We start from the raw sequence: 144,179 nt of genomic DNA on the forward strand, positions 1-144,179 counted from the left end.
CCATACAAGCAATGACCACTTTAAGACATGCAGATCAGTGCTTCTTCTCTCACTCTTGCATGTGGCTTAGATGGTTTAAAGCCTGTGCACTGTCCATCGAAGTCCTCCAACCATCCTCTCTGAGATTAACTTAAGATCTACAGTATGTAGCGAACAGAAGCCAAAACTGGAGTAATATGTGACTTCCTGTTAGTGCTATAGTTATGTCACGTACAGGTCTGGTGACCCACTGTTTCTGTGTTTGGTTTAAGTTATTTTATTTGAATGATTGCTTCCTGCTTGTATTATATTTATAGTTCCTGGTGTCGTGTCTCCACTGAAGGTTTCCTTCTGTATTCTCGTTCTCCTTATTTGTCTCCATGTGTTGTATGCTTGTCTCAGTTCTCTGTCACTGCGTCTTCCCTGTGTTCCTCCCCAGTCAGTCACGTCTCCTTGTCTGTCTTCTGTTTCTTGTCCTGTGTTCAGTGCATTGAGTTTTGAGTTTTCCCCTTCGTCTCATTATGTCAGATTAGTCCCAGCTGTGTTTGCCTCCTGTCTCCCATTTCCTTGTTAGTCCCTCGTGTATTTAAGTGCTGTGATTTCCCCTTACAGTGCTGTTTTTCTTCTGTGCTCCTGATGATGTTCTGGTTCTCTGTTTTCTGGTTTGAGCTTCATGTTTTGAGTTTCTAGTTTTGTTTTCTTGTATTACAGGTTCGAGTTTTCTCCAGCAATGAAGCTGCTGTTTTGAGTTTATTCCTTCGTGCACGAGTGCTGCGTTTGGATCCTTCATCCTGCCGGCCGCAGCACACACATAGACAAGTCTTACCACAGCATTCTGTATAGTCTGAAAGGGATCCAAAGCTTATTTGTTGAAACAAGTAAAAAGACTTTTACAGTAAATCAAACGATAAGAGAAAATAAAAAAAAGACTGACTTTTCCTTTTTTTTAATGCTCCAAACCTGAAAACAACCAATGACTTTTGTTTCTGGGCCCAAGAACCACAGGACCGTGTCTCCAATGTAAACTTGCAAAACTAGAAACTGAACATGCTCCGACTGAAATGCCCTAGAATCTGAGTTTTCTTTTCCTTTTCAATAAAAAGGTTAAGGGCAATTTAGTTTTAGCATTTTTTCTTCCTCGTAATGAACGTGACATTGGTGAACCGGTGTGAGAAGAAATAATAAAAACATCTCCTCCCATGATTCAGCGTCTTTCACACTAAGTATTAACGTCAATAACACAATATAATATTAAGCGCAGATGATATAATAAGTTTATAATAATATAATATCAAGATGGCATAGACACAGAATCACAGCTGAACTGGATTAAATCTGTCATTCGTGGATCAACGCCGCCCTCTAGTGGACACAGATATTCACATAATGTCGCTATGATGACACGGAGCTGTCAGCAAACACAGGTTTGTATATTAATACAGTAATTACAACAGATAACACCGTCTGGTAAACATTAGCTCTACACAAAAACAACAACAATGAACGTATAAATGGAAATATAGCCTGTGAAGCCAGGCTACTACATGCTTCACTATTAACGTGGCTACTCTCACACTGCAGTAACAAAGTGTCTACATGGGTGAATTTCCTCCATTAGTCTGGTAACGCAGGAAGATAAATAAGCAGGGTAAGAAGGCGGGTGTATCCACCCCCACTTACTTCCACCAAGTTCTGACCAGTCCATCTGATCCTGGGAAAGTTTCTGTGATTCATCCCACCAGCCACAGTGCACGGGGAAGCCGTGGATCTACAATCATAACTGCTTTGCCCCCAAGAATGTCAGGAGTCTTGAAGTTCCACTTTTGTCTGCTCTGCAGGCTCGGAAGAAAATATTTACATGAAACGCTTCCAAAAGTGAAGGACACACCCGAGCCATCCTTCAAATTCGGGGAAATGAAGGATGCATTTGAAGCAGCCTTCGTCTCGTTGCTGTGACGTAATCGGCCTTCAAAGGATGCAGCCCCTGAATTGAGACACAGCCTATATCTCTGATTCAGGGTGGACAATCTGTGGACACAGCCCCAAGCTCAAGTTTGACAACATGGACGTCCCTTTTTACTCTCTGAATCTCTGCTGTGTAGGTGAGGACCTGGGGCCTGTTCTTCGTACCTCGCTAAGTAGGTTAGCCGGATTAGATTGTTGACGATTTCGCGTGATCCTGGATCAGTCGGTTCCCCGAAGCTCATCCGGGACTTGCTGTCATAGCAACAGAGCCGTAAGCGTAAACCTGCTCGGGAGCAGGTTTACTTTATGTAAACAGGATTAGATCGCGGCCACGCAGGTATGCCCGCTTCATTTATACGAAAGCAACGGCGATATTTTTCCACTGTTTCACCATAAATAAATAACATCAATGTAACTAAAGATAATGCAGCACTTGATCCTTTTATTGATGTCACACAGATACATACAGGTCATTTCCTAAAAAAGGGAAATGTACTATTAACATTCTATTACATGTATGTGATTATTACAGATGTAATTCATATTTCAGAGTAGTAATTGTAAATTACTTCGTGTAATCAAGATGAGAGACCACGGCTATAAAAGCGAAGGTGGATTTGGGAAGCCTGTCGCAGCCATGTCCTGTCAGTATACGCGAGCCACCCATTGCGGAAGGTGCAAGATTGATAAGGAGAGTCCTCAGAATTCAGCGTATATTGCGGGACAGACAGGATCCTTTAGCTCAGCGCGACAGTGTGCTCATAGAGAGATATCGATATTCCCGTGAGGGTATTATTTACTTAACCAACTTGTTGACGAGGGGGTGCAGGACCACCACCTGTCTTTTTTTCCTCTGCCCTTTTCTTGGTTGCTGTTATGAACAAACTAACAGAGTATTACAGGCCAGTATTACCTTGCCAAGAGACGCAAAGCAATCTAAGAGATAAATATTACCATTCTGTAGAATACTCCTGTATTCCACTTTTACTTGTTCCCATGTTCTTGTGGGTCCTGTTGTGGCTCTAATGTGAAAGGGGATATAATATAACATATTATAATATAATATAATGCCATATGATATTGGACAATATAGTGTCATATGATAGATCTACCCTACCGCCTACTGGTGTTGGCCAGAGGGGCCGATGGCGCGATATGGCAGCCTGGCTACAACCGTAGCTGCCTCCACCAGTGTGTGAATGTGGGAGTGAATGAATAGTGGTATCGTAAAGCGCTTTGGGTGCCTTGGAAAGCGCTATATAAACCCAATCCATTATTATTATTATTATTAAATTACCTACGAGTTTGATTTGTCAGCAACTTTCTGCCAGCCCTCTCTCCTTGCTTTTGCAGCCTTTGCAGTGTTCTCTTGCGTTTTAATTAAACTCTGAAACTCCTGAAATCCCTCACTCATGAGTTCTTGCTCTGCTGCCGGAAAATACCGAGCACGCCCCTTGGACATTTTCGCCGACCAATCAGCGGGTTGCCGATCAATGTTTCTACTATCGATGCGTAGACCCTTTTACGACACCCAGTGATGTCACATTCCTGCGTCCAGCTGTAGTAATCGTCAACAGCAGGTGTGTTCGGGGAACCGGATTAGCGAGCTCACGGTTAGCGCGATGATTTGATCTTGGATGTGTCATTTGATCTTGGATGTAGTAAGCGACGTACGAAGAACGGGCCCCAGCTCTGATGACTTCAACAACCTCTGCTCTGCGGAGCAGAGGAAGCACCGCCTCCTTACGTGCAGTGTAGGCATATTAGGATCTGAGGTACTGCAGGGAGGCAGGAGGACTTTTTAACAAGCAACAGTAGTAATTTGTTTTTTGTCAAAGCCACAGAGAGCCACTGTAGTTGGATGAAAGAGTCACATGATCCAGATAAAGATTCAGAACCACAGATTTGTGACGTATGCCCCAGGATGTAGTATGAAGACTAAAGATGTGCTTCAGTCACTGAGTCCTGCACAGCGTTGTGGGAATTGCAGAGCATATGGTACACACAGTTCTTCTGTTAAAAAGCATTTATTTAATCATGACCAGAACAAAAGATTACAAATGATCAGCAGATACATGAAATATATCTAACAGAACACATTATTGTATCATTGCAAATATAACTATGTAATGTTAATTAATATAACAATGTGCTCTATGAGGTCCTGAAGTATTCATAAACAAGGCAAGTACATAAGTCCTCATGTAAGATAAATAAACTGAACAAAGCTACGCTGGAGTCCAAGAAAAACACTTTAGAAGTGAACATGAGCAGAACAGCTCTTTAATCCCTGGGCTAACTTAATAATGAGCAGGTATTTATGATGGAATCATTATTCATGCAGAGACTGACTATGGCTGCTTCCAATTACTCTAAATTCCAGTCTTAACCATTAGGGTCAGAGACTTGGTGATCAAACACTTTTTTCAGAGAAAAACATAATAAAATATTTCTGCATCAGAGTCTGACGTGTCTCAAAATATGTGGTCAGGTGATCACAGTGTGTGCAAAGGTTGTTCTGTGTGGCACTTAAGTAGTTGTTTACATTTGGTGACTGCTATCCCTGCAGGTCACACAAAGCTGCTGAACACTTGTACATTTCAAGTGTAAACCAGAACCACAGTGCAGGGTAGAGGGGCTCAGTGAACCTGCAGAAAACGGTGTGGAGGTGGAGCCGAGTGTCAGAGGTGACATCAAAGAAGGACAGAATGCCAGCTGGCCAGTTCAAAACAACTCCGACTTTTTGAAAACCAGCGGGGCGTCGAGAAAGTCGTATTTCTGTCACTTTGTAATCGTGCCACGCTGAGTAATGATTATCTTTGCAGAGCAGCATCCAGGATCTGTCATTTCCTCCATGCCAGGATTCATCTGGACCTTTGTCAGGTCCAGCTTTGTAAGTTACACCTATGGAAACAGTTCCCTTCCACTCTACCTCCCAGTAACGTAAACCAGTGAGACCCTGTGTACATAGCACCTGCTCCCACTTATAATAAACCTCTGGACTGCTAGGAAATAATTCCCACCGTGAATGTAAAATTGGTCGTTTTGACCCAAGTACTGCCTTTCTGTCTGCAGAGAGAGCAAGGTTCCTGTGAGCTGTATCAGGGTCCAGTGTGAGACTGCAGGCAACTGTTGGAAGAAAAATATACAACACTGAGATGTTTCATCACTGCAGTGTTTCTTACAGGTTTTACACATTTGTCCTGATGCATGCTCAGTCGTCAGGGTAAGTAAATCATGTTCATCTGGAGAAATGTCAAAGAGCTGACCTCACAGTTCATTCAGTGCTAGTTTCAGTCATTATGCAAATGTTGTTCATAAGGTTGAAACCTGCAGTCAGCTGATGATGATGTAACGTTTCTAACACTGAAAACGCTGCGTCCAGATCAACAGAATCAACTTTTGGGGTTATACACATGTTTGAATATTAAAGAGCGCTTTGAAAGTTTCGCTTTATGAATAAAACACTTGAAGTTATTTTGTTTTTTGCTTTGAAAAATCTTCAGTCTACACACTTTCAGGCCTCTTTTATTTGCACATTGAAATCTACAGCAGTGTTTGAACATGAATATCAAAACCTTTGTGTGCAGCAGGATGCTGACGATTCAGTTAACTAACCACAGGTGCCATTAATAACACGTTCATGTAGGTTACATTAATGCAAACTAGCGCACACTGTTATTGACACATTTTCAGGAATTAAACATAGTATTGAGCTTCCCAGTTAAAAAAAAAAGACTTAATGAATTACTTACCCTTCTTCGCACCCTCTGCTCCTGAGTAGTCCAGCCTGAAACGAAGAGTAAAAAATCATTCGCGCTCACATTCACTCCCGTATTCTCACCTATGGGAAATTTAGACTAATCGATGAACCTATCCCTACAAGCTGCATGTCTTTGGGCTGTGGGAGGAAGCCAGAGTACCCGTAAGGAACCCACACAAACACGGGAACATGCAAACTCCACACAGAAAGACCCGGGGATGATGGTGGAATTGAACTCAGGACCTTGTTGCTGTGCGGCTACAGTGCTAACCACCGTGCTGTATAATAATTACATTTATTATTTCCAAAATGAAAATTAATTTAAAAAAAAGCAATCTAATAGTCAGTTTTATATGTATTTTACGCATGTCTCATGCAGCTTATGCTTTCCATAGTTCGATTTGTTAGTGAAAAGTGTTTTTTTACATTTTTCCTGATACAACATGTAATTAAAAGGATTAAGTAAGAATGAGGCATATAAGTCTCAGTGGTCTGCTCCGTGGGGTGAATGAGATTTGTCTCAGGTTCCGTAACATTCTGGATGTTGTGGGACTGTCTTAGTTGTCTTTCTGCTATTTTCATCCATCATTTAAAAGAGGAAGAGCTGCTACTCCAGTTAGGATGCCTCCTGGTGGTTTTGTCCCACTGAGAGACAGACCCAGTCTCCCCTTGTCAAATCCGCGTCTACGTGTTGTGTTTCCTGTTTTACTTTGTTAGTCTCTAGTTTGGCTTCCTCTGATCTTGTTGTGTTTGATTACTCCCAGCTGTGCTCTCCTCCTGTGTCCCATCCCCTCGTTATCCCTCAGTGTATTTTAGCCCTGTGTCAGTGTCGCGTCGTCCCCTCATGCTGTGTGGTTTCCCTTTGTGCGCCTCGTCCCTAGGTTTCTTAGTGTTTAGTATTAGTTTCTAGTTTAGTTTATGCAAGTTTATTGTTTATGGAGTTTTTTCTGCTACTGCAATAAAAGCAGCCTCTTTGAGTTTACTCCTCCGTCTGAGTGTCCTGTGTTTTGGGTCCTACATCCTGCGTGCCACAGCCGATTCATGACACTAAGACTGCTATTCCCACAACTACTCATGAAGCCGATCATGGATGGATGAAGTAAACATAATCTGAGCAAATGCATAAAGGGGCCACATTTTTATGAATAAAGCATAATGAGACACATCGACAAATATTTTGTATTTGAAAAAATACAGTGTTCTTGTTTTCAGTCATGTAAGAATCACATGAATGTCACAACCTTGAATTCTGCACTGAAGATGATCAGTATCAACTTTGATCTGGTTAATGGGTGATATATAATATAATGGGTGTATAATAATGAGATTATACTGATACACCCATTATATTATAATGGGTTAGTTCACAAACATGATGCTTAGACATCTGTGCATGACAAAAAGGCTCTTTATACCTGAGAGTCTCAAGGCTGCACTGGGGATCCTTCAGTTTAGCAGAAAGCAGTTTTGCTCCCAAGTCACCAGGACGATTGTAGCTCAGGTCCAGCTCCTTCAGGCTGAAGGGGTTGGATGTGAGGGCTGAAGCCAGAGAAATGCATCCTTTCTCACCTATCCAGCAGCCTGACAGACTACAAAAGCAAAAAGCAGTAGGCAGAGAATAAATTGTATGTCAGATGGACCCTTATGAGCAAGCAAGCTCAGAGACATGCTGTTTATAGACAGTAGTTGTATATGAAGTTTTGACGTCTTCTCCTACATCATTGCTTATGTGGCAATATTGTCTGCATTTGTATAGCGCTTTTCTAGTCCCTAAGGACCCCAAAGCGCTTTACACTACATTCAGTCATCCACCCATTCACACACACATTCACACACTGGTGATGGCAGCTACATTGTAGCCACAGCCACCCTGGGGCGCACTGACAGAGGCGAGGCTGCTGGACACTGGCGCCACCGGGCCCTCTGACCACCACCAATATTGTCTGAGAGCTGATTCTTATTGTTCAGGAATACTGCAGCACCTCAAAGCCTACTTTTAAATACCGTAGGAACCGTGTAAGCCAGGAGTCTGAAAGCAGCATTTTGGATCAGCTGAAGGCTTTTTCAGGGAGTTTTTAGGAAATCCTGATAATAATGAATTAGTTCAATCTAGAAGTAATAAATATATGTAGCAAGGATGTAAAACTATTAACAAATAATCAACTTCGGTGTGAGTAGAATTTATGTAGCTATTCTGCACTGTTTGCACATGACATTGGCAATAACAATACTTATAGCAGATGATGTGATCCTGTTCTGCACTAATTCAAACAAATCAATACCATCCATATTAAGTCTCATTAATACATTTAGTACATTTTCGGGTTACAAAATAAATTTTGATAAATCCGAAATATTATTTTTGAATAAAAATGAAACGACAAAATCCTCCAATCAATACTCCCTTTCTGCTATCTGAACATGGGTTTACTTATCTGGGTGTGAAATTAACCCCCTCAATTGAAAATATTCTGGCATCCAATTATAATTCCTTAACGACGTCAGTTACTGCACTTCTACACAGATGGATGAAACTACCTATATCTTTAATTGGTCGTATTAATATACTAAAAATGTCAATTTTGCCAAAATATCTTTACCTTTTTCAATCAATACCACCAAACTCTTTCTTCTTAGATTTGCAAAAACTATTCCGAAACTTTATTTGGAACAACAGAAGACCAAGACTCAGAATCTCATTATTATACCTCCCTTATGAAAGAGGGGTTTACAACTTCCAAATTTAAAGTGGTACTTCTGGGCTGCTCAAATCAGAGCAGCAATGTTTTATTTTGTTAATGCGCAAATTCCAGTGTGGGTTTCTATGGAGTCTACAGAAATCAAAATTTCCGCTAACTTATATCTTTACTCAGCCGACAGGAAGACACTAAATAAGCAAACTAAGAACCCCTTTTTAAAAAACACTATAATGATCTGGTTTGAAACACATAACTACTTCGGAGAAATGATCCAACTGTCTCGGTTTCTTCCTGGTAGGGCGGATGCAGGTTTTAGATTTTGGTTCGATCAAGGTATAAGAAAAGTGTCTGATATGTTTAGGAATAATACTCTTATGTCTTTTGAACAACTTAGAAGTACTTTTTCTATTCCTGTCAAATATTTTTTTAAATTTCTTCAATTAAGAAATTTTATCTCAACCACACAAGGTGACAGCTTAGAAATCCCACCTCCTCCTCTCTAGAGAGCACAGTTATAAAGCATCTAAATGGGAGAGGCCGAGTTTCTGCATTGTATAAATTATTTACAGAAAATTCCAAAGAATCAACACAGTCTATTTTAGAGGCTTGGAGGAAGGATTTGCAAATGGAAATATCTGATGATGAGTGCTATAAATCATGCTCCTTGGCCCAGAGTCAGACAATTAATATTTCAACTTAACAATGTGCAATCTCGACTACTTCTATATAAATGTTTAACAAGACAATATCTTACTCCATCAAAAATGCATCATTTTAACTCAAACATCCCAGACAACTGTATTAAGTGTGGAGTGGACAGGGGCACTTTATTTCACTGTATATGGGAGTGTCCACATGTGAAAATCTTTTGGGAAAAGGTAATAAATGTGTTGAGTCAAATTATTGGTGATGTGATTCCACTTCATCCTAAAATATGTATTTTAAATATATACCCAAATAATTTTGTACCTGCTGCAAACAACAGAGCTCTGTTAACGACTGGACTTTTGGAAGCCAAGCGCTGTGTTGCTATGACTAACTCAGTGGCTTAATGGACTGACATCTATACTATCTATGGAGAAAATAACTTATGCATTAAGAAATAAACTGGACAAGTTTTGGGCTTTATGGTCAAAATTCTATAACTTTCTGGAGAACTGCAGCGTGCACACTGTGGACTTAACAGCCTGAAACTCTGACTCGATTTGTATATCTGCCCTTCCCTCCTGTTATGGTTTGCTTTGTTTTTGTTTCTATTACTATGTTGTTTCTATTGTTGTTGTGGTTTTGTTTTTATTTATGTATTTATTTATTTTTTACTTTATTTTTTTTAATGCTCACAGTGCACCATGTAAAACCGGTTAAAACCAATAAATAAATGTTTAAAAAAAATAAATACTTATAGCGTTTTCAGAAAGACATCTACTGTAATGAAACGTATTCCCCACTGCTGTGAAATCCATTTTTGTAAATGTCATCAAGAAATGACAGCTTGCTGTCTGCTAATCAGGTTGTGAAGACCCAAGCAACTCAATGTGTATAAGTATGCCAGTGCATGGAACACAGCTAATTTGTCTGATTTAAGGATTCCTTACCTGAGAGATTTTATTTGACAATCAGGACTTTGTAGTTCAGCTGAAAGCCTCATCGCTCCTGAATCCAGCAATTTATTGGCACTTAAATTAACCACTTTCAGATGACAGGCCTTGGAGCTGAGAAGTGAACCCAGAAATTCACAGCTTTTCTCTGTCAGCCCACAGAACCCCAGGCTGGGGGGGGAGAGAGTATGTTAATTACTGATTAAGCCACACAAAAAGAAAGTGGGGATGATAGAAAAAAATCAGCGTGCAATATTACAGTTAGAACTCTGACCTGAGAGTTTCCAGTCTACAGAATCGACTCTGTAGACCAACACAGAGCTGCTTGACTCCTGAATCCAACAGTCTATTGTGGCTCATATCCAGTTCTCTCAGGCTGGAAGGCTGATTGCTGAAAACTGAAGCCAGAAAACCACAACTTCCCGATGACAGAAAACAGAAAGACAACCTGAAAGTGTAAAAATGAAGAAATGATCAATTAAGCAGTGCAATCTTAGTTTTCTAGGACCGATCACTTACAGCACCTCCAATACATAATGCTGTATTTCTTCATAGCCTCTTTTCTTTTGGCAAGTACTGATTGGACTGTGCTCATTAAAGATTGTGGCTGTATTGTTGGAGTACAGGGATGATTTTAGGTGGAAAATTAGGTCTGAATAACAACTATGTTTACATTGCTAAAACAAACCGACTCAGATGTTGAAAGACAACAGAGACGACTCTGGCACTTCCTGTAGATTGCGGTACAATAAAAATAGTTAAAGCAAAAGACATAAAATAGGATAAAGTTAGAGGGGAAGAGAATCATAGAATGATAATAAAAACAATAGTTACAGACTCATACTGATTTAAAAGCAAGACAATAAAAATAGGTCTTTAGATGGGTTTTGAAAGTCTCCAGTAGGTCCTGATGTGCAGAGGCAAAGTGTTCCACAATTTAGGAGCAGCCGCCACAAATGCCCGGTCTCCTCAGAGTTTTAATCTGGACCTTGGGACAACTAGTAGCATTTGGTCCGCAGACCTCAAAGATCTTGCAGGAGTATACCAGGTTAGAAGATCAGAAAGATATGCAGGAGCTAGTCCATGCAGCGTCTTAAAAACAAGTGTTAAAATCTTAAAATCAATTTGAAAACTGACTGGCAGCCAGTGTAATGATGCAAGTATGGGAGATATGTGATCTCGCTTGCGTGTGCCAGTTAGGAGCCCTGCTGCAGTGTTTTGGACCAGCTGCAGTCAGCCAGTAGATGACGAGGTAACACCAGAATAGAGGCTACAGAAGTCGAGGTGAGATGAAGGCATGGATCGCTTTCTCAAAATCTCTGAAGCAGAGAAAAGGCTTAACTTTTGCAAGGAGGCGAAGATGAAAGAAGCTAGTTTTGATTACATTGTTCATCTGTTTATCAAAGATTAAATTGCTATCAAAGATCACTCATAAATTTCTTGCAAATGATTTTCTGTTGTTTTCTAAGAGGCTGAGGTCATAATGGTCACAATGACCTCAGTTTTCAGCCAACAGTTGATTCTTTGGTCTTTGCCACGTTGAGCTGCAGATGATTCTGCTCACACACAGTCGACCACAGCCTGGTACTCTGTCTCATCACCGTCACTGATGCATCCAACCACCGCAGAGTCGGCAGAAAACCTCTGAAGACGGAGGTCTCTGTGCAGTGGCTGAAATCTGTGGTGTAGAATGAAGAGGAAGGGGGCGAGGACGGCCCCTTGTGGTGCCCCTGTGTTGCTGGTCCTCTAGTCATACACAAAATGTTGAAGATGCACATACTGTGGTCTTCCTGTCAGGTAATCAACAATCCAGGGCATGAGAGAGGATCCACCTGCAGCCTCGATGTCCACCTTTCTTGTGGTGTTCGTGTGAAATACTAATTACATCACAGGACGCTCAGCTGCCTTGCTATAACAACCCCACGCACATTAGATGATATTCAATTATAATAGAAAACGAGTCATTTAATGAGTCACTTTAACAGAGCTATGTGTTTTTAAAGTAATGTTACACTTTTTAAAATGGCATACCACAAATAATATTAATAATATCAAATAATGTTTACAACACCAGTGCCCCTCACGCTTCTCTTGCTGTATTAGATTGATGTACAAAATAATATTATAAATAATGTTTTTAAAATATATTTTGATAAAAATAACAATAAATTGAAAGTGACATTATTACTGCTTCTCTCTGATGACATTGCAGTTGGCACTGCCCGTGATAAATCATAGTTACTTCAGTATTTTTTACTCAGATTATGTAATTTTGATGAAAGTTTTTGCTTTTTTGTTAAGCAAAAGGTGTGTTCCCATCTCATCACAATGTAGTCACAGTCTGAACCATATACTATTCTCACATCTGCTTTCTAGGTTCATATTATGTGGAGCACTAACACCAGCCTTTTCTGTCAAGCTCTCGGGGATCTACAGAACCACTGCAGATGATTGTAATTTCGTTTCTTCTTATAGTGACTCAGAGGCTGAGAGGGTTAGGAGGCTAAAACTAACCCAAATTGTTGAGTTTTTCAATTTATTATTGTAGTATCTTGTCTCTACAATATAAAGTGCCTTGACGCAATTGTTGTAATTTGACACTATAAAAATAAATTTAATTACATTTTTTTCATGTTATTTTATGTTACCTTTATTTATTTTTTTGTTTGTTCCTTTTCTTTACACTTACTATTTGCTCTCTCACAAATACTCACTGCTGGATTTAATAGAATTACAGACATTATATAACATACACACTCACTTCAATATTTAAATATTACCATTGTCTGTAATGTTCTTTGTATGTAATGTCTGAGAGAGAGAGAGAGCATATTCAAGAGTCTTGATGAGCACTGAAACTCCCTCTATGTAAAATACATCATACCTGAGATTCTGGAGTTTACACTGTGGACTGGACAAGCCAACAGAAAGCAGCTTCACCCCTGAATCCTGCAGCAGATTGTAATTCAGGGACAGAGTTCTCAGACTGGAGGACTGGGTGCTGAGGACTGATGAGAGTATCTGGCAGGATGCATTTGTGAAGCAGTTTCTTTCCAACCTAGATGTTAAAAGAAACACTTTTGTTTTGATTCAGATGTTTAACCCCAAAAACAAAACAATGGAATTCTAAGATATACCACTGATCACAAAACCTGTTTATATCCAGACGGCATTTTGCTGTTCATATTCATCACTTCATAAAACATTCAAGCTTGTCAAAAAAAACTTATAAAATCTCCTAGTATTCCATAAACTGGATCAACAGTACATCCATTACACATCCAAAGCATAGGCTGTACAGTTCATAAACTTCTTATCCCTGTGTGGACGAGTTACAACACTTACCATCAATTCTCAATTTAGTTTGATTTATATAGCATCAAATCATAACAACAGTTGCCTTAAGCCACTTTATATTGTAAGGCAAAGATCCTACAATAATACTAAAAAAACCCCAAACAAACAAGAAAACCCATCCACCCAATTATATATGACCCCCACTGTGCAAACGTTTTGGCATCTGTGAAAAGGAAAAAACTCCCTTTTAACAGGAAGAAACTTCCAGTACAACAAGGTTCAGGGAGGGGCGGGGCCATCTGCTGTGATTGCCTGAGGTGTGGGTAGGAAGACAGGACAAAGACACGCTGTGGAAGAGAGCCGGAGACTGAAAATAACTAATGATTAAATGTAGAGGTGTATAAACACATAGTGAGTGAAGAAGAAACACTCAATGCATCATGGGAATCCCCAGCAGCCTACACCTATTGCAGCATAACTAAGGGAGGATTCAGGGTCACCTGGTCCAGCCCTAACTATATGCTTTAGCAAAAAGGAAAGTTTGAAGCCTAATCTTGAAAGTAGAGATAGTGTCTGTCTCCTGAATCCAAACTGGAAGCTGGTTCCACAGAAGAGGGGCCTGAAAACTGAAGGCTCTGCCTCCCATTCTGCTTTTAAATACTCTAGGAACAACAAGTGATATTCTGAGTTTGGGATTACGCTGTGCAAGGAACATTACGTTGGACTATCACCACTTCTACGGCTTTCCGGAGGACATAATAAGAACTCAGGAAACACAGGAAAGATGGCGCTGGGTTTCATGGCATGCTGTTTCTCGGTTCTAAAATGTTTATGTATTGTATTCATAGTGGTGTCCCTGCTAGCTTTGAAAGCCCACTCCCATCCGTGACTCACTACTGATGCTCCCCTGCGTTAGCCAGTGATTTAAAAGACTCCCGCCACCAATGGCACGGTACAGGAGAAACTGCATCAGTGTGATCCACCCTGTGCCTGCCACCCACACTTGACCCGCTCCAGTTTCCATACAGAGCTAACAGATCAACTGAAGATGCCATTGTTACAACGCTCCACACCACCATCTCTCACCTGGAACAACAGGCTGCTCCTTGTTGACTTTAGCTGTGCTTTCAATACAATACAATTCTGTAACCGGAAGGTCGCCGGTTCAATCCCTGGGCTCTCTGTCCTGGTCGTTGTGTCCGTGGGCAAGACACTTTACCCTACTTGCCTACTGGTGTTGGCCAGAGGGGCCGATGGCGTGATATGGCAGCCTCGCTTCTGTCAGTCTGCCCCAGGGCAGCTGTGGCTACAACCGTAGCTGCTCCACCAGTGTATGAATGTGAGAGTGAATGAATAGTGGTATTGTAAAGCGCTTTGGGTGCCTTGAAAAGCGCTATATAAATCCAATCCATTATTATTATTAATACTCCCGGACAGACCAATAATAAAACTGCTGGATATTGAACTTCCTTCAACTACCTGCTGCTGGATCAGAGACTTCCTGTCAGACCGTGTACAGAGAGTTAGAGTGGGGCCTCATCTTTCCCCAGCCTTAACAGCAACTCTCCACAAGACTGTGTACTAAGTCCCCTACTGTACACTCTGTACACACATGACTGTGTCAGTACCCACTCAGACAACGCAACAACGCAGTGATTAAGTTTGCAGATGATACCACCATGGTGGGGGTCATCTTTGGGGAAGACGAGACGGCGTACAGAGCTATATATGTGTACACACACACACACACACACACACACACACACACTGAGCAATGTAAAATTTATCTAACCCGAGAACTTGGAGTTTACACTGTGGACTGGACAAGCCATCAGAAAGCAGCTTCACTGCTGAATTCTGCAGCTTGTTATAATTCAGGGACAGAGTTCTCAGACTGGACTGGGTGCTGAGGACTGATGAGAGATCCTGACAGCATGCGCTTGTGAGGCTGTTTTGGTCCAACCTAGATGTTAAAAGAAACAAATTTGGTTTTATTTAAGAAACTGAAATTGAAATAAAAGTCTTCCTTACAATAAAATAAACAAACACCTGAGAGTTTTCAGTTGACAGTTTGGATTCTGCAGTCCAGCACAGAGTGAGATCACTCCTGAATCTTGGAGGTTGTTGTTACTAAGGTCTAGTTCAACCAAATTACACAATGGGGAGTTAAAAACGTTTGCCAGAAATAAGCAGCTTCTGTCTGTCAGTTTACAGTCACTTAGTCTGGGGAGAAAAAACAGAAAGTTACAAATATTACAAATGGAAGTAATTTATGGTGTTTTTTTCTTTCATGCTTCTATATATTGTTATTTATAAAAATCAACCTACAGAGCTGTGCTGGAGGTTTTGACCACTGGCAGCAGCCTCAGAAGAGCCTCCTCTGAAGCAGAGTATTTCTTTAGGTCAAACACATCCAAATTTTCTTCAGATGACAGTAGGATGAAGACCAGTGCTGACCAGTGAGCAGGTGATAGTTCATTTGTGGAGAGTCTTCCTGATCTCAGTGATTTTTGAATTTCCTCCACTAGAGAACTGTCATTCAGTTCACTCAGACAGTAAAACAGATTGATGCTTCTCCGTGAAGAGACTTTTGTTATCATCTTTTTGATGTATTGGATTGTTTTCTGTTTAGGTTTTGAGCAACTGTCTTGCTGCCTTGGCAAACCTTGCAGGAGACTCTGGTTGGTTTCCAGTGAAAGACCCAAGAGGAAACGGAGGAAGAGATCTAGGTGTCCATTTGGGCTCTGCAAGGCTTTGTCCACAGCAGTCTGGTAAAACTTTGTAGCTGCGTTGTCCTTAAATAACAGTTCGGACAACTTGGATTTAGATTGTGCATCAGAAAGCAGATTGACTCCAGAGTTGATGAAGGTCAGATGGACATGAAGAGCAGCCAGAAACTCCTGAACGCTCAGATGGACGAAGCAGAACAACTTTTCCTGGTACAGTCCTCTCTCCTCTTTGAAGATCTGTGTGAACACTCCTGAGTACACTGAGGCTGCTCTGATATCGATGCCACTCTTTGTCAGGTCTGATTCATAGAAGATCAGGTTTCCTTTCTGCAGCTGATCAAACGCCAGTTTTCCCAGAGACTCTGTCATCTTCCTCCAGTATTGATATGTCTCAGCTCCTCCATCATACTTGACCTTCTTCACTTTGGCCTGAACCACCAGGAAGTGGATGTACATTTCAGTCAGGGTCTTGGGCAGCTGTCCTCCCCCTCTGGTTTTCAGCACATCTTCCAGAACTGTAGCAGTGATCCAGCAGAAGACTGGGATGTGGCACATGATGTGGAGGCTTCGCGATGTCTGGATATTGCTGAGGACAATGCTAGCCTGTCGCTCATCTCTGAATCTCTTCCTGAAATACTCCTCCTTCTGTGGATCAGAAAACCCCCTGACCTCCGTCACCATGTGCACATACTCAGGAGGTATCTGATTGGCTGCTGCAGGTCGTGTGGTTATCCAGAGGCGAGCGGAGGGAAGGAGTTTACCACTGATGAGGTTTGTCAGCAGCACATCCAGTGAAGTCGACTTTCTGACATTAGTCAAGGTTTTATTTTTTTCGAAGTCCAGAGGAAGGCGGCACTCATCCAGACCGTCAAAGATGAACACAACTTGGGGCTTGTCATAGTTGTAGGTTTCTCCTTTTGTTTCAGAAAAGAAGTGACGAAGAAGTTTCTTCAAGCTGAACTTTTTCTCTTTCAGCACATTCAGCTCTCTGAAAGTAAATGGAAATATAAACTGAATGTCCTGATTGGCTTTGTCTTCAGCCCAGTCAAGAGTGTATTTCTGTGTTAAGACTGTTTTCCCAATGCCAGCCACTCCGTTTGTCAGCACTGTTCTGATTGGCCCATCTCTTTCAGATGAAGTTTTAAAGATATCTTCACATTTGATTGTCGTTTCTGTTGTGTCTGTTTTCTTAAATACTGCTTCAATTTGTCTGATTTCATGTTCATCATTGACTTTTCCAGTTCCCCCCTCTGTGATGTAGAGCTCTGTGTAGATCTCATTGAGGAGCGTTGGATTTCCAGCTTTAGCAACTCCCTCAAACAAAACCTGGAATTTCTTCTTCAGATTACATTTGACTTTCTGCTGGCAGTTCATTGTGTTAGTTTCTGAATTAAAAAACAAATAAACAAAAACAAAACATAAAACAAACCAGTAATAACACCAAGTGGAGTTTGCAGTAACAATGGCAAAAGTGATACAACCTCATTTTCAAAAGAGTTTAGACAGTGTGTAAAATCCAAATAAAAACAGAATCCAGTGATTTTAAATACATATTGGAGTACTGTATTTTTCAGGCGCACTTAATATGCTTTAATTTTCTCAAAAATCGACAGTACGCCTTATAATCTGGTGCGACTTATGATGAATTCTGGTTGTACTTACTGACCTCGAACCAATTTAATGTGGTACACGGCGCTCAAAAATCTGTCAAAAATGTTTTAGTATGACTTTGCTAAGCTACAAAGCCGCACCGCTTGATGGATTGTCAGAGCATTATGACTGCTGTAGTCAGGAACCTCGCGGAGTAATCTGGCTCCTAAATTCCTTCTGCTTCAGGTCCCAAAGTTAAACGAAAACAGCAGCATCACTGAGAGTTAAAAACTGTCTAAATTCTTTCATCTTTAATAAAATGATCAGTGTTGGGGCTTTACCAGGTGTAACAATTAAGTTTAACATCCAGGCGTCCATGAAAACAGAATTTATTAAATTTAATGGAGTTAGAAGTTAGCAGGAAGTTAGCTCGCTAGCTTCCACCTAAGCATGATATAGCATGTTCTGACTGAGAGATTTCTGAAAAATTCAAACGTACAGCTCTGCTGTCACTTCCAACATAAATGAAGACAGAAAACTAAACAGCAGTGACGTTTGTAGGGTTGCTCAAGTGTGATTAGCTGGTATATAATGATGTGCTACGTGATCGCTAGCGACACAGCTATGTTAGCATAACATAAACGGTGAAGCTGCAGGATGAACGCTAACTTTTTTCCACTCAATAAAAGTTAATGTGAGGGTTCCCGATGGTTAGAGACAGGATGCTTTAAACGGACCAAACTTCAGTCAGGAGAACAACTGAAAATAATCCATCCACAATACGAGGTTAGTCATTAATATACTGCAACTACATGGGAATAGAGCAGCTGCCTGAGAATTCAACATTAATGAATCAATGGTACAGAAGTGGAGGAAGCAAGAAGAATGAGTTGAGTAAAGTTTGACTTATCTGACTGTTTTGTTTCGCTTAATGCGCCTTATATGGTCTGAAAAATATGGTACACATGTGTAATGGAGTTGTAATGGCTTCAGTTTTTAGACCTGTATTACATCCATTATTTATATTTGTTCCATGATTTGTGCACATGGCATGTAAAACCTTTACATCTGGGGATGCACCATAAAGATTTATATGAATGCTACTATCTAACCCATGTCTTTTTCATTGCTTAATTCAGCAAGCCAATACTCCTCCCTGCAGTGGCGCCATAGACCACACCCTGCCACAAACAGTCTCAGTAGTTGTTTGCTTTTTTTTTTCTGGATTTTTGGTTGACATTCTGTCTCTCTGTTAAAATGCAAAGTCAGCGCAGTCCACAAAGTTAGTATGTATAACTTTGTTTGTTTTTTCTGGATTTTTGATTGTGTATTACATTCTTTCTCTCCATGATTTTTACGGAAGTTTTAAGTGAGCAAATAAATTCAGTATACTTATAATCACACGGATATGCTGAGCCTTAGTTTTTGTTTTGTTATGTTGATGCTGGTAGCATCTCACTTCAGGTTTATTCTCCTGTTCATTTTGAGTTTTTCCCCGATTGTGTCCAGTTCATAGGTTCAAGTCTACATCTTGGCATTAGCTTTTACTCTGTCAGTTACTTCCTGTTTTACTTTGATAACCTCTCATGTTGTGTGCTTTGTATTGTGTTTTCTCTCCCTTGTCTTATTCCTGATTTTTTCCCAGTGAATTCTCCCCACTAGTCACATTACCATGTGTATTTGCCCATTGTCCTCAGTGTTCTGTGGTCCCTAGTTCTGTGTTTCCTTAGAGTCTAATTTAGTGGTCCAGGCCCATCTTCTGTTTTTTGCATGTATATTTCGAAAGACTTCAGTATTAAACCTGTTTTGAGTTTATTTCCTTTTTTCATGAGTCCTGCATTGAGGTTCACTTCCTGCCCACCACACAGCAATTCATGACAGTATTAGGGATCACTGTGGCATCATTAGATGTCATAGCTTTTGTCATTTTAATCATCATTTGTTTCTCAGTATTGTTAATATGTCTTACTGCTCTGGATGGACTTAGCTAGTTCGTTGTGATTCATTCTCCTCAGGAACTGCAGTGTGATCTTAAGAAAAGCTGTTCTCCTGATCCGGATCTGCTTTTCTTCACCAACATCTCCCACCTCGTGCTTCTTCTGAGTCTCTAAATAGTCAGAGTTTCCTTGACTCAAAACACTCTGAATCATCTGCAGTTCATTCTTCACAAATGCTATAATGTCCTCCTGAAGTAACTGTAACAGAACAGACAGAACCACAATCAGGCAATGTTGTAGGAGTTGACAACACTAGTCTTAATAGCACTGCAAGGATCATCAAAACAGATAAATTTTCAATGATTTTAACGATGGTGAAAAATGTTCTACAATCACATACTGCAAATATGGAGTCCAAGTCTTGAGGATTGTTATGGATATATGGAAAACTGGCAGACTCGGTTCCGTCCCGATGATCTCTGCAGAGAAATAAAACTATGCGTAATGTGTCATAGTTTACATGCAGTACCTACAGGTAGTTAACAGTAAATAATGCTTATCTATAGCAGAAAGATTTGTACAGTAGTTTAACTAACACCGTTGTGATCTCATGACCGCCTGCAGTTGTGAGCAGCTGTCACAAAACAGACTGAGCGCAACAGATTCACATCTAAAAATGGACAAATTTACAGCGTAAATAAATCAAAGGAAGAGAACACAATGACATGTCTCACTTCAATGTAGGTTAATCATGCTAACAGAAAGACACCCCCCCCCCCCCACCCCCCCCCCCCCCCCCCCACCCCTTCTCAGTTAGTGAAGCCTTACGACTTTTTTGAGGAAGATTGTCCATCTTTAAATGTAAGTGGTTCAGACTTTGACCAAGTACTCTTACAGGATGCAGAGCTGGGTTCAGGGGACGTAGGATTCTCCTGATCTCTGCTGAGATACAATAAATGGGGATCAGAAACAACAACAACAACAACTTAAACAGTGCAAAGTTTGACACTGAAATGTGAGCAACATCTCACGTCTTTTTGGAAGGAGATTGTCCATCTTTAAATGTAAGTGGTTCAGACTTTGACCTAATAGTCTTACAGGATGCAGAGCTGGGTTCAGGGGACTTTAATGTTTTGTGATGACTGTCGAGAGGAAAAAAAAAAGAAAAGAAAAAAAAAGCATCAGAATGCTAATGTCTGCCAGAGAAACACATTGTAGTCGTGAGCACGACCCACATGTACACATTCAGAGGCAGGCAGATGTAATTTGAAAATGTTTTTTGATTGCTAGTGATGTTACACCTGACATTGAAACCCCCAGGCCTGTATCAAGCAAATGGGGTGTGTCCAAATGATGCCTTTGTCGAGGCCCATATTGTTCTTCAGGCCCCTGCAGAACATCAGGGGGGACAGAGCATCTCCTTGGTAGATCCCGCACTTGATGCTGACTGACGCTATTGGCTTGAAGTTGACCTTTAGTGTTGTTCACCACATCCCCATGAGTTCGTGATGAATATTTACATATATATATAAAAAAAAAATAAAAAAAACAACAAACCAGTGGCTGGCGTAGAATACAGGAACATCTGGGCCGAGTATGGACTGGAAGTCCTGAGATCAACATGGGAGACTCCTACTAGGGTGGTGCAGAATAACTGACCAAAGATCTTTTGGGACTTCAAGATACAGATGGGCAAAACGGTGGCGGCTAACCAAATGGACATAGTGGTGGTAGACAACCAGAAGCAGACGGCTGTAATGATAGCTGTAGTGATACCGAATGACAGCAACATCAGGAAGAAGGAACAGGACCCTCAAGCTCCCAGGCCTCTGGTAGAGCACACTAGCTTGGAGCATGAAGACTGAAACCCTTATATGATAAATATACATACAAAGCATTATAGATATATATTTTTTAGGAACATGTAGGTTCAGTTTAACAAGTCATCACTTGTTTGGATTGAGCTAGCATATGGGAAACCAGTAAAACCAGACTTGACTAATGTAGCCTCAAAAGAACCACTTTCAATTCTTTAATCCAAGTCCTTAATTTTCATCTACTTTTGACCATCCTTAGGATGACTCTTTGTACACCACTTAAATTAAAACCATGCATTTTCTTTTTTTTTTGGAGTTTAATGTGTTCAATTTCATAACAACTCAGATCATGAGCTTCATCAGTAGATGAGAAATGTGTTTAAGGGAATGAAAGCACGATGTAAACATGGGATTACCTTTTCTTGCTAGAGGATGCACCTAAGAGCAAAAAGAAAACTAAATTAGCACTCAGGTTGAAGATTATTTTAATTATTCATTTTATTATTAAAAGTCCTCAAAAAACAAAACAAAAAAACAAACAATAAATATGAAAAAGAAAATAATAGGACTTACTGGAGTTATTCATTTTTGGATCCATCAGATCATCTGCATACTGCACTTCTAAGGAAACTTATCTGAGTGGGATAGTTGCAAAAGTAGTACGTTAGATTCAAACAGCATTAGAAACGCTACTTATGCCCTTTGAGTTCTAACACCTTGTCAAACCAGTCCAGCAAGAGCAAGTAGAAACAGAATTGTTGAGTAGTGTCAAATGTTAACGGAAATGTAGTAAAAGGAGAAGCTTGCAGGGTGCATAATTATAAGAGCTTTAAAGAAGTCTCAAGACAAAAATGAATAATTCAGAAGCTCCTGGACAAGAAAAATAAACAACAAGGGCTAAAACCCAAATTCAGTTCAACACAAAGGTGGCATAACAAAGAAAAAGTGAAAAATAAGTAAGACTTGCACAACGTAAATGTTATTTACAAGTGGACACAATAACAATAACCAAAATTGAATACAATTTTAAATTTGAAGAAGTTTATCACAATTAAAAAAAACAAAACCTTTTTTTTTTAAGTTTAGGAACTTGACTACAAGTTCACTAACATGTTTTATAAAACACTTAGTTGATTAGTTACACTGCAAACTCCTGTTTTAAAATGTACATGTACTATACCTGTCATGTTTGAGGTTTTCTGACTGAAAACACAGACTCAGAATCCAAGTTCAGTGCGTTTTTGTCTTTTTACAATTAGAACATCAAGTTGCCAGCGATAGCGGAACCTTCAAGCCGTCTGATCCATAACTCCTCAGTTACGACACTCCGCCAGTTCAACAGATCCTTAATCCTCCTTTTTACTCACACCCCAGGTCTAGATATCGGCACAGAAAGAAGCAGAAGGTAAGCAGACAAACATTTCCATACTCCAGATGAACAGAATCAACTTTTTGGGATTTCCTTACCTGGATGATTGAGCGTGTATCAAGACATTTCCATACTGAGACACCAATCTCATTAACAGTCTGGCATCAAATGGACGTCTTCCTCAAGCCTCAGTAGGGAGCGGCAGATCACAAGTTCAGAAACAGGTGTGCCCGGTCTGGCTGAAGTAGGCAGAAGATCCACCTCTAAAACACAGGGTGTGGTTAGTGCACCCACACAGCACAGACAGATAGAAAAAGAAAGAAAAACCAGAGGGAGAGGGGACAGGGGACATCCAGGAGGACCATGACAACACAACTCTTTTGTTTCTGTTATTTTGCTATGAGACCTTCGTCGCTGGACTATTGTGTAACACTCCTTAGTGTAATTCTGGGCTTTCCAACATTTCGAGTTCTATTCATGTTTTCTTAGTATTAAATACCTTGACCCTGTATATAGATTCTCCTTGCCCCCGTCTTGAGACCCTGTTTCAGAACCTGTACGTGAGTGTGGCAGTTTAAGTGTGGCATGTAGAAGGAGGAGGATTTCCATGTGGAGTGAGCGGACCGGCAGTGGACCCCTGGGATCCCTGGACCCCCTTTTCCCCACTTGTATATGGTGCACTTGGAGTTGTGTTAATAAGGAACTGTTTATTGTGATTCGCAGTCTGTGCGTGAGTCTATCCTGCTCCGACGTGACAGATTCATATTCAAAATAATGACTCTGAAATTTCTTATAGTCCAGTTATTCCTTCAAAAGAAATCAAAATAAGATTCTGTCCTGTGATACAGTGATCCAGACTCTTGAGTCAGGATCTGTTCGACAACAGTTTATAGACAGACCTGTACAGCGTCCGTATCACTGCAGACGCTGCACCAATCCATCTTCTTCCCTTACTTGTGAAGAAAACCCAGAGATACTTAAACTCCTCCACTTGGGGAGGAGATTCCAGGTCCCTGACCTGGAGTGGGCACTTCACCCTTTTTTCTGCTGAAGACCATGGCCTCAGATTTGGAGGTGCTGATTGTTATTCCCGCTGCTTCACACTGGCGTGAGAATTGCTCCGGTGTGAACTGGAGGCCACCACCTGATAAAGCCAACAGAACCATATTATCTGCGAAAAGCAGAGATGAAATTCTCAGGCAGTCCCAGTGGAAACCTCCCACCACCTGGCTATTCCTTGAAATTCTGTACAAATAATCTGAATCAGTGACAAAGAACAGATTTGGCAGAGTCCAAACCCCACTGGAAATGAGTATGACCTATTACAAGCTCTTGCAAAAGTTGTATAAGGATCAAATGGCCCCCATCAGTGTGCCAGACACCCGAATACTCTCGAAGAACCTCCCACAGAACACTCAGAGGGACACAGTTGAATACCTTTTCCAAGTACACGAAACACGTGTAGACTGGCTGGGCAAACTCCCATGCACCCTCAAGTATCCTCAAGAGCGTGAAGAGCAGGGCCAGCGTTCCACGACCAGGATGAAAACCACATTGTTCCTCCGGTATCCAACATTCGACTAATGAACGAACTCTGGCCGAGCAGTGTGATTCCCCCCTATAGTTGGAGCATGCTCTCGGGTCCCCGCTTCTTGAAGATGGAAAACACCACCCCGGTCAAGAGGTTCCACCCTGATCTACATGCAACATTGTAGAGGTGTGTCAACCAACCTGAGTCGCCTGATGGTTTGTGAGAATCCCCTGGCAGCTGCCCAGCACACACTGCACCCGACCCTTAGAGTGCTTCCTGCTGGTGATGGGCCTACAGGAGTCTGGGCTAATGTCCATTTATTGGACTGTGTCTGGGCGGGCCCCGTGGACTAAGACCCAGCTGCCAGACGTTCGCCCCCAGGCCCCCTCCCCGGACCTGGCTCCAGGGTGGTAACCCTATCCTGGGCTGGGTAAACTGTTCCCTTCACTCCTAGGACTTTTTGAATGTTTTTGTCTGGTTACTAACCCAGGACCCAGGTATGACTACTGTACTTAAGTAGAATTTTCAGCTATCTGTATTGTACTTGAATAGTTTTTTTTTGTTTGCTTGTTTGTTTGTTTTTACCAAACCCAAGTGACAAATAAAGAGGCAATGCTGAGATGGTTTGAATATGTCAGGAGGGATAGTGGACAAAGCATATTGAAGATTGAGCTGAAAGAAAGGAGGGAAAAAAACAAAGTGGACTAATGCTAAATTTCAAAATCTCAGTTTGAGAGTGATGTTGTATGCTTTTGTTTGAATGAAGTCAATTTTATTTTATTTAACCTTTCTTTATACAGGTAGAGACCTGTTTCAGACAAACAGGTTAAATAAGACAATTGTCAGATTTGGTGTATATGTTGGAACGCTCCATTTGAACCCATTTGAAAATTGGAACTTTGAATACACTATATTGAAAAAAGAGTAAAGCTACAACAAAGCTTTCAAAGACAAATCACTTTAAACTTATTGAACTATGATAAAGAGATATTTATGGCTCTTCTATTTGTTCCTTCATATAAGTGTTAGGGATATTCCAAGTGTTGACCTACCAGCGTCCTCACTGTGGTGAGAACCTAAATTGCTCATCCAAATGAGTGAAGAGGGTAGCAAATTTGGTTTTTAGCAATATCAGAAAAGCTATCAGACATGACTGATTTTATTAGAGGTCCAAAACAAGAATTTTGACAGTTAAAGGCTTCTTTCAACACGTTTGCCTGAACAAAAATTTGCAAAAAAAAAAAAAAAAAACCGAAGGGGAAGAAGAATTCCAGATTGCTTTTGGTTCAATTCTGCAGACTTCCTCCCAAAAAGTCCATTTTGCTATTTGGTCATATCACTAAATAAAGGTTAACTTCTCTTTGTCTTGATGCTCAGTCATCCAGATAAGCAGATCTCCAAATGGTTGATTCTGTTCATCTGGAAGTAGCGTTTTCAGTGGGAGAAACGTTTCATCACTCATCCAGGTGACTTCTTCAGTCTCAGCTGACTGCAGGTTTCAATCTTATAAACAGTACATTTGCATAATGACTGAAACCAGCCCACTGAAGGAACTTCTCTTTGCTTTTACCAGCCAATGTGATTTACCTAACAGTTACTCCTGCCATTTTTCATCAGTTCTGAATTCTTCATCATCTCCTTCCTTTAAATTTGTAAGATTATGCTTCATTTTAATGTCTGTCACTACATTGTATCAAAAAGGGGGAAAAATTAAAAAACCTCAGAATAACACCCTGTGTTAATTTATTAACTTTTAGCTAACAGTGCCACAAAGAGAGAACTGATTTGCTGATATGTCACTGATATGCTTGGAAAACAGAGAAATCTAAAGAAAATTTGAATATTTACTGTGACACAAATAATACTGGTAGCAGTCCACAGTGACAAAAGCAGAGCTACTTTATGGAGGTTGTTTCTGGGCTTTCAGACTGAGCCTTCAATCTGCCCATTCACATGTCAAGATGATTGACAGGACTCAAACGCGGGTCTCTGAATGTTCACAATAAAGGTGAGTTTATTTAAGTGACACCAGCTGCTATATACAATGGTGAAGGGAACAGGAGCTCCATAGAATCCAGAGAAGGGAAACACGCCCAAACTCCTGTCTTCACAAAGTCAGTCACTTACATGACCAAACTTGCACTCCACGCTGACGCTCACTCATGAATACACTCGCTCAACAGGGTCCAAGGGAAACAGGGAGGGATCAAGGAAGGTCTGCACCAGGGAGAAGAGAAACTGTGACAGCTGGGGCTACACGAGCCAGCGATGACCACAACTCAGCCGCCGTAGTGACCAGTCTGATGGGGATGATGAGCAGCAGGTGAGTTGATTGCCAGCAGGTGCGTTGGCCGAAGGTGGAAATCTGCAATGCAACACCACCCAGGCGGAAAGGAGTGAGGATGGGAGGGAGAGAGGGACACACAATAACAAGCACTGACAGGAACCCAGGGAGAATTGGAGGACCATGACATCACATTTCAAAATCAAACCACTACAGTGGGAGACCTCCATATCTGGCAGGAAATTACCTCCATATTATAATAACAGTAAAATCTTTAATAGAAAAAATACATTAAAAATTTTAAAAGCTAAATAGAAAAAGTCAGCTGACTGCTTTCAAGGCATAGAGTTGATGCAGTTTTTTAATGCATCATTATAATAAATTCATTACTATTTAAAGTAAAGAAAAATGTAAATGTAACATTTCAAAACATACAGCAACCAAAACTGAACCAATTTGTAAGTGCAAGAACCTGTGAGCAACTAAAGACACGTGTTGGGATTTATTTTTATCTTGTAAGGCTAATGTCGCATAATTAGCACCACATATTTGTGTTTTGTCTTTTACTGCACACAGGATTCACTCTGATGCTAACAGACATGAGCAGAGAGAAGCATTCCTCTCTGTGGAATATAGCTAAGGTGATAAATCAGTTGTTAGGCGATGGTATGCACCATACACTCCTTTATGCAGATCTGACTGGAGGGTAGGAGGTGGTTGCCATGGTGATGGGTGAAGCAGTGACTCCAAATAAGGAGATGCCCAGAAAGTTGCAGAAGGAGAAACATGAGCCGAGATCAGACCTAAGGCCACCTTAATCTGTTTTAGTATCCTGTTTATCACCCATAATAAAAAGTGTTAGTGCCTGGTCGTGGCAGTCGTTTGTCTCTGAGAGAGGAGGTCCAGAGCATTTGACTTTTACTCCATTGTCTCTTCCCAGAGTCTATTTTTTGTTTGTTTATTTGATTCCTGTCTGGCAATAGTCCAACAAACGGTCTCTACATTGGTTAAACTTAAAATGATTTTTATTTTCCATTTCATGAGGACAGTCTTCTTAGCAATGGATAAGGCAGCGAGAGCCATGTGGACTGTAATCATCTCCACAGTGACATCATCTAAATGACCCGAAAAGCAAACTGAAGGGGAGGCTGGAATGTTACATTTCAAAAAACTTTGATAAGTCTTCGCATATCCAGCACCAGAACCTACGAGCATGGATGTAATTTTTAGGCGTATTGCCTTTACAGTGCGAACAGTTGTTAGAAGACGTAAAACCCATCCTGAACATCCATTGATCTGTATAGTGCACTCTATGTATTATTTTATTAACTGTACCCAGGGATGTAAAAGAATTTGTACCACACTTGATGGCGTTTGATTAGGCTTTAATTTCTTTTTTACTATAGACTTAATTTGTTAATATTCTAAAAATCTATTCTTGTTAATCATGTATTGTATAACTAATCTGTCAAATGGAATAAAGTCTGTTCCTTCGAATATATCTTCCAAGTATTTAATTCCTTTACGACTCCAGACTGTGAAGTTAATCATATTATTGTTCTGTAGTATGTCAGGGTTGTTCCAGATGGGTGCACGTTTGCTTGGGATGAATGAAGACACCATGCTGTCAGAGAGCAGCTGATGTTGATGCTTTTGCATACATCGTATTTGATGTTTGAGCTAATGAATGGTAGGTCTGAGGTCTCTATTTATATTGCATAGTGCCTGTTCTGTGTCTAGCTAGGGTTCATCTAAGTGGCTGTGATTTAGGCAACCTGGGATGAATTGTAGCCTGTTGGCTAAGAAGTAGTGTTGGAAGTTAGGTAGATCTTGTCCTCCTTTATTCTTGGCCCTTTGTAGCGTTTTAAGCTAATACGCAGGGGTTAACTCTCCAAAGGAATCCAGAAATCTAAACCAGTTCACAAAGAAGCATCTATGTCCACTGTGAACGACCATCTTTGAACGGAGGGCGGGGCTTACGACGCTAACCAGCTGTTATATCAGAGTAAACACTAATATTTTTATAGTTAGGGTAAATTTGAGGCTGATTTTTTTTATTTTTTTGCATCTTGCATGTTCTCTCCAGGTACTTAAGATTCCACCAACAGTGAAAAATACAGATTGTGAAATTTTCTTTGATAGTTTGCATCTTTTTTTTCCCTTTTCTTTTTTTTAACCTTTTACCTTTTCTCTATATTTTATTGTGTTGTGCTTATTATATTTTACTGCTTCTATTGTTCTTGCGCTATTGTAAAGTGACCTTGAGGGTCTTAAAGGCGCCTATAAATAAAATGTATTATTATTAGTAGTAGTTTTGTAAATTCTTGCACAAATAACACACATAAACAATTAAGCAGCGTATATAAGCATGTATTTCTTAATTTTTATTAATTAATCGATGGCTAATGATTTATAGAACCTAACTGGAAGCTATGTTTTAATATTTAAGTCGGTGTCTCTTTATAATAATAAAAGCTAAAATAATTAAGTTTCATAACCCTACATATCTTCAAATGTTTTACTAATTTCAACTCATTTTGAAATGTTTTCAGCAAATTGCAGGTGAGTCAAATCTGACGTGATGATTTGGTGATTTTATAGACATGTGTATCTATTATGTATACAGGGAAGGGGCACTACAGTGTCAGCAGATGGATCAAATACTAATGTTTGAAAAGAACGTGGCTTTACGTTCCACCTGAAATTTAGACGTGCTGATGAATCTGCTCGGACTTTGCGCTCAGTCTCTTCTGGAGCATGACTGACTCCACCCTGGTGCAGCAGGACAGTACTTCAGTTTACTGCCCATTACTGTCAGTATCACCATAATTTTTGCCCTTCCTTCATTGACTTTTTAAGTAAGTAGTTTCTTTTTGCAATACTATTTGTTTTCCAACAGAGGAGTGGAGGACGCACTTTTGACTTTACTAAATCTAATTCTTAAACATGTAGAGAGTAAAGGGACTTTTGCAAGACTTCTTTTCATTGATTTTTCTTCGGCTTTTAATACAATACAGCCCCATATTTTAATTAAAAGACTTTTAGAACAGTTTGAAATCAGGAAAAACCTGGTGGGCTGGATTTTAGATTTTCTAACTGACAGGTCACAAAGAGTGAGAATAAATGGGGTTCTGTCTGACCCAGTGTTCTCCTCCACAGGTTCTCCTCAAGGGTGCGTCCTATCGCCCTTATTATTCACTCTCTATACAAATATGTGTCAGGGCAGACATGAAAACAGGGTCATTATTAAATATGCAGATGACTCTGTTATTGTCAGCTTACTGAAAGAGGGTGAAATTAACCACGGTCCAGTCATTGATGACTTTGTTCAGTGGTGTGAGGAATCTCATCTCCAGCTGAACATATCTAAAACAAAAGACATGGTTGTTGATTTTAGGAAACAACAAAATGGGCAAGCAGTCACTTTAATTAAAGGTCAGAAAATAGAGCAAGTACAATCATATAAATATCTTGGGACCATAATAAATGAAAAACTGAACTTTGATCAAAATTGCAAATCAGTTTGTAAAAAGGGTCACCAGCACCTTTATTGCCTTAGGAAACTTGTTCATTTCCACATTGACCAAAAAATTTTAACTTTGTTTTATCGTTCTTTTATTGAGTCTGTTTTATCCTTTTGTTTGGTGGCATGGTTCGGTCAGACCTCTGTCACAGAGAAAAACTCTCTAAATCAGATAGTGAGATGGTCCAGTCGTCTGATAGGTGAGCCACAGTCTTGTTTAGCCTCCCTGTACTCTAAGCAGGTACAGAGGATGGCTTTATCAATCCTTAATAATGGTTCCCATCCTCTAAGGGGTGAATTTCAGCTTCTTCCCTCAGGACGGAGGTTTCTATTTCCGAGATGCAGGACAAAGCGTTATAAAAATAGCTTTGTCCCCGTTGCTGTCACTGAATTAAATAAGAACTGTTTTTGATTCGAAATATTAAAGTATGTGTCACAGTGAGTTTTATATATTTACTAGGTATGTGTGTTTTTAAAGGGATGTCAAATGCTGTCATTTTTCTGTAAAGCAAATTTACCTTGCCTTTAGGTATAAATAAAGTTACCTTACCTTACCTTACAATTTCTTGCAATTCAGTTCCAGCCTAGCTTTAAGGTTTAACATGGAGAGGGGTGTAGGGGCTTGTTTTGCTCATGGCTGATAATGTGGACAAGTTAGAAAATCACAAATTTGGAGCTGTTTTTTTCTTGAGAATGACTTCCTGATAAGACTTATTGACGACACCTTATTTTTGATACCATAGATCAGAGAAGGCTAACAGGCGGACCACGGTCCGGATCTACAACACAAACAAACAAATTTTATTTTAACTGGTAGAGCTTTATGGTAGTGGTTCAGCCTGAAGAAACACACCTACCAGATGTGATACGCATCTGGGCAGTAAGCACTGGGACTCTACAGTGCCAGCAGCTGAAAAGACAGTAGAAAGAAAAGTTTAGAAAAAGAAAACTAAAAAACAGAGAAAGTGAGAGAAAAATAAAGAACAAAAACCAAATACAGAGGTAAATCCCCTGGTGAAGCACCTGATTAGAAACATAATTAGAAAATAAATCTAAAATTAAAAGTTTGACCTGATGGTGGCGCTAGAGTTTCATTATCAAGGGGCCATTTATGTATTCAATAAATAAACAAAGTGCCTGACACAAACACTTGCTCATCAGCCATATGCAAACCATTTCCTTGAGGCAAATATCTCTTGGTGGTAAAACGTGTTAGTAATATTTGATGAGAATATGAGGGTTAATGTCGCAATCGAAGGTCAGACTCACTCTTTCTTCTGATTGGTGCCAATCCTAAAAGGCCCTCCATCCTAGCGCCCCACGTGGCTTTCCACTCCTCTGATTGGGGCGTCTGCCTGCCCCTCACAGGGCCTCGGCCAATCGGGTGCTTTTGTCCTTCTTACTCGCGTCATTTGCGTTAGCTGTAGTGCTACTTTCCAACATGTCGGCTGTGTGTGTGCTCCCCATGTGTCTGCGGGCGAGCCGGGGCCTCCTCCGGCTCAGGAGCGCGGCGGCGGGTGCCTCCGCCCCAGCCATGGTGGACGTCATCCGGACACTGTCCACGGACAAGCCGCCGGCCGCAGCGGGCAGTGCGACGGGCGGGTTAGCTCAGGCGATCCTCCAGGAGAGACTCCAGCAGCAACAGCAGCCGACTCAGGTGCGCTTCATTTTACAACCTTAACAGCACTCAGTGGCGTCGACGGGGGTAACTGTATTAAGTAGTAGGTCCGACCGTGAAACCCCGCCATCACGAGCTGCCCTGGTGATGTAAATCAACTCATGAACGAACATTTCCAACCTTAGCTCAGACTGACAGCTAGCTTACATAAAGTTATTTTCTTGACCCACGCGGGCCCGGACGGACTAAACTGTGTGTTTTGTGGTGTTTGTCGCGACACACGTGATCTTCAGAAATGTGACGTTATGACAGCACCACCCCACGCGGGCTCAGCTGTCTGCTGAATGAATGAACCTGGCATCAACTAGCTAGCATGCTAATGTTAGCATGCGTTTATCTAGTCTGGCTGTAGCAACACAGCTTACCTGAGCCCGGCTCACGTGAGTATCCTCACAATGTGTGTTCCTCTGAACAGTAACTCTAGGGTTAGGGTTAACCCTAACTGTGTGGCAGTGAGTGCTGCTGGCACTGCTGTGGTTACCTGCCCTTCACCCGCAGCTGTGTGTGTGTTTGTCAGTGCCACAGCTTGATTTTATCTGCGGGATAAATCGCATTAACAGCCGAGGTTTGTTTCGCTCTGAAGGTCAGAGCAGACCCCCACCCTCCTCCCCGTGCAGCTCAGTGTGGTGTCTGGTCATGGAGGAAGCCACCCACCACGTGACTCCTAACAGTGTGTTTCCCACAGACTCCAAACATAAAAGTGTGACATCTACAGACGAACTGTAATAAGGGTTTTAGTTAAAGACTAAATAATTGCCACTCCACTTCTTCCCAGCAGCAGATACAGAAAGTGCTGAAATCTGTTAAAATCCATGAATTTAATTGGACATGAAGGAAATCAACAGCCTTCCATGAGACCATGTTGGTTTCTGTCAGTCTGTGTTGTTTTAAATGCTGTATAACATTTGCACACATTCACACATCCATGCCTTTTCAGTTAGTTTGGCATGCTCCTGATGAGATGATGGACGGTGTTTTGAGGGTGATCTCCTCCCAGACATGGACCAGTGCATCTGTGCGTGCTGCAGTCTGCAGTTCTGTTTGGCAGCATCAGGTGCATGAACCTCCCTGAGGTTCTCCTTGGGTTCAAGTCTGGGGAGCATGAGAGTCGTCATCTTTCAGACACTGACTACACAGTGCGGCTACACAAGGGCCTACTGCAGCAGCATCAGGTCTCAGACTGGGTTTGAGGACTTTATCCAGCTAAACCAGTCATGCTGGATGAGCCTGAAGGTATCATAACGTTCGTCTCCAGACTCTCATCTGTCTCCTGTGCTCAGTGTGAACCTGCTCTCATCCACCAGAGCTGGACTGTTGGTTGTTGTCCTCTGCTGCACTGTGCTGTGAGCACGGGCCCTGCTGCACGCGGTCTGATTCTGACAGTCTGCTCAGAAACATGCACGAGGAGCACGATGGAGGCTGTTATGCAGCACTCATGCAGCACTCCTCTACTGCCCTGCACGGCTCTCCTCCACACTCTGTCGACTGTGCCAGCATACACACCAAACCACCTCCTGTCAGTTTTTATTGTTTCTGTAAATTCTGTTTTTGGGAATAAAGTTTTTTTTTGTTTTTTTTTTTTTTGCTTGTTTGTTTAAAAGAGACACAAAAACGTTTCCTTGTGTTAAACTGAATGAAGCTGACGTCTCTAACGCTTTCCTCTCAGTTCAGACTGAAGGTGAGCGCATCAGTGCTGCACATTTCATTAATGCTAGTTCATAGTCAAACAGAAACGCTTGTTTTTGTTTAAGGGTCAGCCTCCTCCAGAGGGAGGGGAGGGCGAGAGGGAGGGCGAGAAGGCAGAGGACAGGAAGCAGAAGGAGAACACGGCCTACGCCAAGAAGATGGTGCTACGGTTGGCCGGATTCATGGGAGTCGGCGGCGCGGTCGCCATCGTTTATATATTCGGTGAGTCTTTAAGCTTCGTCCTGTGCACTCAGAGCGAGAGACTTTGCTGCCTCTCCTGAAACGGCGTCCTCACTTAGTCAGTTTCAGCCGGTTTGCTTCACAGGTGGAAACACGGTCACTGTCAGCCAATCAGCTTGCTCAGCAGCACGTCTCTATGTTCAAATCCAGTTCAACCTCTTTCTGTAGGGGTGATGTGACAAAGGAGCTGAAAATAAATTTCAGTAGACACAAAGCTGTTTCTACCTGGTTTCTATCCAGAAACTTGACAAACATTCAACAGCTGCAGAGTTTAAATGTGTTAGATCAGGGGTGGGAAACTCCAGGCCTCGAGGGCCGGCGTCCTGCAGGTTTTAGATCTGCAGGACCCTCTGGGTCAACACACTTGAATCACATGATTAGTTCATTACCCGGCCTCTGGAGAACGTTACGACATGTTGAGGAGGTCATTTAGCCATTTCAGTCAGCTGTGATGGATCAAGGACACATCTAAAACCTGCAGGACACTGGCCCTCGAGGCCTGGAGTTCCCCACCCCTGGAATAAAGTCAAGAATAAGCCTGTAATCCAGATGTTTCCCACTGGATCAGATTGATCATGTCAAACCTTCCATGTAAAGAAGAGAAGAGATTTGTTTGAGGACAAACAGAAATTCTTGAAAAGGTTTGAGGAGCGTTTTTTTTAAACTAATAGTTGACAGAGTCTAGTGTGGTGTGGCATTTTCAAAGGAAGAGAGGGTTTTTATTGTTTCCTTCATGCGAGTGTGCTGTGAGGGTTTATGCATGCAGGGCAGCTCTGTATTTTTCTCTTTAGAATTTAATGAGGGTTTTGTTGGAATAAATGTGCCACAGCTACCCTGGGGGTCAGTAATATTAAACTCCTGGAAAGATCACCGTGGGCTTTTCGGCCGGGCGCTTTTATACATACCCCTGTTTGAAAACATGAACCCAGCACGTGGTTGTTGGTCACGGATGAAACATGGATCAGATGTTTGGTTCTGCTGCTGGGTTTAAACACGTCAGTTTCAGGCGTTTCAAACAGGAGATGCAGCTTTATTCTTTGAGCCATCTTCAAAAGAACAAAAGAACAGGTATAATCTGTATTTCTGGCCGCGCTGGGCCTCTGAACTTCCTCTGATGGAAAGGTGGGTGTGATTGGTGTTTTCACACTTGGCTCCCTGATTGCAGGGACAGGTGGGTGGAGCTAGCAGCCTGTCCTTCAGAGGAGAGTCAGACTGAGGATGGTGAAGGGTGTTGTTGACAGGTTTGGCGAGTAGAAAAATGGACCCCGAGTGATCCGTTTAAGGAGGAGGAGAGGATGGAAATGTAATCTTTGATTTGTGGAGTCGGACTCGGGTGAGGACAGGATGAAGGATTTCTTTGGGGAGTCGTCCTCTTCAGAAACAAGTCGTTCATGAAGTTATTGGAGATTTTTGATTTGCTTTTTGTCTGCGTGTTTTGAAGACCGTGGCAGACTCTGTGACCTCGGTCTTCACAGGAATGGGATTTTATGTCTTTAATTCCACGCTTTCGATCGTATTTTGGATCCTTTTGAAGTTCGTTCCTCCTGGAGATTTTCCACCTTTTCCACTTTGACTTTCTCCTTTAGTTGTGAAATATTTGTGCTGCACTGTGAGAATGACAGAAGAGATTTTATGGTACATCTTTTCTGTGGCTCATACCTGGAGATGTTCAGGATTATAACCTGCTGTTTCTCCTGTGTTTCTTTGTGCTTTGTAGCTTTCGGCTCAGGGCGGCTGCACCAAAGGTTTAAATGAACATAAATATGTAAAGACTGTGATTGGTTCGTTGAAAGGAGGTTATTACAGTGATCAGACTCGTGTAAGAGCTGCTGAGTTAATAATAATAATCAGCATCATAGTTAGTGCTGTGTGTGATGCCATCACAGCACTTTAACACCTGCACCTCCTCCAGCTGCTCGTGCAAGTCATTTTTCTGGTTGTGGTAACCTGGTGCAGTGTGCAGGTTAGCACTGTGCTGAAGCCACGACTGTAACGACGTGTCTGTACAGAAGCTCAGAGATACGGCGGGAGACAGTTTGAAAACTTCTGGTTCTGACTTGTTCTCTTCCTGTGTCGGGGCTGAGGTGGCGCTGTGTGATATTACCAGCAGCACGTGAAGCCACCACAGCCTCTGACGGTGTGCTAGCACCTGAGGGCCCAGGCCTCACTGCAGTCTTGACTCAGAAACGACCTCGGTGTCGGTGCAGACAAAGGAGAAGACGCAGCTGAAACAGGAAACACCGATACCGCTGAGTTTCATCTTTTCAGGCTTACAGAAATCAGAGAGCCCAAACCACAGCTGCTCGCTTCTGATGAGTATAAATAGATCTGTAACCTGACCTTTAACCTGCAGGGCACCTACCTGGAAATGTAATAAATGAAGCTTTTAAATGTGTGTAACAGCGACTGCACGGTGTAGTGGTTTAACCATTTCTAACAAGCGAACATCCTGGGAGGAGATGAGATGTTGCTGTTGGTGCTTGTTGGTTATTGGATGGTTTGGTTGTTTTTTTCGTCTCATTTATTTTTAAAACATGGGAAAATGTTTTTGCTCGACCACAACCAGTGATGTCTGTTTACTCACGCGTGTTTTCAAATATTGATTTCTCTGTGTTTGCTAATATTTCTGCTGGAAGGTTCAAGCATTATTGTGAAGTGTGCGTGTCACCTGCCTCAAATCTAGTAAATAACCTGAACAGGTGATACACTGTGGGTTCTCTCCAGGTACTCCGGCTTCCTCCCACAGTCCAAACACATGCAGTTAGTGGGGACAGGTTAACTGGTAACTCTAAAGCAGGGGTCCCCAATCCCAGTCCACAAGGGCCGGTGTCCTGCAGGTTTTAGATCTCACCCTGGGTCAGCACACCTGAATCACATGATTAGTTCGTTACCAGGCCTCTGGAGAACTACAGGACATGTTGAGGAGGTCGTTTAGCCGTTTAAATCAGCTGTGATGGATCAAGGACACGTCTAAAACCTGCAGGGACACCGGCCCTTGTGGACTGGGATTGGGGACCCCTGCTCTAAAGTGCCCATAGGTGTGAATGGTTGTCTGCGTGTTAGCCCTGTGACAGACTGGTGACCTGTCCAGGATAAGTGGAAGAGAATGGAGGGAGGCAATAAACTGTTTTATTTTTCTTCTTTTTTAGGCACAAATTCGGTGGACGAACAAGGAAACACGGTAAGTTTTGCTGTCTCTCTCACACACACACACACACACACACACACACACACACACACACACACACACACACACACGTGTGGTCGTGCTCATGCTTTAAGGCGACGGTGTTTGATTGTGAAGTCACCTGTTCAGATTCAAATCAGGCATCTGTCGCGTGAGGAGCACACTTAACAGCTCGCTGCGTGATGGAGGGGTGAGAGGTGTCGCTGTGGGAGAGGAAGCAGCACACTTATCTCACCTTTTGTCCGCTTTCATACTGTAACAGGATTGAGCAGGACGACGACCTGCACTTCCAGCCAGACGGTGATCCAGATGTTCAGCAGGCTGCGAGAGCAGCATCAGCGTTTTAAACATGCGCAGCTCCAGCCCTCGCCTTCAGATTATACATGTTTGTGTTCAGATAACCAGCCTTTCCAGTGCAGAAGCTTTGCTTTGTTCCGGTAATAAGATCGTCCCCTCGCTCTTACTTTGCTCAGCTCAGTTGCTGCTAACCAGCTGAAAGGCAAGCCAGATGTGTTTCTGTGGTGAACTGATACAGGGCAGTGTTTACTGATGGAAACAGATGTTCAGAATCAGAATCAGAATACTTTATTGATCCCTGGGGGAAATTATTTTTTGTTACAGTGCTCCATTTTAAACCAACATTAAGACAAGACAGACAATACGCTAACTAAGAATAGTACAATATATACATATACATACATACATACATACATACATAAGTCACTCATAAATAAATATTTGGAAAAGAAACATGTGTAGTTGTAGCAGCAAACAGTGTGTTAAGTGGATGCGTTGTACAGGGAGATGGCCACAGGCAGGAATGATTTCCTGTGTCGTTCAGTGGTTCAGTTTATTATGTTTATTAGCATCTGGAGACATCAGCAGTGTCTGTGTGTGACAGATCTGAGCTGATGGTGATTTTGAAAGTAATAACAGCTGAAGACTTGGATCAAGCTGTCAGATTAGAGGGGGTGGTGGGGGTTGGCTTGAGCTTTGCGGTTTCCTTTGATGCTGGTCTTTGGGGACAGGATCTTTGTTGGAGGCGTTAATGGCCACTTCAAAGGGCACACTTCAGTCTCATTAGGATCCTTTTGTTGGTGACAAAGAGGTGAGCGTGTCGTTTGCTCGGTGTGTATTTGAAGCTCGGGAACAGAAGAGCCGGCCGCGGGCATCAGCGTCGGAGAAAAGGACCCCAGACTGAAGCCTGCAGTAACTTCAGTCGTTTGTCTTCAGTTGACTCATAAACTTGCTCTGCACTTCATTACTGCACACTTACAGCTTTCTAAAGTGTCCTTTTACAGACAGATGTGCTCGAGCTGAATTTAAATGAAAAGCAAACAGATGGGGGGGGGGGGGGGGGTGTTCTGGTGCAAAGCTGGGTCGTCTACCTCGGGACGTCTGAGACAGCTCGGTGCAGAGAGTGATGGACACCTGAAGCACAGGCGTCGTGCTTTATCTCCGTGTGAATCATCCACCTCAGGATCAGCTACGATCCAAACTGGAAGGGAGGAAACTGGTGTGTTTCATTCTTTTACCCTGATTATGTATTTTACTGTATTAGAAATCATACATTTAGTAATTCAGAATCTGATCTGCCTGACCGTGCAAGCTTTAACTGACAGGAAGTGAATCGACCGTCTGCTCAGGTAGGATAGTTTCAGTTTGAGGTGTGGATGTGGGAAGGATGAGCTCGCTTTGTCCCGGCACGAGAGGATTTCTCTCTTCAAAGGGCACACTTATCTCACCTGACTTCCTGTCAGGAGCTCCAATCAGACGGCACACTTCTCATGTTGCCGTGACGCCCGTCTTCTGCAGTGTGTCTGCGCTAACACTTACCAACTCCTCATCCTCAAACTGTCATCTTCAGGGCATTTAACGGCGGCGTGTGCCGGCGCTCGGAGAGGTGTTTATGCAGGAAACACTTCCCAGAAAGAGAGAGTGTGTGTGTGTGTGTGTGTGTGTGTGTGTCAGCTGCTCTTTAGTCATAAAGTTTTAATTATTTTCCACAGTTTTAAGTTTGATCTCCCTGCTGTTTGAAACCACAGGTGTGATTCGTCTCGATGTCACATTTCTACAAACGTAATGAAATGAAACGATCACTTCGCTGTTTAGACGTTTTTACCTGCTGCTGTGAGGTGTTGTCGTCACCCCGCGCCGTGGGCGGGCAGCATGGACACAAGTTTGGTAGGCGACATAGGAGAGTGAAATTAATACTGAAGGTGTGGGGGGATATCTACTGAAAATCTCACAGGTTTGAATCTCAGTGATGTCAAGGTCAAAGGTCAAGTGTTCTGAAAATCTTGTGAATGCTGTAACTCGAGAAGAAAGTCACCGAGGACTTTTGAGTGAGCAGTGTCTGTGAGGAGGCTGAGGGGCGTCATCAGTATCTTCGTCTGCTGAAACCGACCGGACTGTCAAAAGGAAACGATTAAAACTTTGGGATGGACGTTCAGGTTGGAATTTATTGCCGATCGGCTGAGCCTTTCACCGGTCGTTGCCAATAATGCTGGTTGAAGCTGAGAGAAGCGGTCGGTGGTGAAACGAGCAACAGGGCTGTTTATGTTATTAAATATTTCCGTCCTGGAAGCACATGTTCGCCAAACGTTTTCAGCAATCCAACGGATGATCCTTTTCCACAGTATGATGCGACATCATTTCCTTTGACAGATATTTAGATACAGCCAGCGTGCACTGTGTCCACCTGAGCTGTCCATTTAACCCTTTCATGGTGGTCACTACAGTGGACAGCCAGTGTTGGTGCACAAAAAGATTCTTATTTAAATTAAAATGTAAATTTCTCTAACCTCTTAGAAGTTCAAAAATCTTTTTTTCATGCCTAAAGATGAATAAAAAAATACGTAAGAAAAAAGTCCTGATTGAGGTTGTCATGATTGATGCATGACAGGGTTAATTTTCAACCAATCAAACATTGCTCCGCCCATCAAAAAGTCACCTGCGCGAATATATCGCCTATCATCATTTATTGGACTGATGAATATCTGCTGGAAAATTTTAGATATCGCCCAACTTTACCATGAAACCCAGCACAAAGCGCCCTGGTGGTGCTCGGGGGCGTTAGTGCACATGGCAGGAGTAACATGGAGGCCCCGTTAATGTGTGAGAATATTTGTGAGAGTAAATCTGTGAAAGTGCATCTAAAATACTCTTAAACCAGAGCGTTGGCTGTTTAAGCAGCGTGGGGAAACCTGCTGCTGACCGCGGCTCACGCTGACACGCACAGGTTTGTTTTTAGGGTTTTTGTGGACGTCCTTGTGGTTTGTCTGCATGCAAGGTCTCACACGTGAGCGGACCTGTGGGAACCCTCTGCTGTTATTTAACACTGTGGTCAGTATGATGTAAATGTTCTAAAATCAGCGCCGCGAGGACACGGGAACCGCAGGCCGGCCTCTTTTCCGTGCTGCGCCGTAAGGACCGCTCTCTCACATTAAAGCCTCCGGCTGTATCCTGTCGAGCCAGCAGGCGGGCCGGACCGCTTCAAAGCCGAGGCACACTTCTCACGCCTTCCTGCTAGCCTGCCCCCCTCGTGAGGTCACACGACCCGGCTGTCAGGAGGAGAAACCCTTCAGACGACACACTGTGAACAGATTTACACGTTACGGTCGGCTCGGCGGCCGTCGGGGTAAAAATCCGATGAAGCACAAATGAATTAAGAGCAGCAAACAGCCGCCTGCTGGAGCTCTCAGACAGCTTTGGGAGAAGTGGTGAGCACCGAGGCTTCTTCCAGGAACAGCTCCCGGTGTCCCTGAAGAACAAGCTGTTGGCCTGTTACAGGGTTTGGCACGCTGTAAGTCATGCAGGCGAAATGATAACCTTTGACTTCATAATGACTTTCTCATAACTACAAAATGTAAAGTCTTTACATACTCAAGGAATCATGAGGTCGTCAGTTATATCAGATATAAATGTTATGAGAGGTTCTCATCATTAGGACGATGTTTATGGGCTATTGGTGTTTTTCAGAAGCACAACATTCTGCTCTGCAGCGAGGGAAGCTCTGCGCCGCTGGACGTAACTTCGTAGCTGGTGTAGTCTGTGTGTGGAGGGGTGACACGGTCAGTGCATGTGTGAGGGCAGCGTGGTTTTGGCCATAAATGACAACAAACAAAAATCCACGAGCCCAGACTTGATGACACTCGTTTGATTTGTGGGCATAAAGTTTGAGCCGGCGTGTGTGAACAAACGAGGCACCGCTGGGATAAACGGTCCTCGAGCGATCTCCGTTTTCTAAGGATGAAACGTTTGTACAAAGAAAAATAGTTCTGATGTTTCGAACACGTGAGCTCCACCGCCGAAAACGACTTCCTGTTCTAGTCGTGCAGGTTCCTGCACAGCCAGGTGTGTGTCTGACAAGGTGATTAGCAACACAGGGGCACCACAGGGGACTGTCCTCTCCCCCTTCCTCTTCACCCTCTACACCACAGACTTCAGCCACTGCACAGAGACCTGCCATCTTCAGAAGTTTTCTGATGACTCTGCGGTGGTTGGATGCATCAGCAGGGATGATGAGACAGAGTACCGGGCTGTGGTCGACTCCTTTGTCACGTGGTGTGAGCAGAATCATCTGCAGCTCAACGTGGCAAAGACCAAGGAACTGATCGTGGACTTCAGGAAGACCAGGAAACACTTGACCCCTGTTTCAATCCAGGGGGTCAGTGTTGACATTGTGGAGGACTATAAATACCTTGGAGTACACATTGACAATAAACTGGACTGGGCTAAAAACACCACAGCACTTTACAGGAAGGGCCAGAGTCGTCTCTATTTTTTGAGGCGACTGAGGTCCTTCAACATCTGCCAGAAAATGCTGAGGATTTTCTACGAGTCTGTGGTGGCCAGTGCGATCCTCTATGCTGTTGCATGCTGGGGGAGCAGGCTGAGGGTCGCAGATGCCAACAGACTTAATAAACTGATCCGTAAGGCCAGCAATGTTGTGGGGATGGAGCTGGACTCCCTCAAGGTGGTGTCGGAGAGGCGGATGCTGTCCAAGATAAAGACAATGTTGGATAACACCTCCCACCCACTCCATGACATGCTGGTCAGTCACAGGAGCTCGTTCAGTGAGAGACTGAGATTACCGAAAAGCACCACTGAACGACACAGGAAATCATTCCTGCCTGTGGCCATCTCCCTGTACAACGCATCCACCTAACACACTGTTTGCTGCTACAACTACACATGTTTCTTTTCCAAATATTTATTTATGAGTGACTTATGTATGTATGTATGTATGTATGTATATGTATATATTGTACTATTCTTAGTTAGCGTATTGTCTGTCTTGTCTTAATGTTGGTTTAAAATGGAGCACTGTAACAAAAAATAATTTCCCCCAGGGATCAATAAAGTATTCTGATTCTGATTCTGATTAAACAAACTAGAGCAGTGAAATGCTTTGCTTTTATTGGATGTCTGTGTGGAGTTGTGTGTGTTTGAGGGCTCTCTGTTGCCAGCGCGACACGTTTAAATGATGAATCCCGTCCGGCCGGTGGTCTCCGTTTGCCAGCTCAGATTCTGGGATGTTTTTGTACTTTCTGTCCTCGACACGTCGAGTTTGGGGAGTGTGGGAACCCGTCCCGCTCTCCCAGGCTGCTCTGCAGTCGCACCGAGGTGTCGATGAGGGTTTAACGGCCTCTTCCACGCCTCTGCACTGACATCACTTCACCCCCGCACGAGAGCATCTGCACGCCTCTAATTAGCCATTTTCTCCACTCTGTAAAAAGAAAAGAGCTTCACCAGAGGAGGTTCATGCACATCCACCCTTTTCCCACAGGTCTGCCCATCAGAATTACATTAAAATCATTAAAGAGTCGAATTAAAATAATAAAGTGCATTTCTAGCATCAGCTGGTAGGAATCTTAAAGTCTTAAAGTGAGCAAAGTCCAACAGAGTCAGTGACGCGTACCTGTGGTCCAGCGTAGTAACTGCAGTGACTCTGCATGTCCACCAGGGGGAGGGCTTCATCACAGATCCGACTTCAGATCTCTCTTCATCATCTTATCTTCTGTCTCTAAAAAGATTTTCCTTCTTAAAAGTTCAATTCAATTTCAAATTGAACTTTTAAAAACAAATCTTTGTGTAGTTTTTACGCCCAGAAAAAGTCATGAAGCTGTAGATGAATCATAGAAGTCATATAATGTAATTATACATTATACCTGTGATACTTGATAGTTTTTTTATTTATTTTTACCTCTGTTTTATTTTGTCCCGATAAATAAATGCATTTTATTGTATTTTATTCAGACTTTATTGAGCTTTTTGCTGTTTTGTTTATAAGTAAATCTCATTTGAATCCTGTTAGCTAATAATCAGCTGATCAGTACCTGTCTCACCTGAGGTCTGTGTCATGAACAGAAAATAAAAATTATTTTCTGCAGTGTATCAGCACACGTGTAAGTAAGCAGACCGATGTGGAGCTGCATGTTTACGCTGCCCTCACAGCTCTGATGAGCAGACGTGATTGATGAGAGCAGATTTGTAACCACCTCCTTTCTGCTCCTCCTCACAGATTCCAGACGAGTTCGACAAAGGTGAGTGTAAACCTTTTATTTTTTTTCTCAGCTCGAGCTCACATTTAAACTGATCTTAAACTGTGTTTACTGCTCACAGCTGAGGCGCTCTCTGCTTGTGTGAATGATTGATCACTCGGTGCCAACTGTTCTCACTCTGTGTGTTTGCTCCAGTCATCCATATGCCCCATCATTCACCCCGCCCACCCCTGAGCTGCCTGTCAGCACAAATGCACACGTTTCCATCCAGCGAGACAGACTACAGCTCATCGCCTCCGTTAACCCGCTGCCTCTTAACAAGATGACAGAATAATGGGAGTAGTGCTAAAAATACATGTGGAGACCATTGGCATGCTGAAGGTGTGGAAAGCTGCGTTCATTAGCTGAGGTGCAGTTCTGTGCAGCAGTAGGTTTGCATACGTACAGATGACCAGTAGCAGGCTGGACCACCTTTAGCTTTTAGAAGTGGCCGTGCGTGGTCACAGTAACGGGCTGCAGGGTTTAAATAACTGACGGGGGGGCAGGGTGTGGTCCTCTGCTGATGTAGCTCATCTGCTCAATCCGAGATGCTCGTCTGCACACCTCTTCATGCACGTCAGTCATTATTGGTTTGATTTTATTGCTGAGTCGTGCAGAAAACTACATGCTCCGCCCAAACAGGTTCACAAGATGTTTATAAAACTGAAGCAGCAGCTTAATTTACAGATGAAGTAATAAAGAAATAATCTCTCCTGACGTGTTTTCCAAGCTTTAGAAACAAAGATGACAAAGTTCATCTTACGATTAATATCTATAAAAGATTGAACGGCTTCCATGTGTGGCTCATGTAAATTCAATAAGTGAATGGAGAGTGAATCCCAGAGCTGCATCATTTCTACATGCAGGAGGAAGAACATGATGTAAACAGAGTAAATCTTCATTCTTCTGGCCTTTCTGCTCCTCACATTGATCTGCTCTCTTTCTTAAAAAGCTATTCTGATTGCTTATTAAACCTAATAATCAGATGGTCAATATCTCTTCCTCCCGGGGGTCCAATCTGCCTCCTCTTCTCCTCCTCCTCTCCTCCAGTCCTCCCTTTCCAGCCTAAATCGCTCCCTGAGGTCCACTTTGTCCTCATCTGGCTGCAAACCTCCGTCGCTCCTCCCTCTGTGGGTGACGCCTTCGCCCCCTCTCTGCCTGTCCGTCTCCATCTGCGGTCGGCAGCTCGCGATGCCGAGGCTGGAACCGGTCGGGACAGACGGGAGAGAGGGAGGATGTGTGGATTGATCGATTGATTGATGAACAGAAGGACGAGGTTGGACTGAAGCTCAGGGACACTGAGTATTGATGAGTGGATTAGATCCGGGCTGATGTGACGCTCACAGCTGTCCACCACACACTCATTTACAGTGTGGACAGCTCCCCACGTCACAGTTTTATCCTCTTAAACCAACAGTTTGACTCTTAAACTGTTTTTATACACACAACTTTGCTTTTAATTCAAGTTTCTGTGCAGAATAGAAAGTTTTGTAGAGGTAATAATCATTTTCCCTCCGTGTCCTCGGAATAGTGTGTCAGACATGAGAAAAGAGTTTAACGTCTCTACATAAAGCTGTTAATCTGCACGATTAAAGCACAAATCATTGTCAGATTTATATTCGATATTTTATCTATAGTGGAAAAAAAATAACTAAACTTTTAAATTGGAAGTTGTCCGTTTTATTCAAACAGGAAAATTCAAACCTTTTACAAGAGTGAACGACAGCATTAGCCGCACAGATGCATCTAAATCCACATCCATGCACCAAAGCAAGAACAAAGTGAAACAGAAGTCTGCAGGTTTCAAAGCTCAGTCGGCTTCAGTTTCAGCGCCGCCGTCGCCGCGTGAAACGAACCCGCGGCAGATGGAAGCGGACAAAAACTGATCTGCGTCACGTTTAGCTGTGCACGCAGAAGGACTTTATTGCTGTTTTAATTAATACTGACTGTAAGGAGAAAACGGCTCGTTGGTGTTTGCAGCCGGTTTGCTTCAGGAGTAGAAATCGCTGCTGGCGCTCTCTGACAGCAGACCATCAGTTATGACGAACACTGAAGATGCTGAAGAAGAGCCGACCTTCATCATTAGTTCTCACATGCGGTCTGAGGGGCTGTAAATGTATTCACAGCGAGGAGAAGAAGAAATGTCAGAATGGTGATGAGTGGTGGATTCATGCACATCATGACCTGCAGGACCTTAGGAACCAGGGGCAAATGATCCCTGATTAGCTTAGGGAGCAACCTAAAAGTTCACCACCCCTCAGGGAGACGCGCCTCCACATCTTTCATCCTCCTCACTCCTCTTTTATATTCTACCTTCCTCCTCCTCCTCCTCAGGGAGCGGCAGAAGGTGAGTGAGGCGATGGATGTGCGAATGGGACTTCTGGGACACATTTGGCTGCAGAATCTGTTCGCGTGCCAAGTGACGGCATTTGTGTCTGTGATGCTGAGGAGCGTCGGATACCATAGCAACCAGCATGTGACACGCCTCGCACACACAATGCAAAGTTTTACCTTCAGAGCGACAGACTAGACTTGGAGATGGTGGAAAGGGGGAAATCTCACGTCCTGCCACCTGTCCCACACTCTGATATGAGCCTTCAACATTTACCCAGAATGCACTTCATATTCACATTGCTTCATATCGTGACACTGTGAGTGGGCAGCTCTTTGAGCCCTAAAAATGTCCCCTGGATGTCTGCTGTTCATACGTTGGTGGATCTGTGCGCTCAAAGCCTAAAAACCGTGTTTCTGTCCACGCCGAGCCCTCCGTGGTGTTTGAACCTGACACGTTCGTACTGCGTCCTGCTGCCGGAGCATTAATAACCCCTCGCAGTCAGCCCGGGGGCCTCGTATGAACACATTGAAGAGGCCACAGCGTGCCGTCGTTTGTCACCCGGAGAGAAAGCAAACGATTGATATCTGAGGAAGAGGAGGAGGTGGCGTTGTGCAGCAGATGCCCGTCCTCACTGTGGCTTTTGTTTAAGGCCAGAGACCTCCATCTCTCCACACACCTCCCTCTTTAACTCTTTCTTCATCCCCTTACTCCTCTTTCCCTCTCTTTGTCGCCTTCATCATACCTCCTCCTCCCCCACCTTTTTATTTCAGAAACAGTAAAAACTTACTGAGCTTCTCTGCTCTTAACACTCAGATTCAGATTGTTTTCTCTTCTCTTGGATCTTTGTGAGGTCATAGAGACGGGGTCATCTAAGGTGGTGCTAAAACAGCTTGTTTCAGAGCTGGAAACAGTAGAATAGGCCGTGTTTGGAGTGTGTTGCATGTTTCCACCTCATAAACGAAAGAAAAGTCAAGAAAGGGAAAATATTCTCGTTTAGGAAGCGAAACCAGTCTTTGGTGTGTCTTTGGCTGCATTTTGACAACTGAAACAAATTCCAGTGTAATCCAGTAAAATGTGGTTAACATCCTGGTGTTGCCTCGAACACCACCTTCTTCCTCTCAGTCGTAGAAACTGTCAGAAAGACAGATTCCTCCCCCATCACCACCTCCATCACCTCTCCTCTGCTCCATTAACATGATAAAAGCCCAGATTAATCCCCCTCCCCTCTGTGGAGGATATCCCCACACACTGGCGTCCTAGATTTCCCTCTCTCACACACACACACACACACACACACACACACACACACACACACACACACACACACACACACACACACACACACTTTTCCTGGTGTGTTTGGTGGGGCTCCCAGGGGACAGGTTACTCAGCAGCCACGCTTTACACCCCACGCTGCCTGCACGCGTAAACATCCTCTTCTTCAGCCTCGAGGATATTATCGCTCCTCTTTTATTTCATTACTCTCACACCATCTGTTTGCTAGCACCCCACAGCCTGTATGTAAAAGATGGACATACCTTCTCTGACATCACACACTACTTTCCCCCGTGTGTAATCTAGCTGTTGTCACAAATAATCTGAACACTCGTGTTTCTGCAGATGCTCATGCAGAGCAGGAAAAACCTCACTGGAGGTTTTATCTTTCCTTTCAGGTCATTGTGTGTCTTAGAGTTTGTTGTCTGTCTCTTTGTGGCCATTTCATGGTTTTGATTTTTGTTCTGTTATTTCTGGGCTTCTTAGGATCTTAATGCAGGTGTTTTGGTCTCATTTTCTGGTTATTTTGTCTGGACTTTTTTCTCGATTTTGTGGATATTTCTGGATATTTGTTGGCATTTTGTCTTTTTTTTTTTTTTTTTTTTATGTCTGTAAATGTCATGCGTATATGAGTATACATCGAAACAGAAACCAGATTTAAATGTGGTCAGTCTCCCCTGCATGGTCATCTCCTTGTTTACTTCTGGACATCTTTAACTGAACTTTATTTATATAGCGCCAAATCACAACAACAGTCAACTCAAGGTCTTTATATTGTAAGGTCGACCCTACAATAACACATACAGAGAAAAACCCAACAATCATATGACCCCCTATGAGCAGCACTTTGGCGACAGTGGGAAGGAAAAACTCCCTTTTAACAGGAAGAAACCTCCAACAGAACCAGGCTCAGGGAGGGGCGGGGCCATCTGGATACAGTTACAGTATTTTATTATTTGGATAAAAGCAAACATTGAAGAATTACCAACATATACACAGACAACAGTACAGGGGATCTAACCAGAACAAACTGAGCTAGCGTGATGTTTAAAATGAAGCTCCGATGGAAGAAGGAAGTCTTTTCCAAAGTGATCCAACCTCAAAATGTGGATATAAAAGGACGTGGTGGATTAGATGGTCGGCGAGGCAGGAATAAGATCAGAGGAGATCTGAGATATAAGCAGGAGCCATGTAGGGTGTTGCACATTATTTATAAATGTTCAAATAAATACCAGATTTCACTGGAAGCCAATTAAGGAAGCAAGAATATGAGAGACGGCCCAGCTGTGTGGTCCAAACAGTGAAAAGTAATCTACAGTGATCTAGACAGGACAGGATTACTGAAGTTCTTAAATGACAGTAAAGGTTTGTTTTTGCGGTGTTTGAGCTCAGACGGTGGTCACAGTCGGGCCACGTGATGTCAGCTCTAATATAAATGTGATTGGCTTGTAGGGAAACGTCAGCCTCTCTGCTGCTGTCAGGACCTGAATGCTGAAATTAGGCTGTAAACACCTTTATTTCTGCTGTAAAGTTTTAATGAGGACTGGCTCACTGCTGGAGCTCGAGCGGAGTGATCCAGGTCTCCACAGGGTCTTTTATTTTGAAAACTGCCTGCTCTAAGCTTGCTTTGTTTGCCTTCCCGTCCTCGTTTAAAAGATCTGCTGTTCTTGTTAATGACACAAAGCAGAGCGGTGCCGTGGGAATGAAGACCTCGTCTTCACAGGCTGAGTGGAACACGATAAGGAATCTGAGCTCCATCTTTGCTGTCCGTGTTTTGATGGATGGATGCTTGACCTTCTAATTTGGAGTCATGCACTCTCTCCTTTGCTCCGCCCCTCTCTAATTATTAACCATATATACATGTACATATTTCCACACAGTGTGTGTCCACCTCCTCAGCGTGTCATCACATCAGGCAGATGGCTCCCTCGCTTCCTGCAATGAACTCTGGGGGACTGAGTCCCTCGGGAACACAGCGTGCGTCTCTCAGTGCTTGTGTTTAGAGGGAGATGAAGGATAGAGGTGTGCAGTAATGAGCCCACCACCCCATGGGAAATGGAGTCATTGTTATTTAGTAGTCATTAGCACGAAGACTCGGCATCGTCTCCCCCGATCACCACGCTGATAAAAACCAGTCAGCTCAGCTTTGGGTTTTATTCTGACCAATCAGATCTCCTCCTGCTACTCCAGTATTTGTTAAAGCTAAAAGTGAATTTAAAAATTGCCAAATTAATACAAGTATATACATAATAATCACATTCAATGCCATCTCACAGAAATGTATGAAGAAGATCATGGACGCTGTGTGTTTTGCTGTTATTTACCAGGGTTCCCGTGGGAACCTCGATAAATAAAAATGAGAAAAAGATGAAAATAAAAAGATCTTAAAATGTCTCATTTACCCCAAAATTACTGCTGGTTTGTTCAAAACTGGTAGAAGGGAATCGCAGCCAACAGAATAGATCTTCCCCTCCGTATTCAATGGTCGTTTGCTTTTTGAGGAGATGACTTGAACGTGATGTTTGCCGAGCTGTCGGAGACCTGCGGCTTCAGCGTCGGCTTGGCTTGGCTGGAAGTCCAGCTCCACGCGCACTTGCTGAGATCTTATCAGCTGTTTGCGTCCCCTCAGGGAATTGTAGTTTTCAGAAGCCATTAGAACTACAGCTGTGCTCCCTTTCGGTCATCTGTCGGCTTTAAATGGGCTCTAAGCAGCTAACAGAGGAGTCCCGCCTCCTCTTTGATCATCTCCTGCACCGTCAGCCTCCGTCTCACAGTCAATTCACTTATGTAACTGAGCACTTTTCCCTTTTCTTTCAGACCCTCCGGTCATCCAACAGTTACGAAGAACCTACAAATACTTTAAGGACTACAGACAGGTGAGTCCAGTCAGCGTCGGTGCATGGAAACATCCAGAACTAACTTTCATGAGAGTCAAACAATTAAGATCTGATTAAAGTGTAGACCCAGCTTTAGTGCAGCCAGTTGAACTATTGCATTACCTGTTTCGGACTTTTAGAGGCTCTCTGTGACCTCGTCTTTGTCTCTCGTTGATGATGTCAGATGATCATCGAGCCCACGAGCCCGAAGCTGCTCCCCGACCCTCTGAAGGAGCCGTACTACCAGCCTCCTTACACGCTGGTGCTGGAGCTCACAGACGTCCTGCTGCACCCGGAGTGGTCGGTACGTCTGCTTCTCCGAGAGCTTTACAGCCTTTGTCGATTATAAACGGTCCAATGAGAAGCTGGAGGGTAACACTGCAGCAATCCCACTGAAACTGAACGGAACTGAAAACTGTTAAAGTTAAATTAGTCAAGTTTTTCCAACTTCCTTCAGAACGTTATGAAGGTGAGGAATCAGCAGGCAGAAGAAGCATGCTCTGTCAGCTCTGCAGAGGTGTGAACTCGGAGCAAAGCAACAGCGTGGTGTATTTGATCCTTTACAACCAGCCCCACAGATTATAATCTGTCAGTTACAGATACCCCTGATCCCAGCACCTTATCTGTATAAAGTAGACTTGGAGTCAAGACCACCTAAACCAATGGTACTGAGAGTAGCTGTAGATGATGTTTTCTGATGGGCCTTTGGAGGAAAACAGGAGGTGAGAAGCTGAGAGAGGCGTGTAAGACTGCAACTCTGGATCGTCACGTTTTGGAGGGTCTAATACATTTAGCCAGATTTCTAGAAAGGAGACCTGCTGCAGCCAAAACGGGATGGATGCTGTGTTATCCCTGTGACAGACCTGCGACCTGGCCAAGGTGTGCCCCGCCTCCCACCCTGAGACAGCTGGGATAGGCTCCTCCCCTGTGACCTTGAATTACATAAACGGAAGAGAATGGATATTAATTGTTTGGCCAAACAGTGTCTCAGGAGATGAACTCCTTTAGTCGCTTTAATGGCATTAAAACATCTTCTCCTTTTGACAAGTGGCCGTTCGCCAACAAAGAAACCCGAGTTAGAGCTGTGGTACGTAGCTTCCTGCTTCCAGGGCTCCTCACCTGCTGTTTTTTAGAAAGCTGCTGCGAGCTTGTGTTTGGCCTCTTATTGTCCTTGTTTCCTGTCCTCGTTCCCTTAAACTTGAAACACACAAAGAGCTACAGTGAACTCCTCAAGACTGAATAATCCTGAAATGATCCTTTAACAAACAGGTTACAGTTCAGGAGAGACAGGTGGAGGATGTGCTGGAGGCGTGTCCACCACCTGTCCGCTCGTTCAGTGTCTGCTCCTTTTCACTCGTGTAAAACACGCCTCTTACCTGACAGGTGCGCAGCAGCCAACACCTGCCGCCGGTTAAAGCAGGCAAACACGTTCACCTGCTGGACCGTGTCAGCCTTCCTTCCTGTTACACACACACACACACACACACACACAGGTGATAATGGGACAAAGCTTGTTTTATCTGTTTAACTGAAAGCAGCCTGAGTGACGAGGTCACGACCTCTGAGCGTGCCCAGACAGTGGCTGTCAGATCTCCTTCCTGCAGCTGTCGGTGCCTCACGCCTTCATACTTTTGCAAAACGATTCATGTAACCTTCATTAACGACTCTTTTCTGGTCTCGCAGACACTGTGTTGTGTTGTATTCTTAACAACATGTGATCGAACTTTATTATGATAAACAGAGAAACTCAGAAAGGGAAGCAAACTGCTCGCGTCCACCAAAGTGCAGGAAAAGCTGCAGGACTTTGTTCATGATGAGCAGCAGCTGGAAACCCTACGCTTCAATCCAGATGTGTTTAAACAGCTGCTCTTTCTCTCTGCAGTTGGCAACAGGTTGGCGCTTTAAGAAACGTCCAGGCATCGATTACCTGTTCCAGCAGGTGGCGCCGCTCTACGAGATCGTCGTCTTCACCGCAGAGACCGGCATGGTGAGCGTTTCAGCAGCTGCTCATAGAGACGGCTTACAGTTCCCTCTCCTGCTGTTCCCACACGGGCTGGCCCTCTTTAATGGGATCGTACCACTTTGAACTCACGTGGGGGGAGAGGAGCGTGTTTCTGTCTTATTTACTAATCTGAGGCGTGACGACACATTAAATCAGCTCTTTGCATCCATGCTTTGTGCTTCCTTTCGTGTGCAGACGGCGTATCCTCTGATCGACAGCATCGACCCTCAGGGTTTCGTCATGTACCGTCTCTTCAGAGACGCAACGCGTTACGTGGAGGGACATCATATCAAGGTGTGTGTGTGTGTGTGTGTGTGTGTGTGTGTGTGTGTGTGTGTGTGTGTGTGTGTGTGTGTGTTTACTGCTGAGGTGCTCGTCTGTGTGGTGTTATGTCAGCCTGACATGACAGAAATGTTGACTTAAAGGACACTAACATACATTTAAAGGTGTTTTTGACCAACAAACCTTTGCTCTTGAATAATCTCATGTTTCACATCAGTTTGAATCTGTGGCTCAAAAAATCCTAAATTTCTTTTACATTTTAATAATAAAAAGTGTTAAAGTTTTAGATTCAGTTAAAGAAGTGTTCAGCTTGTGTTGGATAACTTTATTCATGTGTTAAACAATCTTTAGTGCTGATTTCTGGATGGATGTTGTTACGGGTTCAGATATTGAGGGTGAGCACAAACACAACACTGGCCCAGAAGAGCTTCGGTCAAACAATGGTTTTAATGAACACACGCGTGGGGAGATGAACACTGCCCACCGACTGCATCGATCTCCAAATGGTGGAGCATTACTCAAACTCTTATAGCCACCGTTGACCCCCACCTAGTCGTAAAAGCCTAATCATTCACTAACTCCTAGCGAGCCTGACTTATGGCCTTGGCTCCCTATTTCGTCTGCCTTTAACAACAGCAGGAGTGAAGCTCCCGTGGAATGTGCTCTGACTCCTCCGCTATCAGAAAAAGCAAAGTCCTGACTCTGAAAACAGCATTTCTTATAACTCAGCAGTATAATGCATCATAAACAATATCATTCATTCACAATAAATCAGCAGTCTGATGTAATACCGATCAGTAATAGTTTCACCTTCTCTAATTCAGGAGAATAATGCAAACTAAACCTACATAATAATTTCACAATCATTAATCGGGGGCATAACGTGGCATAAGATAATATTATAATCTCACAATGTAAATTTTAAAACGAGACAGCGCCCCCTCTGTGAAGGGCGGGGCGTGGCGAGTTTAACTAAAATCATCCCAAAGCATCTCGTTCGCTTCTTAAGTCGACTGTTAACAGTGAAACACGTCCAACTAACATAGTCTTTGTTCATTTTGTCTTCCTTCATTAATTAAAACGCTGAGGTGTCCGTACTGTGTAGTTTATGGGTAGTTGACCGGTTCTTCTATAGAGGTGCTCTGCTCCAGGTGAGGTCAGGGTGCTGTGCTCGTTTAGTTTCTGATCCTTGTTACCTGCAGCAGTCAAACATGCACAACGATGCCTCCTGTCGTTGGCGTGTGTTATCATGTTATCAGTGTCGGGTAAACGCTGATAACATTTACATCTGCGATTTTCTATGCTGTGGTCTGCTGTCATGGTGGAGTGGCAGAGAGGGACGGGGGGAACTCAAACTGGTCAGGAGGGCCAGCTCTGTCCTGGACTGTCCGCTGAGGTCCATCGAGCAGGCTGGGGAGGATGTTGTCTAAGCTAACATCCATCACGGACATCACCTCCCACCCCTGCATGAGACTGAACACCGAGCAGCTCGTTCAGCAGTAGGAAGGAGGTCATTACAGCAGCTGTCAGACTCTGTGACGCAGCTTAACATGCTTTGGTCGTCTTACTCACCAGCTTGTTTGTTTACGGTACATTTCATACAAATCTCTGTACAATTTTCTCAATTTTTCTATACATATTCTGTACATTGTTACCTGTATATACAAACTTTGGTTGCTTATGTTTATAGGACCACCTTGTGTCTTCCTTTTATATTTTATTTTCCCGTGCTGTAAGAGCTCTGTAACCGAGATTTCTTATCCGTGGGATAATAAAGATGATTCTTTTCTAGGCGTGACGTGGGCCACGAGTTTGAGACCCCTGCTCTAAGACAGTAACAGACTGAACCAATTAAATAATACAGTATATTACAAAGTTAACAAATGGCTCAATTATAAATATACTGAAACGCATTTTCTAAACAAAATACAGAAAGAATCTGAGCGGATATATTTCAGATAAATCCAAGTGAAGCATGAAGTTTACAGTTAACAACATCTGTTCTATGCGCACAACAAAGAAGCATTCGTGCTGCTCCATTTTGTACCATTTGCAGTTTCTCCTCTGTTGCACCACCAGACCAAACTAATCGATAATCCACTACTACTGCCTGATCAGGTTTGGTGCCCAAACTTTTACTTTCCAGCTACTTCCAGAAGATGAAACCGTGAGCAGGAAGTTTAAGTTTCTAAACTCTGCTACAGCAGCTCGGCGGTGCTGCGTCACCCCCCCCCCCCCCCACCCCCCCACCCCCCGTCCTCTCTCCATGTTCGCCTTCTGCTGCACAAATTGATTTCTCCTCCCCTCGCTCCCCCTCTCAGGCCTCATTAACCTTCTGCTTCCTTTCTCCCCTCTTCCTCTTATGTCACCTCCCTTTCACCCTCCCTCACCCCACTTTCTTCGTCCTCCTCCTCCTCCTTCTGTCTCCCTCCAACTGCCATCTCTGTGCATTAGAGAGCTGGGTGGAGGCTGGAAGGAGCTGGTTTAACCTACTTCCCAGAGCAAAGACACACTTTACCAGCTCATCTCCATAATGCCAAGACAGGCTGAATGCAACAGATGCTGAGAGAGAGTTAAAGTGCTGTATATGGCAACAAGAGAAAGTTACTAAGTCCCTGTGAAATTAAAACAGTTGTTTAATGATGCCTGTGGCTGTGCTTTTAGCAGCCGTGGACGAGTTTGATCCAAACCAACACCATCAGGCTTCAAACAGACATCACAGAGTCACAATCTGAAGTCTGTTTTCTTTTCTGTAACTGGACAAAACTTCAAAAAATGCATTTTGGCTAATTTTCCGGTTTTGGTTCCAGTTTTTTCCGAGTCCCTCAGATTTAGGGGAAATATTTAGCACCGATCAGTCTGTATGGATGCTCTTTCGTTTGTCAGTTGGATTGTGAGGTTTCTTCCTGTTAAAAGGGTTTTTTTTCTTCCCACTGTCGCCAAGTGCTTGCTCCACAGGGATCATCTGACTGTTGGGGTTCTCTTTGTATCATTAAGGATATTTACCTTACAGTAACGAGCACCTTGGCGGTGCGTGGTGCTTTTTAAATAAAACTTAAAAATGTAATTATATCTGTGCATCGTCTACATTAGTTATTATTTTAGCTTTTTTTCTTATTCCGCACCTAAAAATGAGCAAAGCTGCTCTGCATGGATGCTTGACCGCTGAGTTGGAAAAACAATGGTTGTCTTTTTATTTCATAGAGTCAGGCATACTGATCCTGTTCTACCAGCTGTTTTATTCTCCACTGTCTGATATTCCTTCAGGAATATTAAACTAACACCACAATGAGATAATTACCTCAGCATTAACCCTTCCTCTGCCTATTGTTGGCTGGCCTGCATCCGAGCGTCGGCTGCTGACCTGAAGTGGATCAGACGTCTTATTGTTTGTTGGCTGGATAAGAAACGCAACAGTTGGATTAACTTTGTTATTTTTAAATCATTCATTTTAAGCCTGATGTTTAGTTTATATATGCAAAACCCCAAATCAGGAGGTCTGCAGACACTAAAACACACTGAAGGGATCCCAACTCTTGTATTGGTTCACGTACATGTGCACGCTTCTCACTCTAAAAATGACCTTAATCTGTTATAACAAACTCAGAATACATTTAACATTAATATAAAGTACATTTCACTCATTAACTCAGACAATATCCCAATGAAACCACAAAGAGCTGCTCAGAGTAACATCTTTAAGCACAGAGTTAAATAATAAACTTAAGGCTTACTTTTTGAATTTCAAGGATATTTTATTGTTTCAGTAAATATTTAATCAGCCAGTCACATGTAGACTCAACAAGTTTGTCATTTTGTATGGAGTTGCCCAGCCTGAAACGAAATACTGTTTCTCACCAGCAACAGTGCAATAAGCAATACAGTTAAAAAGAATAAATACAGTTTACAAAAGGCAGTAATGAACTGCAACAATAGTTATGGTTAAAGATGTAGAGCATATAACCACGCCCAGGAAGACCTGCTGAAGTTCAGACTGAGCACCAGAATGGGAAAGAAATGTGATTTTAGTGACTTTGAACATGGCACGGTGCAGAAACTGCTAATCTGCTGGGATTCTTCCACCAACCATCTGAGTTTACAGAAAACGGTCCAATTCGAAAATGTCCTATGAGCAGGAGTTCTCCGCGAGAAAATGACTTGTTGATACCAGAGGTCAGAGGAGAATGGACAGAGCGCTTCGAGCTGGGCTACAGCAGCAGAAGACCACAATGAGTGTCACTCCTGTCAGCTACGAACAGGAAAATGAGACGACGGCTCACACAGACTCACCAAAACTGGGCAGCAGAAGACCGGAAAGACAAACCTGGTCAGAGTGTGGCTAAACATCATGAAAGCATGGATCCATCGTGCCTGTGTCACCAGTTCAGGCTGCTGGTGTGATGGTGTGGGGGTTATTTCCTTGGTGGACTTTTCTCTCCTCAGTACCAGCCGAGCATCGTTCAAACTCCACAGCCTGAGTGGCTGCAGAATAAATCACCACGTTACAAACTCAGATCATCAAACTGGTTTCTTGACCGTGACGTTCACTCAAACATCCACAGTCACTTAATCTTAATCAAATACCGTATTTTCACGACCATAAGGCGCACTGTGCTAAAAGGCGCAGTCTCAGTTATGTGTGCCATTACTGTATTTAACACACACATAAGGCGCACTGGATCATAGGGCGCATACAAGTACCGTATGCGTATTTAAAAATAAAGCGGGAGCAAACCTGAATTCGGTACCTTACTCACATTTCTATTACCGGTAATCGTCATCATCAACAACACACAAGCACACAAGTGTGCGTATTTAAAAATAAAGCAGGAGCAAAACAAAGTTTGGTACTCACATTTTTATCATCAATTAAACCCATCGAAGTCCTCATCCTCTGTGTCTGAATTGAACAGCTGCGCTAAATCTCCATCAAACATGCCAGGTTCACTGTCTTCACTGTCAGAGTCACTTTCCGTGCCGTGCGGCTCCTCGGAAACGATGCCGGCTTTTGCGAAAGCTCGAACAACAGTGCCAGCAGACATGTTAGCCCAAGCATCTACAATCCATTGGCAAATTGTGGCATAACTCGCCCGGCGCTGCCTTCCACTCTTAGTGAAACTGTGGTCTCCACCGGTCATCCATCGCTCCCAGGCCGCTCGCAGCCTTACTTTGAACGGGCGGTTCACACCGATGTCCAGCGGTTGGAGTTCCTTTGTCAGGCCTCCTGAATGACAGCAAGCTCACAGTTCATTTGTTTCACTAGTTTTTTTCACATCGGCTGTGAGATGGGCACGCATAGAGTCACAGATCAACAGCGATGGTGATGCGTGGAAAAAACCACCTGGTCTCCTTACATACACCTCCCTCAGCCAGTCTTTCATCGTTTCCTCATCCATCCAGCCCTTTTCATTTGCCTTAATGATGATTTCTGCTGGAAACTTCTCTTTAGGCAAAGTCTTTCTCTTAAAAATCACCATAGGCGGCAGTTTCTGTCCATTAGCATGGCAGCCAAGCACAACAGTAAAAGAAGACTTTTCGTGCCCCGTTGTGCGTATCGCTACCGTGCTGGTCCCCTGCTTCTCCACAGTGTGACTCACCGGGATGTCAAAAGTGAGCGGGACCTCGTCCATGTTTGTGATGTGGCTGGGCTGGATGTGTTTGTCGCCGATGTGTTTGCTGCAGTAGGAGCGGAAGATGGCCAGCTTTTCCTTATAATCCGCTGGAAGTTGCTGCGCTACCGTAGTCCCGGTCCTGATGGAAAAATGGCACCGTTTCATAAAACGAAAGCACCAAGATGGACCTCCTTGGAAATGTTCATCTCTTCAGCTAGTGAAACTGCTTTTAGCCTAATGGTGACCGTCGAAACGCTTCTCCCGCTCGCTCTTTGCTCGATGATCCACCGCTCGAGTCTTTCCTCCAACTCGAGCCACCTCGCCTTATGTCCGCGGAAACTCAGCTGCGTTTTCTTGACCTGCCGGAGCTTGTTTTCCAGCTTCCTCCATTTGCGAACCATCGATTCGTTAATCTTAAATTCTCTCACCGCTGCTCGATTTCCATGTTCCTCCGCGTAGCTGATGGCCTTCAGTTTAAACTGTGCTTCATAAGCGTGTCTCTTTGCCATTTTCAGGGTTGTTAAAACAACGATGTCCTGCATAATGCACATACCTGTTCTTTTATACAGGTATGTGCGATTGTCCCGGTATATACGATCAACGCCCACACTTCACCCTTTAACGTTCTCATGGTGTTCTCTACTACGTCCTCCTTACAACACATAGGGCGCACCGCGCTATAGGGCGCGCCGCACTTTTTGAAGAAAATCTAAGACTTTTAAGTGCGCCTTATGGTCGTGAAAATACGGTAGTCTTTTTTTTTTTTTTTTTATGATGTAGTGGAGTGGGAGGTCATAGACGTGCAGCAGCTGTGTGACACTGTCATGTCGAGGAATCTGAGACATGAAGAATTAAAACGGCTGTGAAGGAAAAAGAAGGTTCAACCCGGTATACCTTATGTATTGGCCCCACTGTTACAGACTGCATGCTGGTCCATCAATAACAGGACAAGCGGACTCCTCAAACTGATGCATCTGCCAACTACTGCAGTGCTCCAAGACATCAGAGGGGGAAGATGTTGGAGAGGAGGAGCCATCCAGCTCGAAATGACCCAAATAAATGTTTTGGTCTTTTTCAAGACCATGCAGTGGGCGGAGTCAGGCTCTGATATGATTGGGATAAGTAGAATCTTACTGTCAGCTTGCAGTACAGTACATAATACATTTACCTAAACTGTATTTGTGAGTGTGTGCAGCATTTCTTAGCACTTCACCGACTCTGTAAAAATGCTGCTGCCCAATTTGCTGAGAACATGAGCCGAAGGTCTCGCAGGAGGGAGTCACGCTGGTGTTCGTGAGCTTCTGTGACGGCAAAGTTTCCTCTGCTGGACGCTGCACAGCAGTAGATGTCATTCCTATTTCTAATCTCCCAACGGAGAGGGCAGCCACAGATGGCGCCTGCCAATAACATCGCACGGCAGATTTGACGAGAGGAATTTTCATACAAAGACGGAGAAGTGCGGTGCCGGGGAAGTTGTCGGGGCGCGACCTTTCATTGACGTAACTCTGTGTGTGTTAGAGTTAACCCCCAACCTGGAGCAAAGTCCTGCTTTAGTCCCGTCCAGCTGCTGTTCTAGAGTGAAGCCAGTGTTTCACAGTTTGAATCGACGCGTATTTAGAACATTCAACATGACAGGCTTCGGACGGCTTTTATTGGTCACATGGCATCATAAGAGCTCTAATTAAGATCAGAGACCGTCGTTGTCAGACGTCCACGCCATGTTGCTCTATTGCATCTTCTCTACGTCACTTATATTCATAGTCATTATTCATGTACCTGAAACGAAGACGAAATGTTCAATTCAATTTTATTTATATAGCGCCAAATCACAACAAAAGTCGCCTCAAGGCGCTTCAAATGCACAAACAATATGTGGAAGAGGGAAAGGAGCAGCCAGGTGTCGACTATCAAATGCACTGATTAACCGATCATCTGAAAGCTCAAGCTTCCCTATAAAAGCAGAGGTTTGGGCAGTTTGCAGGTCTGCAATCAGCAGTGATCTTAGAGAACCGTCTGCTGAGGGAGGGCTACGAGGCCATTTCCTTAACTGAGGTTTACAAAGGCTCAATAAACCACATCTGTAACAGCGTCCTTCAAATGGATGATACCAATGTCAGAATCAGAATCAGAAACTTTATTGTCATTGTCATGAGAACAACGAAATGAAGAATGGTCCCCGATCATTGCATCATCCCTAGCAATATCAAAATATAAATAAAACAATAAAATTCAATAAATAAAATAGATAGAATACTTAAAATACTAATAAGATGTAACAGTAAAACATTCACATACATTCCCACACACATGCTTCAGACCGTGCATAGATTAACACAAGAGTGGCGTGATGGACATTTTTTTGTAGTATTCAGATGTGTTATTGCAGTTGGATAACAGCTGTGTTTGAGTCTATTAGTCCTTGCTCTGATTGCCCTGTACCGTCTGCCTGAGGGCAACAGTTCGAACAGGGAGTGGCCAGGATGTGAGGTGTCTTTTATGATGTTTTGGGCCTTTTTAAAACAGTGGGCGTTGTGTAGAACTTCCAGTGTGGGGAGAGGGCAGCCAGTGATCTTTTGGGCGGTGTTAATGATCCCTTGGAGTGCTTTCCTCTGAGCCCCTGTGCAGCTAGTGTACCAGATGCATATGCAGTAAGTTAGAACACTCTCAATGGTGGCTCTGTAGAAGGACACCAGCAGTCTCTGTGTGATGTTATTCCTCCTGAGAATTCTCAGGAAGTACAGTCTCTGTTGGGCCTTTTTCAGCAGCTCGGAGGTGTTCACACTCCAGGAAAGGTTCTCCTCTATATTGACTCCCAGGAAGCGGAAGCTTGCCACCCTTTCTACACAGTCCCCATTTATGAATAGTGGTTGGATCTCTGCCTTTTTCCTTCTGAAGTCTATTATGAGTTCTTTGGTTTTTGAAGTGTTGAGGAGGAGGTTATTGGCCTTACACCATGACGTCAGCTGCTCCACCTCGTCTCTGTACGTAGACTCGTCTCCCTTGGAAATGAGCCCCGCCACTGTGGTGTCATCTGCAAATTTCACAAAGATGTTGCTGTGGTGGCGAGGAGTGCAGTCGTGTGTGTAGAGAGAGTAGAGCAGTGGACTGAGCACACAGCCCTGGGGTGAGCCAGTGCTGAGACTCAGGGCTGAGGATGTGTGATGGCCAACTCTGACTCTCTGTCTACGGCCCGAGAGGAAGCTGTTGATCCACATGCAGGTGCTGTATGGAAGCCCCAGGTCTTGTAGCTTGGCCACCAGTTTGTGTGGAAGGATGGTGTTAAAAGCTGAGCAGTAATCCACGAAGAGCATCCGCACATAGCTACCATGCTCTTCCAGGTGAGTTAATGCAGCATGGAGTGCTGTGGCTACAGCGTCTTCCGTGGATCGGTTTGCTCTGTAGGCAAACTGGTGTGGATCCAGGCTGCGGGGCAGGGCTGCTGTGATGTGTCTGCGGACCAGCTTCTCAAAGCATTTCATTACCACTGGGGTGAGTGCCACCGGTCTGTAGTCATTCAGGCCGGTGATGTGGGGCTTCTTAGGCAAGGGGACTATGGTGGAGGACTTCAGGCAGAGTGGGACAGTCGCCTGTGCGAGGGATTTGTTGAAAATCCTGGTGAAGATCCCAGCCAGCTGTCCTGCACAATCCCTCAATATTCGACCTGGCACACCATCAGGACCCGCCGCCTTCCTCGGGTTAACAGCCTGCAGCATGCGCCTCACCTCGTGCTCTTCCAGGGTGAGGGTGGTGCTGCTATGGGTGGCGTGTTGCTGCTGTGGCTCCAATACCTCCGGTACCCTGGTCTCAAAGCGGGCAAAGAAGATATTCAGCTCCTCTGCCAGCTCCAGGTCACCGTCCGCAGCTCCGAGATTGATCTTATAGTTGGTTAGGTGCTGGATGCCTTGCCACACCTGCCGGCTGGTATTACTCTTCAAATGGTCCTCGATCCTCCTCCTATAGTCCCCCTTTGCCTCTCTGATGCCTCTCTTCAGGTTGGATCGGGCTGTGGTGTAGTAATCCCTGTTGCCAGACCTGAACGCAATGTTCCTCTCCTTCAGCAGCTGCCTGACCTCCCGGGTCATCCAGGGCTTGCCCCAGCTGGTGGAGAGGTTTGTCCTCAGCTGCAGAGATCCAAACTCAGTTCAAACGCCTCATACCGACCGGTGGACGAGGGATGACGATGTAAGCACTTTGCAGTCGCTGAGTTGAGCCAGGCAGTAAATCTCCAACAGAATGGCTGAAAAAGAAAAAGTCCAGACTGCTCAGCCTGCTGACACCTTCAGAGAGCTGTGCTTAGATCCACCGTTCAAATCTCAATGAACTGAAGCAATGCTGGAAAGAAGAGCGGCCAAAATTCCTCCACAATGGCGTAAAAGACTGAGAAGGTCCGATTCTTCAATGGCAGCTTGATTCCTTCACACAAACACAACGTGAAGGAGAATGGCGGCCTTCTTTCATCAGCTGTGAGGACGTGGAGGATGATTGGGCCGCAGACAGTCCCTCTCCATCTGTCTCACTCACACACACGTCGGGTATTCATTTCTTGTGGAGACATCTAATTGAAATAATGCTTCCCCTCGCCCTTTACCCTAACCATCAAAAGTGAATGCCTAACCCTGAGCCTAAACCCAACCATAACCCAGTTGTAACCCTGACACTAAAACCACATCCTGAGTCTGAAAAATACCTTCAGACTCGTGAGGATTTCCAATTTTTGGTCCCTACAAAGATATGAATACACACACACACACACACACACACACACACACACACACACACACACACACACACACACACACACACACACACACACACCAGCTGGGGCTAGCAAGTGTTACCTTAAGGGTCATTAAGGTAATGGAGTCTCTTATTTGATGAGGCATGAAAGATCACCAGTGTCAACTTTAGTCGGGCTGGAGTGATGGAGGAGGCGTTTACCTCATCAGTCATCGAATTAGTGATTTTATCTGCAGCAGGAGAGTAAACGTGTGTGTGTGTGTGTGTGTGTGTGTGTGTGTGTGTCTCTTTTAGGATGTGTCGTGTCTGAACCGCGACAGCAGTAAGGTCATCGTGGTGGACTGTAAGCGGGAGGCGTTCAGCCTGCAGCCTTTCAACGGCCTGGCTCTGAAGAAATGGGACGGAAACTCTGAGGACCGAACGCTCTACGACCTCGCCAACTTCCTCAAGAGTAAGACGCACGGCGAGGCGTTCGGGGACCGTCCTGTCACCCAGCCGTTCCTTAACTTAATTTGTTTTTGTAGTTGACGTCTGCTTCTTATGTTCGTCAGTGCATCCCTCTACTGTCACTAAGCTCATATTTGATTGGTTGACCTTCCCGTGTTTCCTGTCTGTTGTTGTTTCACCTCCTCCGTCTCCTCCTCTCCATCAGCCATTGCTATGAGCGGCGTGGACGACGTGCGTTCGGTGTTGGAGAACTACGCGCTGGAGGAAGACCCCATCGAGGCCTTCAAGCGCCGACAGGCTCAGCTGGCACAGGTAGGAGGAGAAATCAAACGCACCTGTCACAGGTTTCACCTGAAATGGCTTTGACTCTGTTTTCTCTGCCCGTCAGGAGGAGGAGCAGCGTCTGTCCGAGCTCTCCCAGCAGAAGAAACAGGGACTCTCGATCGGCTCCATCGCCTCGCGGTTTTGGCGCTCCAAGCAGCAATGAGCCCCACCCCCTCCCCTGCTCGCTTTCCACCTATCACTCGTCCAAGGTGAGGTGAGAGAGAGGAGGAGAGAGACCCGTGTGCTGCAGGCGAATGGTCTCCGCCGTCACGGACGTCTCAGTGGGCGGGGCTGTTGCGCTGGACCGGAGCTAGGACTTTAACTGGCCTTGCACTTCCTGGTTTTTGTGGAGGTGGGGCCTCATCTTTGTGACACCTGATGCATTTTTAAGCTTCTGATGGAGAGGATCCAGGTCGGTCTAAACTCTGGTTGCTGGTGGTTGGAGGCTGATCGGGAATCAGCGCTGCCGTCGCCACTCCAGCTCCAGTCGCATCGCCGCTCACTGGATCTGACCTGAGATCAGCTGTCATCTGCCACACTTTGAGAATGTGTATTTTATTTTCTGTTCCTGTGTGTGTGTCTCAGACTGTGCTGTTGGAGGCGAACGTCACATCATGAATATTGTTTATAATGATGCAAATAAACGATAAGTAGCATTTATGAGAGTTTGGTGAATATGTCAGAGCGCCAAGCGGCGTCGGCCGCCATGGCGTAGACGAATATGCGTCCAGGACGTAACAGCGAGAGGGATGAGGTCTTGTGATGTTCTGTCTGTGTGAGCACATCCTGGTGTGTGAGACGTGACTCTGAGGAAGAACAACAGACTGTGTTGGAGGAGTGGAGGAAATCTTGGCGACAGTGTTTGGCTCGGGATGGCTCACCTGTCGTACCTGGTCTGGTCCTATGAGGGCTTCATTAGATCATACTAGATCACGTTAGCTTGCATAGCTCGGCAATATTAGGCCACCAGCAGACGTGTTCGGGAGCACCTCAAGGAACACGTCAGAGAGCCTGAAGTGTTGACCCGACCTGCCACCCTGACTGAACATGTGATCGATCCACAGAGATCACCTCCACGTGACGAAGCTACCAAAGATGCATGCCGAGCCACGCCTGGTTCCTGTGCTGTACACAGTTGTGCAGAAGTCTCAGGCTACGTCCACACGTACCCGGGCATTTTTGAAAACGCAGATTTTTCTATGCGTTTGCACCTTTCGTCCACACGTAAACGGCGTTTTTGGTCACTGAAAACGAAGATTTTTAAAAACTCCGGCCAGGGTGGATATTTTTGAAAACTCAGTTTTTGCATTTACGTGTGGACGAAAAAAACGGAGAAAACGCAGCGTCAAAGGTGTGCGCATTTTTTGACGTCACACTGTGCGCCACGTTATTGTTTCGGTGAAATGAATTTCTACAATACTGTTAATTCTACTCTCTGCAGTGTTTAAATGCTTACATATACACACAGTTACTGTCCCTCCACACATACGACTCGGTTCTGCTTCTATGCCCCAGCTTTGTTTACTTTTTCCCACCGAGGCTTCTAGACTTCTGATTGGCCTACATTTCTGCACGGTTAGGAATCTAGCGCCACCTGCTGCTTTGGCATGTTCATAGCAGCGTTTTCCTTCATTTCTGCCTTTATGTGTGGACGGGATTATTTTTTAAAACGAAAACGGAAAATCTCAGTTTTCAAAAATACCCGTGTACGTGTGGACGTAGCCTTAAGCAACCCCTCATTTCTCCCTATTTTGCTTCCAAGCAGTCAGACTTGTCATTTTTCACAAAGAATCCTCCTCCAGCTTTCTGAAGATCCTTCAGTCTTCCCTTGTTTCCAGTCCAGTCCTCGTACCTGACCATTTTCAGACGTTTTTCTTTGTTTCCATTTAACTCTGACCTCATCACTCAGGCATCATAAAGGCTCCGAGGTAAAGTCGTTATGTCTCTGCACATAACGACTTGCCAGAATCCATCTTAAAGTTTATCTTTGATGAAAGCAGCCTGTCACACAAACCGATGATTTATTCTAGTTTCTTTAGTTGAATCTGTGAAAAATCCTGAAGATAGTAGTTTGTCATAAAATGTCATTTTTGGACCAACAATGGATTCTCTGAACTATTAGCAGAAAACCTGGCGGATCTCGCACGGTGTGCAGTGTGTCCTTAAAAAATGTGAGGAAACTGGACAAGTGGCGGACAAAACAACAAGTGTTCAGCCTAAAAATCACGGGGCCTTCAGCTGAACCATCCAAACTACACAAGAACTGGACTGAAACTCGGTAACAACAGGTCAGAGGGAGCGATGAGTCCAAATCTTTGGCGATATGTACAGAGGAGGTCCAACAGTGAGGCCACAGTGGAGGCTGGGTCTGGATTTCAGTCAGTGACGTTCGATTCATCAGTTTTAACAAAGTACCATCAGACTGAATTTGATCCTTCTGCAAAGCCTGACAATGATCCCAACGCAGTGAAAGCGCACAGTGGAGCCTCCTGCAGCGTAGCATTACTGAAGCAGTGTGGGATCATCCCGGCAGAGCAGAACAAGAACAGAAGAGCTTTGCGTGTCCTTCAAGAAGCCTGGAGAGATTTTACAGCCTGTGCTGGAGAATAAAGGTGTCCACTCAAATACTGTCACCTGTTTCTGCCTCGTAGAGACCGTGTTTCAATAAATCGCTGCACTTGGTTCTCATTTTCCTGCAGAATATAAAGATTAGAGGAGAGGCGTAAGACCTGTGCACAGCGCTGTACACGAGTCTGATGCGGTGGCTCGTTCTTGGCTTTAAACAGCAGCGTGTTTTACAAAGAGGACGACGTGCTGCATTTCTGCTTTACACTCATTTAGGAAAAAAAGACTTTCAGTCAGATCTGCTGCAGATAAACCGACGATCGCCGCCCTCCGAGGCCTCTGAGTTTTATTCTTTCTCCAGAGCAACGAGTCCAGAGATCATTCGTCTCAATATGCATGTGATGTAAACTCACCATTGGTAATAAACCCAGAATAAATCAAACCGACCAGCGTGATGTGTGGATTTTCCTGTTTTTGTTCGGTCTTTTTAAAGTGTAAATCGGTGGACTCTTTGGCGTTTCAGGCTCATAATGTGAATCATTTTAGGTTTTATAGTTTTCCCTTCGCTGTTTACAAGCTTTGAATTTTCTCTCTTTTAATGAGATTCCGCTGGTTCAGGATGCTTCCCTCTAACAAATGCATCTGAAACACGCTGTTATTGAGCGCGTTGGACAGAGGAGGACACGGCCGGGATGCTTTTGATCTTCTGGCTGCTCCTCGGGCTTCGCAGAAGCCTTCGTGCCGAGTTTTAATAGAACATGTGCAGCGCTGCTATATACGTTTAATGTACTGAAAATGAGGCCGGCGCTGGGCCAAACGTGAGAAATGTGCTTTTTGTTGGCGTTACAGCAGGAGCCCCGTGGTGCCCAGAACCTGTAAATATGTTTTCTCTTCAAATGTATAAATAGCATATTTGGAACACTTTGCCATTCAGATTCCAAATATTTGACCCTCCTAACTGCTCATAAAGTGCAAATACACACAGAGTCCTGCCAAACTCAACTGGAAATATATTAGACATAATAAATCCCTCTCATAAACTCTACTTTGGACTCTTAGCAAAGGGGAGGCGGCCGTCTTTAAATAATTGAAGCAGTAACTTTCCACTTTCTTGCAGTTTGTGCAGTGGGAGCTGTGGGCTGCTCGGGGTTTAAGGCAAACAGATTAAATAGAAAGTCAAACACAAACTAAAGCAGATCTTCATTTCTCCAGAGTGGGTGATGAGCCCCCCCACATGCTGCCGTTTGCTGAGGATGGAGTGGTTTAAAAAGTCTGTTTTTACAGATTACAGGATTAAATAAGGAAACCGCGGGCTGACTTCACAGAGCAGGGGCGGTTCATTTAACCACAGGTGGGCCCTGAAATCTCAAGTTGCTGCATAATAACAAAAATAGCTCCAGATTCTTTTACTTTGGTGTGAAACCAGTACCATCCCGGAAAAGTTCACATTTAATGACCGGTCCGTTTATAATGAGCGGCAGAGAAAAATGAGTGTTTTTCTACATTTAGTTCAGTGTGATTAAAACAACCCGCCAGCACGGCTCCTCAGCTCAAACTCAGCACATTTGATGCTCTGTCAGACTCGTGACACAGATCCAGATCTGCAGGATCCAGGAGCTTGTTTCAATTCTCAGTCCTGTTCTCCAAGTCTGAGATTTAACTTCCTGCTGATGCAAACTGATGCACATAAAGCACGAATGCACGCTGTGTTCTTAAATGTAGCACCGACATTCATAAAGGAACACAAAAGCATGATTTCATAACAACAGCAACAATCTGTTCTTCTGAAATGTTCTCAGTAAAAATGAAGCTTTGATTGTCGTCTCTGTGCACGTGACGTGAGATCCACGATGACAAGATTTGATGTAGTTTTCCGTCGGTGCACCACCGCTGAGGATTTGAACTCAGAAACGATGTGACTGAAGTTCAGACTCATTTGCAGAGACCTGTGATTGGTTAACTAGCTGATTAGTGTTTGACGGCCAGGTGAGGCTCGTTTCACACCAGAAATGGAAAGTTCATTTCCATTTTAATGGTGAGCATCAGCCCCCCTCCTTCCATCTGCTGACTGATGCAGGAAGGTGTGATCATGCCGACACCGACTATTTGCTGGTTCCTGCTTGAAATGCTGGAAATGTCCTGATTTGCTTTAAACCAGCGGTCCCCAACCCCCGGGCCTCGGACCGGTACCGGTCCGTGAGTCGTTTGGTACCGGGCCGCGAGAGTTGAGGCTCAGGTGTGAAATGTCTGGTTTTCAGCGTTATTTTGTTATCGTTTTTATCGTTTACTCTGTTTTCCTGGGTCTTTTCATGTGTGTTATGAATAAATTTTCTTTTTTTCGGTACCGGTACTAGTTTTATTTTGTTGTATTTATCTTAAAGGCCGGTCCGTGAAAATATTGTCGGGCATAAACCGGTCCGTGGCGCAAAAAAGGTTGGAGACCGCTGCTTTAAAATAAACGTGGACACAACGAGCACATGATGTTGTGAGAGTGCCCACCTGCAAACAGGCAGTGAGGTGAGCGAGCGCGCGCCCAAATCCGCCGCTCCACGTGCATGTGTGTGTGCGTGTGTCCTTTTTAAGTTGTGGCGCTTCCATCTTAAACAGAAACCATCAGGTCCATAGGTTTTCTTTCACAGATCAATACAGCTGATCAGTTTGTGATCATTTCTGGTGACGTCATTCAGACCGTGAGATTAAACCGTTAATGAACTCCCAGATGTTCCCAGATGATGAAAAACGCTCATGCTAAAAACGCACCCACAAAAAAGACTCATCAAAGATCATCTTCCAAATGTTGGAGGTTTAACTTTAATTAAACAACAAATCTGTGACGGTCACCTGTTTATAAAAACTCCACAGCAGAACCTGAGAGACGATCATCTACTGCTCACTGAAGCCTCAGTGGATGGGCAGCTGTCAGGAAGCCGTGCTTAATGAAAGGAAACTGAAGGAAAGGCTGGAGATATGAAAATGACACAAGAACTGGGCTGAAGATCAGAGGAACGGGTCTGATGGAGAAATGGGTGCACATCATGGTCAGGAGAGAGGCTCAGCAGTCAGTCTGCAGCCAGCTGCGGTGGAGGCTCTGTCGTGGTTTGGGCTGTAGGTCAGCCAGTGGTGTTGGAGACCTTTGTTAAAACTGATGGACTCACAAACACAGAAAGAACCATCAGATTATGGAAGGACCACCTGATTAATAACAGCTTCATTTTTCATCCCAAACTCACTGCCATGACTCAACGTCTGAGGCTTCCAGGAGTCAAACTTCCATAAGAAGTAAAAGTTCACATTTAATGATCACATATCTACAGACGTTCCAACAGTCTCTCCACCCACGCTGTCATCGCCTCAGCAGGTACTGTGCTGTGTTTTTCTGAGAAAGCTGAAAGAATTCAAGAGTTTGCTGCATTTTTGACACTGCAAAAGCTCCAGTGGGCCAGACTGGACCCTGAGCTGCTCGTTTGATTCCCCGATCTGAGAAAGCTCGCATAAGAGCGGAGATAAAAGGGCAGACAGACGACGAAGAACACGTGATGTGGTCGAAATGTTCACAAACACAAAGTCTGGCTTCGTTTGCACTGATCTGAGCCGCGGCTCGTTTCTGAGTGCAGGCTGGGAGGTTTGGGACCTAAATGTGCTTCCACTCAGACTTCCCACAGCTCAGTGTGGAGGTGTGAACCTGGGAACGCCGAGGCTGCCGCAGAGCTTTATGACTCCGACATTTGCCTCACAGCAGCTCACAGCTGTTCAGCTGTCACACGCTAACAGAAGGCAGCAGACTGCAGCCCCAAAAACACTAAACCAGCTCAGGTGTCACATTTACACTGAAACACACTTTACTTACACCGGGGGGATAATTTCAACATTTTATTATCAATATGACAAAGCGAAATATCTCCTGAAGGTAAAACTACTCACAAGACAAGCGCTCAAGTAAATTATAAAAAGTAAAATAAAACAAAGGAGATAATAATTTAAATGACAGTTAAAAACAAAAAAACAGGAGAAATATTTAAAGTAAGAAAATTAAATGAAAATTTTGAGTCTAAAAATAAGAAAAAAAGAAAAAACTCTTTTAAAAATATAAGAAAATATAAAAAATATAAAATTAACTTTGTTCGTGTGGGCGGGGCTAACACAGTCCCTGATTCACAGGTGAGACTTCACCGTGCTCTGTCATTTACCTGCCTGCTCCTTCAGGACCCTCCAGACTACGCCCCCTCCTCCTGATGCAGAGCGTTTGTTTATCTGCGCATGTCTGCTCAGGTGTCAGAGTTGACGCCTCGCTCACTTTTGTGAACGCACCAAGCTGTTCACACCTGAGACTTTCCCACGGCCTGCCTCCCCCCAGACACCTCCTTTATCCTCCTCGCGGGCGGCACACGCCATGTGTCGTCTCACCTGAACAAAAGCTCGTGCCGCCTCTCGTCGGGCCATTTGGGCACGTGTTGGAGGACAAAAGGAGGCGATGGAGGTGTGAAGCCTTTCAGGTCCTTCCGGCGGCAGTAAAACCTCCTCAGGAGGAGGAGCAGAGCTCGGGCTGATGGAGCACTGGGCCTCCTCTTCCTCACTTCAGAGACACAGACACACGAGGAAACCTGCTGACCTTTAACCTCTGACTTTCGCTCAATGTAAACGAAGCTTTACCTGCGATGCTGTGACGCAGTCCGCGGCGTTTCACCTGATCAATAAAGCTTTGAACAAAACAAAAGCAGCAACTGAGGCTCACCTGCATCAACCTGTCGCTCCCGTGCGCAGGGGCACGCGCACATACTCATTTGGAGGAGGCAAAGCGCGTGGCGCGCGTGTGTCTGAGGAGGGGGAGGTCTGATCGATAAGCAGATGGCGCGCGATTGAATATGTGCATATTGTCCGCTGAAGCTTCCTGCTGGTGTGTGCACGCGCCCTCACTCCCTGGGGTGCCGACGCTGCACGTGCTCATCAGGTAAAAAAAAGACGCTCTAAAGCTCGAAACGCATGCGCCACATTAGAACTCGCTCATATAATAAACGGAGGCCATTTTTCACAATTTCATTCATAAATCACACACACACACACACACACACACACACACACACACACACACACACACACAGATAACAGAATCAGCATGCTTTATTAATCCCTGAGGAAATTATGTGGGTTGCAGTTGCATTAACAAAAACAGACTAAACTATTTAACAATACAATATGTCAGGATATAAGGAATAGCACAATATGTAAAAATCAACACATAATAAGTATCCAGGGTTGGCAGATGTGATTATAAGGAAATATCTTGAAAATTGACAGCAACATTACCGAATAAGAAAGAGAAAGGGTGCAACTGTTGCAGTGTTTAGTGTGTTAGGTGGAGGAGTTGTACAGGGAGCCACGGGCAGGAATGATGTCCTGTGTCGTTCAGTGGTGCTTTTCAGTAATCTGTCTCTCACTGAACGAGCTCCTGTGGCTAGCCAGCACGTCATGGAGTGGGTGGGAGGGGGTGTCCAACATTGTCTTTATCTTGGACAACATTCGCCTCCGACACCACTTTAAGGGAGTCCAGCTCCAGCCCCACAACATTATTGGCCTTGTGGATCAGTTTATTTAGTCTGTTAGCATCAGCAAGCCTCAACCTGCTGCCCCAGCATGCAACAGCATAGAGGACTGGCCAAAACAGACTCGTAGAAAATCCAGAGCATAGTTCGACAGATGTTAAAGGACCTCAGCCGCCTCAGAAAATAGAGATGACTCCGGCCCTTCCTGTAAAGTGTGGTAGTGTTTTTAAACCCAGAGGCATTTATAGTCGTCCACAATGTCCACGTTGACCCTGTGGATTGAAACGGGGTCAAGTGTTTCCTGGTCTTACTGAAGTCCACGATCAGTTCCTTGGTCTTTGCCACGTTGAGCTGCAGATGATTCTGCTCGCACCACGTGACAAAGGAGTCGACCACAGCCTGGTACTCTGACTCATCACCCCTCCCGATGCATCCATGCATCCATACACAAACACTGCATGAAGCTGACGTGTTTCCAGCGTCAGGCGGCTGCTGCAGGACTGAGACGGTCTGACTCGAATGTTTAAACATGCATTCGTGCACTAAAGCACTTCCTCTCTTTCTAGCAGATTCAATCACTTATGTGAGAATGTGGTTTGAGCAGTTTTCACCTGCATGTCGATGCAGCTCTGATTGGATGTTTCTGCACATCCTCCTTGAGATTCACGAGCAGCACTGAGCTCCCTGCTTAAACAGCACGACGTGATGAAGGTTAATATGAACTGTAGACGATGTGAGGGGCAGAGCTGTGACACGTTGTGTTTTTGCACATGTATGAAACCAAACGGCAGAATTGGTTCTGGGATGTTGTTGGACTTGGATGTGCAGCCGAGTCAAAAGTTTCTGCAAACGTGTTTTAGGGTTTGGGAAAAACTGCACTTGATTCTTGAAATGAGACGTCGTGCTGTGGTCTGAGGATAAGATCAGACCTTCACCCTGAAGCCTGCACAGCTGGAAAAATGATGCTCTGACTTTCAGCTCTTCCTCCTGTTCTTCCTCAGTGACATCACATGGGCTGGGGTCATGTGACCGGTTTATGTGTGAAACATCCAGTTTACAGCTCGGAGGAGTTTTCACGCCTCATTCTTGTTTCTCTGAGACTCTGCCGACTCGTCTCGAGCCAAACATCTGTTGTTGTTGGTTTATATTATAGAATTCATCCCTGCGACAGACACACACACACACACACACACACACACACACACACACACACACACACACACACACACACAGAGACAATAGGGTGTGATGAGGAAGGAGGGGGGCTGAATTCAGGACCAGCAGAGGCACGCGCTGCCCTCATTCAAATACAAATGGTGGAGGTGGGGGGTTGGGCGGTGGGGGTGGCAGCCCAACAAAAGCTACAGCTCATCAGCATGAGCGCCTCCTCCTCATACACCTGAGGTGAAGGGGAGGCCCGAGCTCTGTGTTTCGGTCCATTCGCTGAACATTTTCCTGAAATTGAGCAGGAGTGTCTTTGTTTTCACAGCTGACAGCAGAAATCTGGGTTTATGGAAGTGCTCTTCAAACCTGTGAGCTCAAAGCTCCGCAGTAGCTCTGAGATCAGGTTTATTCTTCTAAATTTAACCAGAGTAACTTTCAAAAGTCACCTGAAAGCTCCACAGCTGTTAAACTGGTTTAAAGTTCTCTCTGTAGATTAGACCCCACCACCACCAGCACCACCAGCACCACCACCAGCAGCAGCAGCTGTTTAGCTGCAAACAGAACACAGCCAGCTGAAAACTGGCACCTTCACAGCAACGCAGCAACAACAGCTCTGATTGGTTAAAACTCAAGTCTGTGTGCATTTAAACACCCCTGGAAACACCTAGTGAGCTCAGGGCTCAGGCATTACCAGTAATACATGAATGAATGAATGAATGAATGAATGAATGAATGAATACATGAATGAATGCAGCAGGCCTTATTTACTCTCATGTGTTGACACTGTACGCAGAGAGTTTATGGCTCTGTTTTTGGTGACAAGTTAGCAACATCAGTGAAGCTCCACGGCCTGAAGGTGGGTCATTATCATACAGCTGAGACCCCCCCCCCCCCCCCCCCCCCCACACACACACACACACACACACTCACACACTCACACTAAGGTGCATGTAATCTAGATTGAAATCTCATTTGTTGAAGTGTGTGTGAGGCGTGCCTCAGCTACGGCAGCCTGGAGGCGCAAAAGCTGAGGAACGAGGAGCTTGTTTCAGACAGCAGCTCCGAGGCTGCACCTGAGGGCGAGTGTTAGATAAAGAAAGATTATTATGAACTGTGGATCATGCAGAGCTGCTGTAGTGCAAGAGTAGAAATATGTCAAAGATCAGCAGAGATCCCTGAAAATGATTATTTTGTTTGGTTTAAGTTCGCCCCATTGCTTATGTTGATGAAAAATAACGACGTCACTCTGTCCCACTGTGACGTGTGACACCGACCTGAAGAACAGCGAGTGTAACTGGGCTCCCAAAATGACTCGGTTGGTGTTGGAGAGCCCTGATGGGTAAAAAGCAAACCAGTGATGAGAAAGAAGCAAAACTCCAAACGGGACAAAGCAGCTGTAAGTGTGCGTGTGACGGACAGCTGGACTGGGCTCTTCATTCTTTTCTAACATCTCTCACAGCAGAGTCTGAGTCATTAAACTAAACTGAATGTATGAGACTGAGCCACAGCTCGATCACAGAAACGTGGAAAGTGCTTTAGTTTGATTACTATCAGGTGACTTCACTGAACACAAATTCTCAGTGATTGATTTATTTGTGTAACCTGTGCAGTCCCCGCAGATTAAAGACTGCAGATTAAAGACTGCAGATATCTTTAATCTGCAAATATAAAAAACTGTGAAACACATCAGTCCAATTCCGGACCAACAGCTGAATTTGTTGGTTTTATTGGTTTCAGCAGCTCTAAATCAAACAATAAAAGTTTCGCGCATTTTAAACTCAACCTCTGAATATAAAAATCTCAGGCGACGTGTCAGGATAAGTTGTGGTGATTTAATCCTGCCACACTAAGAACTTGACAGGACCACGTTCAGGTTCTTCTGACTTCGCTGTTTCGCGCTTCAGAGCTTCAAAACCACCCACCATAATTTCAGTCTTCCTCCCCACTCGTGGGACGGCACGCGACAGGAGAGGCGCGTGTGGTGTGCGCGGAGAGGTAGTTTCACTTCCACAGCACATTTCACTGCCTCAGCGTGCTGACCGCAGAAGGTAAATACCTGCGGACACTTTGTGACGTCACAGAGGCAGTAAAAGCAGCGCCTCGGTCGTGAGCGTTTGGCTCCTGGCACTTTGCTGCGTAATTGCACCATCAGCTGGTGAAAGCCAATCAAAGCATCCCCCCCCGTCCCTCAGCCCCCGTCCCTCGTGACATCGTCACACAGAGTGTTGGAAATCTGTATAATCTGAGTGGCTCAGGCTTCGTGTTCTCGCAGCGCTGGAGAAAAGAAGCGCCTGAAAAATAAAAAGTTAAAAGAACGCGTAAAGCGTGCGTAACGGCGCGCGGCATGGGGAGTTTCACTCACTGCTGCTTTTGTTTTTCTTTCGTTCTAAACTCATTTCACAGAAACATCAGCACAGCAGCCCTCCCTCCTTGCAGTCGACGCACCTCCTTCCTGCCCTCCTCCTGAGGTATAAAGGAGGTGGAACGACAGCTGCGGTCCAGAGTTCAGCGCGGAGCGGATTAAACTTTGTTTCAGTTCGGGTTGCACACCGCGGACACTGCCCGCTCTTTCTGGAGGTTTTTCTTCGTCTCTCCGTTTGATTTTGGATCCTTTGGACTTTACGCACTGGACCTGTGGACGCGCCATGGCACGCTCGCTGCTGCCGTGTCTCCTGCTGCTCGCCTTGGCACAGACGGTGAGTGACAGCGCTCACGGGACCCACGGGGGCGTGGGGCTTTGTTGATGCTTTTGTTAAACTGTTGTGTTACGTGTTTCGGACACGCTGCGCTGCAGAAACCGCGCGCGTCGGGTTTGTGATGCAGACGTGCGCCGTTTTGCAGTGATGAATTCGTGTGCGTCTTTGCACCAGGTGACCCCTCTCCTCTCTTTGCCCCCCTCAGGCTCTTACCGCCGGAGTTTTCGAGCTCAAGATCGACTCCTTCACCAGCTCCAGCGGCATCTGTGGCCAAAAGTCTGAGGACTGCCTGATTTTTTTCCGCGTGTGCCTCAAACACTCGCAGAACGTTATTAAGCCGGAGCCGCCGTGCACGTACGGCGAAGCGTTCACGGATGTCTTCGACGCCGACTCCAACTCCATCTCCGAGAGAGAGCCCATAAGAGTGCAGTTTCAATTCAAGTGGCCGGTAAGTAACGACAGTCACGCGTGTTTCAGGCGTGACAGCAGCGCAGCGAATGCACTAAAGGAGTTATTTCTTTATTGCTCTTGAAATCTTAAAGGTTTTCAGCCACAAACATCCAGAGAAGAAGAAACTTTTCTCAAAAGCCTCAGAAAGACAAAGCAAACTCAAATGTGCCGTTTCCCTCCACATCTACTAACATCTAACTAACTAAGATGTTTCCTTTCCCGGTTACTTTCAGGGGACGTTCTCTCTGATCATTGAAGCCTGGAAGGCGGACGCTCCAGGACGGTCCATAGGTAAACTCCCGACGCATCGCCGCCGGCTCACCGGCAGGTGGCGACAGCTCACACAATCAGGCCTCATGCTCACAGTTCATCTTCCCGCACAGAGAATCCACTCGTGATTCGTACCTGTGAACATCAACAAGCACCAGATAAAGACACTTAAAACTATTATTTGTTAATGTTTACTATCGCCACAGACGAACATAATTAAAAACACGAGTGGTGTTTTTGTCTGATGATGATGATGATGATGAATTTCCAACCAGAGAATCCGAACAACCTGATCAGCCGGCTGGCCACCCGCCACAAGCTGAGGGTTGGAGAGGACTGGACCAAGGGCGAGAACACCAGCAACCAGAGCGAGCTCCACTACTCCTACCACGTCGTGTGCAAGGAGTTCTACCACGGGGAGGCCTGCTCCGCCTACTGCCGGCCACGCAACGACACCTTCGGCCACTACACCTGTGACAAGGAAGGGAAGATTAACTGCCTGGAGGGCTGGAAAGGAGAGTATTGCACAGTGGGTGAGTGTCCTCTGTGATGCTTTCAGCAATTCAACAGAAATTGTCCTTTAAGGTGTAATTTTACTGCTTATGATCATTTGAGGAGAGTCATTGGTGCCCTTCTCACTTAAGATTACACCCAGAGTCACACGCTGAGCAAAGCTGTTTTTAACGGCTCCAGTCTCACGAAAATATACTAAAAACGTTCAATGATGCAACAAAACTGGCTCCAAATCAGGAGCGAGCTCTTGTTTTCTTACAGTAGTGCCAGTAGTGCAACTCCTCCTCCTGAGCTCCCTCCATTTTTTATTCTAACGTTTCTCCTGCTGAGGAGGGGGGGTAAAGAATGGGACCCTTGGCAGCCTTGAAATTGTGAAGTCAAGCAGTTGTCAGTGCCACCGCTGGCCCTGGTGGCTGCAGGGGACAAAAAAGAGATGTTAGAGCTTATGTCGTTTCCAGTGTGCGTGTGTGCCTCTGAGGTCTGCTCCTTTTGTTTTGAGATCAACAATGGGCCCCCAGTCGGCCCCCGGCCCGCCCGCCTTTAAGGGGACACGCGCTGCAGCTTAATGTGTGCTGCCTTGCGTGAAAGGAGACAGCATGTGTTGCTTTTGTTGTGCGGGCCAGCTGCTTCGTTCAGCACTTAACAAGCACTTGTAGGGGAGCTGTGTGTGTGTGTGTGTGTGTGTGTGCGTGTGTGTGTGTGTGCGTGTGTGTGTGCGTGTGCGCGCGCGCGCGTTTATTCATTCAGTTTTAAGGTGAGCTTTCAGCAGGTCCAGGTTAAAGTGAGTCTCCAGGAAATTAAAGAAAGTTAACGTGATGCAGTCATGTAATCGTGACCGTGTGTGAGTTTAAGGAGGAGTCCCTTAGACGGGTGAGGAGCTGTTTTGTCTCTCTCTCTCTCACACACACACACACACACACACACACACACACACACACACACACACACACACACACACACACACACACACACACACACACAGTCATGATAATATTTCCTCCCTTCCCTCTCTTTCTTGCGTTCTTTGACCTTCCTCCTCCTGCCCTCTCTCTCCCTGCGTCCCTCCTCCTCCCATCAGCCATCTGTGCAGGGTGCAGCGAGCAGCATGGTTTCTGCAAGTCTCCCCGGGAGTGCGTGTGCCAGCAGGGCTGGCAGGGCAAGAGCTGCGACGAGTGCGTCCGACACCCCGGCTGCAAACACGGGACCTGTAAGCTGCCCTGGCAGTGCGACTGCAGGGAGGGCTGGGGCGGCCTGTACTGCGACCAAGGTGGGTTTAAACCTGCGGGAGCGTCGCCCCGGTGGGGTTAACGGGCAGCTGAGGGTTTCCTTTGCAGGTTCAAGCATACCCCCACCCCACCCCCACAACAAACCGACGCTGCGGCTGATTTGTAACTTCTCCTTTTTCTGTTTATTGAAATAAATCCACACACTTTCAGAGCTGCAAAAAGATTCACCCAGTTTGTTGGCAACGATTTAAACTTTCAGGAAAACAGTGTGAAGCTGATGTATTTCACTATGAGGTGTTTTTCTGCCTGTACGTCAGCTGTTACTGTCCTCCCACAGTGACGCATTTTAGCTGAAACTATGATTTATTTCACAACTCTCATCGAACAGCAAGTAAAAACCAAGAGTGCTCTTTAAAGATGTTTTATTTTTAGTTTAAGGAAGTGTAGAGCTGTTTTTAACCATCGTTTCTGATGCCGGAGGCGTCTGACTAACTAAGATCAGATTAATTTGTCACTTATATCTTTAAATGACCTGATATGATGCAATTTATTCACAATATAGAAGAAGCTTGGGGCTGATATGAAATGAGGGCTGCATTCGTGTGGAAGCAAACCCCTTTGCAGACAAGCTTTTGGTTCACCGCATCAGTTATTTTCTGTTTCAGAGACTTTTACCTGAAATGTCAGCAGACATCGTGTCAGCAGCTCTAAATACATTTCTGACAATCTTTAGAAATAAGCTGCTGGTTTAGTTTTATGAGCCAATAACAGTTTTTAAGTGACTGTAACAATGATTACTTTATACGCAGGTTCTTTAAAGCCACGCACCACAGCAGGTTAGCCACACAAATGTTGTGTTTCATGCACTTTGCTGCTGAACCTTCAGTTCAGATGATTGTTTTTGCTGTGACGCAGTGAAGAGTAATCATGAACATTTCATATAAAGAATTTAAACATTCAGTTTTGTCTTTGGTGACACAAACTTTTGGCCACAGCGGTTTTTAAATCCCAGAACTGAGAACTGTGCTGCCATGCAGAGGTATGACCTCTGACCCTGCTCATCTGCAGAATATCAATAGATTTAAGGTTAAAGATTGAACACATTAAAGACAAATTTCCACATTTGATAACAGATCTTTATGAGGGGATGTTTTTATGTGTGTCATCTGCATGTATGCAGAAAAAAGCCACATGTACTGTGTTTAAATGAAGACGGTTATGTTGGGCCAGTATAACCAAAACATGAACAATAAATATGTTTTTCTTCCCACAAAGTCCAGACAGGGCAGTGGGAGGGTGGTGGGATGGTAGAAAAGCCATTTCTAATATTCCCCTCAGACGTGACACTGCTGGTGCCTGACCGGACATCCATATGTGACGAGCTGGGAGAAAAACAGTCCCACTGTTGCTTCCATCGATGACGCCGAGCACAGAGGACACCGAGTCCTCTATTTGAACTTTTAACGGCAGGATTTGGCACCCTGGGAATGAGGATTTGCTCCTCAGCAGCATTTGATCATTTATAAAAGTAAACCTTTAGACAAAGGCACCGAGGTTGACAGCATTGTGTTTGAGCTGAAGCGGGGCACCTCAGGGCGCCATCCTGAGTCCTTTTACATTTTCCTTAATACCTTTCCTTTTATTTTCCTTTTTTGTACATATGTTCACACACCGATCACTCGCATTGATCCAAGTAATCTAATAACAGCTCACATGACAAACTTTCTGTCTTTTTGCCTCTACATGCACCGCTCAGGGTTTACATTATTTGCATTCTGGTTATGGATAATTACATTGCTTTAAAGTGATTGTTCAGTAGACTCAAAAATGTTCAGGTACCTAAAACTTAACTACATGTTGCATTTCAAATGAAGTCCTGAACATTTTTGCTTTTCCCGTTCTGAACAGTAAACTGTCAGCTTAATCAAACCTCTCACCTCTAAGATACATCACCAATCACCTGCTGATTGATTAGGGTTACGTGGATCTGTGTTTGAGATCTGCAGCAGAATAGTAGCAGTAGAATAAATATTGTTGTAAATGTTAAATTACCTGCCTGCTGCTGTCGTGGTTAATGCGACAGTTTCCAACTGTGTCAGCTGGTTTTAGCATTTCAAACAGAAACATGTTGTTTAGTGTTTTACAGCAGCTCCATCTGTCGCTGCAGAGATGAGCTGGACTCGTGAATTATGTTTGCAAGAAAACACATGAATCGCATTGTGAACAGGGAACTCCACAGATGTGTCTGTGTGAAATTAGAAATATCAATCATAATAACAAAACCAAAACACTTTAATTTAGTGGCACTGAGGGGATTTTGTTGTGGTTTTGAGTTCGACTTTCAAACACCAAAGAAAAGATAAAACTTTATTAATCCCTCGGGTGGGTTCCTCTGGGAAATTCGGTTTCCAAAAGCACAGCACCGACACCGACAAGGATTATGGTAACAATCAAAACACTAAAACAGCAGACGCCACAGTTGCCTCGTCTCTTGTTGTGGATGTTGTTGTTTCCCGTTTCCTGTAATCTTCTTTCTTCACTGCAGACCTGAATTACTGCACCAACCACAAGCCGTGCCAGAACGGCGCCTCCTGCACCAACACCGGCGAGGGCAGCTATACGTGCGCCTGCCGGCCCGGCTACACCGGCAAAGACTGCGAGGTCGAAGTCAACGAGTGCGACAGCAACCCCTGCAGGAACGGCGGCAGCTGCAACGTAAGTCAGCAACGGGCTCGGTGCAGCCAAACCTCCTTTTCTTTAACTCTTCAGATCGTTTAGGAAGTAACTCCCAACTTTACCAGCTTCTCACGTGCAGGATAGAGCGTTTCCTGGCGGAGTAGCATGTTGGAACAAAAATGCCAGACACAGTCGGACTGGATGTCAAGCTGTTAGCCCTGAGAGGTCAGAGGTCACTGATGGTCACTGTTATGGCCCGTCTAGGCGCGGCCAGACCACAACAAAAAGGCGGTCCACCCCTACATGCTCCTACATTAAACCAACATAGTGACACAGTGAACGGTCTGCCGGTTGGGTTGGGCCGAGGATGAATCACCTGGCAGTCCCTGGCGGTGTCTTCTTATGTGCTGCCTCCCGGTTGTTAGCCAGTCGGTACGATCCATCCACCCTGGATGCACCAATCATGGAGGAGCACCTGCACACTCAGTCGTAACAGTCACGCTAATCCAAATCTTGTTGTGCAAAGTCTTAGCAATCAGGGAGGAAAAAACAAAGAGTAATCAGCTGGTGTGCATTTCCAATAAAGCGTTTTTCTCCACAACTGAGGTAAAGGTCGGGGTCGGGGTCAGGGTCGGGGTCAGGTTAGGGGAATGGGGCTGTTGGTGATGATGGTTTAGAACTTAGTGTTAACACTGTTCGCTCATCATCATCTTTTAGGGAGCCTGAAGCATGAAGTAATTGTCAGTAAATGTTTCATTCATCAGTGCTGTTTATTGAACCTTCTGATAAATTAAAATAGTATCTTAAACAAAATCTCACACTAATGTTCACAAAGCTAATTCTGACAGTGCTTATACCTCAGAGGGGTAACGGTGCGGATTGCTGGTGCAAAGTCCGTGTGATTTTGCTGATGATGTAATAGTTCACCGAACTATAACCTGCACTAACTGCTCGCAGCAGGCCGCACCTTTGCTAACCGATGCTGCAGAATCAGAATCACACGCAGCTTTGCTTGTCGCCTCCTCACCTTGTTCTTCTCCTCTGTCTCTCCTCCAGGACTCGGAGAACGATTACTCCTGCACGTGCCCTCAGGGTTTCTACGGGAAGAGCTGCGAGATCAGCGCCATGAGGTGCGCTGACGGGCCGTGCTTTAATGGAGGCACTTGCATACAGGAAGACACCGGCGGGTACACCTGCCGCTGCCCGTCCAACTTCACAGGCTCCAACTGTGAGAAGAGGATGGATCGATGCAGCAGCAGCAGCCCCTGCACTAACGGTACCAGTCGAGTGTAGCCCAGTTCATGCACTTCACATCATCAGAAACACAGAGTGCCGTCTGATCTCTAACCATGCTAAAGTTCACAGTTACACTTTCTATGTTATCCTAGTACGTTTTAAGTTCTCTTTGAATGATGTTTGGCCACAGACTGTTCACACAGGGCCAGAACGACCCTCAGACCTCCAGGCTGACGACCCCAAATGGGCTCGAATCCACAAGGCTGCAGATTTCATATACTCTCTATCTATTACATGTAAAGTCACATATTTGAAAGCTTTTTACTGCTTTTAGCTCATGAAAATCTAAAGCACTGTATCTCATATTATTAGAATGTATATAAATAAAGATTTGCATACAGAGACTTCTGATAGCAGTTGATTCACACACGTGGTTGGAGTCCCATTACCACGAACCGCTGCATCAGTGTGTCGTGGACATGGCGAGCGTGTTGTTGCTCAGGCGTTGTTGAAGCTGTGACGGCCACCAGCTCCTGTCGGGTGCGTCTCGTGTTCCTGTCATGGTTAGCAAACCTCGTCAGCAGTTGGAAGCATGAAGTGCGCTAGCATCTTCTGGTAGATGGCTGCGCCGATTTTGGACGACACCCCAAACCATCACAGAAACCTGACATTAGACTTCAGACCCCTGGATTCTGTGTCTCCGACTTCCTCCAGGACCTTCGTTTCCAAACAAAATGCAAAACTTACTTCAGTGAAAAGAGAAATTTGGCTCCTCGAGGATCAGCTCAGTCCAGGTCAACAGTCGTCCTCACGGTTGTGTTTGCATGTAGTCAACTAGACCAAAAGCTGCACGGTGTTTATGCTGTTCCAACAGTGAACGACGCAAACCTGAAATATTTCTAATAATTTGAGATACTGGAATTTTGGTTTTCATGAGCTATAAGGCGTAAAAATAAAACTTTCACGTTTTTGGTAATAAAAATCGAATATATCAAAGTTCCATCGGCTCAGCCTGGCAGCTGGATTCAGCATCTGTTCAGGGTCACCAGCAGAGCCCCTCAGGAGCTCCTGGGCAACGTCTAAGGCAGGGGTGTCAAACTCCAGGCCTCAAGGGCCGGAGTCCTGCAGGTTTTAGATCTCACCCTGGGTCAACACACCTGAATCACACGATTAGTTCATCATCAGGCATCTGGAGAACTTCAGGACATGTTGAGGATGTAATTTAGCCATTTAAATCAGCTGTCCTGTATCAAGGTTACGTCTAAAACCTGCCCTCGAGGCCTGGAGTTCGACACCTGTGGTCCAAGGGTTGGTTTAGCCTCCTGTAAACAGTCGGCTTGATGATTAACAGGAAATAGTTGACAGACCTCTCAGAATTCACACATGTGGAGCAACACTTACTTTTAATTCAGTGCCGTGGTGACACGATGCACGCTGCTGCGTTTGCTCCTCTGCAGATACATTTGGAATAAGTCATGCAAGTCAAAGGACAGAATAAATAGAAGCAGCGAAATACTTCAAAATACGTTCCTGAGAAGAAGCAGGTCAGTGAGGAACTGGAGGAAGCAGCCGCCCAGGCTTTTGAAGCATCATCACAGCATCGCATGAGTCATCAGAGAAAACTGAAAACTGTGACTTTGCTGTGTCTCTGCTAACACACACACACACACACACACACACACACACACACACACACACACACACACACACACACACACACACACACACAGTTTATAATTGTGTGTGAAATATTGAGATACCTTTGCATTCAAACGCCTTCATAGACGTGCACGTGTGTGTTTGCAGGGACTCGTGCATTCCTAGTGAAGTTTTGACGCCACAACATACGTCGAAAACATCACTGTTAAAAATCTTATTAGGTCCCCATTAACCACTTTTATACAATGAACAGAACCAGGCAGATATTATGACTTAATACCATTTTTGAACTTTCCTCAGAAACAAATGTAACGAGAGAGAGGGCTCACGTTTGCATTTTCACCTGGTCTGCGTGTGAGCCAATCACAGGCATGTTTCACACACTGTGGGAGTTCCAGAGGTGGCTGTGGAGAGGGACACGCTCTGGTAAAGGACAAAGACGGTCGTGCTGGTTTATTTTCTCGTGCGCCCGGTCTGTCTGATCGATCGCGTGCTTTCTGAGCTGCTGCTGCAAACTGAATACAAACAGAACAGCAGGCTCGGCTTTATTGTTCCAACAGTCCTGTTTGTACTTGCCAGATAAGACTGAACCACGTAACAGCAGCCTCCTATCAGTGCATCCAAAACACGTTGGGAGCAGGAAAAGCTGATAGAAAGTTGAGATACTCTGTGCCTGTGCAGTTCAGACGTGCAAGTGGCTGACATCCATGTAAACAATGCAGTAAATGCGCACTCACGCGTGTTTAATCCGTGAAACTAATATCCGATTTGTTCGCTAACCAGCGTTGGCGTCTGTGCAGCTAAAAATAGCAGCCGAAGTCTCTGAATGAGATCGCTGCAGCTCAAAGTGTAAAGAGGGACTGAGCTGCAGGAATGTGTCCAGTCTGGCTGCTTTTCTTTATTACGTGCAGATTCTTTGAATGCTTCTCAGCTTATCAGAGTTTGGTGCTTTTTCTCACCTGCTGTTTGTGCGACTCTTCAGCTCTGATGATTTTACTGCAGTGGCTTTGCGTTGGCGGCCTTGGCTTAAAGCCTCGACATCCCAAAGGCTGGGCCGTGCATCAGTTAAACTTTAATTTAAATACTGCTATAAATCAATGTCCCACAGTGCACAGGCTGCAGTAATGATTAAATAATGACACGTGAAACAACCACAGAAATGCACCAGAGTTTCAACCAGTTCAGTTTCATTGTGTTTACTTTCGTTGTCACCCAGCAGTCAGGTTAAGTGAAAGGTCGCTCCTGTCGGAGTCAACACAGTCTTACAGTCTTCGTCTAAATAAAAAATAGTTGCAGATTCGGTGCTTTGTAGGCGCCGTGTGAGCTTGAAGATATCAGTGCATATTTTAGACATGGCTGCTACAGCTCGCGTAACCTGCTGAGGTTTTGAAGCATTTCAGCTCCAACGGTCATTTTCTTTGTTTCCTGATATTTTGATGACTCGGGTTGGCGCTGAGGTCACCGAGGATGATTCAGACATCAGAGGGTTGACTTCTCAGCTGGTATATGTGGCTTGAAGTGCAGGGACAGCCTCAGGAAAATCAAATCTCAGTGCATCATCTGCGTCACTGGGATGTTAATCTGTCTTCTGATCAGCAGCGTGTTGCTCTAAACTGCACAGCTGTGGTAGAGTTCAGGTTTGAGGTGTTTTTGGTAATAAGACACAAAAAAGAGCAAATGATGTTACTGTTTGGTGACTCCTACCTGTCTGGCTGCAGCTTTCCATTACAGTTAACGGTCTCTCCTCTCTACATGACAGAAATATAAAAAGCATTACTGAGACGAGGCCTGATGTTTGTGTTGGAGCAGATCAAAGTCACCTTTGTTTATTTTGCTGGTTCCCAGTTTCCCGGTCAGCACTGATAACATCACTCATATCTTATCAGGTTCTGGAGCCGGTAAATTCATATTCAGAATATGAATATTTGGAATTTGCATGCTTAGATGAAATGCATTCATTTGCAGCGACTCGTTTGGGGCTCGGCTTAGTCTTGCCCAGAGTGCGAAGGCTGGTGTGGAGAGAATCGGAGCTAAACTCCTGTAAACCTCACAGCGAGCCTTTCAGATGTGATAGAACATGAATTACCAGTCCCGACTCTTCCTGGGAATCGTTATGTTGTCATTTGTTGTTCTTGTTGTGAACCAAATATTTCTCTGCTGCCAACGAAGGATAGGAGCGGATAAAACATCTGCTTATGCTTCTCGGTTTATATTTCAGTTGATGAAGCATGACATGAGCTTTATTACCCGCAGCCTAACGTAGGCTGAGAGCTCCTTAACGCGATTTAGAGCTTTGATGTTGCCATGACTGTAGCGCCAACAACGCTCGGCACAAGCAGCTGCAGAAATGTAGATTTTCATCAGCTTCACAGAGTTAAAAGCACATTAGTAGCTCTGTTCTTCCTCCACCTGCCCTCACGATGGTCATATCTGTCTGTCGCTGGCTTATGAGCCAAAGTTTATTTTGAAGACCGTCTCTCACTGCAGGCATGAGTGGAAGCAGGTTAGCATGACTGTTGTGCATGTCGCACGGCTTTTACAATAAAGTTTGCAAGCACTCGTCAACCCTGCACTGAATTGTTCCAGTGTTTGGAAAATGTTGAGTCCTTTCTGCTCTGAGCACAATTTATGATGCAAAGTTAAACGTTTCTACCAGTAACTGTACACAGACGTGGACCTGCGATCTTTAAACGCTTGTAATCAAAGACATGTGTCGGGACGAGTGCCAGGCTTTGCGTAGATCCCTACTCGGACCACCAAAGCAGCTGCTAATGATCAGGGTATGGATTCAGGCCGTGTGGCTGAGCGACCTGTAGTGTCCTGTAGTGTCCTGGACCTCGTTTAGATCCGTTTGGTACCCAGAAGACTTGGCTGCTGCCATCTGGGGGCGTCTTTGCAATGACGAGGGTGCGCTTGGTCAGCATAATCAACGTTAGCCGCTCCACCTGCGAGTGGTGTTAGTGCTGTGTGTGTGTTGCTTGGCGGGAGCTCTCGAACATGTCTCGTCACCTCCCGCACAATTACAAACACTGTGTCCTCGTTGCCTTAAACAAACTTGTTTTCGCAGCAGCTCTGGAGACGAGCTCGTCCTTTTGTTCACCTACCTGATTGCACTCGACTCTGTCGAGAGTCCAGCTCTGCTGCCAGCTGTTAACAGTCTGATAGAGTTTTCATCCATGGCTCATTTCTTCCTGGAAATGCAGACCAGAGCTTCACAACAGCAAGATAACCATAAAGTCGGCTCATAGTGGCACGCAAATATCCGCAGACGTGTGTGTGATTCCTGAGAAGTCAGTTAATGCAAACGATCCAGGAAACACAGTGAAAGTTTTCATTTCTCTTTTCAAGCAGTTTATTCTTATCAGTATTATTTTCTCTTATTTGTGTCCAGAACTTCAAATTGCTCCAGATCAATAATCCATAATAGTTCAACTGTAGTTGATCATAAATATTGATTCAGGCTTTTTGGTACTGATAGTATTCAATCATATACACGCTGAATATTCAAATGTCATAAATATCACTAATTAAACTGTGATGTAACCTCATCATATACTTAAAGCACTGTGCAAAAGTCTTGAGTCAGTCACGTCTTTATCGTTTGCTTACACAGAACCTGAGTGTACAGATTTTTACACACTGGCCACGTTTTCACTCGTGTTCTGTCCAGGGCCCTGTTTCAGGAAGCCGGTTTAGTGCAAACTCTGAGTAAGTATACCCTGAGTTAACGGAAACTCTGGGTTTCCGGTTTCACAAAGCGAGTTTAGATTAATCCTGAGTGAGTCACTATGACGACACACGCCGTGAAGCTAACCTGCCCCCTAGCAGGTTTACTTCAACTAACCCTGACTTTCTCCGCCTCTTTGTCGGAAACCTGACTGTAGGAAGTGTCAGACATGGCGTGCCCCTTCCTTGAAGAGCCAGTAGATGTTGAAGCCCAAATTCTCCGCAGAGCTCTCCGCCGGGAGAGAGTGATTAGAGCGCGTTTGGACATTTGATCATTTCCTGATGATTTCCTGTGCGAACGTTACCGTTTCTCAGCACAATCTATAATTTATTTGAATAACATCCTCAGGCCTAATATTGCTCATGTGACACATCGCGGACATTCTCTCAGTTCTGTACATATTATTTGTATTGCACTTCGGTTTTTTGCAAACGGGAGCTTTCTGTATAATATTGGTGACGCTGAGCACGTTTCCAAGGCTACCGTCTGTCGGGCAGTCAGGAATGTTACAGTTGCACTGAAACGTCTCCTGTACTCGTCTGTGGTGTTCCCCGGTCACAGACCCACAAGATTTATCAAAGAGGGATGCCACAAAATTGCAGGTATCAGGACGAACGAAACTTAATGTATGATGTGGTGATATTTGAACTACTACTTAAATTTTACATTTATTTTCACGGTTCCCAGGCGTGATTGGCTGTATAGATGGCACTCACATTCCAATCATTGCTCCTTCAGTAAATGAAGGAGACTATGTGAACAGGAAGTCTTTCCACAGCATTAATGTACAGGTACATAGTTCCCTGTAGCATTTCAAACTAACAAATTATTTCATCATAGTAATGGATGCTAATTTGTGTTCTCTGCACTGTGAAGATCATATGTGATGCTGCCAACATTATCACAAATGTGGAAGCCAAGTGGCCAGGCTCTGTGAGTGGTGGTGGTGGAGGACCCCCACCTGTTTTTCGGGCCTCTGCTGTTTTTTCTGTTGGCTATAACGGGCCACATTTGAGCATACAGAGTAAGCAAATATGTACTTGTAATGTGCTCAGATAATTCCAATAAGTGCTTACAGAGGGGAAATTAATGTAGCCTCTAACTGCAATTGATTTACAGACCAAGCACTATGGCTCATACTACAATTCCACCTTACCTGTTTGGACTATATTTTTATATTTCATTTTTACTTGCTGCCAGGAACGTTTGGGGCCTGTTGGGTTGCACCTGTGCTCACATCACATCACAAAATAAAATGTATGAAATAAAAAATAAAATAATATAATAAAATAACGTGTTAAATGGGTGGAAATCCCTCGATCAATGTTTAAATTAATACTCACGCATTGACTCTGTTGGCTATGTTTTGCCATGCATGCTCACTTTCTTTTGCAGCTGAGGCTGTGTTACTTTTTTTCCGCAAAATTTGCATGTTATCGGCATATGCTGCCATCAGAATTTCGGCCTCAAGCGCTGTAAAATACATTGACCGCGCCTTCTTTCCCTCCGTCTCCATGGTGACTCGCTTAATCTGTGCTCCACTAATCAGGGCTTTATGTATCCTCGTGCGCGCGCTTAACTTGGGGTTAAAGCAACTCCGCGTTGACTGAACTAATTGTTATCAGCCTTTCTGAAACCGAATATTCTGAGTTGGACAGTTTGGGGTTACTCAACCGTGAGTGTCGTTTTTCACTCTGAGTTTTCTAAACCGGCTTCCTGAAATAGGGCCCTGATCTTGTACCTGATGACACAAAGGCTCCTAACAAGAGAACCGGTGTCGTGTACGTATAACACACAACTTAGCCACTGTGAAATTGTATCTTTAGGCTCATTGTTACCAGCAGCCTGTCATAAACACACATCAGTTGTTTCCATTTCTTTAGTTCAATCAAAGATTTCACATTTTGACATAAAAATATTTGGGGGTGAAAAAAGTGATTTCCAAGCAGCCGGATGTGTCTTGTCATGGTGTGCGGTGTGTCGGGATGATGGTCGCGGTCATCCTGATGCTGCAGGATCAGGTCGGTATGCAGAGAGGTCGGGAGAGACACGGTAGAGGCTCTGTATTATTTGGGCTGTGGTCAGTGGTGTTGCAGATCTTTATGCAACTATGAACTCTGAAAAAGAACCATCGGATTTTCTTCCACCGTGTAGTACCACCTGGAAACAGTCTGTCTGCTAACGGCTTCATTTTTCAGCACAGTGATGATTCAAACACAGGGCCGTTACCGTAAAACCATTCCTTCAGTGTGTGAATGTGTGTGTGAATGGGTGGATGACTGAATGTAGTGTAAAGCGCTTTGGGGTCCTATGGACTAGAAAAGCGCTATACAAATGCAGGCCATTTACCATTTACCATTTCATGGAAAAACACACATCTGATCAGTCATTGGTCGGCCTCCCCAGAGCCTGGACCTCAGTTTGGGATCATCCCGACAGAGAGAAGAACAAAAGGCAGAAAGAAAAGCTTTGAATCCTTCAGGACGTCTGGAGAACTGTTCCTGAAGATCCTCACAGACGTTACAGAAGCTGGCACAGAGGTCAAGCTGGAACCGGACAAACTCCCCAAAAAACACAAGGAAATTTGGATAATTCAAGACTTTTGCACAGTATTTCATGTGATTTAATTCAGCGTGTTTAATGTGCAATCGACTGTTTTACATCTGGGGGGTTGGGGACGTCTGGGGATATCGTGCCCTCGTCAGGCAGACAAGATGTCTGAGCTGTTTAGAGCTGTGGAGATAAACATATCCTCACCTCAGAGAACGTCTGTGAGAAAGTTTGAGGGATAGGAGAGTTATCAAAAACAGTATGAAAGCATTCTTGTGTTAATAAAGGAGGCGGATAAACTTGACTTCTTTCCCACAACAGGTCTGCATCTTTGCTGCTGCCGTAAAGAGTCAGAAGAGCACCAGATATCGTAGAGAAGTATTTCCAACAAATAGTTTGGGGTTGTTTGAAGAAACTTGACTCATTAGGGATGGACGTGTCCTGTGGCGGACACTGGGATGTTTGTAGAGACCGCTGCCTCCGGGGAGTGTCGTCGCTACGAGCAACTGTCCTGACCTAATATGCAAAATGGTTTTGGTGAGACACGAGTGTTTAGATGCTAGATAATGTTTTTTATTCTCTGTAAGTAGTGTTAATGTTGTAGCTGACAGCCGTGTGTGTGTGTGTGTGTGTGTGTGTGTGTGTGTGTGCGTGTGAGGAAAACACAACAAAACCGCTGGAGTTCAGATTTTAACGTTGATCTGGCTCTAAAGCTTGATATTTTGCACCGTGCAGGATGTTTTGCTGTTTGATTTCTATAGTCTGTGGTTGGGTAACCTGTTCTCGTGCGAGCTGGGCCAACAGTCAGTTTAAAGTTTCACGTCGTTTACGAGAGGAGACGCATTATCAGGGTCAGACGGCTCCACCGGCAGACCTGGCATTAATAAAGGAAGCATATCTCAGAGTTTATAATTAAACAACAGTCATCATCGGCCTATCATCCGCCCCCGCTTCTCGGGGTGCCTGTCGACCCCTCAGTTCTCCCTGAGGTTCTCATTAACATGTGGCCGCCTGCTTATCTTCAATCTGCAGTCATTCCTGTCTTTCAGTGAGCCTGACAGAGGGTAAAAAAATACTGCTGCCTGATAGATGACGCTGTGCTCTGTTTGCAGTGTTGCAACACAGAACAACCAAATATGGGTCTGTTTTTACAGCACACAGCCTGCAGTTTGGAATAACAGCCCAACATGAACCCATACATGGCTGCAGGATCAGTGCCTCTCCCCTCCTAAAAATGCTTTTAGAGCACGAAATCCCAGCAAAAGCAAAAATGAATCATTTGTTAGCTAATTTGTGATGCGCATCTTCTCCTGTTTCAGAGAAGTTAAACTGAAATGACGGATATGGCTGTTTAAGTTTTATAGTCCACTGTTCTGGCAGATCACATGACTTCCTGGTGCTGGAAAACAACTTCTCAGGATGTTTCTAATCACACATGTTTTTCTGAGGGGCATCTGTTGAGAGGAAATGTTGTAAAGAACATTTTTCCCCTCCCGCTCTCAGCCCCGCTCGTCCTTCCTCTGTCCAGATGGAGTTTGCTTCGTTGTGGCAAGTCTGCAGGGTTCAAAATGTCTTCTGCACACTGTCGGCTTAATTATTACCACAGTTTGTCAAATTTTCAGAAACCTGGTTTCTTTTCTTTCTTTCTTTTGTTGTTTTTTTAGAATGAAACTGTGGAGTATTTAGCCTCCTCCGGCCTCCCCCAAGGCTCTGCTGTGGTTCCCCTGTTTTTTCTAGTCCACATACTAATACTCAGAAATACCAGTGAACGTATGAGACGTTTAGAGCGATTCAATGATGAGTATTTCACAAAAACCTTGTTTCCCGTGTCTGCTGTATGGCTTTAGCTCGTAAGCAGGGCTGAAGGCATCAGAATCTATTAAACGTCTACACACTTTATTTCCTTTCCAAATGATGCTTCATGGCCAACATGCTAACTACATATCTGGTAACACTTACTGCTCAGCAGAATAAATGACCCTAAAACTGGGGCCCGTTTCACCTCTTTGAAGTCTCAACATCAGTCAGTAGCAGATGAACATCTGCCCTCTTCTGCTTTACCTTGCCAGTTGTTTCCTCCAGTTGTTATTAACACACACCTGTTTTTTTCCTGTCTGCAGGTGCTCAGTGTTTTGACGTTGGCAGCATCGTCATGTGTCGCTGTCAGCCAGGCTTCACCGGCTCTCGCTGCGAGACCAACATCGACGACTGTGCCAGCAATCCCTGCAGGAACGGCGGCACCTGCTTCGACAGAATCAACAACTACAGCTGCACGTGCACCCTCGGCTTCTCCGGCAAGGACTGCACGGTGCACGCCAGCCTCTGCGACCAGTTCCCGTGCGAAAACGGCGGCACGTGTTTCACCCACTTCACCGGCCCCGTGTGCCAGTGCCCGCGAAACTTCATGGGCACGCGCTGCGAACACTCTCTCAAGCCAACTGTGAAACCGGCCGCGAATGGAGACCCTCCAGCGGCCATGATTGCCGCTATTGCTCTGGGAATAGTGACATTTTCCCTGCTGGTGTGCGCCGCCATCTTCGTTCTGCGCCACCTGTACCGGGGCAGGGAGCTGAGAGCCCTTTCCACGTCAGTAAAAAACGACCTGGAGACGGTGAACAACCGCAACGCGGTGATTGGCGGAGGGGCGCCCAAGAACGGGAGCTTACCTGGAGCGACTCTGGGCAGCCTGAAGGAGAAAGAGGCCTTCCTCCTCCCGGGAGCTCATCTTAAAATGTCCAATAAGGATGTAGCGCTGGTGGACAAGGGCAGCGACAACGTGGCCATGTTTAAAAACAAAATGGCAGATTACAACCTGGCAAAGGAGGAGCAGCACCTGGACAAGAACAAGTATGACCTGTAAGGACCTGATGGTTTGATAGTTATCTCTGTTTCTGTTTGTGCTTCGTTCCTGTGAGTTTAATTCAGACAAGTCGCAGCTCGTTGTGTCTTAACTGATCAGTCCATGGTGGGGGGGGATCTTCACTGAGTCTTGCTGTCAAAATCTTTGTTTGCTGTTGGATCAACCTTCCCTCTCTCCGTCTGTCTGTCTGTCTGTCTGTCTCGCTCTTGTTTCCTCTAACAGTAAGAAATGCGAGCCGTCCGTCATCGTCCCTCCTCTCAGTTTTGCAAAGGACAGTCTGTATCACTCAGTGTTCATCATCCCAGACCAGCTGGAGCAGTGTGTGTTTGCTACTGAGGTGAGGAACACAACCACGCGAGCGTTTATCTCTCCGTTGTTGACTTGGGTCGATCACATTACTATTACAAGGATTCATTTTGTTAATGGAAGAGTGGCAGCGAAACGCAGAATGGGAGGCTGAGGAAGGTTCAAAGTTCAAAGTCGTCTTTAAACATCTGACACTGAATTTACACTTTGGTTTTTCTCTGCAAGCTCGACGAAGCAAAATTAAACTTGGTTCAACGTGTCTTTGCTCAGCATGTCCAGAGCATTAAATTCATACTGTTATACAAATGACTTGAACTCGATGAGGATGATGGACAGCTGTGTGTGTGGGTCCAGTGTGTGCACAATAATCTAGATAAAAAAAGTTAGTAACTGTTAGTAACATTTCCTCTAAAAGTGGAAATGAGAAGGCAAATTTAGAGCAGCTGACATCTGCAGAAAAAAGCCACCAGGATTGTATTTTTCCTATTATTAATAGTATTTACCGGTTTATTGACTTGCTTGCTCGGTGCATGGGAGAGGTTCACTCTCAGGGCTTTTGTGCCACAGAGAAACATTATTACTGTTAATCGTCTGTTTTATGCAAACTTTTTGAAATAATTCATTCTAAATGTAGCCAGACTCAAAGTCTCACGTCAGGACTTCATCTTTATGTAGGCCAGGGGTCCAACTCCAGTCCTCGAGGGCCGCTGTCCAGCATGTGTTCAGGTTCTGAGTCTTGCTAATGACCTACTAATGTTATTCAGGTGTGTTGCAGCGGGACACATGGAAAGGTTTCAGGACAGCGGCCCTCGAGGACTGGAGTTGGACCCCTGATGCAGGCTCTGCTATTTTAGCATCACAACATTGATTGGTCGGTTGGAGTAATATGATATGCACCAGATGCCCCTTTCTTTCACTCTAATGCTCAGCACTGATGTTTGCATGTCTTCTGGCTACAATGTTCCAGCTTATCTGTAAGTCCATAAGAAAGAACAAAGCTGTGACCTCTGAGTGAGAGATTTTTTGCAAAAAACTGGAAAAAACGCCCCCCGTAGGGGTGAGAAAATGAATACATCCTAGTACTGCAGTATTCTGTGTGACGATGCAAGGACACAAAATATTAATGTCTTATAAATTCAATTAAACTGCTGGCAAATTGTGCTATGTTATTGCAATACTGCGCCTATCACAAAATGTAAAGAATGCTAATATCCCGTCGTCAGTGTTATTGTTTAGATATCGTGCTGACCTAATCACAACTGTGAATGTGAGAGTCAGCGACACTGATTTCACTGCAGCTCCATAAATTGCAGAGAAATGAAGCACAGCAGTGTTTCAGGCGGGCTGCTCGCTGAAAGTACAAACTTTTTTCTAACAGGTCCGGACTGGTCCCAGTGCCTCCAGGTGGAAGAGGTTAAAAACACTTATTAATATTTCTTCTAACGTTGTGCTTCATGAATGATGTTCATGGCGCAGTGCAGTGATGCCGTACGCTGATGACTAACCGCTGCTTCTCTGTCTCGTTCTCAGGTATAACCTGAGATTTTTCAGACCACCAGCAAAGGATCTTTTCTGCTGAGGGCCTGAAAGTGTTTTGTCCAGAACAGTATACCCAGAGGATCTATTCTACACACAGTTTTTTAATTTAATATTTATTACTGCTGCTCAATGGAGAGACTTCTGTTGTTTTAGTCTGCTTGGATACTGTCAATGTTCGGATGGCAATGAGAAGACGAGGGAGGAAAGACTGAACGTCTGGCATCATTTGCACTATTCATTCTTTAAATCTTGCCCTGACTTTCTGTCTCTGCACTCTTTCTTAATCTTCTTTGGATCCACGATCGAAACGATCGAAGCGAGAATTGTCCGCCTCTCACACAGACGGGTGCCTTAGCTATGCTCCCTAATTTCGCAATCATCAGAGGACCTGCTCGCAGAAATGGGAGGCAAACCTCTTTCTTTTAGGTCAAACAGCCGTACCTTTCCACAGATCATGTATCTGTGACCTGGGCTGGATAGTTTGTGACAACGATTCTGTCGTCCACCTTCAATCGCCGTTCAATTTTTCCTCGTCACATTGTGGCCTGTTCAGTATGAAAAATATCCGCCTTACAATCACCAAACCTGCAGAATCCAAAGTGCCTCTGTCCCTAAAAACATCAAAAAGACTTGAAGCCAGCAATCAGAGTGAGAACGTCACTGTCTGATGTTCTCCCAGAAGACTGGACGAGTTTTATTATGGTTTTTAATGGTAAGTTCAAATCCTGCGCTGAGCCTGTCAATCCACCCGTCTCTGAGCCCCAGTTGTATCTCCAGCCTTCAGCCCTGGATATTAATCGCTGTGTAAATGATGTTTCAGGTGAACTGGGGGGGGGGGCTTTGTTCCCCTAATAACAATCAGCTGTTTCCTGCCTTTCCGCCTTGTGAATTGAAAGATAATCAAAGTCGAACCGTTGGGCTGGATTCATCGTACGGGTCCATTTGTTCCCAGCTGAATTTTATATTTCTATTAATCAAAAAGCTAAACTTCAAAGCTGCCTTCATGAAACCGCTGCAGACCCAGTTCAGTCGGTCTGACAATAAAAACGCCGCTGACGGGTTTTTTTGCTTTTATATAAGAAAAAAAAGAAAACGTTTTTTATCAGTGAAGGACTCCAAATAGCTTTTATTCCTTTGTTTTTTTTAATAATCCATTTGATACCAAAAATACGTGTTGTTCTTGTGTAGACGTGTCTTTGTATTATCTTCATTAATTTAAGAGAACAATGCAATGTGTACATACCTCCCAGAAGAACGTTTTCCTATTTAATTTTGCTCGTTGTAAATAATTTTGTATTTATGAAAGAGAATTGTACATATGTCTACGTTAATGTGCCCAATGTCTCCATCAGAATCAACAAATATATATTTTTCTTAAATAAATTAGAAAAATAATATTAACATTATCTGTACTGTGTTTTTCTTTCTGTCTGTGTAACCGAGACTTTGTACATTTCCATGTCTACAAACTAAATTTAGGCTCTCAGTTGAGCCTCCAGCTTATTTTATGTCGAGGACCAAAACTGCCGACGTGTTAAATGACAAAAAAAGGAGGTAAATACATGACAAACCACAATAAAAGCAGTCGTAGTCGAGTATTTCATTTATTTACAGATTATACCCATCATTTTTTTTATGTCCAGTGCTCACAACATTAATAAGAATTCATTTATAATAACTCACTATTTAATTTCCTTTGTATTATTTATTTATTTCATTTATTAATAATAATCTTTACTTGTAATTTCCTTCGTTTCCACCGAGTTTTGAAAAGACGCCATCCTTCTGTTTTATTCTGCGCTGATAATAAATCCACGATGTCCACCGATCGCCTTCTCTGTCGTTCCCGATGACAGCTTAAAAAAATGGTCCCGTGGTCCTGGAGCCAGTGAAGCCCAGCATTAATGAAACGTATCTGTATTCATACAATCATCGATCATTTTATGAGACCTCTTTAACCTTCCCTACCAAACCACAGTCAGTGCGACGACTGAATAAAGTCTTATTAGTCCTGTAAATGGAATCAGATGCAGGAAAATTACGATTTAAAAGCCTCCAGAGTCATAAAACACACACTGGTAGCTGCACAATCAGCTGTGTGTGTGTGTGTGTGTGTGTGTGCAGAATATTCACAGTAGTCCACAGAGAGCTGTGCAGTTGTCAGACCAAAACATGGACACTGAGTATCAGAATCAGAATCAGAATACTTTATTCATCCCGAGGGAAATTAGGGGTTACAGCAGGCAGCACGCTAATGGCGCATGCTTACCTCAGTGTTTACAGCGTCCCAATAAATTTCACTTTACTGCTCCAACAGGCCGGACTTCATGAAGCCATGATGACTGCCTCACCTACCTGCTACCTTCTCTCTCAGCGATCAGGCTAACGAGTGCCTAAGCTGAGGAAGAGGAGAGCTATGTGTTCGTGGACACGTAACATTTCTTGTTAGCTGGAACTCTTTCGTTTCCCCCTTCATAACAACTGTTTATAACTCACCTGTTTCGATTAGTCATTAATGTTTGCATTATCAGGGGCGTGGCTTCTTTGACCGACAGGTGGATGGGGACGCAGGTGGCTGTAGCTGCTAGCTGTCTGCTAGGCTTCCCCTGAGCTAACTGGAGTCCCTGAACTGGACCTCTGGCTGCGTTTGTGCTGTTGGAGTGTGTTTAACGACATGTCCTGGTGGTTTTACAAAGATTTTGCATTAACTGTTAAGGAATTTCAGTCATTTTCACACACAGCCTGGCCTTCCATTTGTTGAGTGTAACCGGCGGTTTGCACCTTTTGACCGTAGACTCTGACAGCAATGCATCTGTCTCATCGAGCATATTCACCACTTGGTTAGTTGTGACGTTGTTTTCCTGAACCATAGAAATAATCCTGTCATCATTCGCTTCATGTGTCTTCTGTGGTCTTTTGTAGATTGTTTTTCCTCTCTACCTGATAGGCTTAAGAAACCCAAATAAACATAACAATGGTATCTTGGAATCAGCTGTTTAATTTGTCCATGAATATTGAGAGAACGGGACACGGCTGGTCATACCACGATCGTCTGATTTAAAATCCACTGCACTGGTGTATGGAAGCAAATCCACAAAACAAACTTCTCCAACGGATGTGACAAACTTCCTTCTTTGTCCGTCTCCTGCCGGTTCACCTCCCTCCTCCCCTCAGTCCTTTGTCTGCTTTTCTTTTGTTTCCCTTTCTCTTTGCTTTCACGTTCTCACTTTAAACTTTGATCTGATGTTGTTGTTTTGACTCCTGGCTAATGAGTAGCTTCTGCCACGTGTCACTTCCGACTCTGGCTCACCTGCTGTCCACCTGGCTGGCTGTGTCTCTGAAAACACACACACACACACCTGTCTTCAGAATGAACTGTGAACTCTGCTGAATCAGTGAGCTCAAAGGTCACGACGTCTGAGCGTTGAGCCTGTTAATAGTTGAATTCTATTGAACCTCTAACATGGTCACTGCTTGGAGGGGGCCTGTGGTGGTGGTCTGCAGTGCTGCTGCAGGGGAGGCGAACGCACCTGAGCTGCATCTGCAGTCACACCTCGGCTAGCTCCTGGACTGTACAGCAACCGTGAGTGTAAATAAAGATTACGCTGCAAAGCATGAGCGTGTCATCGGGTCTGCCGTGGTCACAGGGCCAATCAAGGTTAAGGGCAAAGATAAGGTAGCAGAGCAGTCTAAGGCTGCGTCCACACTAACGTGTTTTCATTTGACAGCACATGGTTTTCTCTCCGTTTTGGCCTCCCGTCCACACTGAGACATACATTTCAAAACAGCGCTTTCATGTCACAGTGTGGACGGTGAAAACAGTCATGTGATGCAGTCATGTGACCAATTAAACAATGATAGCGGAGGGCATTACACAGCAGTTGTTTTGATTGACAGCCCTATTAAAGATTAATGTCTGTTCATGCCCCAGAGAGCTTTTCTTCAAATTCTTTAATTCTCACTCACTTTTGCAACTTTGTGCTTTTGTGTTACTCGCAGCAACAACTCCTCATTGTTAGTCCATTTAAAAAAACTCGCTGCTTTTCCTCAACATTTTACTGCGACCTTTCAAAGAGCTGGAAAGTAAAGGAGCGTCAGACTAAATGAGGCAGGTTGAATCTTCTTGCGTTTCAAGCATGCGCAGAACTGGAACGTAAGCATTTTCTGCCATTTCAATGTGGATGCACAACTCTGAAAACAACTGAAAACACTAGTGTGGACGCGGAGCGTTTTCAAACAAAAACACAGTTTTTTTAGACGAAAACGCCGTTTTCAAATCTATCCGGGCTAGTGTGGACGTAGCCTAAGCTGGCCCAGTCCTCAGCCACCTTCTCCTGAGGTGTTCCCGGGCCATTAAGGGATAGAAAATCCTCCCTCTGCTTTGTTCTCTTGTCCCAGTTGGATGGACTTACAGTTGCCTGTAGTGGGGTAAGACCCAGTGCAGGGGCACCAAATGTGAATGACATGCAGCAGGAGTGAGCGATAAGGGAGCAAAAGGCAAAAACACAAAGAGAAGCTGCTTGCGTGTAAAACGTCCACACTGCCGAGTTTCTGGTTCAGGACTAAACCTACAGGACTCATTTTTGGTATGCGAGGCTCGTTAGAGCACAGTGCTTCTCTTTGAGCTCTGTGTTTGGTCTCTACCAGCTCTTAAGCAAAATATCTAAGTGATGCTTTGAGGCAGTGAAAGCGTACGGTAAGTCAAAAGTGCCAAGACCGAATCCAAAAATTAACCACTTAAGGAAATAAACTCATAATCATATTTGTAGCTGGTATTTACTCCCGATGCCATAAAATTACAGTTTAAATAGCTTTCAGTTTCTTTCTTAGTGCATCGGACCTCACACTGATACTAATCAAGCACAGCATTCGTCTCACCTTGGCGTCCAGTCCGTAAACCTCATATAAGACATGCTGGGTCTGCTTTATCCTACAGTCACATCTGCAAGCCTCTTTGCAACCCAAATCATCTCCAGCTCCATCTTTTTCTTGTTACTGACTTAACGTTATATCTGCTGTTATTGATGCTGCTGTCTGTTGTTGCTCTACAGAACCGAGTCCCAGCCCCAAATATAAGTAAGTGCAGATGAAAATGACACGCTTCATTAACTGTGTGGGCTCTGTCTGAAACCTGTTTTTATTCTCCAGCAAAGATTCAGTAAACGTGTTCTCTCATCTCTCATCTCGTCTGGTGAACTAAGTCTTCATCCTCTGGTCAGATTAACACCAGAGTGCTTCACAAGCCAGCGATGCTCAGCACTGTGGATGTGTCTGAAGTACAGCCTGTCAGCACTAGAGATGGACCGATCCGATATTACGTATCGGTATCGGTCCGATACTGACCTAAATTACTGGATCGGATATCTGAGAAAAATAAAAAATGTAATCCGATCCATTAAATATCACGAAAGCACCTCACAAAACTTGCAACACGCCGTAACTCGCCTCAGAACGTTAGCACGTCGGAGCAGTATGCATCACGTGATAGAGCGGCTGTGGCATGCGGGACCTGTCGGTGGTCTGGATAGCATGTGGAGCTTCGCTAGCAACCCGGCATTTCATCTCCGACAAAGTTATCCCCGAGAGAAGTAAAGCAAGTGTGTAAGTCCATCTCTGAATGTTTGTAAAGCATTCCTGCGTTAAGCTTAACGAGCGATATATGGAGCGACTGCCTCTTCTTGCTGCTACTTCAATCATGAAACTGCTTAATGATCAGCTGATCGGCTTTTCTGTCGCGAGTCCGTCTCTCTGGTTTGTTTTTGGCCCACTTTGCACCAGAAAGAGGAAACCAGCGGCTGAACAACAGCAGCACGTTTAAGCTTGATCAGCTGTTGTTAGAATGTATTTAATATTACTTTCTACTCGAGGATCTTTTTCTACGTAGCTGACGCTGGTAACTGTGCAGGGGCGGATCTAGCAAAGTTTAGCCAGGGGGGCCGATAGGGCATGAACAGGGAAAAGGGGGCACAAAGACATACTTTTCTTTCTTATTCTCATTTAAAATGTCGAGCTTTTAATAAATAATTATCTGACACCCAAAGTTTTAATTTGATGCAAAATGAATAGAAGTCCATTACTGTATATAGTGACTGTTAAGTCTAATATATATACCCTAGTAAGCTATAGTACTTTTTCCTTTGGGAAGGTACCATCTGTGCAGTCTGCAATTTTGTTGAAGAAAGATGTTGAATCTATTTAATATTTCTTGAAAAATAATTGATTTCTGTGCATTTTTTTCACACTGCATCAAATTAAAGTTGATTACGTCGATTAAGCATCATGAGGTGGAGCGTGAGGGGTGGTTCCCTATTTTTTATTTATTTATTTTTGTTGTTGCTGGGAGTTGGAACCCTATTAGTTAGGTTGCTTAATATTTACGCTAAGTACTCTTTAAAATACCAGAATAGGGAGGATGGTGTAGGTTTAAGTTTATTAGATTGATCAGTATTGCTGAACTATGAAATATTTTTTTTTGCATACAGGTATAACAGAATAGCTTTAGTGTAGTTGTTGTTTTAAACTTGAGTATGAACTTGCAGACTTGCAAAATGCAGCAAGATATTTTAAAAAACACTTTTGTTGGTTAAAAAAACACTATATCGGATTCATATCGGTATCGGCAGATATCCAAATTTATGATATCGGTATCGGTATCGGACATAAAAAAGTGGTATCGTGCCATCTCTAGTCAGCACACCTGACTGGAAAATAACACCACTTCTTTACTTCGTTGTAGTTACATCACGTCTGTAGGCTCAGCACTGAAAGCTGACTTTTTAGTGTCATATGTTCCAGTTTAGTTTTTCATGTTCAGTTTATGTGTGGGGGTTGTTTTCTTCTTTTTTCTGGACATACAGAGCTTCCCTCCAGATTAGATGATATCCCGCACACAACAACCCCACCTGTCCCTCTGTTAAGCCTGTTTTTCTTCAGGTTCAGCCGCACATCAGCCAAATCATTGTGCAGATATTTGTATTAAAAATGCTCCAAAAGGCTCCAACAGCACAAACACAGTTTCGAGGTCCAGTTCAGAGACTCCAGTAAGCTGAGGTGAAGCCTCCTTAATACAGTTTAAAAAACATAATTTACAAACTAATTCAAGATAAGATGCTTTGATTTTTCCAAGAACTTATGTGAACATTAATTGTGAAAAAAATGAGATTTGCAAATCATTGATTTGTTTTTATTTCACGCAGCTTCTCAGCTTTCTGGGTTCTACTTTTTTGGTTCCCAATGAAGGTCCATGACAGAAAGTAAACTCTGATCTCCTGAATAAAGGAAACGCTCATTCAGTTCAGTACAATTTTATTGTACCAAATCACAACAACAGTCACCACAAGGTGCTTTATATTGTCAGGTATAACCCTGTAATAACACAGCCACGCTGATCCATATCCCAACTTTGTATATAAGACTGGTTGTCCTGTACTGACTTCTAAAGTTGACACTGGGTGAAACTTACAGATACAATCTAAGCACTGCGGGGATTTTAGGCCGAAACAGGGAGGTGCATTTTAATAAAATTTTTTAGGAAGTACCGAGAAGTCAAAACTGGCAAAAATGTTTAATATTTGACTCGTCGTGATGCCGAAAGTAGAAACAGGTTATGAGGGGATTTTTACAAATTTTTACAGCAGGCTCTAAACATGTTTATATCTGCTGTAAAGATTTCAAATGGGAGTCTGTGGGGACTGACTCACTGCTGGAGCCTCTGGTGGACATTAGAGGAACTGCAGCTTTTGATGCTTCTGCGTTGGCCTCCCGAGGTTCCTGCTGGGGTTTAATAAGTCGCATTAGGGGAAACAGTTTGCGATTGGCAGTTTCTTGTGATCTGTAATAATCCAGCAGGTAATTCTAACAAATAGGCTAAAGCACAAATCTGTTGCCATTAAGGCCTTAAAACGTCTGCACTTTGGATCTTCCGGTTGCGTGGACGCAGAGCTCACTGGTTACCATCTTATCTTTGGTTGCTTTTTAGTTGCCTGATGACAACAATAATTGATGTTTAAGAGTAATCCTGTCCTGAACTGTTTGCTTGTGCTGCTGCTGTCTGGACGAATTCTGACCTGCCTTCCATCCTCCGTTGGGATGGAAGCTACTTCCTGCCTCTGCTCCTGTCTTCCACTCATTTTAATACACTGCTAATACTCGTACCATCCTATGTACGGTTTACCAATCACCTAAACCCAATGAGGATTCTTTAACGACTTTGCTGTTCTTCTTCTACACTGACAATAACCCTTTTTTTCAGAGACTTCACATCCTGTCTGGATAGTTTTGGACGGCAACAACATTTAAAATGTTGAGCTCATTGTAAAGGTCACACACTGGATCTGGTGTTCTGGTGTCTCACTGACTGCAAAGCCCGTTTGTTTCCCCTCTCTGATCACATGTTTATCTTATTCAATCAGAATCAGAATCAGAATACTTTATTGATCCCTGGGGGAAATTATTTTTTGTTACAGTGCTCCATTTTAAACCAACATTAAGACAAGACAGACAATACGCTAACTAAGAATAGTACAATATATACATATATATACATACATACATACATAAGTCACTCATAAATAAATAGTTGGAAAAGAAACATGTGTAGTTGTAGCAGCAAACAGTGTGTTAAGTGGATGCGTTGTACAGGGAGCCACAGGCAGGAATGATTTCCTGTGTCGTTCAGTGGTGCTTTTCGGTAATCTCAGTCTCTCACTGAACGAGCTCCTGTGACTGACCAACATGTCATGGAGTGGGTGGGAGGTGTTATCCAACATTGTCTTTATCTTGGACAGCATCCGCCTCTCCGACACCACCTTGAGGGAGTCCAGCTCCATCCCCACAACATTGCTGGCCTTACGGATCAGTTTATTAAGTCTGTTGGCATCTGCGACCCTCAGCCTGCTCCCCCAGCATGCAACAGCATAGAGGATCGCACTGGCCACCACAGACTCATAGAAAATCCTCAGCATTTTCTGGCAGATGTTGAAGGACCTCAGTCGCCTCAAAAAATAGAGACGACTCTGGCCCTTCCTGTAAAGTGCTGTGGTGTTTTTAGCCCAGTCCAGTTTATTGTCAATGTGTACTCCAAGGTATTTATAGTCCTCCACAATGTCAACACTGACCCCCTGGATTGAAACAGGGGTCAAGTGTTTCCTGGTCTTCCTGAAGTCCACGATCAGTTCCTTGGTCTTTGCCACGTTGAGCTGCACGTGGCAAAGACCAAGGAACTGATCGTGATTCAGGAACTGATTCAATAATTAGTTTTCACTGCCCCCTCGTGATATTACATTCAGCAACATCAGAGCCGTCAATCCTGACACTTTTTCACCTGATATGAACAATCTCCCTTTAACTTGTAGCATTTCAGCTCCCATTGATCTGGTTTCCTGTTACAATACCAGCCTTCAAAACTCCTTAGTACATTTGCTCCTCTCAAACACAGATTGTGTCCTTTTCTTGCTCAGCACCTTGGTTTAGACCAACCTCGCGGTTTACCAAACACAAAGAAATGTATATTAATCACATCCTGTCTCACAGGAAGTGTACTGTCTCGGCCCTGCATGCTATTTTGGTTTAATCTGTTGTAGTGCATGTAACCCCAAGTTCCTTTTTTCACACTATCCTCCAGAAAAGACTTGCATTCATTGGCATTAGTCTTATATCTTTCTAATCGCACTCATTTGCTGCTTCTGTTGGTGTGCCCCAGGGTGCAGTATCGGGGCCTCTTTCATTTATTATTTACATGCTATTATTACTATTATTATTATTGTCTGCATAAACAAATTTACATTAACTACTTACATTCTAAGGCCAGCCGAACCTCGTAGATGTGAAACAGAAATTCCTCCACAAGTAGTGACGTAGTTGCTGCTGGATGGCGATTTAACTGCTAAATGACACTTGTGTTTCTGCATACAGGAATGTAACCAGCATGCAAACGGCTGCCAACCAGTGGAGTCCAGCCCCCTACCACAAAGAGACTCTGCAAAATGTGTTTATAAAAACGGTGATTATTTGCCAACCTCTTGGAGAGTAATTCCAGTCAGTCCGAGTTGGGATGCGATTGTTTGGAGACCTGCTGCCTACCACTAGTCAACCTTTGCCATTGCCTTGCAAACCAGGTCACGTAGAGGTTGAACTTGTTGCATGCTTAATTCTTGATGACCACCAGGGCGCTAGAATGACTTGCAGTCAGTCTTTAACAACAACAGAAAATCTGCAATTACAAATCAACCACCAGAGTTTGGCTGGCGTCCTAGTTTTACTGTAGTGGGACTAATCTGTTAATATTTTTAAGGTCCAAACATTAAATTTAGAACCCAGAGAAACTGCAGATTCAAATTATGACCTAATCTGTAGATTAAGCTTGACCAGAGACAGCTGAACGTCGTCATCAGACACATTTTCATTGTACAATACTGTAAAATCTCATTTCTAGCATCTGTAAAGTAAAACTGCTGTGTGAGAGACGGCGAGCAGAGAGGTTCAGCAGAGAGACAGATGAAAGGGAGAAAGTGAAGAACACACACAGATGAAACACACACCTGTCATCACTCCATCACCGTCTCTGACCTCTGACCTCCCCTCTTCTCTTTCCCAGCTTGTTTTGGATACACACACCCTACCCTCAATCCTGACACGAAGGTAGGTGTGTGTGTGTGTGTGTGTGTGTGTGTGTGTAAGAGAGAGAGAAAGTTATGAAGAGGAAACAAGAACAGGAAGGATAAAGACAAAGACATGAATCAACTGTCTTCACCTTTCTTCTCTCTCATAATGAATATTTCAGACAGACACACACACACACACACACACACACACACACACACACACACACACACTGACCGTCCCAACCTGACGTGTCTCCGTCACAAAGAGCAGCAGTTCCTAACATCTTCATTCATACATGCACAACAGTGATGCGTTTAACTTTCAAAGCATTGCTTAAGTCTTCATTTTCACATTTTAACGTTCACTTCATTGTGTGCAGGTTCTTCCTTCCTCCTTCACATCAGCCACGTCCTGCACTGACCTTAAATTTGACTATAAGTCAGGATGTCATTGCATAATTACTGCATAAACCCATGTGCAAATACATGCTCAATGTCCCGGGATGCTGCAGGATGTTTAAAGATTTGTTTCCAAGAAAAGGGAAGTGGATATTATTCCCAGGAATGCCCAGGTACCTACAGTTGTGGTCAAAAGTTTACATACACTTGTAAAGAATATAATATAATGGCTCTACCGAGTGTCCCGTTATTTCTAAAACTCTGATTTTTCTCTGATAGAGTGATTGGAACAGATACTTCTTTGTCACAAAAAACATTCATGAAGTTTGGTTCTTTTATGACTTTATTATGGGTTAACAGAAAAAAGTGATCACATTTGCTGGGTCAAAAATATACATACAGCAACATGAATTAGCAATTTTGGTGACTTACAAAGTTGTCAGTGAACTGAGCTTCATAGCATGGCCTCTTAACTTCTTGTGAGTGATTATGAGTGACTACAGCTGCTGACTTCTCTTAGGCCAGTTAAATAGGGCTCATTGGATACAAACGCCCACAAACGCTACAATGGGAAAGTCAAAGGAGCTTAGCATGGATCTGAAAAAGCGAATTATTAACTTGAACAAGTCAGGAAAGTCACTTGGGGCCATTTCAAAGCAGCTGCATGTCCCAAGAGCAACAGTGCAAACAATTGTTTCTAAGTATAAAGTGCATGGCACTGTTTCGTCACTGCCAAGATCAGGAAGAAAACGCAAGCTATCACCTGCTGCTGAGAGAAAATTGGTCAGGAGGGTGAAGAGTCAAACAAGAATCACCAAAAAGCAGATCTGCCAAGAATTAGAAGCTGCTGGAACACAGGTGTCATTGTCCACAGTCATACGTGTTTTACATCTCCATGGACTGAGAGGCTGCCGTGCAAGAAGGAAGCCCTTGCTCCAAAAGTGGCACCTTAAGGCTCGACTGAAGTTTGCTGCTGATCACATGGACAAAGATAAGACCTTCTGGAGGAAAGTTCTGTGGTCAGACGAAACAAAAATCGAGCTTTTTGGCCACAATGCCCAGCGATATGTTTGGAGGAGAAAAGGTGAGGCCTTTAACCCCAAGAACACCATGCCTACAATCAAGCATGGTGGTGGGAGTATTATGCTGTGGGGCTGTTTTGCTGCCAATGGAACTGGTGCTTTACAGAGAGTAAATGGGATAATGAAGAAGGAGGATTACCTTCACATTCTTCAACATAACCTAAAATCATCAGCACGAAGGTTGGGTCTTGGGCACAGTTGGGTGTTCCAACAGGACAATGATCCCAAACACACATCAAAAGTGGTAAAGGAATGGTTAAATCAGGCTGGAATAAGGGTTTTAGAATGGCCTTCCCAAAGTCCTGACTTAAACCCCATTGAAAACATGTGGACAATGCTGAAGAAACAAGTCCATGTCAGAAAGCCATCAAATTTAACTGAACTGCACTAATTCTGTCAAGAGGAGTGGTCAAAGATTCAACCAGAAGCTTGTGGATGGCTACCAAAAGCGCCTAATTGAAGTGAAAATGGCTAAGGGACATGTAACCAAATATTAGCACTGCTGTATGTATATTTTTGACCCAGCAGATGTGATCACTTTTTTCTGTTAACCCATAATAAAGTCATAAAAGAACCAAACTTCATGAATGTTTTTTGTGACAAAGAAGTATCTGTTCCAATCACTCTATCAGAGAAAAATTAGAGTTTTAGAAATAACGGGACACTCGGTAGAGCCATTATATTATATTCTTTACAAGTGTATGTAAACTTTTGACCACAACTGTAAGTTCCCAAGTATGAGGAACTCAGCTGGTAGCATAATACCAACATAATAACATTTGCTGCAGAAAGTTCAAAGGTGATATCAGGAAGTCTTCATTCATTTACCTGAAAGAAAAGTGCAGAATCCACAAATAAGCAACTTTCTTCAATTTAAACGTGGTTCAAAGATCCACCTTTGACTGCAGGGAGACTGGAAACACTCAGCTTATCTTCTAAACTGGAAAACCGCCTCTGCTGTTTAGTTCTGAGGAACTGGCACCAACACTAATGATTGAAGTCTTTAAAGCATGATCTGCGGCCCAATGATCAGATATGATCGGAGTGTGAGGAAAGAGTGTGTTTTATTCAGGCTCAGTGGGCGTCATAACTGCAGCGTTGTTATCAGCTTTTATGTTCTCATCGACTCTTTGTGCTGCTGCGGTTTTGTCTGCACTTTCTGCACCACATCCATTTACCCTGATAATGCTCGTGAATGCGCGCGCACACACACGCACTGTAACATGCATGAAGTCAGGCTGGTCACACACACGTCCACATGATGTGGTTTTGTAAAAACTTTGGTCGTCTCATTTTGAAAGTTTAGTCGAGGATTTCTACAACTGATGTTTTTACAGGCACATGAACTAAATTAGCTGTCAGCCTCGTGTTACTGTAACCTGCTTACCATATGTAAAACAGTCTAAAAGTGTTAGTGGGTAACACGGTTAATGTTGTGTGTGCTGGAAATTCTCATGTGCCAAAGTAAAACTTCAGGCCTGTTACTAGTAAATGTGTATTTATGCGTTTCAAGACTTTTTGTAGCACACTGCTAAAGATCGACCACTAAGATGAAGTCCATGATTACTGCCAGTGTTGGCTTCAGAGGTTTGCTCTCTGGCTGGGATTTGAACGAGCACATCCGAGGCCACTTTGCTCAGCTGAGAGGGCGTCTGAAACATGCCTGGGATCAGCCTTAGAGGTAGAGGGAGAAGCTCAGTCATGCTGAGACCTGATGGAGGTGGTTAAGACAGGTATGGTCATAGAAGTGACCGTGAAACCGCTTCAGGCTAGGCAGCTTTCCAACCACAAACAAGAAGAGTTTCAGTTAACTTTCAGGTTGATGTGCTTAAAGTTCTTCTGTTATAAAAAGGTAAGAATATAAGACATCTGCACACAAACTGTGGGTAGAAACCACGGGACTGAGATTGTGGTTACAAGCAGCAGAAACGAGCTTTGCAGAGCGACAGGGGGAAGAGATCAGTCATGCAGCACGAGCTCAGAACAGAGAGTTACTGTCCTTGATAGGAGCTGCTAGGAGCTGGGCGGTGAACACCTTGGTGTTCCTCTGAAAGAGCAGGAGGCGGTGGAGGAGGTGGATGGTTTTAATATTCAGGGTGAAAAGCATAAATGGTGGTGCATACAGAGGAGGAGGAGGAGGACAGAGGAGGAGGACAGAGGACATTCAGAGGGCCTTTTGCACTCTGACTGCTTTTATCTGAAGTTATGAAACATGAAAACAGAAGGAACTAAGAGAGCTCCAAATCCTGTTTAACACCACAGCATTACAACTCTCCCAGCAGGAGTGCATCGTGATGGAGGCCCACCCCCAAATCAGCTGCTGTGACCCAGGAAGGTCAGAGGTCGTCCAGGGAGGAAGTGAGAGAGCTAACAGACAGACAGAGAGCTGTAATGTGTGTGTTTGTGTGTCAGAGGTCAGGAAAGTGATGAGAAAAACAATGTAAAGTTTTCTTCTTCACAGGTACCCAACGAGTTCCCATTCTCAGCTCCATATTTTTAGACTTGAAGTGTAGCTCTGAGAGTAGCTTTGCATGACTCGCGCTTCAAAATAATCCTCGTGTAACTCGTCCTGGACCTCCTCGCAGCCACGTTCAGGATATCCACTCATCCAGAGCACGTTCACCAGAAATTTAAAAAAACTTTATTTAACTACAGCTAAAGTAATTTATCACTGTTTTGTTGATGAGACAAAAAATAGACAAACATTCTTCAAAATAAGAATAAGCAGGTCTAAAATACTTATGTACGGTGGCCCCTAGAGACAAAGCACGTACAAACTCCAAAACACTTACAAAATCCAAAACACATGCAAACTCCAAAACACTTACAAAATAAAAAACACATGCAAAATCCAAAACACGTACAAAATACAAAACACATGCAAACTCCAAAGCACTTACAAAATAAAAAACACATGCAAAAGACAAAACACGTACAAAATACAAAACACGTGCAAACTCCAAAACACTTACAAAATAAAAAACACATGCAAAATCCAAAACACGTACAAAATACAAAACACGTGCAAACTCCAAAGCACTTACAAAATCCAAAACACGTGCAAACTCCAAAACACGTACAAAATCCAAAACACATGCAAACTCCAAAACACGTACAAAATACAAAACACATGCAAAATACAAAACACGTACAAAATACAAAACACATGCAAACTCCAAAACACGTACAAAATACAAAACACGTGCAAACTCCAAAACACGTGCAAAATCCAAAACACGTACAAAATCCAAAACACGTGCAAAATACAAAACACGTACAAAATCCAAAACACATGCAAAATACAAAACACGTACAAAATACAAAACACGTGCAAACTCCAAAACACATGCAAAATACAAAACACATACAAAATCCAAAACACGTGCAAAATCCAAAACACGTGCAAACCCCAAAACACGCGCAAACTCCAAAACACAACGGAAGTGCTCCAGGACGCTAGGGGCAGTGTTGAGCTTTTGTTACCTAGTAACTACACAAGCCAGGAAGTACCAATGACCGGATTTGGGGTCTGCAGCCTTAAAGGCCGCATTTTAAGGCCGATTATGTCACAGCGACACGACAAAGACTGTCCCAATTCAAAGGCTGCTCGAAATGCGGCCCTCAAATGCGTCCTTAATTTCCCTGAATTTTAAGGATGGGTCTGTGTAGCCTTCATGGCCCAACATATCCCAGACTTCATAGCGCGGCGGTGGTTTGGATAATTTTGCCGAAAAAAAACGGCGGAAGCGGAGCGGACGAAGAGTAAACTTCCAGAAGTAAGTACTGAATATTATGTCACTTATTTATGCGCAAATGTTTTTATAATGAAGAACATTAAAACATTACTGTTGGCAACATGTCGGGAAAGTTATGTGACATTAGCGACGTTTGTACTAACTTGGTTTTAAAGCCTTCACTTCAAAATATTCGCCGTTCAATAGCTGACTTTAATCTTACAGAGAATGTGATGATTTTATGCGTAATTAAAGTCAGTCATGTCAGTCAGCTGACGGTTCACTCCTTAAGCTGAAAGAAAGATGCTTTAATCACAGGAGTCACACATGTGTCCACTGTACCATCTGGGAACTCTTCTTGTTCAGCACTCGTAATAACACAAACACTAAATCCTCCTGTTTGTAGCAGTGTGTACACCTGAGACTGCCACCTGTATGTCTGTCCTGCACTCTCTCTCTGTTTCTTTCTCTCTGATTGTGGAATAAAAGTATGAACATGTATTTATAAGTCACACTTGTGTTTGAATCCTGCAGCTTATCACACATTTGATTTCTATGTGTGACACCTGCAAGTGTCCAGAGTGAGGACAGACTGAGGGACCCACTGCATTACATCATCTGTGAGGCTTTGCACCCCTGATGATCCACCAGGACAATCTCAGCAGTGTGTGAGGAAGAGGAGGAGGAAGAGCCAGCAGCAGCTGACAGATGGAGAGAATAGACAGACTGTTCCCTGTTTGTGAAGGACTGCTAGGAAAGTTTAAAATAACTAATTGTCTGTCCTGAATCAGTCTTATTAGGTAATGTTCAAATAATTTTATCATTCCAGTGTTTTCAGTGTGGGAGAAAGTACTCAGGGCCTTCAGGTTACGCACTATGAAAGGCAGCAACAAGTTTGATGTTCAGAAACCTAAAGTATGTATCAGCAGCAGAATGGAGCTAAAATAAATGTTTGTTTCAGTTCTATGAAGCTTTGAGGATTTTGGATCAGTAGCTGCTGTGTTTGTTGCATCATATTGCTGTAACTGTTTATATGCTTTATATATTCTGAGCTACGTTGATCTATAGTGTTACATCATATTCTATAAGGATGTTATGTGTTTGTAGACTTTCTGCCCAGTTTGACCCATTTAGCAGACGTCAGCCTGTTTAAAGCTCTGATATCTATTCTGTGTGACTTACAGCAGTTATGACATGGTCTGATTTTCTCACCCAATAAAGGAATATTTAATACATCAGTCTACTCTTCATTTTATCAGAAACATATATATACTATTATATATTGTACATATATTTATTAGTTTCAGATGTAGCCATTCTTGTATTTTGCTTGTTTACATTATTGTATTTTGCACAACTCTGTTGCTTGTGAAGCTCGCACACAAGAATTTCACTCACATGTGCTGTACCAATGTACCTGCACATGTGATGTGACAATAAAAGTGATTTGATTTGAAACAGCTCACAGCTTGTACATTTTCTTTTTACACATGTATGTAAGCATTTGAGCCAAATTTAGTAATGCCAACATACTGAAGGAACAACATTTGTCTCTTATATATGATACACCTATATATGCACTGTCAATATACATTTTGAACCAGCTGCAGATGTCAGAGTAACAACTGACTGACCCCCACATAAAGTGCGTTACAGTAGTCCACAGGGGAAGAAATAAAAGCATGGATCACGGTTTCAAAGTGCTGCCTAGAAAGAAAAGATTTCACTCTTGCCAGTCGCCTTAAATGATAAAAATGGACTGGTCCAACTTAAAACCAAGGGCAGTAACAACAGGTTTAAAATAAACCTCCAGGGGTTCCAAATGAAAAGAAGAGGACTCACAGGGGCCACTGGGTCCAAACACCAACAAATCTGTTTTCTTTTCATTCAAATTTAAAAAGTTTAGAGCCAACCAAGCTTTAATGTCATCTAGGCATGTCAAGAGAGGTTTTATTCAGATGCCATCCTTCGGCTTCAGTGGCAAATAAATTTGGCAGTCATTCCTATATACTTGTCTTTGAGTGAAGATTTAAGGTGGTAAGACATGTAAATAACTGCAACTTGAATCTGTACTGAAGCTCAGTATTTGACACAGAGTTCATGTTCACTGCTATAATGCCTAATAATGACTAATATAATAACCATAATATTGGCCATATTATATTTACATTACCAAAGTGATGTGACTTTAGTCTCATGAACAACATTAGCTAATTGTTATTTACTAGCTAATCTTAGATGACTGTTCAGTACAGAAATGAAGCCCAAAAATCATGTTTTACTGTCCTGTGGTCTCAGCCTCAGATACTTATCAAATCACACAAAGCTCTTGTAGAAACAAACAAACAAATGAAAAAAAATATGTTCTCCTTCATTTCTGTCAAAAAAAGTTGTATGACACGTTTCCAGCTGTTAGTATCATAGTTGCTAGGCAACCTGGGAAGCGCAACGGAGACTAGAGCCCATGTGTTTGCAACAAACTTGCCGTTTATTTTACAAATCGAGCTCAACACTGCCCCTAGCGTCCTGGAGCACTTCCGTTGTGATTTGGAGTTTGCATGTGTTTTGAATTTTGTACGTGTTTTGGATTTTGCACGTGTTTTGTATTTTGTACGTGTTTTGTATTTTGCACGTGTTTTGGATTTTGTACGTGTTTTGTATTTTGCACGTGTTTTGGAGTTTGCACGTGTTTTGAATTTTGTACGTGTTTTGGATTTTGCACGTGTTTTGTATTTTGTACGTGTTTTGGATTTTGCACGTGTTTTGGATTTTGCACGTGTTTTGGATTTTGTATGTGTTTTGGATTTTGTATGTCGTTAGCTTCATAGCATAAGTGCCTAAGTCATTGACTTAGTCAAATGACTTAGGCAATTATGCTATGAAGCTAACGATGTGTTGAGGAGTTTGTGCGTGCTATTTGGAATTTGTAAGTGTTTTGGAGTTTATACATGCTTTGTCTCTAGGGGCCACCGTACTTATGTTCATATTAGCACAATTTTACAATTTAAGAAAGTTATAATTTATTTCACTATTAGTAATATTATTCTTTATTTAAATCCCTGAATCTGTGGTGCATCATGTTCCTGTGAGACGAGGAGCCCAACAGCCAGGCTGGGTGTAGGCTTTTATTGTGATGGGTAAAGTTTCATTAACAAAACCAACCTGTAGTTGGTGTAGGAGTGTGCAGCACTCCTTCCTCGCATGCATCTGGAAGTCTAACGTGCTATTTGTTTAACTGAAACAGAGAATCTAAAAGTTATCTTAAAGTTATCATTAATACAAACCGCTTTTAGTGTGAAACGCTACATACCTACAGGAATATGAGCATTTGAATGCACCTCCAAGTCTTTGGTTCTCTTATTGTGATTCGTGCTGTCACAGAAACGCCATGTAAACGTTTGCCACCACATTAGCGCTTTAGCAGGGTGGTGCTGCAATATGCAACGGTTTATCAGCTGGAGGACGTGGCTCCCCTCGCAGTGTCTGTTTGTTGCCTGTCTTATTCATGTTTGAATCTTTACTCTCTAGGCTTCCACAGAATGAGCTGAGTGTTTTGAAAAAGCACTCTGAGGTAAGTGATGAGCTGGGAGCGACAGATCCACCTCACAACACCATGACTGAGGGTAACGCCAACAAAGGAAACCTCCTGCATAAATGAACCACGCCAGCAGCTTTGAGAAAATGACTGTGTGCAGTTTCATGCCGTCGCCACATGAAGCACACACTCTCGCACCTCCTCCACATGGCCCTGGTTCATCTCAGCTGGACTTTGATGCTTAAAGTGGCGTAAATCTCTTCTGTCACACGGTCAGGGCCACCCAGCCCTCCGCAGGTCACTGCACGGGAAGCAGAGGCCATGGCACAGTAAAAACAGTTTATGCTTCGAGTCACGACGTGTTTGCATTCCTGCTCTCCTCCTTTTTTTACTCTTAGACCACAGGTGGGCAATTGATTTTCCCAAGTGGCCATGTGAGAAACTGGGACTGCTGCAGAGGGCTGCACCAATAAGCTGAACTCAGCTCTGCTCAGTTTTAATTGATCTCTTTATAAACTGCTGCTGGTGAGAGTAGATTTTGCTTTTGGGCAATGAAAATGGGTTTTTTTTGTTCAGTGAGGGAAATTTGGTGTGTTTTAAACTTGAAAAGGTGCAATAAAGTCAGATTCAATGCGAGGGACTCATCACTGAGAGAGGATCTGTATCTGAACTTTATAACAGTATGTTTCACAGATCAACATCTTTATTGCTGCTGTCCCAGTAAGGATCTTGGTCTCCAGCAGGGTTAAAGGAAACTGCAAGTTTCTCATGAAAGTTTTCACCAGGCTGTACGATTCATGTGCAAATAAGCCCTGTTCCTGTAGGTAGTTCATTATTTAGTGCAGATGCATCAACAGCCAGCACAGGATCTGCTTTCCATTCTGCATGTGAGAGCTCTGAAATGTCCTTCTCACAAAACTCCTGAATTTCTGCTCTCAGCTGCGAAGCTGAACCACCTGACCGCTGTGTGGTAGCCTATGTCACCGTTTCAGTTGCATGCTCTTGTGCAACAAACTGGGATTTAGTGCTCTCATCCTGGTGAAACTGCAAAAATACCAATTTCAGTTCTTTGTTTTCACAAGTCTGATGTTTTTGTCGGATTTGGACAGCCGTCGGTTGGAACACCTGCCGTGGTCCCTTTTATTGAGCACATCGGTGCCAGCTCCTCTGTAATCTCAAACTCCTTTATTATTGCACATAAAACATGAGTAAAACTGGGTTATTTGTGTACATGGCAGCTCTCATCCAGAGCCATGGAGTAAACGTCTGCTTTGTTTTACAAGTGAAGCTCCAGATTTCTCTCGATGTCCTTGATTAGTCCTTTGATGGTTCGCCTGGAGAGGAGCATATTCTCCAATGTGTCGTTTGTTCACAGCATATTAGCGTGGCAGAGTCTAACAAACACTCTTTGATAAACTGCATCAGAGCGCTGCTCACTGTTCTTTATGATTACTGTGGGAAATCACAAAGCTGCTTTTTACTGCTCCATCTGTAAGTGAAAACAAAGTCCTCGTTGCTTTTGCAACTTTGCTCACAAACTTTCAGTCAAGTTCTTGTATTTTTCTGCATGTTTAGTCGGCTCTCCATAAACTTTGTCTTTTGAAAACCTCTAAAATCTGCATCAGTCTTTCCTTTCTGAGTGTGAGCTGACATCTTTCAAACCCACATCTCTCTTAAACAGCTGCTCCAACCACCGAATCCACTTGCACACGTGTACAAACATGAAGAACAAGCGAAACAAAACAGCTTCATCAAAGAGTGACTGAAACTGCACGATGTAGTTATATCTAACATTAATCCTTATTTCCCATCGACCTCTTGCAGGCTGTTGCTGCACTGCACAGCACACCTGGCTGTACAGTGGCCATGTCTGACATGGCACAGCTGCTTCATTTATTGTTGCTCTGGAAAATGTTCAAACAACAACGTGTTGTTTCTGTTTGATCACGAAACTTTGAACTGATGAAAAATAAAAACCTACTTCTGAGACGTGTGCAGCATCGGGGGAAGAAGAAGTCACATGATTCTCCGGTAAAGTTGACAAAATTTGTTCTGTTTGTTATGAACTAAATAATTGAAACCATCGCCTTTAAGTCTGCAACATTTTACTCCTCCACCTCTCTCCTCCACGCTTTTCCCACCCTCCTCCCCCCCTTCCCTACATCCGTCTAGCACCCGACCTTTGAACCTGCCCATCGTGGGAACATCGTCAGAAGGATGAGTTGGCGTGACGACCGGGAGAACATTACCACGGCGATGATGAGTCTAACAGACCACCGCAGCACCTGTCGGCACGCACACGTCTGAATGTGGATGCTGCTTCCTGAACCTTTCATAATAAAATACTAACAGAGACCATTTATCAGACGTGGGTACACAAAACGGCTCGTGACTCTCCTCAGTCTTTCAGAAAGCTGGAGGAAACAGCCAGAGAGCAACTCAAATAAACAACACGTCACAGCTGGAACACATGGATACATCTGCATACTGTGCAGGCAACCAGCCTTAAAGCTCTGCGTGACGGCCACTAAACCTTTGTCAGGTTAGTTTGCAATGTTTAAGCAGAAATCGAGGAAACACAGTCACAGCAGTATAATTCATTGGCATGAAAATCAGTTTACAAATGTACGAGGTAACATCGGAGACTTGAAGGAGAAATGAAACATTATTATCTGAAACTTTTATTTTAAAAATGTGTCTGAAGACGAGATCAGCAGAACTGCGTGAAGAAAGAAAAGTGCTCCTGTGAAGGAAACTCTCCCACCGTCAGACTGAAACTCGACTCCATCACTCGGTCAGGAGATGACGAGAAAAATTTACAACCTGTCATCAATCACAAACTGTGGGAACTGTGGAAAAACAGACAGACTGCAGCCTTAAAGACTCGCTGTGTGCACGCCATGCAGCCTGAGAGCATCTGATGAAGTCACTGTTACACCTCATATATAATCAGCTCCTCACAGAAAGTCTGCACAGAGTTAAATCACAGTTTTTCTATAATATTAATAATTTATTTGCGTTCATATCTAGTCAAGCGTGGGCGGCACAGAAAATGTAAAGCTTACTCTAAACGTATTATTTCTATTTCCATGGTTGTAAGTGTGTGGCTGGTGTGGCAGAGATGACTTTACATTTGAGCCGATGATGCTCAGATTCAACTTTATACTGTCAGTGTAGTAAATGCAACTCGGCCGAGATACCTGCGAAACATCTGCGAAACATCTGCTTGAACTGAGTTGTGTGCAGAGCAGCAGGTCAGCTGATCACAGCCTGCACAAGTAAATCTCCTGCAGCTCTCAGCAGAAATGACATTCATGAAAATCAGAGATTCGATTAATGAACATTTGTATTGTCATGTACTAATATTATATCTACCTGTAGCGTCCTCCAAGGCGCTACTTTTTACTTTCTTACTCTGACTACATTTCAGAGTCGGTGCTTTTTCACTTTTAACTGAGTAAAGAAGTTGAATCAGCACTTTAGCTTTTACTTGAGTATTTCTAACACAAGTATTTGTACTTTTACTTAAGTATAAAAAAAGGTGTGTTTTTTACCGAAATAGTTTCATCGTAGATATATTTGGAAATAATATTTTGACAGATTTTCCTGAGCGCTTGATGAGACAGCAGAAGGTTAGAGTGGAGTTGTTTTACAGAAATATGCTCTGTTGTGATTTATCAGACTACTTTCTTAAATATTATTAATTATAGGGACATTATTTATATGTGTTTTCCTTCTCTGTGCTCTGTGTACTCTTACATCCAGATATGTTGTCCTGTACTCATCACTAAACGACTGCACTGGTTTGTTTTCATGTACAAACCATCCTGATTGAACTTCCTTATCTGTGTAAACTCTTAATAGCCTCAAACAGCTGCTATGATTTGTGGTTCTCTGGTTGGTTCCTCTTTAGAGGAACCAGCACAGGATGGGCGTTCTGTTATTTTGCACCTCGTCACATAAAAACCCTTCTGAGCACATTAAAGCTGAATGCTTGTGTCTCTCATTAAGACTTTTCAGAAGCTTGACCTGGTTTTTGTGTTATTTTAACTCATTCTGTGTTTTTTTGTGTTAGGATGTCAGCTGGGATTTGAACCATGAACCTTCTCGTCCCTAAAAAATAGATTTTAATCTCAACGGACTTCCTGGTTAAATAAATTTAAGAAATCAATCATTTTCTCTTTTTTTCCATAAGTGAAAAAACACCTGAGTCTATTTTCTGACTCGGAGGCTCAAGGACTGATGAAGGAATCCGATCTGCTTTGGTCTGGAGAGCGACAGTGTGTGAATGACTGGGAGCCGGCCTGCGGTGCGAAACAGCTGTTGTTTCCACCGCATTCCTCTCCAACCACAAACAAACAAGCACATCTATAAATCAGCAAACAAACCTCTGGGACTAAACCACGGAGGAGCAATCCTGATAATAATGATGATTCTCGATAGCTTCACTCCTCATGACTGAGGTTAGAGTGAGATTTTATCACTAACTTACTGCAGACAAGCAGACCGAGTGCCGCTCACTAGATATTAGAGGAAGCTTCTGTCTAAATTGAGTTTAAGTGTTCTGTCTTGTTTTTCAAATGTAGCCATGAACCGCACATTTCCAGGAATATCGGCTCAGCAGAACAGCTGCCAGAGGAAGCTGCTCCTCCTGCATCGCTCGAATTTTACCGATAACCTCTACAGCCTCCAACCTGCACTCCACCGGAAGTCGTCACATTTGAACGAGCCGGCAGAAGACAAATTATGAGATGTGGCAAAGGTGTCCGGGAGAGAATCCAAGGGAAGTTTATGGACGTGATTTGATAACACACGAGAGAGAGGAAGCGTCAGACTCCACCGAAAACTGGACAGTGGTGCCATAAATAGGCCTGTTTGTATCTGATAAAAGAAATCTGAAGTCTGTGCATAAAGGATGGCTGTAGACAAATGTATATAGCAGTAGGTGGTAGAGCAGGGCGATATGACCAAAAATATTTATCACAATATACATTTGAAAATTTACGATAACGATATAACTGACGATATAATTGACACTAGACAAAATACTTTACAACTCCACAACTTTATTAGTGCAAAAAAAAAAAACCTCATCAATGTATTTTCACTGAAACAAGCAGCTGTTTTTTATCTGCATTAAAGTTATGTAAAAATGTAACAGTGCAAATGCAAATTCCTCGCTGACAGTTTAACCAAAAGGCATTTCCAGTGGAAACTGGCCGACATGTCCTCAGCATAACCATGTAGAATATCCACAAAACTTAAAAACAGGTTATACACACACAGTATGGTAACATTATGTTGAAGCACAGCACGTATCACTCCGCGAGGCTCCGCCTACGATGCCGTAACGCTCCGACAATCCATCAAGCGCTGCGGCTTCGTAGCTCAGCAAAGTCGTACTAAAACATTTGACAGATTTTCGAGCGCCGTGCACATAAAATCGTTTCCAGGTCAGTAAACACAACCAGAGTTCATACATAAGGCACACGGGATTATAAGGGGCTCTGTCGACTTTCAGAAAAATCAAAGGATTGATTTTAAGTGCGCCGTATTTTCCAAAAAACACGGTAATAACGACGGCCCGCTAGCATGCGCTACCAAAAATAGTGCTTTGTTGTGTATCTGACGGACGAAAGCTAAACCAGTTCCACACCAGTGAAGCTGCAGCATTTTTACAAACCAGTTCAGGTTCATGTTTCATTCAACGATCCGCTTTCTCCGCCATGTGCGTATGAAAACAAAGGCACTGCGCATGCGCGTTTTACCCAAATTCTATCGTCATATTTCATTTTCTTATCGTTGCCCAACATTATACCGTGAACGGTATGATATGACCCAGCACTAGTACGTAGCTGCAGTGACTTCACTTCTGAGAATTCAGATGCTGTTAGCAGATGTTGTATGTTAGCATTCGGCCACTGACAAACTGGTGTTTGGGGCCAGAAGTGACCAAATGTGCATGAAAGGAGTGCTAAGTTAACAGCTACTGCTAACACACGGCACCCACAAATATTATGGATTTCATTTTTTAGAGACCAAAACAGTTTTTGTGTCAGGCTGCAAACATGGGAGCCTATGAAGACTGACTCCACCCACCTGCCTGTGAGGGGCAGCCAATGAGAAAGAAAGTGAGGTAAAACAGACAGATGTTTCAGACAAATAAGGACTATTCTGAATGACGCACCGTGCAAAGCTACTCTAGGCGAGTCTGAGAATGCAGCGATACTTTAATCTGACACATCCCCACAAGCATGACTGTCGAACATCGCTGGGAGTTTTTATGGGAGGAAGCAGAAGCAGAACAGCACAGACGGATCTTCCTAAAAGCCAGCTGATGTGGAAGAATCACTGAAATTTGTTTAGCGTATGGGAAGAGGAGTTACATGTTGGTAATATCAATGGCACTAAAGTTACATCAGTATTTACACTCGTCCATTTCTTATTTTGCTTCTGTTCAGTTCATTAGTAAAAGGAAAACAAGCCTTTAAGCCAAATGTTGACCAGTTGTGAGATTTTTCTGTCACCGACAGACGAGCTGCAAGCACAGTGTTGGAGTGCTTGTGAGAAAAGAGGAAGAGGAGAGTTGTGTCAAAGGCTGATAAGGATCTGCTGCTAGCAGTAAGGGACTTTTCTCATGAGGCAGCATGTTTGCATGTGTGTGTGTTAAAGGTCCTTTTGTTGGGTGTGTGCAGCGTTATGCAGCAAATTTATCGTATTTCTCTGTTTTATTCCCGTCAGTCAGTCTCCACGTCGTCACTGCTCAGTAACCAAGAGAATGACATCATTTTTGGTTTCTGCGGCTCAAAGTCTGAAGCTTCTCATTTATTAGAAGTTACCGTTAAAGGCCAGCCTGTCATCTGCAGAGAGCGCAGTGATGGTGATACCAGGATCTTTAACAGTTGCAGCCTTCAGGCGATCGACCTGTGACCCTGAATGCAACACTTCATCAGCCCAGTCTCAGTTACAGGCTTGTGTACATGCTCAGTGCTGAAGCAAATCGTTTCGCTGCTCACACCAGGATCACACATTTGAGGTGTTATTTTTGAATACATTATTATTTACACTATTCATTAAAAATGTATCACTTGGTTAAGTTTAGGCATGCACTTGGTTAAAGAACTAAGAAATAATGGTTTAGTGACTGAAGCTGTTCATTTAGGTTTCGTAATTGGGAGCTATGTATGTATAGATTGAGGCTACGTCTACACTAATCCGGATACATCTGAAAATGAAGTTGTCGTCTAAAAATGCTCTGCCTCCAGTGTCGTTTTCAATCGTTTCCGAGAGTTGTTCGTCCACACTGAAAACGCTGATGTTCCTGTAGCTCGCATGCGTGAAACGACTCGACCTGCATCATTTCCGTCTGCCGTTTATATATTTTCCGGCCAAATGTCGAGGAAAAGCACAGAGTTTGTTAAATGGACTGACAATGAGGTGGAGTTGTTGCTGCGAGTAACACAAAAGTACAAAGTTGCTGAACAACAGCTCTGAGTAAACGTCGCCTTTGAAGAAAAGCTCTCTGGATCATGTACAAACTGATGTTAATCTTTAATAGGGCTGCAAACTGAGATCAAACAGAACAACTGCTGTACGATGCCGTCTGCCATCCTAGTTGAATTGGTCACATGACTGCATCACATGACTAAAATGCGTCATTGTTTGCGTCAGCCTCCATTTTCACAGTCCACACTGCGATTCATCCACTTTGGAGAGTGTTTTGAAAAAGCTCAGTTTTCCTTCACCAAAAACGCCGTCTCAGTGTGGACGCGAGGCCAAAGAGAAAAAGATGTGTTTTCAAACAAAAACGTATTAGTGTGGACACTGAAAAGATCAGGGTTAAACACAACAACTGGCTAATGAACAGTGAGAGTTCTTGCCTCGGTGATACTTCCTAAGTGAAACTGTTTGTGCAGTTATTTTATGTGGAATTGTGTTGCGTGGTATTTACCTGCCCACCAGCTCAGTCACCAGCTCGATGTTGTCCACTGGGATGTGAAGACGCGTTCACTTTACCTTCACTGTGATGGAAACAACAAAGATGTTGTCAGGGAGTCTGTTATTTTGTACTTTTGATTTCTCATGATGTGGATAATGTTCAGTTATTATTAGCTGGGGTTTGTCTGGTTAATACTAATTAATACACATAGAGGACGAGCCTCGTCCCCCTTATCTGTCCCCTCGTTCCTCTCTCTGTGCTCCTTTTTGTTCCCCCGTCTGTCGTGATTGTGTTGTCACGTCTACATGTTTCCTGTTCTATTCTGAAAGTCTTGTGTTTCCATGTTCTGTGGGTTTAGTTATGCCATACCCTGTGGCGTCAGGTTAATGTTTCTTCAGGTGTTCCCATATGGAAAAAAGAAATAGTAACAACTTGTATAATTTACTCATGAAAGTGGCCACTTTGTCATTACTTTCATATTTTTTTTTAGTATCCAAAACACACAAGTTTCAAGAGATCTCATATCTGTTTTCACTCTTGTATGCTTTTCATACAAGTTTCACACAAGACAGACACAAACTTTATAAGGTTTATATAAATCTTTTCCATATGGGTTTCCACTTCCTTCATTACCCTTCTGTGTATTTCAGTGGATTTTTCACATCTTTACACTCAAAATCAAAAAAATCAAATCAAATCACTTTTATTGTCACATCACATGTGCAGGTACATTGGTACAGCACATGTGAGTGAAATTCTTGTGTGCGAGCTTCACAAGCAACAGAGTTGTGCAAAATACAACAATGTAAACAAGCAAAATACAAGAATGGCTACATCTGAAACTAATAAATATATGTACAATATATAATAGTGTATGCATTTCTGGATGTGTATACTAAATATTTTTCTACGTGTGTGTGTGTGTGTGTGTGCGTGTGTGTGTGTGTGTGTGTATACATATTTTACAAATTAAATAGAGTAAACAATAAATAAAATATATAAAAATATACAGAGTTGAGACATGTGCAAAACAGTGGCATTACTGTACAGTATGGAGTGCATAATGTTGAAGTTCCAGTAGTGAAGCTGAGGTGTCTATGACGTGTTCAGCAGTCTGATGGCCTGATGGAAGAAGCTGTCTCTCAGTCTGCTGGTACGGGACCGGATGCTGCAGAACCTCCTTCCTGATGGAAGCAGTCTGAACAGTTTATGGCTGGGGTGACTGGAGTCCTTGATGATCCTCCCCGCTTTCCTCAGGCAGCGCTTCCTGTAGATGTCTTGGAGGGAGGGAAGCTCACCTCCAATTATCCGTTCAGAGCACCGCACTACTCGCTGGAGAGCTTTGCAGTTGTAGGCGGTGCTGTTGCCATACCAGGTGGTGATGCATCCAGTGAGGATGCTCTCAATGGCACAGTGATAGAAGGTCCTGAGGATGCGGGGGCTCATGCCGAATCTTTTCAGTCTCCTGAGAAAGAAGAGGCGCTGCTGCGCCTTCTTCACTGTTTTGTTTGTGTGTACTGACCACGTAAGATCCTCAGCCAGATGTACGCCAAGGAACCGGAAGCTGCTCACTCTCTCCACAGCAGCGCCGTGGCTGCAGCAACTCCTGTTCAGGTTCAGGTTCATGCTCTATCTTGCTTACCACACATCATAGTTTTGCACGATCCTGTTCAGTTCATGTTCACGTCATCGCTTTCACATTCAGCTTTTGTTGATCCCAGTTTGGGTTTTAGTTTTGCCTCAGTTCGCTTTATTTTGAGTTTTGCTATCAGCTTTAATAAATAACTCACTTTTTGTTGTAGTTCGTTTTCTCTTCCGTGTCAGCTGCTCAGGCGTCACAGACGTAAACAAGGATTAACAGGGAAAGGAAAGGCTTGGTGTAGCAAAGGTTGTTGGTGTGGGTCTGCTGTGGTAAAACTACACAAAGGTGGAGTTCAAATATAGTTTGGTAAACGTGGTCACGCTGTGTTGTTTCACACAGGTCATATAAAAGAGAACCGCCGGGTGGAAAATACGGCCTCTTTAACAGGGTTATAATAATATCTGCATCCGAATAAACAGTCCATGAAGTTAAATGAAATCAGCAGCTGCAGACTTCATGAGACTGATATCAAATATATTAGTGCCTGACGTCAGCCACACTTAAAGTGTACAAATAATACAAACTGAATTATGGCAAAGATTAAAGTCACATCGATCATTTTAATACGGCTCATAAGCTTTTTAAGAGATCTACTTTCTTCACACGAGGCAGCAGCCTGATACGAAGCAGATGTTATCACAGCTGTCTAACACTTTATCAGCCTCGCATTCAAGGTTCACGACCATATCAGCAGGTTATGTCCTGAAATGTAAAACACACTGTTAATTATGACACTTATCAGTCATGTTGATTGTTTTAATGTACAGTAGAACGGCTCTATACAAGAACAGGCCGTTTACCATTAATGATGGTGTTACGATGCGTAGCTATGAACTCGTTTCCTTTGCTAAACTATCCAATAATACAGGAAGCACTGAAGCACCTCGCCCTCGTACTCGGAGTATTGAACCAAAACTGCCGAGTGACAGGTGGATCGAGCTAATCGAGGACAGGCACAAACATCGACAAACCTGGATAATCCTACATTCTGACACTAAGAATCTCCTAAATTGATCCACTGAGCACTGGTTCCACCTGGAAACAGCTACAACGGGTAGTGAGCGCAGCCGAGAGGATCGTGGGTACTTCTCTTCCCTCCCTCCAGGACATCTGCTGCACCCGCCTCATCCAGAAAGCCCTCTGCATCACAGGCGACTCCACCCATCCGTCCAACTGCTTCTTCAGTTTGCTGCCATCAGGAAGGAGACTGAAGAGCCTCGGGACCAGAACCAGCTTCGTCCATCAGGCTGTCAGGATGCTGAACTCTCTCCCTGCTCTCACACACATGATCTCCCCTCTGAACCCCCCACCCCCCCAAACATACAAACTCTGACCCACCACCATGGCCCTTTCGTTGACTGCCCCACTCCCACTGCACTCAAACTTTTATTTTATTTTTATTTGTTTTTCTTTCCTTTTTTATATTTGTATTTTAGTGTAAACTGGGGGCCACGGGAGCATTCCAGTTTCAAATTCCTGTGTATGACTGTACATATGGTCTTTGACAATAAAGCTGACTTTGAACTTTGAACATCAAAAGGTACTTAAGATGAAAGCATTCATTATACAGAATGGCCTGTTTCTATATCTGAACCTCTCCTGGTTAATCATTAGTCTGGTTCAAGGGCACAGTGGAGGAAGTGTTGACGTAGCATGTTTTCTGATTCCTGTTGCCCTTTCATTAGAAAAGAAAGGCGACACAATAATGATAATAACTCCCAACATACATTTAAAAAAATCTTTCCCCGACTGACCCTGAAGAAGTAAATTTCAGTCAAATGTTTACAGCCTTTAAGTTCATCTTAAAGACTGTAAACAACTCAAGGACCGTTAGACTCGAGCCAAATGATAAAACCTGAATTCTCAGAATATGATATAATTCAGACTGACGTCAGAGCGTGAGCCTTCACGGTGTTCACAGGAGATTCCTGAGTTTAAAGGTTAAATAACAAACAAACTGCGTCATTTATGACTTTTGTATTGTGCTGCCTTTTAATTACACCTGTGGTGTGACTCCAGGGAAAGTGAAAGGAGTTGATATAGAGGCGTGTGTGTGGGTTTTTCAGTTCCCTCTGTACGTTCCGACTCAAAGATTAACAGTTTTAAGGACTAAACTCTCCTCCAAGCACATTCAGTTAAACCTGACGATGTTGACGGGTTCTTCTTCTTCTTCTTCTTCTTCTTTTCTAATGCCAGCGTCTGGACTTGTAACACTTACACAATGAGAGCTTCACCAAATCTCGCCGGCTCTAAAAGCCTGTGGACTGATTTCTATGTGAAGGACTCTGGTTGAATTCGTAAAAACCCAAAGGGTGTGGTGGTTATGTTTCTGAGTTCCTGCCTTTGATTTCCCAGTAGAAGTTTCTCATGTGATGTTGCTCACACGTTGCTTGAGAGCTGTAGGTCATATGAGCCATATACAGCCAGCAGTAGCAAGAAAACAATATATATTCCCAGATCGGTCGCTGAGTGCTTTTCTGTAGGCTGAAATCAATCAGAGATGACTTTGGTCACTCGCAGATTGCTGCGATTGGCTGTTTGCATTGTAAGACGCCAACTTGCTGCAACTTGCAACTTTGTGGAGCACGTTCACTTTTAAATGAAAATTTCTGCCTCCTTTTCACTGCCAGCATGTGCACGTTTCACAGTTGCACTACCACAGAGTACGCTTAAACATTTATCCCCCAGTGGTTGCCTGAAGGTTAAGGTTAGCTAACACGCCGAGTTTGCTAGCAAGCAACATGTCTGTGAAGGTTCTCAGTCCTCCAGGTCATGTAGTTTAAGGAGTTTGGAAAGAAAAGCATCTGGACTTCTTTAAGTTTCCTTGAAGACACTTCATCCGAGAAGCTTCTTCAGTTCTAAGAGCAACTGGTGGAGAGTCCCAGATTTTAAGCCTTATGGGAGTGTCCCCAAGAGGGTCACGGACCCCCTATTGATCCTCTACCTAATCACACGAGCCAAGAAATGTTTGTTTGTAGAATAAAAACAGAAAGTGACTAGAAAGGAGAAAGGAAACAGAAATTTAAGTGTCAGTGGAAAACTATGGGTACCATTAGGAAGGCATGAAATTCACAGTAAAGTTTGCTAATGCTAGTTTGCTAATGCTAGTTTGCTAATGCTAACTAACAAAGCTGTCTGACCTGGCAAAACCCTGTCATCAGTGTCTCCAATGGATAATTCATCCAAAATCAGTTTAATTGAAAAGAAACATTATTTGTTGCTAAAATTCATTTTAAATGTAAACGTAATTTTAAAACTTTAATTTTCATGGTCTCCTGTGAAACTCTGAGAAAAAGATAAGCTGGATATTGTATGAAAAAGTAACTATTTTATTATTTATATTTATAGATATAAATTTTGTTGTGCTTTAACAACAAAACTAACAGGTTACATTTTTGAGAAATGAGTCATTTGTTTTGTGCCTTCCTGAAAGCTTACGAAAAGCATCTCTGATTAGGGGAATTTACTGTGTGAAAGACTATTCCAACTGTGGATTAATCCACCACTCTAAGTAGTCCCAATTGTTTACTTCTGTTCAAAAACACCTTACAAATATCAGCGGGGCCCTAAAACCACTTATTGTTGTTTTCAAAGATGTAAGTGTTGGGCAGGAAGTGAAAATACTTGGAGATTGGCATTTTGTTGGTTTGGGGCTTTTCTTGTTGTTAACTTACCTAAGAATCACAGTCACCTGATGGCACTGATGGTTTAGGGGGTGAACCGACAGATGATGGTCCACTATGACTTTCTTGGCATCCACAGTGGGACGGTAGTCTTTCCGGATGTTTTAATCGTTTCTTATTGAATGCCACATGTGGCAGGAAGCAGATTAAGACTGATTGAGTTTGCCGGATAACACTTGGCTGACCTCTTGGTGTGTATAGTATGACAGATTTCTCAGAGTTTCCTGTCACATTGCAGTTTTATTGTCCAGCAGCTTTCAGTCTACTTTTACTTTCTGTTCCTCTGAGGTTTGAACATTTACATTCTGCTTTACTTCAGCATGCTCTATTTCCCTTTAATGTCTCCACAGTGGTTTCATGACTTGTGCTAATTTTGCAACATCAACTTCTAATAATTGCTCCAAAAAAAACCTGATTTGCATGTTCATAATGAGGGGTTCGTCATTTGTGTGATTTTCTGTAAATGTAAAAATGTCCATTCATGACTTTGAGTGAGAATCAGAGTCAGATGGAAACTAAACTTCGATAACGCCTGCAGCGTTTCCCCTAACGAATACTACTTTGTTAAAAGTCCTTTCCCCCGAAAAATCTTCCGTTAGTGCATTTGCATCTTCTTTTAATAATCTGAGCTCAACAGCAGATGCAGGTTTGTCCCTCTTGAGTAATAGCCTAACTCAAAATGAATGAGTTCATCAGAATATCGGCTCCGTTTGGAACTTCAGAGAGGTTTAAACTGCATGCTTACTTTGTGGTTTAGCAAAGGGATTAGAGCAATCTGGTCATCCATTAGGTACACCTGTTCAACTTCATATTAACACAAATATCTAATCACCCAAACACATGGCAGCAGCTCAGTGTATTTAGGTCAGCAGACACAGTAAAGATGAGCTACTGAAGTTCAAAATGAGCATCAGAGTGGGAAAGAAAGGTGATGTAAGTGACTTTGAACTTGTTGTTGGTTTGAGTATTTCAGAAACTGCTGATCTGCTGGGATTGTCCCACCATCTCTGAATGTACAGGGAATGGTCTTAAAAGAGAAAAATAATCCAGTGAGCAGCAGCTTTAGGTGAAAATGTCTTCTCAATATGGAATTTTTTGTTGTAACCAATGTAAAAGCACCGATCCACCCTGAGTTTTGTCAACGGTGGAGGTTTCCTGAACTGGACGGTGAGTTCACTGTACTCAAATGGCCTCCACAGTCAGCTGATCACTGCTTACAAGGTTCCTGAATGATTCTTCTGAAATGGACATAACTCACTCCTCCGCCTTTTCCACAGTGGTTGAAGGATGTGCTCTACATCTTTAAACTGTAAAACGTTAGATACCCGCAAGAAGTCCATCTTAGATTTCCATGAGTGGAAATACTGACATCAAATACGGCTCGCGTGATTAATTATGACTCGCTGGTGACCTCTACCTCGCCTTCAATAATCCCTAGAGCCAAGATGTCCGTGGCTGGCCATCTTTGTTCTCGCTCTCGCCCCTGTCTGCATCTGCCCCTCTGCTCTCTACCCTCTCTACCTCGCCTTCTGGACCTTGGCATTGTACTTTTGATTTTCTTCATATTGTGCTCATCAGGTGGCTGCGCATTATTGACCTATGACCGGCAAACACTCCTAGATCTCCGTTTCTCCTATTCACATCGCTTTGACCGATGCTGGACTCTGGGAGACGCCGCCCCACTATGACCAGACTCCCCCACTAGCCTTCCCCGCCTACCCCCTTTCAACCTGTATAAGAAACAATACAGGAGACGGGGTAAAAGGAGTGGCTTTCGTGTTCGTATGAAGGCTTACCTTGAAGCACAGGCTACGGTCTACACATATGCCTCTAGGGACTTACTACGCTCTTTCCCTTTCTCCAGTGACCGCCCCGTTGCAATCTTGCCCAGTGGGTTAACTAACCAACGCATGCTAAGGGCCATACTCTCAATCTGGTTTTTTCACATGGCTTGGACATTAGCATTAGGGATATAAGCAATGTTGGGATTTCTGATCACTTTCCTGTTATCTTTGATGTTAATTTATGTAATTCTGAACTTCACTCCGAGTCTCTCCTACACGTATAATTACTTCTGGAATTGTGGAGAATTTTTCTATGTGTTTTCTTAAACTTGCATCCTCCATTTCCAACTGTTCCCTGTCTCCCACAGTTGATGACTTCGCCAGCACCTTTTTTCTCGAATGCTCCTCTATCCTCAATACTGAAGCGGCCTTGATCCTTTTCCTGATGTTGGCTAAATGATTCTACACGTGCCCTGCGACTTGTGTGCCGCCGCGATGAGAGAAGATAGAAGAAAGATAGACTCCAGGTTTTTTATGATATCCTGCGTGCCAGCCGGTTGCAATTTCAAATCGCTGCTAAAATGGCTAAAGCTGCCTTCCTATCTAAAATTATTTGTGCTAATGGTCACAACCCCGATCCCTGTTTAATATTTTCAATTCATTCATTAACCCCTGTCCTGAAATGCCACTGGCAGGCTCTCCTGCTCTCTGTGAACAATTTCTTACTCACTTTATTGATAAAGTTTCATATCTTAAGTCCTCGCTTCCTTTAGTACCGAGTTCTGTTCCCACCCCTGGTTGTTCATCATCATTCCAACAGTTTGAGCCTGTGTCACTCCACACTCTCAAGCAACTTATTGAACAATCAAAGAATATCTCTCCTGCCTACAATATTCTTCCATTTCGCATAGCTAAGGATTGCTTTGACGTAATTGGACCCAGCATCTTATTGTTAATGAATTAATCCCTAATTTCTGTCTCTGTTCCTTCAGCCTTTAAACGCGCTGTTGTCCAGCTGTTCTTTAAAAAAGGAACCTTGATCATAACGATTTTGTGAACTATAGGTCGATTTCTAAGCTTCCATTCCTGTCCAAAATCCTGGAGAGGATCGTTCTTTCACAACTCCAGCCGTATTTGGATGTGAATGCCATCCATCCATCCATCCATTCGCTTCCGCTTATCCTTTTCAGGGTCGCGGGGGCGCTGGAGCCTATCCCAGCTGTCATAGGGCGAGAGGCAGGGTACACCCTGGACAGGTCGCCAGTCCATCGCAGGGCCAACACACAGGGACAGACAACCATTCGCACTCACATTCATTCGCACATTCACACCTAGTGGCAATTTGCTGGGATAGGCTCCAGCGCCCCCCCCCGGATGTGAATGCCATTAATGATAAATTTCAGTCTGCTTACAAACCCTGTCATAGCACTGAAACGGCATTGCTCAGAGTCCTCAATGATCTCCTCCTGATTGCTGACTCTAGACGCTCCACAGTCCTGGTCCTACTAGATCTATCTTCGGCCTTTGATATGGTGGATCATAACATCCTATTAGCGAGGCCTGAACACACAGTAGGCATTAGAGGTCCCGCCCTAGATTGGTCATAGTCAAACAACCCAGTCATACCTTTCTAACAGGTCTTTCTCAGTCAATTTGGGCCCTTATTTTTCCTCTGCTGCACCTGTCTCCTGCGGTGTGCCTCAAGGATCTGTCCTTGGTCCCCTGCTCATCTCACTGTATATGCTTCCCTCAGGCGCAAACTTTGAGAAGTGCAACATTGCACATCATTGTTATGCTGATGATACTAAGATCTATTTCGAATTAACTGATGGTCCTGCCATGTCTTTGCATTGTTTTCGTGAGTGTATGCGTGAGGTCAAAGATTGGCTCGCAGGTAACTCTCTTATCTTAAATGACAGGAAAACTGAAATCATCGTGTTTAAGAGTAATATCCTTCGTGGCCAACTCCGTGACGCCTTTGGTTCCTTTGCCAGTTTTCTTACTGAAACTGTTAGTGACCTGGGTGTGTTTCTGGACAGCTCATTTAAATTCGACAAACAAGTGTCTTCTGTTGTCAAATCTTGCTTCCACCAATTGCGTCTTATTTGCCAGGCCCCTGTGCGGGACACTATGGCCTGGAAAAGCTTATCCACTGCAACTCCCTTTACTTTGGTCTTAACGCTACTCTTCTCCATAGATCGTAGAACCTCTGTCTCTCTTCCACAGCATGTCTTTATCCTGTCTTCCTTCTCTCACCCCAACCAATCGCAGCAGATGGCCCCGCCCCTCCCTGAGCCTGGTTCGCTGGAGGTTTCTTCCTGTTAAAAGGGAGTTTTTCCTTCCCACTGTTGCCAAAGTGCTTGCTCATAGGGGGTCATATGGTTGTTGGGTTTTTCTCTGTATCTATGAAGCGCCTTGAGGCGACTTTTTTTGTGATTTGGCGCTATATGAATAAAATTGAATTGAATAGATTGCAAATTGTTCAGAATGCGGCAGCTCGTCTCCTTACTGGTACTGGGCGGCGTGTCTCTATCACCCCCGTCCTTGCCGACCTGCATTGGCTTCCCGTTAAGTACCGTATTTAATTCAAAATCCTGCTTCTCACCTTTAAAACTATCAACAATATGGCGCCAAGTTACCTCATTGAACTACTTAGATCATACACCCCTTCTAGAGCACTAAGATCATCTTCCCAGTCACTCTTGGTAGAGCCGAGCTGAAGACTAGAGGTGACCGCACGTTTGCCTTGGCTGCACCCGATTTGTGGAATAACCTCCCCATCGCTATCCGTGAGTCTGATTCCATTCAATCCTTCAAATCGCGGTTAAAAACACATTTATTTAACCTTTTCTACCAGTTAATGCTTGTTTGTTAGTTAGTTTAGTGCTTGTTGCTACTTTTGTTCTATTTGTAACTGCTTTTAATTATTTTAAATTTTTTCTTGACTCTTTTATCTTTAACACATATTGTTCTATTATGCTTTTATATGCATTTCTTTTTCTTTCTGTGTTTTTAATGCTATCAACCTGCTAGCATGTTTGGTACTTTGCCATGGTCTTCATCTGTCTCTATTACTTACATCTGACCCTCTTGTATGTTAAGCACTTTGGCATACCAATGGTTTTTAAATGTGCTATATAAATAAAGTTTGTTGTTGTTGTTGTTGTTGTTAAGTCTTCAGTTAGAGTATCGGACCCCAGGAAACTAAAGGGTATGTTTGTATTGGTGGTCTTTTCCCCTCCTTGTTCAAACTGTTGTAACTCTTTGGCTTTCTTTGGGTTCAACCACACGTCATTATCTAAGAGCCTAACTTTACTTTCGGTCTTTCCTGCCCTGTTTGGCTTTTCATACATGGGCCATATCCAAACTAACGACTAATGTTATTAAAGTGAATGACTTGTTGAGGCAAATATGTTGTAAAGCGACTAAATTTTGCACCAACAATCTGCAGAAAGCACTATTTAATGTCCCATTGTCATGAATCGCTGTGCGGCAGGCAGGAGTAGGACCCAAAATGCAGGACTCACAGGCACGAGGGAATGAACTCAAAACTCAGCTTTATTCGCTGGCAGAACAGACATATAAACTAAACCAAACTGGGAAACCATAAACTAAGAACTCACAGAGAGACACACAGGGAGATCCACACAGCAAGAGGGACGACGTCACACTGAACAGAGGGAGACGCAGACAGAAATACACAGAGGGTTAACGAGGGAAGTGGGAACACACGGGGAACACAGGTGACACTGATAATCATAACGAGACAGGGCGGGGTGAACTGAACACTGACGGGAGAGGTGAAACAGGAAGTACAGGAGGAGAGAGAGAGCACGAGTAGAACACCAACGTAACAGGCAGGGGAGACATGGAATAAACACGAAAGGGGACGAGGGCTCATAAATACATAGAGGGCACACAGGGGGAAGAGAGCACGGGGAGAACTTAGACATAATGGGCAGGGGAAGCATGGAATAAAACATAAGGAGAGACGAGGGCTCACAGATACACAGAGGGGCACACAGGGAGACATGAAGGGCAAGGGATCAAAACTAGAAGCCATAGAATAAGTCACACACAAGTACAATAATACGAAAATCACAAAGAACTAAAAACGCTGGGTCAGGAGACCCAGGACCGTGACAGTACCCCCCCCTCAAGGGCTGGCTCCAGACAGCCCAAACACAGAAAAACAAAACCAAACAGAAAACAACCCAGGGCGGGCGGCGGGGGCCCAGGACGGAGGGCTCGGAACAGAAAACAAAGAGCACAGAAAACACCGGAGCCCAAGAAAACAACCCAAAACACAGAGCAGTTCAGGGGGCCGACCGTGCGGAAGGCAACGGCGGAGACGCGGAAACAGTTCAGGAGGCCGACCGTGCGCAAGGCAACGGCGGAGACGCGGAAACAGTTCAGGAGGCCGGCCGCGCGCAAGGCAACGGCGGCGACGCGGAAACAGTTCAGGAGGCCGGCCGCGCGCAAGGCAACGGCGGCGACGCGGAAACAGTTCAGGAGGCCGGCCGCGCGCAAGGCAACGGCGGCGACGCGGAAACAGTTCAGGAGGCCGGCCGCGCGCAAGGCAACGGCGGCGGCGAAGGAGACGACGGAGCAGTTCAGGAGGCCGACCGCGCGGAAGGCAGCGGCGGCGGCGAAGGAGACGACGGAGCAGTTCAGGAGGCCGACCGCGCGGAAGGCAGCGGCGGCGGACCTCCAGTCCCAGGCGTGCCGGCCGTGGCCCGGTGGGCGCAAGGCCAGACGAGGCAGCTGATGAGGATGCTGGACCAGACGAGGCAGCTGATGAGGATGCTGGACCAGACGAGGCAGCTGATGAGGATGCTGGACCAGACGAGGCAGCTGATGAGGATGCTGGACCAGACGAGGCAGCTGATGAGGATGCTGGACCAGACGAGGCAGCTGATGAGGATGCTGGACCAGACGAGGCAGCTGATGAGGAGGCTGGACCAGACGAGGCAGCTGATGAGGAGGCTGCGGCAGACGAAGGCTCTGAAGAGGAGGCTGCGGCAGACGAAGGCTCTGAAGAGGAGGCTGCGGCAGACGAAGGCTCTGAAGAGGAGGCTGCGGCAGACGAAGGCTCTGAAGAGGAGGCTGCGGCAGACGAAGGCTCTGAAGAGGAGGCTGCGGCAGACGAAGGCTCTGAAGAGGAGGCTGCGGCAGACGAAGGCTCTGAAGAGGAGGCTGCGGCAGACGAAGGCTCTGAAGAGGAGGCTGCGGCAGACGAAGGCTCTGAAGAGGAGGCTGCGGCAGACGAAGGCTCTGAAGAGGCTGCGGCAGACGAAGACTCGGAGGCCGGGCCAGGCGAGGTCGCAGAGGCTGAGGCCGGGCCAGGCGAGGTCGCAGAGGCTGAGGCCGGGCCAGGCGAGGTCGCAGAGGCTGAGGCCGGGCCAGGCGAGGTCGCAGAGGCTGAGGCCGGGCCAGGCGAGGTCGCAGAGGCTGAGGCCGGGCCAGGCGAGGTCGCAGAGGCTGAGGCCGGGCCAGGCGAGGTTGCAGAGGCTGAGGCCGGGCCAGGCGAGGTTGCAGAGGCTGAGGCCGGGCCAGGCGTAGCAGAAGCACAGGCGGATGTAGCCGGGCCAGGTGATGACGAGGCGGTCGCAGATGGCGGCTGGACAGGCTCCTCGGGCCCTCCAGCTGATGCGGCGTGAGGCTGAACGGGCCCCTCGGACCCTCCAGCGAAGACAGGAGGCTGAACGGGCCCCTCGGACCCTCCAGCGGAGACAGGAGGCTGAACGGGCCCCTCGGACCCTCCAGCGGAGACAGGAGGCTGAACGGGCCTCTCGGACCCTCCAGCGGAGACAGGAGGCTGAACGGGCCCCTCGGACCCTCCAGCGGAGACAGGAGGCTGAACGGGCCCCTCGGACCCTCCAGCGAAGACAGGAGGCTGAACGGGCCCCTCGGACCCTCCAGCGGAGACAGGAGGCTGAACGGGCCCCTCGGACCCTCCAGCGGAGACAGGAGGCTGAACGGGCCTCTCGGACCCTCCAGCGGAGACAGGGAGGTGCTGGCCGGGCTCACTGGAACCCCCAGCGGACGAGGTAGATGGCGGCGTGGGAGCCGCGGAGTCCTGGATGAGCTCATCCGAGCTTCCAGCAGGAGCTGATGTAGAGCCAGAGAGGATAGGGACCCCGGGCTCAATGTTAAGCTGGCTAAAAAACCGCACTGCTACGGGGAACTGGGCCAAAGGTTCAGGTGCGAGCTGAGCTGCTGGACACACGGGGACCTGAGCTGCTGGACACACGGGGACCTGAGCTGCTGGACACACGGGGACCTGAGCTGCTAACGGTGGAGAAGTAAATGACTGCACAGGGGACTGAACTGATGTCTGTAGTAACGGTGGTGGTGAGAGTGGAGTAGGTGGTGGAGTTAATGACTTCACAGGGGAATGAACTAGAGGTAGTGACGGTTGTGGTGCTGGTGGTTGAGTGGGTGACTGTGCTAAAGGAGACTGCACTGGGGACACTGGAGACTGCACTGGGGACACTGGAGACTGCACTGGGGACACTGGAGACTGCAGTGATGGTTGTAGTGGAGGTGTAACGGGTGAAGGAGTGGCTGAAGTGGCTGTGGGTCGGACGGCTAGTGGCTCAGCTACAGGGTATGGTAACGGCAGGGCTATGGGTTGAATGACTGACTGAGTAGCAGCCTGAGTGGCTGGGTGTAGTGACGGTTGTGGTGGAAGAGAAACAGGTGGTAGTGTGGATGATGGAGCTAAGGGCGACTGAGTGGCAGACCGAACTGATGACTGAAGCGATGGTAGAGGTGAAAATGGAGCGTGTGGCGGCGAGGGAGCTAACTGAGCTGCGGGTGGCGGCGAGGGAGCTAACTGAGCTGCGGGTGGCGGCGAGGGAGCTAACTGAGCTGCGGGTGGCGGCGAGGGAGCTAACTGAGCTGCGGGTGGCGGCGAGGGAGCTAACTGAGCTGGAAGTAGCAGCGAGGGAGCCGACGGAGCTTCTGGCAGCACAGAAGGTGAATTAGAAGGCCGAATGTCCGGCTGTGGGGTGGCGCGTCGGCGGCGTGAATGCCGTTTCTTTTTCCCCGCAGATGGCTCCAAAGGGCCGGGAAAAACCACATCCGGCCGGTGAAACTGACGCGGCTGCTCCAGGGTGGCTGTTGTCTGTTGCTGCTGGGCCAAGTCTGATATTTCCCGAGTTCGCGCCGCCTCCCGGGCGTTATTCAAATTGGCCAATAGGTCCAAACATCCACTGACCTGGCGGAGATGAGAATTTCCTTTGAGGATTGCTTCGATAGCATTTATCCCCACAATCTTGGCCCTTGTATTGGAAGTATGAGTTATCCACTCGACTAGGCGTTGGACACGTATCAGATCGCTCTCCCCGGGTAAGTCTGCTGGGTCCATATCTGGTGACGTCGTACTGTCATGAATCGCTGTGCGGCAGGCAGGAGTAGGACCCAAAATGCAGGACTCACAGGCACGAGGGAATGAACTCAAAACTCAGCTTTATTCGCTGGCAGAACAGACATATAAACTAAACCAAACTGGGAAACCATAAACTAAGAACTCACAGAGAGACACACAGGGAGATCCACACAGCAAGAGGGACGACGTCACACTGAACAGAGGGAGACGCAGACAGAAATACACAGAGGGTTAACGAGGGAAGTGGGAACACACGGGGAACACAGGTGACACTGATAATCATAACGAGACAGGGCGGGGTGAACTGAACACTGACGGGAGAGGTGAAACAGGAAGTACAGGAGGAGAGAGAGAGCACGAGTAGAACACCAACGTAACAGGCAGGGGAGACATGGAATAAACACGAAAGGGGACGAGGGCTCATAAATACATAGAGGGCACACAGGGGGAAGAGAGCACGGGGAGAACTTAGACATAATGGGCAGGGGAAGCATGGAATAAAACATAAGGAGAGACGAGGGCTCACAGATACACAGAGGGGCACACAGGGAGACATGAAGGGCAAGGGATCAAAACTAGAAGCCATAGAATAAGTCACACACAAGTACAATAATACGAAAATCACAAAGAACTAAAAACGCTGGGTCAGGAGACCCAGGACCGTGACACCCATATTCACTCCACAGCACTCTGCTTTGTTTGGGGTCTTAAACAGGGGTTTAACTTCAACGTGATTGGACATGTTTAGTGAGGGAATGGAAACCGCTTCTCTTCCAGGTAAAGGCAGGTGTAGTTTCATTGTTATCCAGTGTGTGGGTTGGTTTTCTTCATATTGCAGCTGCCAGTCATCAGGTTACCGGTGGTTGTTAGCAGCTGAAGAGTGAAAGGCTTCACTCACGTCTGCAGAGTGCAGCGATCCTGGTGAAAAATGGGGCGTGAATATAAGTGGTTTTGAGAGGGCAAACTGTCAGACTCAGATCCCCTAATCTGACAAGCACTTCCAAAGAAGCGTTTGGCGGTAATGAAGAACTGATCTGTATGATTTCTGGTGAAATATCCGTATTACAGATGTGTAGCAGAAATGGCTGACAAACTGGTGAAACCTGAAAGCAGAAGTTTAACGTGATTAGTTACTTAGTCAAATTTCCTTTGTACACTTGGATTGTTTATGTCCTTCCAAATATTTCCCCATTGTTTCGTTTCATCGCACTGGTCTCATATTTACAGAGTTATGTCCCTGGCTGCCGCTCTGTTAAAGCCAATGCTTCAGCACCTTTATCAGGCTCACTCCATCATAAAAAGTGAGACAATGAGCCTAATCACTTGATCCAAGAACTCAGTGAGTGGTTTCCTGTTAGATCAGTTAAGGTTATTATCAGAGTCTTTGTGGCCCCCCAGGCTGATCTCAGATCATTATTAGAATCAGAGAGGACAAAGAAGCAGGTTACGATTTCAGGCAGACCCACATGGGTCAGATCCACACTTAACACTTAATATAACACTTGTTTTTAAGCATATAGTCCTCATGCTGGGGGATTCCCATGACGCTCTGTGTTTCTTCTTCTCTGACTATGTGTTTATACATCGCTCTGCATTAAATCAATAGTTATTATTAATCTCTGGCTCTCTTCCACAGTGTGTCTTTGTCCTGTCTTGCTGCCATCACCCCATCAGGTTGTGACACATGGCCGCCCCACCCTGAGTTCTGTCGGAGGTTTCTTCCTGTTAAAAGGAAGTTTTTCCTTCCCACTGTCACCAAGCCCTTACTCACAGGGGGTCATCTCATTGTTGGGGGTTTTCTGTAACATTGTGGCCACAATGTTAAAGTATAAAGCACCTTACGTCAACTGCTGTGTTTTGGTGCTGTTTGACTGCTTTTCACCTTTTCATGAACACGTAACAAAACAAAGGAAAATAAATATTTAGAGACCCAAAGTATTTCCATTAACAACTGCATTTAGAAAATTCTTATTAATTAGCACATTGAGCTTTCAGACTACTTTTTGTGCATGTGAGCAGATAACCAGAAAAGAACAAAATCAGTCAAACTACAGATGAAAGCATGAAATGAGACGGGGAGCATAGGTGAGTGTTTTTAAAGAACATCACAGCAGAGTTTCCCAGTATTCTTGCTCCAGTTTGAAATGCTGAAATGCTTCCCCTTTTTCTGCACTTGTAGCTGTATTATTCAGACAGAAAAACAAAAAACAAAGGTGAGTGGACACAAGCACAATATTTTGAAATCCTGATCACACCTAACCAATAAAAGACAGAGATCAAAATATCTGTGTGTTGTTTGATCAAAGATTACAGGAAACGTGAACCAGGAAAAATGTGTTTGATCAGAATCCCGTCAGCAGAATTTCCCATCTGTTGTGACCTTTAGTTTAGAATTATGTGTTTTTAATCAGACCTTTGTGGCGATGTACCTGAGAGCTTTCCAACATCCTGCTCTGCACTGAAACGCACAGTTTCATTTGTGCATTTCAGGCTTACCAAGCATTACCCAATCAGAGAGATGTTTGACTCGCGGCAGGTCCGGACCTGCAGTGCCAGGAAGTCTGAATGCGAGGGTGAAGAGTTGGCAGCACGAGGAAATTAGGATTTAAACAGGTGCCTCCTGATTTAACTACTCTGGCTAAAGGCTCCATTTAGCTGATCATGGAAATTGTATTATCTCATATGTGTTTGATCTATTGCGGCATGCTTTTCTTCTTCTATAGTCTAAATTTAACTTTTTGTAAAGAAGAAAAGAAAGCAGTGAAACATTATTCAAAGTATGTAAATGTTCTTCTGTAAGCACATTTCACCACACAGGAGCCACTTTGGGGACGTGATCTTACACCCTTGTGGAAATAAAGGCAAAAACAACTCATGGGAAAAGTTTTTTACGAATATTTTCAAACTTTTTAAGATACAAGGACCAAATTCTCGGTGTTTTTAGTCTTCCTTTCCTCGCCCTCAACCAGTCACGACAGATGGCCCCGCCCCTCCCTGAGCCTGGTTCTGCAGAAGGTTTCTTCCTGTTAAAAGTTTTTCCTTCCCACTGTCACCCAGTGCTTGCTCATAAGCTTTGACTGTTGGTGTTTTTTATGGCCTTTGCCTTGAGGTAACCGTTGACTCGGTGCTACATAAACAGAAAGGAACCAAATTGAAATTTATGAGGAAAAAACAGCCAAACATGAGTTCACAAAGAAAAAATGTCAACTGTACACGGCCCGCACCAGCAAATTAGAAGAAAGAAAACTTTAATACATCCTATATTAAAACACCACCAACAGCACATCCTTTCAATCATGTCGTTGAGACGCCACCTACAACCTCACTTTTATACACACACATGCATGTGTGTTTCTCCTTAACTTACCAGCTTACAATTATCAGCTCAAATATTTTGAGATATTTCTCTGAATTTTCTCGCATCACTCAGGCTCTTGTTAAACTGTCTACTGTAAATTAAAATGACTGAACTGAATATTGTTTGACAACAGAGAATAAATGGAGGTTACACACAAAGCCGCATGTATGGTGAACCACAGGCACGAAAAACTCCTGTCTTACGTTAAAAGGAAGCACGGCCGGACATCAAGGAGCCCTGTCTGTGTCACTACTGCAGTTGAGAAGGTTGATTCACATCTTTGTTTGCTTCATTGCGGGTTTGGTCCCTTTGGTTTCTGCAGAACGTTGGCATATCGTTATCACCTTCCTTCCACAGAAACCAGTGGCTGGAATGGGTGGAAAGTGGTTGATGGGCACACAGCCAGAGCTTTGTTTCCTTTTGTGCTTGCAGGCTGACATATGGCAGCATCAGCGACTGTGTTGTCATGCAGTTCCTATTTGGGTTTGTTGCCCAACCTGTGTGCTTATCTTGGCACTCCTGGTGTTTTCACGAAGCTTTCATGTGTATTCAGAGCCGTTGTTTATTATTCCAAATTAATTGAAGAAAATTTTCACTCAATGATACCTGACAAAAGACCTAGTGAGTCCTCAGGGGAACAGATCTGCTTTGTATCTCATACCGTGGAAAAACAGACACCACACTACTGCAACACGCACAGCGCTGAGAGAAAGCATTTGTTGTTTTTAACATATTATCACAGATATTTCAGCTCATCCAACAAACGTTATTGTTAGACAAAGATAAGCAGAGGAAATTAATCACGCAATTTTTAGATGTGGATTTAATTTATTAAGGGGCAAATGTTTTCCAAGTCATTGCTCTTAGTTTTGTTTGCAATAAACACAAGTTTAGATATGAAAAAATGTCGGGGGGGGGGGGGGGGGGGGGGTGTTACTGTTTCAGGGGCTGAAGTTTCACTTTGGCTCTGACAGAATGAAACCGCGTTACATTCTTACCGTCAGACTGGGAAAAGAACAAAGAGGCTGCGATGAGAGTAACAAGTCTCCCTCAAGAGATGCAGTCGATTGCTTTGCCTGCAGACAAGAAGATAGTTTATTCACGTCAGACAGTGGGTTCAATGCACATACCAAGCCAGATGGGTTAGGGCGGCCGCCTCTACTTTTTTCAGTATACCAATAAAAGGAAATTGGATGGTTGTTACATTTACAAAAGTCTAACTTGTAATTTGAACAAAATAATTTCATGTTTCTAAGGTGAACTTAAATAAATCATGTAGGAGCTGTCAGAAATTCAACAACTTAATTTGTTCTTGTTGAGATGCCGTGATACAAGAGCGGTTAGCTGCTGGACTCATGGAATTCACAAGATCACACGAGATTTCAAACTGTAGGAAAATCACTGGAGTTATAAGAGGCAGACAACTACACACACACCACGTGTACGCTATCTCTATTTATTGTGGTTTAACCCGTCAAGGACAAAAACGTACAGAAAATTTTGCATCAAGCCTTGAAATCATAGCTTTCTTTGCTTTGTTAAACCTTTGTTAAGCTTTTTTAAGCCCCACACATGCACATCCACCACAAATTCTATTTAAAGTCTTGTAAACCTCCAATTTTCACAAAATAAATCTGTAACAGGACAAACGGCTGAGCCAGAAAACTGTGATCCATGCGTTCTGTGCCAGTTCCCTGCACTCATTTTCTATTTCAGCTACACTGGCACAACTTTGTCTCCTGGATGTAGTTCAGGTGTCTGGATTGTGTTACTGTGTTTTAAGTTTGTCCAGTATTTGTCAATGTTTCCGGCTGTCTCTGGGCTCCCCTCCATTCATGTTTCTGTGCCTCAGCTATGCTGTTATTCATTTCCTCTTTTATTTTAATAGGTATTTGTCTTATGCTTGCATTTAGTTCCACTTCCTCTTCTGTCTCGTTTCCTGTTGTCATGACTGATGCGATTAATACAGCGTTCCTGAAGCAGGATCCAAACACAGTTTAAAGGGTTTATTTCTTTACATGCACTCAGGTTTATCTTGGTTTGATCACATGAGAGCAGACTTGTGTTTTTGCCTTGTTGGCAGTTAAACACTGAAGAAACACTGTGTGCTTCAGCATCCCCCGTGTGTCTTTGTATGCTACTGCTGGGGTTTGTGTTTACATCCAATTCTGGATTTTAGGCTCATGTTTGTCTTTGGCCTTTGCTAATTTGGGTGTGGACCTCACATTGTGACAGCAGTGATACGTCTTTGTTCTGGATATCAGGGTCACCATCGAAATCCTGCAGGTCTTACTGATCAAACCGACCAACTTCGACATGCTTCATGCGTAAAAAGCGGCAGTTCTTTGTATCAAAAAGAGTCATCCAATGTCAAAGTCCTTTAACTCTGCAGCTGTTCATCAGCTACGTACTGGTGGAAAGAGTGGATTTGTGAGTTTCACCTGTTGGCTGGTGGATAGCATAACCAAAGCAGTGGTTACAGACGTGTCTGCAAATATGGGAGGAGTTTCATATGGAAACACGCTGCCCGTCTTGAGGGGGAAACACTGACTTGTGAACATTCTAACTTGTGTATGTAGAACTTTATATTCAATCATGTGTTTTAAAATTTACTGTAAGCTTCTATATCTATTACTTTAAACTTTCCTTTTTCCTGAAGCATATAGTTCGAGCTGGACCAGGTGACCCTGAATCCTCCCTCAGTTATGCTGCAACAGGTGTAGGCTGCCGGGGGATTCCCATGATGCACTGGGTGTTTCTTCTTCACTCACTATGTGTTAATAGACCTCTCTGCATTTAATTATTAGTTATTATTATCTCTGTCTCTCTTCCACAGCATGTCTTTATCCTGTCTTCCTCCCATCATCCTGAACCAGTCGCAGCAGATGGCCCCGCCGCTCCCTGAGCCTGGTTCTGCTGGAGGTTTCTTCCTGTTAAAAGGGAGTTTTTCCTTCCCACTGTCACCAAAGTGCTGCTCATAGAGTTTGTCTCATTGTTAGGCGTTTGATGTATTATTGTAGGGTGTTTACCTCACAGCATAAAGCGCCTTGAGGTGATGGCTCTTGTGATTTGGTGCTATATAAATAAAACTTGACCCTGTACTGTGTAGACAAATAGAAAAATGACTATGTTGGAAATTCTCTTTCTGTCAGATGAATATTACACTGAGCAGTTAAACTAACTGTGGCAGCTAAAATGAGTGGTGTGTGGGGTGACTGGACATAAAATTACAGTTAAAACTTTATCTATGTAAATTACCTACCACATCTCTGATGCTTCCTCATTCACACATTTTTTCTAGAGAACACAACTGGCACACACAGCCTCTGCAGGGTCACAGGATTTCTTTCTGCATGAGCCACACACATATGTTTAAAAAAGTTTACAAAAAGAGTCGTTTCAGGGAAACGAGCAGCCTTCTTTTCTGCTTCCAGTGATGCAAGCTAGCCCACAAACACACGACACCCACTAACAGATTAGCCACAGCCAGTGAGTCAGCACCACCGTCATCTCCCAGCAAGCGTGCAGGCTCGTGTCAGGCAGCAACATCTCACAGCAGTTTGTGAAATGCTCTAATACCTCTGGATGTGATTTTTCATCTATGTATTGATTTGTGTTCATGTGTGTTACTATTGTTCCCTTTTAACAGGTAGAAAGTCCACATGTAGCTGTGGGAGGAGTACTGAGTGTGTACTGAAGTAGACTGAGAGATATATGGTATCTCTGTACTGTTAGAATAGTCAGTTAGGTATTTGATTTTAATTTTCATCAATTATGAGCCGTGATCGTCAGGATTAAAATGCATGTAATGAGTATAGAACATATAGAGTTTTCTACAGGATCCTCAGCAGTAACCTGCAGTGATGGTTTTCTGTGCAAGTCACATCACCGTGAAGCTATTTAGGTGCACAGGTTCCACCACAGCATCCCAGTCGGGCTGAGGTCTGGACTTTGGACCTTGGCAGCACTTTGATTCTTATCAGTATCAGTGTGTGTGTGTGTGTTCAGAGTTCAGCTGAGACAGTGTCCTTCGCCCTGCCAGGCTAAGTAAACAGTCTTCCAGCCAACCCAGGTGTCCTTGCATAGGGGAGGAACAGTCTAAGCACAGTCTGTTAATGCACACATTAATTGGAAATACATTTAAATAAAATCATAATCTAGAAAAGTTTGGTTTAATTTTCAGTGGTTTGTTTGATTATTTCTCCATTGCTATGCTGACAGACGGACACATGGTCCTGTCAAAGTGCAAAATGAAGAGAAACCGTCCTGTTCGCTGTTTATCGAACACTTTTATTAGTGTAATAAATGTAGCCTCGAGGCTTTGAGTTTTGACGATCATGAATCAAGCACAGCTGCATGTCACAAACTAAACATGAAATCACATCCAGCACTGCTGGAAGGAGAAGAAATGTATTCCTTGGTATTATTTATAAAACTATTATGTCACAGATTATCGTCCTAAAAACAGCTGCAGTTCTGTTTGAACCTGTTCTGCTGGGTGAAGACATTTCTCTGAGGCAGCTCTGAGAATTACTGACATGGAAAAGACCTGCAGAATTCCCATCCAACAGTTGTTTCCCCATGAATTTCTTTTATCTCAGTAGTTCCAGCGAATGATGCATCACAGCAGGCTGTGCAGGCATTCAAAGAAATGGTCTTTTTGTTTTTCCCAGGATTTTTGAACAAGCTGGTTCACCTGTGAGGAGATGCACAAACTCTGTTGGTGGTCCAAGCACATCCTGACT

The 144,179-nt window shown here is 44.1% G+C and overlaps 3 protein-coding genes and 1 long non-coding RNA gene across 11 annotated transcripts; 2 read left to right on the forward strand and 2 right to left on the reverse strand.

The window, feature by feature from the left end:
- Window positions 1-3,958: 3,958 nt before the first annotated feature.
- Window positions 3,959-22,936, reverse strand: LOC146694686 (NACHT, LRR and PYD domains-containing protein 3-like). Of its 4 annotated transcripts, none has more exons than XM_085430946.1 (17): window positions 22,842-22,935; window positions 22,555-22,750; window positions 21,948-22,009; window positions 21,791-21,812; window positions 20,589-20,699; window positions 20,386-20,496; window positions 19,958-20,036; window positions 19,590-19,815; window positions 15,630-17,415; window positions 15,351-15,524; window positions 15,094-15,264; window positions 12,889-13,062; window positions 10,279-10,452; window positions 10,002-10,175; window positions 7,123-7,296; window positions 5,700-5,734; window positions 3,959-5,073 (listed from the first exon to the last, which is right to left on the reverse strand). In XM_085430946.1, exons 3-17 carry the CDS (start codon window positions 21,970-21,972, stop codon window positions 4,502-4,504), a joined length of 4,008 nt encoding a protein of 1,335 aa, XP_085287072.1. In that variant the 5' UTR covers window positions 21,973-22,009; window positions 22,555-22,750; window positions 22,842-22,935; the 3' UTR covers window positions 3,959-4,501. The 4 variants fall into 4 exon arrangements, with proteins under 4 accessions (XP_085287072.1, XP_085287071.1, XP_085287073.1 ...); XM_085430945.1 differs by having other exon boundaries at window positions 20,386-20,499; XM_085430947.1 differs by lacking the exon at window positions 10,002-10,175 and having other exon boundaries at window positions 20,386-20,499; window positions 22,842-22,936.
- A 2,597-nt stretch (window positions 22,937-25,533) lies between these two features.
- LOC146694687 (uncharacterized) lies at window positions 25,534-31,445 on the reverse strand. The gene is made up of 3 exons (XR_014914929.1): window positions 31,351-31,445; window positions 30,939-30,991; window positions 25,534-26,639 (listed from the first exon to the last, which is right to left on the reverse strand). It is a non-coding gene; the product is annotated as an uncharacterized LOC146694687 (long non-coding RNA).
- A 5-nt stretch (window positions 31,446-31,450) lies between these two features.
- timm50 (translocase of inner mitochondrial membrane 50 homolog (S. cerevisiae)) lies at window positions 31,451-63,963 on the forward strand. Of its 2 annotated transcripts, XM_085430951.1 has the most exons (12): window positions 32,075-32,139; window positions 33,361-33,437; window positions 33,511-33,667; window positions 36,835-36,866; window positions 43,399-43,420; window positions 49,845-49,903; window positions 50,088-50,207; window positions 51,786-51,890; window positions 52,101-52,199; window positions 62,831-62,987; window positions 63,189-63,295; window positions 63,372-63,963. In XM_085430951.1, exons 2-12 carry the CDS (start codon window positions 33,393-33,395, stop codon window positions 63,468-63,470), a joined length of 1,002 nt encoding a protein of 333 aa, XP_085287077.1. In that variant the 5' UTR covers window positions 32,075-32,139; window positions 33,361-33,392; the 3' UTR covers window positions 63,471-63,963. The 2 variants fall into 2 exon arrangements, with proteins under 2 accessions (XP_085287078.1, XP_085287077.1); XM_085430952.1 differs by lacking the exons at window positions 32,075-32,139; window positions 33,361-33,437 and adding an exon at window positions 31,451-31,738.
- An 11,009-nt stretch (window positions 63,964-74,972) lies between these two features.
- Window positions 74,973-97,266, forward strand: dlc (deltaC). Of its 4 annotated transcripts, XM_085430955.1 has the most exons (11): window positions 74,975-75,272; window positions 75,478-75,720; window positions 75,956-76,013; window positions 76,268-76,525; window positions 77,584-77,772; window positions 80,277-80,446; window positions 81,464-81,683; window positions 91,700-92,435; window positions 92,662-92,776; window positions 94,124-94,158; window positions 94,276-95,879. In XM_085430955.1, the coding sequence occupies exons 1-11, from the start codon at window positions 75,222-75,224 to the stop codon at window positions 94,322-94,324; spliced, it is 2,124 nt and encodes a 707-aa protein (XP_085287081.1). In that variant the 5' UTR covers window positions 74,975-75,221; the 3' UTR covers window positions 94,325-95,879. The 4 variants fall into 4 exon arrangements, with proteins under 4 accessions (XP_085287082.1, XP_085287081.1, XP_085287080.1 ...); XM_085430956.1 differs by lacking the exons at window positions 94,124-94,158; window positions 94,276-95,879 and adding an exon at window positions 96,602-97,266 and having other exon boundaries at window positions 74,973-75,272; XM_085430957.1 differs by lacking the exon at window positions 94,124-94,158 and having other exon boundaries at window positions 74,984-75,272; window positions 94,276-94,339.
- Window positions 97,267-144,179: the final 46,913 nt, after the last annotated feature.

Source organism: Copadichromis virginalis, linkage group LG14, assembly GCF_057382275.1.
Source record: "Copadichromis virginalis isolate Kocher_CV1m ecotype Utaka linkage group LG14, C_Virginalis_male_GT1.1, whole genome shotgun sequence".
NCBI classification, from domain to species: domain Eukaryota; kingdom Metazoa; phylum Chordata; class Actinopteri; order Cichliformes; family Cichlidae; genus Copadichromis; species Copadichromis virginalis.

Excerpts from the sequence above, each read along its gene's own strand:
- LOC146694686 (XM_085430945.1), bottom strand. The coding sequence starts at position 21,972 with ATGGATCCAAAAATGAATAACTCCA. Across the intron at positions 10,453-12,888 it reads TGTAAACTCCAGAATCTCAG|GTTGTCTTTCTGTTTTCTGT; the intron begins GTATGATGTATT and ends TTACACTTTCAG. Across the intron at positions 5,735-7,122 it reads TGCAGCCTTGAGACTCTCAG|GCTGGACTACTCAGGAGCAG; the intron begins GTATAAAGAGCC and ends TCTTCGTTTCAG.
- timm50 (XM_085430952.1), top strand. The coding sequence starts at position 31,523 with ATGTCGGCTGTGTGTGTGCTCCCCATGTGTCTGCGGGCGAGCCGGGGC. Across the intron at positions 31,739-33,510 it reads AGCAACAGCAGCCGACTCAG|GGTCAGCCTCCTCCAGAGGG; the intron begins GTGCGCTTCATT and ends TTTTTGTTTAAG. Across the intron at positions 49,904-50,087 it reads ACTTTAAGGACTACAGACAG|ATGATCATCGAGCCCACGAG; the intron begins GTGAGTCCAGTC and ends TGATGATGTCAG.
- dlc (XM_085430954.1), top strand. The coding sequence starts at position 75,222 with ATGGCACGCTCGCTGCTGCCGTGTCTCCTGCTGCTCGCCTTGGCACAG. Across the intron at positions 76,014-76,267 it reads CGCTCCAGGACGGTCCATAG|AGAATCCGAACAACCTGATC; the intron begins GTAAACTCCCGA and ends ATTTCCAACCAG. Across the intron at positions 80,447-81,463 it reads GGAACGGCGGCAGCTGCAAC|GACTCGGAGAACGATTACTC; the intron begins GTAAGTCAGCAA and ends TCTCTCCTCCAG.